The sequence below is a fragment of the Pelodiscus sinensis genome, chromosome 10 (assembly GCF_052426305.1).
Source record: "Pelodiscus sinensis isolate ZL-2025 chromosome 10, ASM5242630v1, whole genome shotgun sequence".
NCBI lineage: Eukaryota > Metazoa > Chordata > Testudines > Trionychidae > Pelodiscus > Pelodiscus sinensis.
This window is the reverse complement of record NC_143061.1, coordinates 54,140,706-54,282,992: the sequence shown is the minus strand read 5'-3', so window position 1 is coordinate 54,282,992 and position 142,287 is coordinate 54,140,706. Positions and strand designations below refer to the sequence as shown.

Here is a 142,287-nt window from a genome sequence, read left to right as displayed (position 1 = left end):
CCTTTTGCATCCCAAGGCGGGCTGGCTGCCTTCCTCACTGGGCCACAGAGCGCCTACCCGGCCTGGGCTTTGCAAAGCCTCATGTCTAGCGGGAACCCACTTCTTTGTGCTACACTGCAGCGGGAAAGGCAGCGCCCCAGAAGTGAGCTTGGGTAAGTGTAGATTGAGGTGTCCGCTCTGGAGCAGGGATGGTAGAGGGTGGGGGATTTTTTACAGCCAGCCCAAGTGATCTGGGAGCCGCACCAGGAAGCCCTGCCTTGCTGGAGTGCTTGGGAGCGTGTTCCTGTTGCCTCCATCCTGGAGAAAGAGAGTTCTGTCTGCGCACCAGGGGTGCTCCCAGGCAGGGAAGGGAAGGGGCAGTAGAGAGGGGGGACGCAGGGCTGTCGCTGCCGGGCTGAGGGAGGGCTGGTAACAGTTTCGAAACTGGTCTCCACATCCCGAAGTCCACAGTCTAGTAAATCTGGTCCCCTGAGGTAAATCCACAGCCCCCTCCCACTGCAAAAGGTCCCTGATACTAATCGATCCAGTGAACTCTCCCTTGCCCCTTCGCAGGCTCAGAGCGCTCCACACACCTGGACGCTTCGACCTCTGGGCTGTACATTCCCCAGCGCAGGGTCTGTCTGTTCCTGGTGGGTTTGTGCAGTGGGGCTCTGCTCCACACCAGGGGCCCCTGGGTGCTCGGGTGCAATGAGGAAGAGGAGGGGAAGGCCCCGTATTGCAGTATGGAGCAGTGATGAGCTCAAGGTGCAACTTTCCAGCATTCTCCAGCTCCCTCTGCTGCTCTTCCTCTCTGGGCTTCGCCTGCCTCCGCCCCTTCCCCCCCATGCCTCTTGGGTCAGCCCCACTGATTGACAGGGCAGTTCCCTCTTCTCTCCATTCCCCACCCTTCTTGGCTGGCGCTTCTCTGCTTTACCACAGCAATGCAGAGGTGTCTCTGGTGCACCCAAGAACAGGGCTGGGAGCTTTGGCAGCTATGTTTCCCCCATCTATTGGGACACAGGCTGAGGGAGAAGTGTGCAGGGAAGGACGCGCTCAGAAGGTGATTGCTGCTGATTTCACCATGATCTGCCCTCAGTCCCACAGGAAGGCTGGAAGGAGCGAGCCCCCTGTGACACCAGCAGACACGGGGCTGCTCAGGCGGGAGGGGGCGACCCCTGGCATATTCAGGGTCACCCGGCTTTGGAGGTGTCAGTGCGTCCCTGCAAGAGCAGCAGAGCTAAAGCATCACCCTGGGGATCTCTCCCTGATTTCAGGAAACACCCATGAGGTGTCACATGTCAACCATTGCTCCAATTACACTGACATTTTTTCCAGCTCTCCAATTCTGGGGGGAAGAGCAACACCTCCGGGTGGGCGTCTCTTCTTCCAGTTAGTCCCACTGATCTCGGAGAGTGCAGGGTGACCCTTGCACTTTCTAATTCTTTTCCCCAGAACACTCTTGAGGAGCTGCTGGTCTTTGACATGCGCAGATATAAATAAATATTGCCTTGCACAGGCGGCCATTTTACAGCGGTGTGGCTGCTGTGCTATACGTCCTCTGCCAACTGGTGACCCATCGCAGCGCCTCTTTACTTCCTCTGTAATGTTTCTGAGGGTATGTCTAGACTAGACTGCTGGCTTCTTTGGAAGAACCTTTTTTCGGAAGAAATCTTCCAAAAAACTTCTTCCGAAAGAGAGCATCCGCACGCAAACGCGCATTGAGAATGCAAACTGCTATTTTGCCAGATAGCGTCCACAGTGAACGGACGCTGTCTCGCATTTAAGCTGTGGACGGAGTGGTCCACAGCACTTTCAGAAAAAGGCTTCTTCCTCATAGAAAGACAACCAATGCCGGAACAACCCCTCTCTTCTTTCGATTTACTTTTGGAAGAATGCAGTTGCCGTGTGGACATAACTCAGGTTTTGTTGGAAAAATGGCCGTTTTTTTGACAAAACTCTGAAGGGCAGACATACCCTGAATCTCACACCTTCCTTGCCTTCTGTGAATTCCATGGAGGTGATGTTTATACTCAAATCCTTAGAGCAACGCACTAGGAACTTCCTTCCAGTCCTTAGTATTAATTCATTACACTTTGCGAATGCCATTCAGTGCACGTAAATAAACCCAAGCCAAGACCTGGCCAACAAAATGTGTTTCCTATAGATCTGTGCTGCTAACATCCATCATTTAGTTCTACTCTGGATAGTGATTCTTTTTAAAGAAAGGCATTGTTTAAAATTTGGGGCTACTGTTTTTTGTGTGACTGTTGATTCAGTTGAAATCTGGCACTTTGAATTTTGCTGATTTTTTCCTGCCCAGGTGAGACCATGGTGTTATCCAGTGCTTTCCCTCATATCTAGAGTGTTGCTTGTTTTTCAGTAATGTATTTACTTGTAAATATTCCTGGAAGAAATTAGCTCTTTCATTCTCTTCTTCACAATGTGGATCATAAGACATTTACAAAACAACAATAATTGCAGGGCTGTGCAGATTTTACGCAGATTTGATTGATCACTTCTAAAGACAGTGTACAAAGTGTCAAACTGGTGTTAAGGCTCCAAAACGGACACCTCAAGGTTTGCGATTAGAAATATCTTGCTGTTGATTGTTCTAAAGTGACAAATAAACTTAAAATACGGCTTTAATTAGTATTTGATGTATTTTCGACTTTACGTAAGATTTAGGCACACTGATCCTCTCAGTTAATTTCTAGATTATCGTCTGAACCCCCCCTCCCCCCCAGTTTTCACGTGCGTAAGTGGTCTCTGGAATGAAATCCTGGTTAAAGCTGCCCCCTGCACCTAAATCGGAAGTGGCACCGCTGTTGAGGGGTGAAAGCATTGCTCTGTATCAATTCACGCAAAGAGAACTATCAGGGAGGGTGAGGAGTCATTTAAGTGTATGGCCAATGTGGACACAGAACCAAATGGCTGTAAACTGGCCAGGAACAAGTTTTGCCCCCAAATTATGCTAATAATGAGAGGAGTGTGATTCTGGAAGAGTTTTTCCAGGGCGGCAGTGCGGGTAAAAGCACCTGACTGGCTTCAGGAATGAGCTAGATACGTTTCTGGAGCGGATGCCTCTGATGGCACGAGGGCCATTGGCAACTGCCAGTAGCAAAATTCCCCAGTGGCTGGAGATTGGACACTCGGCGGTGAGGGCTCTCCTGGGAAGCGGCTGTGCTGGACACAGAGACGTGAAGCTGCGTGACCTGCCTGCCACCCTGTCCTACCCGCATGACCACCCCCTGCCCTCATTCCACCCGCTGGCTCCTGCCCGTTGGAAAAGTGGCACTTTCCTTAAAATCACAGTGTGGCAGACACAGCAGAGGGAAGCCTTGTGACTCACTACCCTGCCCCAACAGCATGATCAGACCCCTGCCACTCTCCCACCCACAGGATCATAATCTATCTGGCCCTCACTGTGCCTGCTTCAAAGCACATGAGTCCAGTTTCCCCTTGAGAGCGTTGCTGGGTACCACTTTAAAGCACAGCCTTGGCCTTGCACAGAACACGTCTCCATTGGCTTTAGAGAGACCATCACTGGTTGGTAACAGATTAGGGTTTTGGCTCCACAATGTCACGTGTGCCCTGGTATCGTTTCGTTACAGCTGGAAAAGCAGCGCACTCCCCCGGCCCCGCCAGCTGTGTGGCTCACACAAACCCGCAGGCAACAATGGCCAAGGAAAGACATGTTTAAAGAGCAAAGGGAGAGGCGATCTCACCATTGGAGAGGATGTGAGCAGCGCGGCAGGAATGGAGAGTGAGCAGGGAAGTGCAAGAGCAGCACCAGGGAAATGTCTTTTTGACTCTGCTGGGGGCGCATGGAATTATGCCTGGAGAGGACTCCACTCCCAAACCTTGCAGCAAATCTTTCCCTCCTTGCCCAGTTCCGTAGCCCCCAGCTGCAGGGGCCTAGGACACAGGGTGGGGGAGACTCAAGGGCAGCCTCACACGTAAAGAAGCAAAAGGCTGTCCTCCTCTCATTCTGATTCCGCCCCTTTGCCCCCCCACCCAGAGGATTCTTTTCCCTAGTTACAGTCCCTAGGGGTTTCTGAACAACCGTCTCTTCATCGCTCGTCTTGCAGGAGTGGGGTGGGGAGTGCAGGCCCACGTACCGAATGCAGGGCAGAGGGGAACCAAGAGAGGGCCCCCTGCTGCGCAGCTCTGGCAAGTGTTGGCTGAGTTGCAAGAAGAGCCGGGGGTTAGGGACGGGAGAGCTATTGAAAGAGCTGGCAGGGACCCGGGTTGCACTAGGACAGCCCCTGTAAGAAATGTTGAGTCACTGTCACTGCTTTTCGGTTTGTGTGCGCGTGTTGGTATGTACCTGGGCATCTCTTTCATTTGGAATCTCTGGCTCGCATGCAAAGTTTGCTTTTTTCTCCCTTTCATCCTCACTTATATGACCTGAGGAGCTGGATCTTCCAACTCCCTTGTGCAAGAGGGTGCCTCACTTTCACATGCCTGATTTGGCTGGGGAAGAAGGTTAGGCAAGGTGAGGAGGAGTGCTCGGGCTGACTCAGCGGCAACGTAGTATAAGGAGATATTTCTCTGCCAGGGTATGTCTACACTACAAAGTTAGTTCGAACTAACGGACGTTAGTTCGAACTAACTTTAATAGGCGCTACACTAGCGCTCTGCTAGTTCGAATTTGAATCGAACTAGCGGAGCGCTTAGTTCGAACTAGGAAAACCTCATTTTACAAGGATTAAGCCTAGTTTGAACTAGCTAGTTCGAATTAAGGGGTGTGTAGCCCCTTAATTCGAACTAGTGGGAGGCTAGCCCTCCCCAGGTTTCCCTGGTGGCCACTCTGGCCAACACCAGGGAAACTCTATGCCCCCCTCCCGGCCCCGGACCCCTTAAAGGGTCACGGGCTGGCTGCAGTGCCCGTGCCAGGTGCAAGCCTGCCAGCACCCAGCCAGCAGACCCTGCACCTGGCACGGCACAGAGCCACCCACCCGATGTCCCCCAGCTCACCCCCTCTTCCCGGGACCAGGCTGGCGGCTCCCGGGATCTTGCCCTGGACCGCAAGAGGCGGGCACCTTCCTGGGCTAGTGCGGACATTGTGGACCTCGTCCACGATCTCCGCACTAGGCACAGGAAAGTGGCCGTCTAGGGCAGGAGAGCTGCCAGCCTGGCCACCCAGGAGCAGGTGTGCATGAAAATCAAGGGGGTCCACTGAGATCCCCGACCCTGAGCTCTGAGCTTACAATGGCCGTCCTGGGTCAGACCAAAGGTCCATCTAGCCCAGTAGCCTGTCTGCCGACAGCGGCCAACCCTAGGGACCCTGGAGGGGATGGACCAAAGACAGTGACCAAGCCATTTGTCTCGTGCCATCCCTCTCCAACCTTCCACAAACTTTGGGCAGGGACACCACTCCTACCCCCTGGCTAAGACTACTCCATGGACCCAACCTCCATGACTTGATCTCACTTCCCTTTCAACTCTGTTCTAGTTGTAGCCTTCACAGCCTCCTGCAGCAAGGAGTTCCGCAGGATAACTATTTGCTTTGTGAAGAAGAACAACTTTCTCTTACTAGTTTGAAGCCTGCTACCCATTCCTTTCCTTTGGTGTCCTCTAGTCCTTCTTTATGGGAACTCAGGAAGAACTTTTCTGAATGCACCCTCTCCACCCAACCCCTGCTTTTAGAGACCTCTATCCTGTCCCCCCTCCGTCTCCTCTTTTCTAAGCTGAACAGTCCCAGTCTCTGTAGCCTTTTTTCATCTGGGACCTGTTCCCAACCCCTGATCATGTTAGTTGCCCTCCCTTCTCCCAGCCTTTCTCTTCCCCTCTCCCACCTCCTTTTCCCAGTCTCCCCCCATTTTTGTTCAATAAAGACAGAGTCAATGTTGGAAGAAACGTTATCTTTATTTTGTACATCAATAAGAAGGGGGGCTAGGGAAGGGTAAGTGGAAGGAGGTGAGGGAGGAATGGGGTACGAGCCCCCGATGGGGAGGACTGGGCTGGCTCTGCGGGCTTCTGGGGGTGGAAGCTCTCCTGCAGCCCCCCAATTACCCCCTCTCCCCAGATGGCAGCCTGCGGCAAGTGCAGCCGGACTGATGGCCGAGTGGTATGATGTGCCCAGTGTGGGTACTCCGGGCACTCCAAGCCAGAACTTCTTTGCAAGCGGGGCACCCCTTAGAACTGTGTGTCCGGGGTGGGGGTCGGGACCCTTTAAGCGCAGCCCTCGGCTAGCCTGAGACAGCATCTCCATGCTCTAAGTCCTCCTCTGATGCCCTGCCGGCACTGCTTCCGGCCATCCTTAAGCCCTGTTCAGAGTCCACTCAATGTGGACTTGCTAGTTCGAATTAGCAAAATGCTAATTCGAACTAGTTTTTAGTTCTAGACGCGTTAGTTCGAATTAGCTTAGTTCGAATTAACTAATTCGAACTAAGTTAGTTCGAACTAGCGCTGTAGTGTAGACGTACCCCCAGTGAGTTGCTTGACGAGCAAACCCACAGGATATTTCGCTTAGGCACGAGGAGTGTTGTTGCAGAGGAGAAGGGTGGAAGAGAGATCGCACCAGTCTGGGAAACGTGGTGATGGTAGCGGGGGGGTCCAGAGTGCTGGAGACAGGCAGAGCAGAGCAAACCCCCCAGCAAGCTCAGTGAGAAGATGACGTCCCAGTGGAACTGACGCAGACTCTAGATCCAGGCATCAGAACCCTCTTCCTGAGCAAGGCTGGGAGTTCTTGCAGGGACACAGCACTGGGTCGATGGGAACCCAGGACTTGTTTATGGGTGAGCACATAGTTCAGGGAGTATCCTGATGTTTTTTGGTTTAAGTTTCACAATTCAAATTGCTGGCTATGGGTGGTGTTCTATCACCTCCCGTGACTTCTGTGCTTTGCCTCCATTAACGCAACATGCAATTTTCATTTGCTTCTTTTGCAACAGCTCCACATTGGTGACTCATGTATCAATTCATGCAAAGAGAACTATCAGGGAGGGCGAGGAGTCATTTAAGTGAATGGCCAATGTGGACACAGAACCAAATGGCTATAAACTGGCCAGGAACAAGTTTTGCCCCCAAATTATGCTAATAATGAGAGGAGTGTGATTCTGGAAGAGTTTTTCCAGGGCGGCAGTGCGGGTAAAAGCACCTGACTGGCTTCAGGAATGAGCTAGATACGTTTCTGGAGGGGATGCCTCTGATGGCACGAGGGCCATTGGCAACTGCCAGTAGCAAAATTCCCCAGTGTCTGGCGACTGGACACTCGGCAGTGAGGGCTCTCCTGGGAAGCAGCTGTGCTGGACACAGAGAAGTGAAGCTGTGTGACCTGCCACCCTGTCCTACCCGCATGACCACCCCCTGCCCTCATTCCTCCCGCTGGCTCCTGCCCGTTGGAAAAGTGGCACTTTCCTTAAAATCACAGTGTGGCAGACACAGAGGAGGGAAGCCTTGTGACTCACTACCCTGCCCCCCCAGCACAATCAGACCCCTGCCACTCTCCCACCCACAGGATCATAATCTATCTGGCCCTCACTGTGCCTGCTTCAAAGCACATGAGTCCAGTTTCCCCTTGAGAGCGTTGCTGGGTACCTGCTGGACAGTGGCCACTTTAAAGCACAGCCTTGGCCTTGCACAGAACACGTCTCCATTGGCTTTAGAGAGACCTTCACTGGTTGGTAACAGAATAGGGTTTTGGCTCCACAATGTCACGTGTGCCCTGGTATCGTTTCGTTACAGCTGGAACAGCAGCGCACTCCCCCGGCCCCGCCAGCTGTGTGGCTCACACAAACCCGCAGGCGACAATGGCCAAGGAAAGACATGTTTAAAGAGCAAAGGGAGAGGAGAACTCGCCCCTGGAGGGGATGTGAGCAGCGCGGCAGGAATGGAGAGTGAGCAGGGAAGTGCAAGAGCAGCACCAGGGAAATGTCTTTTTGACTCTGCTGGGGGCGCATGGAATTATGCCTGGAGAAGACTCCACTCCCAAACCTTGCAGGAAAACTTTCCCTCCTTGCCCAGTTCCGTAGCCCCCAGCTGCAGGGGCCCAAGGACACAGGGTGGGGGAGACTCAAGGGCAGCCTCACACGTAAAGAAGCAAAAGGCTGTCCTCCTCTCATTCTGATTCCGCCCCTTTGCCCCCCCACCCAGAGGATTCTTTTCCCTAGTTACAGTCCCTAGGGGTTTCTGAACAACCGTCTCTTCATCGCTCGTCTTGCAGGAGTGGGGTGGGGAGTGCAGGCCCACGTACCGAATGCAGGGCAGAGGGGAACCAAGAGAGGGCCCCCTGCTGCGCAGCTCTGGCAAGTGTTGGCTGAGTTGCAAGAAGAGCCGGGGGTTAGGGACGGGAGAGCTATTGAAAGAGCTGGCAGGGACCCGGGTTGCACTAGGACAGTCCCTGTAAGAAATGTTGAGTCACTGTCACTGCTTTTCGGTTTGTGTGCGCGTGTTGGTATGTACCTGGGCATCTCTTTCATTTGGAATCTCTGGCTCGCATGCAAAGTTTGCTTTTTTCTCCCTTTCATCCTCACTTATATGACCAACTCCCTTATGCAAGAGGGTACCTCACTTTCACATGCCTGATTTGGCTAGGGAAGAGGGTTAGGCAAGGTGAGGAGGAGTGCTCGGGCTGACTCAGCGGCAACATAATATAAGGAGATATACCACCTCATAGAGCTGGACAGGACCTCAAGTCCAGTCCCCTACCCTCAAGTACTATCCTTGACACATTTGCCCCAGCTCCCTAAACACCCCCTCAAGGATTGAGCTCACAATTCTGGGTTTAGCAGGTCAATGCTCAAACCACTGAGCTATCCCTCCCCCCAAACCTTTCAAACAGCCCATCAGGCACTGTAGAGCAGTGCACCTCCCACCGCCTGTACTTGTGACAAATACAATTTTCTAGGGAGACCTAGAGAACAATGAAACAAAATGTGAAAACTCTCTGAGGGTATGTCTACACTACAAAGTTAGTTCGAACTAACGGACGTTAGTTCGAACTAACTTTAATAGGTGCTACACTAGCGCTCCGCTAGTTCGAATTTGAATCGAACTAGCGGAGCGCTTAGTTCGAACTAGGTAAACCTCATTTTACGAGGACTAACGCCTAGTTCGAACTAGCTAGTTCGAACTAAGGGCTGTGTAGCCCTTTAGTTCGAACTAGTGGGAGGCTAGCCCTCCCCAGGTTTCCCTGGTGGCCACTCTGGCCAACACCAGGGAAACTCTATGCCCCCCTCCCGGCCCCGGACCCCTTAAAGGGGCACGGGCTGGCTACGGTGCCCGTGCCAGGTGCAAGCCTGCCAGCACCCAGCTAGCAGACCCTGCACCTGGCACGGCACAGAGCCACCCACCCGATGCCCCCCAGCCCACCCCCTCTTGCCGGGACCAGGCTGGCGGCTCCCGGGAGCTTGCCCTGGACCGCAAGAGGCGGGCACCTTCCTGGGCTAGTGCGGACATCGTGGACCTCGTCCACGATCTCCGCACTAGGCACAGGAAAGTGGCTGTCTAGGGCAGGAGAGCTGCCAGCCTGGCCACCCAGGACCAGGTGTGCATGAAAATCAAGGGGGTCCACTGAGACCCCCGACACTGAGCCCTGAGCTTACAATGGCCGTCCTGGGTCAGACCAAAGGTCCATCTAGCCCAGTAGCCTGTCTGCCAACAGCGGCCAACCCTAGGGACCCTGGAGGGGATGGACTGAAGACAATGACCAAGCCATTTGTCTCGTGCCATCCCTCTCCAGCCTTCCACAAACTTTGGGCAGGGACACCACTCCTACCCTCTGGCTAATAGGACTCCATGGACCCAACCTCCATCACTTTATCTCACTTCCCTTTAAACTCTGTTCTAGTTGTAGCCTTCACAGCCTCCTGCAGCAAGGAGTTCCACAGGTTAACTATTTGCTTTGTCAAGAAGAACAACTTTCTCTTACTAGTTTCAAGCCTGCTACCCATTCCTTTCCTTTGGTGTCCTCTAGTCCTTCTTTATGGGAACTCAGGAAGAACTTTTCTGAATGCACCCTCTCCACCCAACCCCTGCTTTTAGAGACCTCTATCCTGTCCCCCCTCCATCTCCTCTTTTCTAAGCTGAACAGTCCCAGTCTCTGTAGCCTTTCTTCATCTGGGACCTGTTCCCAACCCCTGATCATGTTAGTTGCCCTCCCCTCTCCCAGCCTTTCTCTTCCCCTCTCCCACCTCCTTTTCCCAGTGTCCCCCAGTTTTTTTCAATAAAGACAGAGTCAATGTTGGAAGAAACGTTATCTTTATTTTGTACATCAATAAGAAGAGGGGCTAGGGAAGGGTAAGTGGAAGGAGGTGAGGGAGGAATGGGGTACGAGCCCCCGATGGGGAGGACTGGGCTGGCTCTGCGGGCTTCTGGGGGTGGAAGCTCTCCTGCAGCCCCCCAATTACTCCCTCTCCCCAGATGGCAGCCTGCGGCAAGTGCAGCCGGGCTGATGGCCGAGTGGTGTGATGTGCCCAGTGTGGGCACTCCAAGCCAGAACTTCTTTGGAAGCGGGGCACCCCTTAGAACTGTGTGTCCGGGGTGGGGGTCGGGACCCTTTAAGCGCAGCCCTCGGCTAGCCTGAGACAGCATCTCCATGCTCTAAGTCCTCCTCTGATGCCCTGCCGGCACTGCTTCCGGCCATCCTTAAGCCCTGTTCAGAGTCCACTCAATGTGGACTTACTAGTTCGAACTAGCAAAACGCTAGTTCGAACTAGTTTTTAGTTCTAGACGCGTTAGTTCGAACTAGCGCTGTAGTGTAGACGTACCCTGAGAAATAATAGAGAGACACCTTCAGAGGTGGTGGCTGAGGGTCAGCACACCTTCGTCTCTTTCTCACACACACTCCTTCCGTAACGTGTGTAGCTCTTGTAAAACGGAGCTCTACTTCTCCCTCCCTCCCCATGGGGCTCTGCTGCAGGGTCTAGGTCCCCCAGAACTGGGTTCTTCTCCCCTTAGAAGCAGAGGAGCTCACCGACACTCACACCCACTACCAGAGCGCCTGTGGGAGGGGCGGTTAATCAGCGCTCACCGGCTGACCCCTTGGTGTCCCTGGACTCAGCAGGCTGGGTGCACAGCAATGCCAGGCGGTGACCTCCTGGGCCCTTGCACTCCGTGGACTGATTTAACAGCACTTCAAGCTGCCACCTCGTAGGCCCCCGGGTTGAGCACCTCCCTGTCCCCACTGTCACCCGGCAACTGCTCTGCCAGTGAGCTGCTTGACGAACAAACCCTCAGGATGTTTGGCTTAGGCACGAGGAGTGTTGTTGCAGAGGAGAAGGGGGGAAGAGAGATTGCACCAGTCTGGGAAACGTGGTGATGGTAGCGGGGGATCCAGCGTGCTGGAGACAGGCAGAGCAGAGCAGACCCCCCAGCAGGCTCAGTGAGAAGATGACGTCCTAGTGGAACTGACGCAGACTCTAGATCCAGGCATCAGAACACTTCTCTTGAGCAAGGCTGGGAGTTCTTGCAGGGACACAGCACTGGGTCGAGGGGAACCTGGACTTGTTTATGGGTGAGCAGATGGTTCAGGGAGTATCCTGATGTTTTTTGGTTGAGGTTTCACAATTCAAATTGATCATTGCTGGCTATGGGTGGTGTTCGATCACCTCCCGTGACTTCTGTGCTTTGCCTCCATTAACGCAACATGCAATTTTCATTTGCTTCTTTTGCAACAGCTCCACGTTGGTGACTCCTGTTGAGATTGAGATCCACCAAGGCTCCCATATCTATATCAGCTGTGCTACTGCCAAGCCAGTGTTTCCCCATTCCAGATTTTACATTTGGGTTTTCCTCTGTAGATTCAGCACCCTCCATTTGTCTTGGGTCACGTCTTCATTCTGGGATAAGGTCGAATTTGTTAAGGTCAATTTCTTACCACCTGATTTTGGAAAGTGGAAGGTCCATGTCCGCACTGTGTGCAAGAATTCCATGCAGTTCACAGTTCCCAGACTAATGTGCTAAGTGACGCAAGATGGGATGAGGATGGACAGCCCGTGGTGGGTAGAGAACAGGTTAGGAACTATTTAGAAAAGCTAAACGTACACAAATCCATGGGTCCAGACTTAATGCATCTGAGGGTGCTGAGGGAGTTGGCAAATGTCATTGAGGAGGTTTTGGCCATTATTTTTGAAAAGTCGTAGAGATTGGGAGAGATCCCAGATGATTGGAAAAAAGGCAAATGTAGTGCCCATCTTCAAAAAAGGGAAGAAGGACGATCCAGGGAACTATAGGCCGGTCAGTCTTACCTTGGATCATGGAAAAATCATGGAAGGGATCCTTAAGGAATCCATTTTGAGGCACTTGGAAGAGAGGAAAGTGATTAGGAATAGTCAGCATGAATTCACAAAGGGCAAGTCGTGCCTGACCAATCTGTTTAGTTTCTATATGAGGTAACTGACCCTGTGGACATGAGAAAGTCAGTGGATGTGACATACCTTGACTTTAGGAAGACTTTTGATACCGTCGCCCATAATATTCTTGCCAGTAAGTTAAGGGAATGTGGATTGAATAAATGGACAGTAGGATGAATAGAAAGGCTGGGCCCAGTGGGTAATGATCAACGGCTGGATGTCAGGATGGCTGTCAGTTTCTAGCGGAGTGCCCCAAAGTTTGGTTCTAGGACCGGTTTTGTTCAATATCTTCATTAATGACCTGGAGGGGGGGATGGATTGCACCCTCAGTAAGTTTGCAGAGGACACTAAGATAGGGGGAGAGGTAGATACGCTTGAGGGTAGAGATAGGGTCCAGAGTGACATAGACAAATTGGAGGATTGGGCCACAAGAAATCTGATGAGGTTCAACAAGGACAAGTGCAGAGTCCTGCACTTGAGATGGAAGAATCCCAAGCAATGTTACAGGCTGGGGACCAACCAGCTAAGTAGCAGTTCTGCAGAAAAGGACCTGGGGGTTACAGTGGATGAGAAGCTGGATAGGAGTCAACAGGGCGCCCTTGTAGCCAAGAAGGCTAATGGCATATTAGGTTGCATTAAGAGGAGCATTGCCAGCAGATCCAGAGATGTCATCATTCCCCTTTATTCAGCTCTGGTGAGGCCACATCTGGAGTATTGTGTCCAGTTCTGGGCCCTCCACTACAAAGAGGATGTGGACACATTGGAGAGGGTCCAGTGGAGGGCAACCAAAATGATTAGGGGGCTGAAGCACATGACCTATGAGGAGACACTGAGGGACTTGGGTCTGTTTAGTCTGCAGATGCGGAGAGTGAGGGGGGATTTAACAGCAGCTTTCAATTTCCTGAAGGGAGGTTCCAAAGAGGCTGGAGAGAGGCTGTTCTCAGTGGTGACCGATGGCAGAACAAGGAGCAATGGGCTCAAGTTGTGGTGGGAGAGGTCCAGGTTGGATATTAGGAAAAACTATTTCCCTTGGAGGGTGGTGAAGCACTGGAATGGGTTCCCTAGGGAAGTAGTGGAGTCTCCTTCCCTAGAGGTGTTTAAGTTTCGGCTTGACAAAGCCCTTCCTGGGTTGATTTAGTTGGGATTGGTCCTGCCTAGAACAGGGGGCTGGACTTGATGACCTTCTGAGGTCTTTTCCAGCTCTATGATTCTATGATTTTATGATGTAGCGCTACCCCAGTCTAGATGGGCCAAATGGCAGAAAAGCCTCTTCTGGAAAAGCAATCAGCAAAAGCTATGCAAATTGTGAAGAAAGGCTGTAGTGTAGATGCCGGTTTGGGTGCCGGGAAAGAAGCACAGACCGGTGGGAGCCCCTAGTGCTGCAGCTACCGAACAATCAGCAGTGGCCTCAACACTTCCCAATGCACAAGGCCACCTCCATGGGACGTCCTGCGGGACTGAGGTCAGATCGTGGTGAAATCGGCAGTAATCACCTTCTGAGCGCATCCTTCCCCACCCACTGCCCCCTCAGCCTGTGTTCCAAAGGATGGGAAAAAAACCCTGCCAAAGAGCCCAGCCCTGCTATGGCTGTGCCAGAGACACCTCTGCATTGCTGTGGTAGAGCAGAGACGCGCCAGCCAAGAAGGGTGGGGAGCGGAGAGAAGAGGGAACTGCCCTGTCAATCAGTGGGACTGATCTAAGGGGTGTACGTGTGGGGCGGGGTGTAGAGCCTGGAGAGGAAGAGCAGGAGAGGGAGCTGGAAAATGCTGGCAAGTTGCACCTTGAGCGCATCACTGCTGCGTACTGCAATACGGGGCCTTCCCCTCGTCTTCCTCATTGCATCCGAGCACCCAGGGGCCCCTGGTGTGGAGCAGGCACCACTGCACAAACCCACCAGGAACAGACAGACCCTGTGCTGGGGAACGTACAGCCCAGAGGTCGAAGTGTCCAGGCTCTGAGTCTGCGTATGAGGCAAGGGATCGTTAACGGGGATTGATTAGTATCACGGCTGGGGACACACGTTGCCTACCAGGGCCTACTGTGCCCTTTGCTACCCCTGTCAGCAGCCGTGATTACTATTGAATCTCTCACCAGTGCTGTGTCCTACCCCCCATCTTCCCCTGCTACCTCAGCTTTCCAGGGATAAAAGCTCCCAACTGTCGGCCACTGTCCTACAGCTAAGAGGTTTGGGGGTGGCTCTCAATTCTCTTCAAAACACGCTGCCCCACCACGTATAAGGCCCTTATTCAAGGCACAGAAGGCAGTGGTCTATAGGCAACAAAATAAGACTGAATGACGGCATCTAGCAGAACAAGGTGACTCTTCCAGCCCTGACAGTCCTGGGACTAAAATAAACTGTGCACAAGAGGTACATTCTCTTAGGGTGTGTCTAGACTACAGGATTTTGTCTACAAAAGTGGCCTTTTGTCAACAAAACCCCCAGTGCCAGGCGCTGCCGCCATCCACACAGCCCCAGTCAGCCACAGCCTGGCCCTGCCGCTGCCTGGACTCCTGGTGCCAGATCCCCGGGCACCTCAGTTTCTGCCTCCAGGCCCCTGCAAGGCCCAGTCTGGCAGGTGTGCGCTGAGCTCCCCTCGCTCCGCACAACGCGGGCCAGGGAGGAGCCTCCCTGACAGCCTCAGCCCAGGCCTGAGGGGACCCGCGGGGTTTGCTCCCCTCCCCCCCGCCCAGCCAGGGGAAGGGCTGGACCCTAAGGGTATGTCTACACTACCCCGCTAGTTCGAACTAGCGGGGTAATGTATGCATACCGCACTTGCTAATGAAGCCCGGGATTTGAATTTCCCGGGCTTCATTAGCATAAGCGGGGAGCCGCCATTTTTAAATCCCCGCTGCTTCGAACCCCGTGTAGCGCGGCTACACGGGGCTCGAACTAGGTAGTTCGGACTAGGGTCCTATTCCGAACTACCGGTACTCCTCGTGAAACGAGGTGTACCGGCAGTTCGGAATAGGCACCCTAGTCCGAACTACCTAGTTCGAGCCCCGTGTAGCCGCGCTACACGGGGTTCGAAGCAGCGGGGATTTAAAAATGGCGGCTCCCCGCTTATGCTAATGAAGCCCGGGAAATTCAAATCCCGGGCTTCATTAGCAAGTGCGGTATGCATACATTACCCTCCTAGTTCGAACTAGGAGGGTAGTGTAGACATACCCTAAGTGTCCCTGCTCCCAGGGGAGAGACCCGGCCTCTGAACTGCCGCATGCACGTGCTCAGGCACTTAGCCAGTGCCAGGCTGCGGCTCCTGGGGATGGAAAATCCTGTGCAATGGGTTAGGGGCAGTGCAGAACTGGGTAACCCATTGGGGGGCTGCCCATTGTGGCTGAGCTACAGGGGTTTCCCCCACCACAGGCAGGGGCTGCTCCATGCCGACCGGGCTGCGCTGACCCTCTCTGTGGCAGTCCCCGCAGGGCCGGGCGCTTCGCAAACTGCCTCCGGGGGCCGCTCGGGGCTCGCTCCCATGTGCCCGGTGCCCGGGGGAGCCGGGCCCGGGGATCCCCAGGGAGCAGGCCGGGCCCCGGCGCCTCGGCCCGTCGCATCCCCGGCCAGGCGGGGCCCTTCCCCCGGGCGCTCGGCGGGAGCCCGGCCTGGCTCCCCTGCAGGGACGGGCGGCGCCGTGGCAGGGAGCTCGGGTAAGTGCCGGCTGGGGGCCCGCTCGGAGCAGCCTCCCCCGTGGGGGGGTCCAGCCCGGGAGCCGCACTGGGAGGCCCTGCCTGGCTGCAGCGCTCGGCAGCGGGGTCATGGCCCGGCCCGGACAGAGCCAGTGGGGGGGCACCCCAGGTGGGGGGGGGGCCTGGAGCAGGCACCCCGCTTTGGGCAGCGGAGGGGGAGCAGGGCGGTCACTCGCTGCTGGGCGGGAGGAGGCTGGCAGGCTGCTAAGTGGTTTCGGAACCAGGCCCCAAGTCCTGGAGTCTGCAGTCTGGTAAATCCAGTCCCCTGAGGTGAATCCACAGCCCCCTGCCCCAGCAACCCCAGACACACTGAGGACGGGAGGGGGGCACCTCCGGGCGCCTCCCTCCCCCCGACTCCCACCCGCATGCCTGGGCGCTGCCGGGCAGACAGCTGCTGTGAATGCAACAGGCTGGGTCTGGTCCTGCTGAACCCGCGGGCGCAGGAACCTGCCTCTCGCTGCACAGACACTTTCCCGTCCTGCCCCAGCGCCGGTGAGAACGACGCAAATCTCCAGCCCCAGGACAAACCAGCAGATCAAATTATTTAATTCTTTAAATTATTTTCCAAGCACCTGGCAAATCCATTTTAAAATGGCCAGAGCGATCCAGTGCCGGCCGTGAGGTAGCCCTGGTGCAGGAGCTGAGAATTGAGAGCCACCCTGAAGTGCCTTGCCGGCAGTTGGGAGCTTTTATCCCTAGAAAGCTGAAGTAGCTGGGGAAGTTGGGGGGCAGGTAGGAATGGGAAAAGGGGGGGGACACAGCACTGGTAGGAGATTCAATAGTAATCAGGGCCACTGACGGGGCGGCAAAGGGCGCAGTAGGCCCGGCAGGCAACGTGTGTCCCCAGCCCTGATGCTAATCGATCCAGTGAACACTCCCTTGCCCCTTCGCAGGCTCAGAGCGCTCCACGCACCTGGGCGCTCCGACCTCTGGGCTGTACGTTCCCCAGCGCAGAGGCTGTCTGTTCCTGGTGGGTTTGTGCAGTGGGGCGCTGGGTGCTCGGGGTGCAATGAGCAAGAGGAGGGGAAGGCCCACTATTGTTATATAGAGCAGTGATTCCCTCAAGGTGCAACTTTGCAATATTTTCCAGCTCCCTCTACCGCTCTTCCTCTCCTGGCTCTACACCCCGCCCCACACACACACCTCTTGGCTCAGCCCCACTGATTGACAGGGCAGTTCCCGCTTCTCTCCACTCCCCACCCTTCTTGGCTGGCGTGTGTCTGCTCTACCCACAGCAAGAGAGAGAGAGAGATGCAGCATGAATGACAGTTAAGATTCGACACTTGCCAACAAGGACTTAACAAGAATTTGAACTATCTCACCCATTACCAAAACAGTTTCCCCAATTATCACCTGTAATACCATTAACTCACAAACATCCCACTCTCCCTACCTTTAATATCAGCAATTCACAGACACTTACCTTCCTTCTTCCCCCTCCCCCCCCCGCATCCCCCTTCTGTTCTGCAATGTGATTTGTCCTTTTCATATTTGTTCATTTTTTTAATTGTATCCTTTGGTATATATGGTTGTGACTACTTTCTTCCACTATTTGATCTGAGGAAGTGGGTCTGGCCCACGAAAGCTCATCATCTAATAAACCATCTTGTTAGTCTTTAAAGTGCTACATTGTCCTGCATTTTATATCTGAGGTCTTTCAGAACTCAGGGGTGCGTGCCGTCTGCTCATTATAGTTTAATTTACAGTTTCTTACAAAACCTCCTTGAATGACACATCAATCTGGAACCGCGCCTCAGATTTGTCTCCTAAAACAAGTGACTCGGGTTTGGGAGTCTCCCTCACATTGTCAGTCATGAAACCCGATGCCAAGAGTTACTGTATTTTCTCTGCAAAAGCCTTATTGCCCTGGAGTGCTTCTTTAGCATCTCGATCATCCAGTGACCCCACTGGTTGGTTAGTTGGCTTCCTACTTCTCATGTCCTTTTCGCTATTACTGTTTGAGACTTTGGTGAGCTGTTCTTCACATTCTTTTGGGCTTTTTAAAATTGTATTTTTACACTTGTCAGAATGTATCCTCCTTTCCACTGTCTTCACAGTTTTTTAAGGATTTTTTTTCCCTCTCACTTCTTCTTTTATTTTGTTGTATAGCCACAGTGGCTCTTTTTTGGTTGGTTTTGCCCAGACATTTTCATGCCTGTTACACACTTTCAGCAAGCACAGAAATCATGTTTCCCCAACAGCAAATCCGCCCTTTACTTTCATGCTGCCTGTAATATTTCAAACACATTTGTATTGACCTCTTGCCTTTCTGGAAATGGGGATGATTCACCACTTTTAGAAAATATAATTATTCAAATTATGATGAAAATGCTCCCTTTGCCATAACTCCTCCCATCAGGAACTGTGCAATGTCCATAACAATTTCACTAAATACTTAGACTAATACACGGCAAAGTGTCATCAAAACGGGGTCCACACTGGGTGGAACAAAACAACAACAGCTGCAAAACTTGAATAAATGGTGCCGGCCCTTCATTTCCCTCCAATTCTACTTTGAATCTTGTTCAAAAAATATCTCCCCCTTAATATTTCCTCTCACCTTACGATACCATGGGATCATAGGTGTCTCCTGGAAAACAGTTTCCATGTGGAGCGGAAGAAGGAAGACATTCTCCATCGCAGACAGAAGGGTGAAAGCTGTGGAAGTGGAAACTGGATCCTTCCATGTGTTATTGTTCAGCCCTTTCATGAAGAAACGAATGGTTTTGTCAAGGTAGATCCTGGCAGCAGATTCCACAGAACATGAAACCAATGGAGGAAGCTCAAGACGGTCAGTGTCTCCCGAAAGATGATGCCGCTCCCCCAGCTCATGACGTCCCTTTCTGTCAGAAACAGCTCAGGACTGCGCTCGCATGAGAAGAGGCAGCCAGACGAGAGGGAACGTTTATAGAGAAAGGCAAAAATGAGCCCGAGTCCCATTTTGATTTTCTTAAACATTCTTGCTTGTCCTTGGACAGATGAGTCTTTACGAAAACAAACAAAGTCAGTGTCAGCGGTTCATTGATTATCTCTGGGAGACAAATGCAACAAGACAGGATTTCAAGTGTTCTTAATACTCTGAATTATTTCTAGGGTGGATAAAAAAAACAGATTTTTTATTTAAATTGAATGTTGTTGATTTTTAAAAAAAACACCAATAAACATTAAATTTCATATTTCAAAGTAGCAGTTACAATTACATCTCATCAGAAACACGCTGCACTTACACTTCTAACCTCCAGCCTCATGAAACATGAATGACTGGCTCTAGTCTGCCCAGCTTAACTACCAGCTCTTGCTTCTTGTGAGGTCTCGGCTTACAACTACCGTTTCTCAGCAGACTGCAGTAATGTGCAAAGACACGCAAGTAGGGTTGGATTGGTTTGTTCTGTGCTAAGGTGGTGTCTGATCTTGGCTGAGCAGGCCAGAGGAGCTAGTTAAGACATTGTCTTACAGACAGAAAGACAATACAGAAAACAGGCCCGAGGCAGCAAAGAAAGGAACCATGGAGTAGACTGGAAAGAAAAAGGGAAGGTCACACACAGATTACGATATCCTTCCCACACTTTTACTACAGAAAAACTGTCCTGGCTTCTGCGTGTAAAAGTGACCCGCTCTGTGGAAATTTTGAAACATTCCATTTCCTGGGGCTAATATGTTAACTGGGACAAGAAGGGTATGTCTAGACTACAGGGTTTTGTCGGCAGAAGTTTTGTCGACAGATACTGTCGACAAAGCTTCTGTCGACAAAGAGCATCTAGACTACATCCAGTTCTGTCGACAAAGCAAGCCGCTTTGTCGAGATAACAGTGTGGATGCAAAGGACAGTGTAGATACAATAATGCCTTCTATCGACAGAACTCTGTCAACAAAAGGCGTTATTCCTCGTAGAATGAGGTTTACAGACGTCGACAAAACTGCTGAGTTTTGTCAACGTTATGTCGACATAACTCAAAGGCAGTGTGGACGCAGGTATAGTTTTGTCGATAAAAGTCCACTTTTGTCGACAAAACCCTGTGGTCTAGACACACCCGAAGATGCAGGACCTAGTTCTGAGAATGAAACATCAAAAGGAAAACTGTTCACTGGGAGAAAATGATGTAGCGGAGATGTAGATATGGCTGAGAGGATCAACTGGCTAGTATCTTAGTTAATTCACTTTGCAATGCACCAGTCTTCAAGACCCTCTCTGTGCCTTTTCATATAAATGTGATTTGACAAGTTAATTCCCAAACCCTTTGCTCTGTTGGGTGTTGATAGAAAAAAAAATTTAGCTGAGCTAATCCTTATGGCTTGTTCAAGTAGTGAACTAGGTTTAGAATCGCTCCCCCAACTACACCATGCAGAAAGCTGCAGTAAGAGAAATCTAAAAATGCCAGTTGCTGAGTGTCATTTTCTTATTTTATATTACATAACACAAGCTTCTTATTTTGGAACATCGTATCCACAGATCACAACGGTCTATTCCCTGTTTTACTTGGGCAGAACTCAACTCTCCATTCTGTACTTGTTTTCTCTAAAAACGGAAGAGCCAGGGAGTTCAATGGTGCTTACTCCAAAATTAAGTCAGAGAGGGGTATCTGGGTTAGTCTGTATCTGGAAAAACAAAAAGGAATCCAGTAGTTACTTTTACGGCACATCTACACAGTGGGGCTAATGTTGGAATAAGCTGCACAACTACAGATACATCATCTGTGTAGCTGGAGTCGAAATAGCTTATTTCGGTGAACCCTCAACATGCCAAGTTGTTCACAATGGTGTCTTGACTGAATCTTTCAGTGTACTCTCTGGAGTGCAACAAGGGTGCCTATTGTCACCTTTCCTGTAATTGATCAAAATGGACTGGAGTATGAGCCGCACAACAGATGGCCATCAACAGGGCATTCAATGGACACTTTTCAAAGAGGTAGAGGACATTGATTTTGCTGACGATATCGCCCTCCTTTCACACCAACAAGAAAGCATGGAAGAAAAGGTCGCAACCCTAGAAAAAACTGCCTCAGTGATTGGACAGAGCATTAACAAGGGAAAGATCAAGACCATGAGGATCAATCAGTCCAACAACAACACCATCACAGTGGGAGGGGATGACCTGGAAGATGTGGAGCAGTTCATCCACTTGGGGAGTATTATGGGCAGAGACGGAGGAATAGACAAGGGTATCAATGCTAGGATAGGGAAAGCAACAGCTGCATTCAAGACTCTTCATCCCCTATGGAGTTCACAAATAATATCTGCGAAGATGAAACTGCATATCTTTAATACAAATGTGAAGAGTGTGCTCTTGTATGGATGCTAAAAAGTCTTCAAATCACAAGCTACTGGCAACTTCCTGAAGGGAGGTTCCAAAGAGGATGGAGAGAGGCTGTTCTCAGTAGTGACAGATGCAGAACAAGGAGCAATGGTCTCAAGTTGCAGTGGGGGAGGTTTAGGTTGGATATTAGGAAAAACTATTTCCCTAGGAGGGTGGGGAAGCACTGGGATGGGTTCCCTAGGGAGGGGGTGGAATGTCCATCCTTACAGGTTAAGTCTTAGCTTGCCCAAGCCCAGGCTGGGATAATTTACTTGGGATCAGTCCTGCTTTGGGCAGGGGGCTGGACTCGATGACCTCCTGGTCTATTCCAGCCCTAGGATTCTATGACTTAAAAACAATTTGCACCTCCATTGGTTGGTTGGTTGTTTATCAGCCTCTTGTAACTTGAATAATCTATTTACGACCTTTTTTCTCCTCCCCCCCCCACCTCTCACTTCCTCTTCTCCTCCATCCCTTCCCTTATTATTCTTGGATCTGGACTTTCAATATTCCACTCATCTGAAGAAGTGGCCTTGCCCACGAAAACCCATGATTCCATCTACGAGTTTTTTTAGTCTTTAAGGTGCCACTAGACTATTCATTGTTTTTTAAGTTTTTTCTAATTAAGACTAACTTGGCTACCCCTCTGAAGATTTATCAGGGCATAACCTTTTATGGGGAAAACCTCCTTAATCAGATGAATCGGAGTGGGAGTTACAGAGACAGGGGATATATAACGACAACAAACGAAAGAAGTTTCTTGTGTTAGTGAGGCTAATCAAGTCAGGGTGGAAGTCATTCATTCACATCAGTTGATGTGGAGATATGAATATAGAGAGAAGGGAAATTGCCTTATTGCACAAGCTCAGTGGATCAGAAATTGCAGCATGAAGAAAGTATAATTTGGCAGCATGTCTGGACAGGTTTCAGGTGTGTCCCCTCTGCATGGGCCACTTGATTGCATGTTTCCAGTGCATCTCCATTGTAGACAGCAAGGAGACAAACCTGCATTAGTTTATCTGATACTGCTTCTTATTAATTAATAAATCAGATCAGAATACAAAGTACCAAGTCCTTCACACCAATTATAAGATACAGAAGAGCATAATATGTTGGGGAAGAGTCAGCATGGCTTTTTGTGAAGGAAATCTGGCCTCATTAATCCACTAGAATACTTTGAGGGAGTCAACCACCATGTGGACCAGGATGATCGGGTAGAGATAGTGTACTTAGATTTTCAGAAAGCCTCTAACAAGGTCCCTCACCAAAGACTCTTAAGTACAATAAGCTGTCACAGGGTAAAAGGAAGGGTTTCTTGTGGATTGCTACCTGCTTAAAAGATAGAAAACAAAGGGTAGGAATAAATGGTCAGTTTTTAGAGTAGACAGAAGTAAATATCAGGATCCACCCGAAGAATCAGTACTGAGACCCATGGTGTTCAACATATTCATAAGTGATCTGGAGAAACATGGCAAATTGTGAAGTGGCAAAGTTTACAGATAATATAAAATTAATCAAAATATTAAGTCCTAAGAAGACTGAGAAATGTTACAAAGGGATCTCACAAAATTGGGTGACTGGGGAACAAATTGGCAGATGAAATTTAGTGTTGATATGTGCAAAGAAATGCACATTGGCACACATGATCCTAACTATACATACAATATGCTGAGGTCTAAATCATCTCTCAGTACTCAAGAAAATCTTGGAGTCATTGTGGATGGTTCTTTCAAAAGATCCACTTAATGTGCAGAAGCAACCAAAAACCCTACGAAGCCTTAAACAAAGGACAGATAATGAGACATCAAATATCATAACACCTCTATTTAAATCCATTATATGGCCTATGCCTACACATTGAATACTGCAGACAGTTCAGTTTACCCCAGCTCAAAAAAAGATCATATAGAAATGGGAAAAGGTTCAGAAAAGGGCAACAAAACTGACCGGGAGTGGGGAACAGCTGCAAACTGAGGAGTGATTAAAAACTGGGGACTGCTCAGCTTAGAAATGGGACGACCAAGGGGAAATATGACAGAGGGGCAGAAATTCATGACTATGTGGAGAAAGTGAATAGAGAAATGTTGTTTAATCCTTCACGTAATGTAAGAATCAGGGATCTCCCAATGCAATGAATAGGCGACAGGTTTCAAACAAACCAAAGGAAGGACCTTTCCCCCCAACATCCAGGCAGCCTGTGGAGTTCATTGCCGGGAACGTGCACAGGCCAGAAGCAGAGCTGGGCTCACAAAAGAATTAGGTCGGTTCCGGGCGGGCAGGTTCCTCACTGGTTGTTGGCCAGGAGGGCCCGGAGGGGAGCCCCGTGGTCGGAGGCGCAGGGACACGCAGGCTGCCCCAAGCCGGGATGGGGTGACAGGACCACTCAGTGTTGCCTTGTTCTGTTCCTGCCTTCCGACGCACCTGGCACCACCAAGGCGGGTCCCAGGATGCTCCACTCACCTCTTGTCTGGCGCCTCCCGCCGCTCAGCCTGGGGTTTAGCGCGTCAGGCCCCCCTCTCCTCCACGGTTTGTTCACTGCCGCTCCCTCTGTCCCGTCCTCTCTCTCGCTCTGCCCTGCAGCCCCTCGCCCACTGTGGGAACCAAATCTCCTCTGTTCCCTGCCCGCCAGCCCGGTTCCGCAGCGCTCCCCTGCCAGGGCGCGGCTCGTCCAATCTCTCCCTCCCACAGTGACCCAAGAGCTCTGCTCATTCGCTGCCCTGCTGGGGCCACTTCCCCAGGGCTGGGTGGGGGGACCCAGGTGGTTTTCCATCAAGGGGTCCTGAACATAGCAGCCCTGTTCTTTCCTCTCCCAGCCCTCATTGCCTTGTACTGCCCGGCTTCCTACAGCTCCTGGTTCTGGTTCAATCGGCTTCAGACACAGCTCCCTGCCCTTTCCACCAGCAGCCCCCCTGCTGCAAACTTCTTCTTTTTATAAGCCCAGCCTACTACTGTGTTGGTGAGCCTGCTTGCAATCAGTTGTCTGCCCCTGGGCTCTTCGAAAAAGTGTGGGCTGTAGAGTTAATCCTATCACATTGCAATATGTGTAGGGTGGACAACCTATCGCAGACTCTCCCCACTCCAGATGGCTACCCATGGAAGAGGGCAGGTGTCATCTCCCTGCCTCTTACATAGATAAGACCAGAAACTCTCCCTCTTCTCTCCAGTGTCACCCACCCCTATCCCAGGGCATCTCTTCCTTTCTTCCTGCAGGTCATGCTGAGCCACCCAAAGGCCCCCTCTGTAGTTATCATCCTGTCTCTCCTATCAGGGGCAGTCTGTGCAGGTAACAGGCCTACCTGGCTACCAGTCATGCTTGTGTGGACACCCCATGACAGTCAGAAGACCAGGCTCTGGGCTACCTGGTCTGACCTAGAATGGCTGCTCTTATGTTCAGAATTCTCCTGGGAGGTCCCTGCAAGCTCTGGCCTATTGGTGGAAATTCAGCCTCTGCCAGATTATTTATTTCAAAATGCAGTTGGTGAACCAAGAATGTTGAAATGAAGGCTGAGTTCAACCTGACAGGAAAAATCTCATTCACTGTCTAGGGTTTTTTAAAACCCTTTTTAACTCTAACATTAAAGTAAAATTGGAAAAGAGAAGTTGTTTTGCGTTGGAGCACCCTGTATTGAAAATGTTGAGAACAACGCGTGCTGGCCTTTCCTGAAGTGTTTTTTCCACAATCAGTACGACGTGGTGAATGCTGCATAAGATGCCAAATGTTTCAATTCTTCCAAAGCTTCACATTTCAGAAAAAAAACGTGCAAAACATTTCACCCGACTCTTGTTCACGGAACTCAAACCCCCTAAGGAAAACCGCAGCCAAAGATTGAAACCAGAGCCAAGTCTGTCGGAGGGTAGACGTTTATCTAAAAGGGGAATGCAAACAACATTTTAGGGTGGGTCCCAATAACCCCAGACCTTTGGCTTTTGGGGCCCAAGTGTAAAACATCTGTGCCAGGGACGTGGAAAATCAGCATCTGCAGCGTGTGCCTACAGGAGAGTTGGGGAGTCTGGGGGTGCCCATGGTTGGGGGGTACCCACGTCATTCTATCTCCATGTCTCCTTTCAATGCCATCTGCTCATCAGCATCCTGTCCTGTGGCCTCTCGGAAAGCTGTTGTGGTTGCGTCCAGAGCTGTAGCGAGGTAGTTCAGTGCCCTGGGCAACAAGCAAATTTGCACCCCTCCCACTTTCCCCATCATTTCTCCCCGTCAAGGCAGAGAGCTGAAAACACAGCCTATCCAGAGCCCACAAGAAAAGACCAGGGTCTGATGAAATGCACCCTAGAATACTCAAGGAGCTGAGAGAGGAAGTATCTGAGCCTCTAGCTTTCATCTTTGAAAAATCATGGAAGACGGGAGAGATTCCAGAAGACCGGAAAAGGGCAAATCTAGAGTCCATTTATAAAAAGGGAAATAAGACCAGCCCAGGAAACTACAGACCAGTCAGTTTAACTTCTGTGCTAGGAAAGAGAATGTAGTAAATAATTAAGAAATTCATTGGCAAACACTTGGAAGATAATAAGGTGATAGGTAAGTGCCAGCATGGGTTTGTAAAGAACAAATCACGTCAAACCAAGCTGTTAGCTTTCTTTGATAGGATAGCGAGTCTTGTAGATAAGGGGGAAGCGGTGGACATGGTGTACCTAGAATTTAATAAGGCATTTGGAACGGTTTCACATGATCTTCTTATCAGTAAACTAGGGAAATACAACTTAAATGGGGCTCATACGGTGGGTGCATAACTGGATGCATAAACATTCTCAGAGCGTAGTTATTAACGGTTCACAGCCCAGCTGGAAGGGCAGAAGTGGGGTTCCGCAGGTGATACCAGGGTGGGAGGGCTTGCAACTGCTTTGGAGGATGGGTCATAATTCAAACTGATCTGGACAAACTGGAGAAATGGTCGGAGGTAAACAGGATGAAGTTTAATAAGGACAAATACAAAGTGCTCCGCTTAGGAAGGAACAATCCATCCTTCCTCGAGAGATTTCCGTGTGGGTGCTCCACACTATATTGGTGCATCATTGCTGAGCCTCAGAGAGGAGCTTTCATAGCTGTGTCCCTGGGGCCGCACACGCTCGAAGAACGTCAGTTACTATGGAGGTGAGTAACCTCCTCTTCACACACACAGAACGGGAAGCGCCTGTCTAGGAAGGAGTCCTGCAGAAAGGGATTTAGGGATCATAGTGAAGCACAAGTTAAACATGACCCAACACTGTAACGCTGTTGGAAAAAAAGCAAACATGATTCTGGGAGGGATTCACAGGAGTGATGTGAGCAAGACACGAGAAGTCTTCTTCCGCTCTACTCTGTGCTTCTTAGGCCTCCGTTGGAGTATTGTATCTGGTTCTGGGTACCACATTTCAAGAAAGATGTGGAGAAACTGGAGAAAGTCCAGAGAAGACCAACAAGAACGATGAAAGAACATGAGCTATGAGGGAAGACTGAGGGTATGTCTACACTACCCTCCTAGTTCGAACTAGGAGGGTAATGTAGGCATACCGCACTTGCAAATGAAGCCCGGGATTTGAATTTCCCGGGCTTCATTTGCATAAGCGGGGAGCCGCCATTTTTAAAACCCCGCTGGTTCGAACCTCGTGCAGCGCGGCTACATGGGGCTCGAACTAGGTAGGTGTAACGGTAGTTCGGAATAGGAATCCTAGTCTGAACTACCTAGTTCGAGCCCCGTGTAGCCGCGCTACACGGGGTTTGAACCAGCGGGGATTTAAAAATGGCGGCTCCCCGCTTATGCAAATGAAGCCCGGGAAATTCAAATCCCAGGCTTCATTTGCACGTTCGGTATGCATACATTACCCTGCTAGTTCGAACTAGCGGGGTAGTGTAGACATACCCCTAGTCCGAACTACCTAGTTCGAGCCCCGTGTAGCCGCGCTGCACGGGGTTCGATCCAGCGGGGTTTTAAAAATGGTGGCTCCCCGCTTATACAAATGAAGCCCGGGAAATTCAAATCCCGGGCTTCATTTGCAAGTGCGGTATGCCTACATTACCCCGCTAGTTCGAACTAGCGGGGTAGTGTAGACATACCCTGAAAGAATTGGGGCTGTTTAGTTTGGAAAAGAGAAGACTGAGAGGGGACATGATAGTGGTTGTCAAGTACCTAAAAAGGGGGTTACAAGGAGGAGGAAGAAAAATTGTTTTCATTGGCCTTTTGGGATAGGACAAGCAGCAATGGGCTTAAATTGCAGCAAGGGAGGTTTGGGTTGGACATGAGGAAAAAAAGTTGAATAAATTGCCTAGGGAGGTTGTGGAATCTCCATCTCTGGAGATATTTAAGAGCAGGATGGACACCATTCAGGGACGATCTAGATGGTACTGGGTCCTGCCGTGAGGGCAGGGGACTGGACTCGATGACCTCTCGAGGTCCCTTGTAGTTCTAGTGTTCTAGGATTCTATGATTCTCCTTCCTGTTTTTCCTCCCCATGGTTTTGTGCCCTGCCCCTCTCCCTCCACCCTGGTTGGGGCCCCGGCAGTGTGGCCGTTTGCCTGCACCGCGAATTGCCCAGCCCTCAGCAGGCCTGCCTCACTTTTCTCCTCAGAGACGGCCGAGAGCTGTGCAGCCTGGAAATACCCGTCAGGAAGGAGAGAGAAAGAGACACGTGTTTCCACCCAGGAGAGGGGAGAGCTGGGAAGCCAGCAGCCTGCGGCAGTGGTGACAGCCAAAGCCCTGGACCCATTAAATGGCTGCCAGAGCACCATGACACCCACGCCAGACATGGCCGGGGGCAGTGGGGTGCACCACGGTCCTAGTGGCACTGAGGGCTGGCCCACCCCTTCCACCAGAGGTTCCATCCCTTCTGGGAGCACAGAGCTGGGTCTCCCTGCTCACCATGCTGTTGGCCCCTCCAGTCTGGGGGCAATCTGGAGGCTCCACCTGCTCACCCTGAAGTTATGAGCTCAGTTCTAGGGATGCTGGCGAGGAGGGCGGGGGCCCTTCCTGGAGTCACTCCGACCTGCCCTCGCATGCTGCACCTTCGGCACGGACCTGCCTGGAGCTGGAGGCCGGTGGCATCTAGGCCCTTGCCAGCCGGGATTCACTCCTTGGACACACGTCAGGTGAAGGGAGAAACCTTCTAGCGAGGGGCAAGATTTTGTTCCAGGTTTCCAAGTCGGGAGGGGGGGAGCTCAGGCTGGGGCTGTTTGTGACTTTTCAGAGGCCTCCCTCAGATCCGTGACACTCACACTGTGGCACCTTTGAGTCTCTCCTGCTGCTCTTTGCAGCACATGCCCCGGGGCTGGGATTTGCTCTCTCCTGACTGGGTTAATCTAGGGATGCCATCGCATGGACAACTGTGCAATTAGCCAATAACCCAGGCTTATCTGGTAATCCTGCCAATTACACAGGGTGTGACTCACAGCTTCCAATGCAGCTAGCTGGAAGGGGAGAGGAGTCCTGGGTGTGGTTATACTCACTGGGGTGTTTCGCCCTGTAAAATATTCAGCTGTTGTTATGTAAATACAGTTCCTGCTGGAATGGAGAAGAAATCCGGGGCCTGCGTGTGTGAATCCAGTTCAGTCAGTGCAGTAGGACTGATGGATGCTCAGTTGTTAGAATGGTGTTTTGCCTGTTGTAACTCATTTGGCTGTTGTGGGGTCACAAACCATGAAACCCCCAAATGTAGGAATTGTAGAATATGACACCTGGGCTTGCAGGAGAGACACTGTCACTGCCAAGACTCTTGTTAGGACAAGACTCCCCCCTCCAGACTCAATTACTCGCTATCTAACATCCCTAGACCAGTCACAGACATCGCAAGGGAACAGGCCGGCATGGTCAAGCAGGCCAAGCCCTTGTTTCTCAGCCCTTTGAATCCCCAGGACGGCCTGGCTGCCTTCCTCACTGTGCCACGGAGCACTCGGCCAGGAGCCTGGCCCATGCGAAGCCCCGTGACTAGCGGGAACCCGCGTCTCTGTGCTCCCCTGCACGGGAAAGGCAGCACCGCAGAAGTGAGCTTGGGTAAGTGCCAGCTGCAGTGTCCGCTCTGGAGCAGCCTCACCCACTGGAATGGGGGGGATGGGAACGGCAGAGGGTGGGGTATTTTTTAGAGCCAACCCAGGAGACTTGGGAGCCACACCGGGAATCCCTGCCTTGCTGGAGCAGTTGGGAGCAAGTTCCTGTTGCCTCCATCCAGGAGAAAGTGAGTTTTGTGTCTGCCCAGGGTGTCCCACCCAATGCAAACTCCTGATACTCCCACCGCCACCTCTGAGGTGAATCCACACCCTGCTCCCACCCCAACACGCCCAGACACACTGAGGACGAGAGGGGGGCACCTCTGGGTGCCTCCCTCCCCCCGACTCCCACCCACATGCCTGGGCGCTGCCGGGCAGACAGCTGCTGTGAATTCAACAGGCTGGGTCTGGTCCTGCTGAACCCGCGGGCGCAGGAACCTGCCTCTCGCTGCACAGACACTTTCCCGTCCTGCCCCAGCGCTGGTGAGAACGACGCAAATCTCCAGCCCCAGGACAAACCAGCAGATCAAATTATTTAACAGGCACCTGGCAAATCCATTAAAAATGGCCAGACTGGTCCAGTGCCGGCCAGGAGGTAACCCTGGAGCGGGGGCTGGGAATTGAGAGACACCCCAAATCTCCTTGGCTGTCAGACAGCTGCCAGCTGGTGGGAGCTTTTATCCCTGGAAAGCTGAGGTAGCTGGTGGGATGGGGGGGTAGGAATGGGAAAAGGGGGGTGGGACACAGCACTGGTGAGAGATTCGATAGTAATCACGGCCGCTGATGGGGCGGCAAAGGGCGCAGTAGGCCCGGCAGGCAACGTGTGTCCCCAGCCCTGATGCTAATCGATCCAGTGAACACTCCCTTGCCCCTTCGCAGGCTCAGAGCGCTCCATGCACCTGGGCGCTCCGACCTCTGGGCTGTACGTTCCCCAACGCAGGGTCTGTCTGTTCCTGGTGGGTTTGTGCAGTGGGACCCTGCTCCACACCAGGGGCCCCTGGGTGCTTGGGTGCAATGAGGAAGAGGAGGGGAAGGCCCCGTATTGCAGTGCAGTAATTGCTCATTTAACACGGTAGATACGTTTCAGAAAAATTATCGTGTTAAGTGAAAACGTGCTATGTGGGGTCAATTTTCCCACTGAAAATAATGGAAAAGGTGGCGGTTGCGTTTCAAGCGGTGGTGTCGAAGTCAGTTTTCTGTTGGTGCTGAGTCGTCTCCAGCCTGCACTTGCTAGCAGCCGGCTGCTGAGCACAGGCAGCTGCCTGGGGACCGGGACATAAGGTTGGAGGAGAAAGGGGGCTGGGTTACAGCAGGGAGGGGAAGTGTTTGGCTCTGGGGAAGGGAAGGGGAGGAGAGGGGAGAGGGACATGGTTGGAGGCATGCACCTGTGACGGGTCTGCCGGTTCCCGCACTGCGTCCAGTGAGGGAGGGTCAGCGAGGAACGGCCCGGCAAGGGCAAACCCTCTGCCGCTTTGACTGGTGTGGAAAAAGTGAATAAGGAAACTTTATTTACTTATTCCCACAATATAAGAACTAGGGGTCACCAAATGAAATGAATCGGCAGCAGGTTTAAAACAAACAAAAGGAAGTTTTTCTTCACTCAACGCACAGTCAACCTGTGGAACTCCTTGCCAGAGGATGTGGTGAAGGGTAAGACTTTATCAGGGTTCAAGAGAGAGCTAAATGGATTCATGGAGGTTAGGTCATAGAATCATAGAGCTGGAAGAGCCCTCAGAAGCTCATCAAGTTCAGCCCCCTGATCTAGGCAGGACCAATCCCAACTAAATCAACCTGTCCAGGGCTTTGTCAAGCCAGGATTTAAACTCCTCTAGGGAAGGAGACTCCACTACTTCCCTAGTAACCCATTCCAGTGCTTCACCACCCTCCTAAGGAAATAGTTTTTCCTAATATCCAACCTGGACCTCTCCCACCACAACTTGAGACCATTGCTCCTTGTTCTGCCATCTGTCACTACTGAGAACAGCCTTTCGCCAGCCTCTTTGGAACCTCCCTTCAGGAAGTTGAAGGCTGCTATCAAATCACCCCTCGCTCTTCGCTTCTGCAGACTAAACAAACCCAACTCCCTCAGCCTCTCCTCATAAGTCATATGCTTCAGCCCCTAATCATTTTGGTTGCCCTCCGCTGGACCCTCTCCAATGCGTCCACATCCTTTTTGTAGTGGGGAGCCCAGAACTGGACACAATACTCCAGATGTGGCCTCACCAGAGCCGAATGAAGGGGAATAATCATACCACTGGATCTGCTGGCAATGCTCCTCCTTGTGAAACCTAATATGCCATTAGCCTTCTTGGCTACAATGGCACCCTGTTGACTCATATCCAGCTTCTCATCCACTGTAACCCCCAGGACCTTTTCTGCAGAACTACTACTTAGCTGGTTGGTCCCCAGCCTGTAACAATACTTGGGATTCTTCCGTCCCAAGTGCAGGACTCTGCCCTTATCCTTGTTGAACCTCATCAGATTTCTTGTGGCCCAATCCTCCAATTTGTCTATGTCACTTTGTACCCTATCTCTGCCCTCAACCGTATCTACCTCTCCCCCCACCTTAGTGTCATCTACAAACTTACTGAGGGTACGTCTACACTAGCTCGTTCGTTCGAGCTAGGTAGGGTAATTAGGGCAAGCGGAGTTGCAAATGAAGCTCAGGATTCAAATATCCCGGGCTTCATTTGCATGTTTCCGGGCACTGCCATTTTTAAATCCCTCTTAGTCCGAACTCCGTGCCCACGGCTACACGTGGCACGGAGTAGGTAGTTGGAATTAAAGATCCTAATTTGAACTATTATTACTCCTCGTTCTACGAGGAGTAACGGTAATTGGAATTAGGATCTCTAATTCGAACTACTAACTCCGTGCTACGGGTAGCCAAGGTGTGTATTTTACTACTCTCTTTTCCTCCTTTGGTCAGGATCTACCATCTCATGATCACTGCTTCCCAGGTTGTCACCCACCTCCACTTCCCCTATTAATTCCTCCCTGTTTGTGAGCAGAAGGTCAAGCTGCGCACGGCCCCTGGTCGGATCCTTCAGCACTTGTACCAAGAAGTTATCCCCACCATTCTCCAAAAACTTCCTGGATTGCCTGTTTAGTGCTGCATTGGTCTCCTAACAGATGTCAGGGTTATGAAAGTCCCCCACGAGAACCAGGGTCTGCAATCTGGAAGCTTCTCTCAGTTGTCCAAAGAAAGCCTCATCTACCTCATCCACCTGATCTGGTGGTCTATAGCAGATGCCAACCACAACATCCCTGCTGTAGCTAACACCTCTAAACTTGACCCATAGCCTCTCTATAAGCTTTTCTCCCTCTATATACCGGAGTTCTGAGCAATCATACTGCTCTCTTAGGGTACGTCTAGACTACAGGCTTTTGTCGACAGAAGTTTTGTCGACAGATACTGTCAACAAAGCTTCTGTCGACAAAGAGTATCTAGACTACATTCAGTTCTGTTGACAAAGCAAGCTGCTTTGTCGACATGGCAGTGTAGACGCAAAGGACAGTTTAGATGCAATAACGCCTTCTGTCGACAGAACTCTGTCGACAAAAGGCGTTATTCCTCGTAAAATGAGGTATACCAGCGTCGACAAAACTTCTGAGTTCTGTCGACGTTATGTCGACAGAACTCAGCGGTAGTGTAGCCGCAGGTATAGTTTTGTCGACAAAAGTCCACTTTTGTCGACAAAACTCTGTCGTCTAGACACACCCTTACATACAGTGTGTAGGATAAACTTAATTTGTTGTCAGTATGACCTCTGTGTGACCTGGATGTTAAGTCTGGTCTTTGTAAAGAGGTACGTGCTTGAACACAGGTATACAAAAGGAGGGGATCGGTGAAACTGGTTTGAACCTGTTGTAAGGCCTGCAAAGGGACTGTGGGGGGACAAATAATGATTGGAGGGAATTTGGTGCAAAAGGGCATGACCTGTATATGCATGCAATTGTAAGTGGTCAGTGAAAAAGGGGTAATTACCATATAAGGTAGTACAAAAGACCATGCCTTGCTTGGGTGTAAAGAGCTTGCTTCTCATGGGGTTCCATTATTCCTGAGAGTAGCATGTCAATGTCTCTGTGGGTAGGCTGATAAACTTCAAAAATCTGGCAAGCCCACAGATTTGCAAAAAATCTTTGCAAGCCCACAGGATCGTCTCCTAATTTTGGGAGAGTAAGTCTAAAAGTCATGATGTCATTAGGTGTCCAGGGGACATGGACAAGTGCGGGAGCGCCCCCTGCTGGATTAGGAAATTGTCTTAGTGGGAAAAGTTTAATAGTCTCTTTAAACAATCCAGGAAAACTTTTAGGTCCAACTTCACTAATCACATCCTTGTTTACTTCATTACGTATAGTCACTGAGTTATTTTCAGGATCTATTTTAGTTATAAGAAACCCCAGGTCCTTTAAGTCTTTTGCCAATGTTTGCTGCAACATTTTTGAGGAGACTTCTGACAGCTTTAGAATTACTGGACTCTGTTTCATTGTTTTCTAGGTCTCCCTAGCAAATTGTATTTGTCACAAGTACAGGCGGCGGGAGGTGCACTATTCTATGGTGCCTGACGGTCTGGTTGAAAAGTTGCTGATGGTTGATTGCTGAGTCAGCCATAGTGCTCCTCCTCACCTTGCCTAACCCTCTCCCCCCGCCAAATCAGGCATGTGAAAGTGAGGCATCCTTTTGCACAAGGGAGTTGGAAGATCCAGCTCCTCCAACCTCAGCCCCTCGGGTCATTTGTTAAGTGAGAATGAAAGGAAAAAACCCAACAAAGGAAACTTTGCAATGAGCCAGAGATTCGAAATCAAAGATAAGCCCACGTACGTACCCACGCACCAACACGCACACACAAACCAAATAGCATATTGGACTCGTCCTTCCCCTGTACTGCACATTCAGGCTGTGGCCAATCCTGCCTTTTCTGTTTCCAGAACTAATCAGGAAGCCTACCCCTCTCGCCTGCTGGGCTGAAGGTCTCTGGATCCTAGAGCGGGGTGTGGACCCGGGATCCCTACCCACTTCTGGGGAAGTGGCAGCAGCGAGGAGACTGCCAGAGTCAGCGTGATGCTGACAGAGGACTTGAAGGCAGAAGGGGGAAGGCTGAAGGACCCACCCAGAAGGCTAAGGCATGAAGAGGGCTCTGTGGTTCCTGGCGTGAGAGCGGCTCCAGGCCAGAGACAGGGGTGTGACACTGTGCAGGGGCCTACAGGTGGGAGACAGGGGACGGGAGAAGGGCTCCGTGGGGACTCAGGCCCTGGGAGAGAGGGTGCTGCCGGGGGACTTGCTGGGGAAGTGAAGCAGGTGAGGACGGGGCCTTTCGGGTGGCTCTGCATGACCCGGGATCCTGGGGGAAGAAAGGAAGAGATGCCCTGGGATGGGGGTGGGTGACACTGGGCAGGAAAGGGAGGGGCTCTGGGCTTAGCTATGCCAGAGACAGGGGAGACGATACCTGCCCCTCCCACGTGGAGCCATCTGGAGTCTGTGATGGGGTGTGCAGCCGACACAGACAGGAGTAGGTGGGACTGAGCCCAGAGCGAACACCTGGAGGAAGAGCCAGGGAGCAGGAAACTGAGTACTAGCAGGCTCCCAGAGGCAGGAATATGCTGGGCCTATCTAACAATGATCAGGTTCTGTTGTCACTTTTCCAGGATGTCTGGCTGATGAGTCTTGCCCACATGCTCAGGGTTTAGCTGATCGCCATATTTGGGGTCGGGAAGGAATTTTCCTCCAGGGTAGATTGGCAGAGGCCCTGGAGGTTTTTCGCCTTCCTCTGTAGCATGGGGCACAGATCACAGCTGGAGGACTCTCTGCATCTTGGGGTCTTTAAATCATTTGAGGACTTCAGTATCTGAGATATAGGTGAGAGGATTATTCTAGGAGGGGTAGGTGAGATTCTGTGGCCTGCACTGTGCAGGGGGTCAGACTAGATGATCATAATGGTCCCTTCTGACCTTAAAGTCTATGGCTACGTCTACACTGGCCCCTTTTCCGGAAGGGGCATGTAAATTTCATGAGTCGTAGTAGGGAAATGCGCGGGGGATTTAAATATCCCCCGCGGCATTTAAACAAAAATGTCCGCCGCTTTTTTCCGGCTTTTAAAAAAGCCGGAAAAGAGCGTCTACACTGGCCCCGATCCTCCGGAAAAAGTGCCCTTTTCCGGATGATCTTATTCCTACTTTGAACTTTGAAGTAGGAATAAGATCCTCCGGAAAAGGGCACTTTTTCCGGAGGATCGGGGCCAGTGTAGATGCTCTTTTCCGGCTTTTTTAAAAGCCGGAAAAAAGCGGCAGACATTTTTATTTAAATGCCGCGGGGGATATTTAAATCCCCCGCGCATTTCCCTACTACGACTCATGAAATTTACATGCCCCTTCCGGAAAAGGGGCCAGTGTAGACGTAGCCTATGAGTCTAGCCCTGGAATGGGGGAACTTCAGGCCAGATGTGGCCCCCAGCTTTCCTGGATCTGGCCCTCGAGGTTGAGGCCCTCCCACCCCCACCAAGCACTGGGGCGCCTGTCCTGGCACTCCAGTCCTCCCTCCACTCCCTGACCTGCAAGGCTGGAGCACACAAAATCTACTAGGCTGGGCCCCGTTAGGCTCTGGGGTGGGTAGGAATTGTGGGGGCCACAGCAGTGGGTTGTTTCTCTTTTTGCTTCTCACTTTTGTGTGGCTCCTGACTGGTTTTTCTGTGGGTCAGCGGCCCCCAGCCCATAGAAGGTTCCCCAGCGCTGGTCTAGCCTAAATCAGTCAAGTTCAGAACCTTCCCATGAACCATCTGCTCACCCATAAACAAGTCCAGGTTCCCCTCGACCCAGTGCTGTGTCCCTACAGGAACTCCCAGCCTTGCTCAGGAGAAGGGTTCTGATGCCTGGATCTAGAGTCTGCGTCAGTTCCACTGGGACGTCACCTTCTCGCTGAGCCTGGTGGGGGCTCTGCTCTGCTCTGCCTGTCTCCAGCACGCTGGACCCCTGCTACCATCACCACCTGGGAACTCTGATCCATTCAAGCTTCACAAAGTGCTGCAATTTTTCTCCAAGCCTTGCTCCCCCATCCGCTCTCCACCGATAGGCTCCTGACCCTGCCTTATGTGAGCAGCCATCGTTTGTCGCCCAACGTTGGTAATCAGCTTTCACTTACACTGAATAGTGTCACTCTTGTGTTTGTTTGGCTCCACTTGTATGGCTCTACCTGGAAAGAAATAACTTTCACTGTTAAGCTGGTTGCTTTTCTCATAAGAACATAAGCATGGCCGTACTGGGTCAGACCAAAGATCCATCTAGTCCAGTAGTCTGTCTGCCGAGAGTGGCCAACGCCTATTTTCACCGCCTCCAATTGAAGGAACATTTCCAGCACACCACTGTACATCTCACTGACACACAGGATCCCTCCTATAAACACAAGAAGAAGATGAATTCTACGGGGTCTCCTCCGGACCCTCGAAACGACAGCATTGACTTCCACACCACGTACTTCCGCAGACACTCACAGGCTGTCATTGTAAACAAACAACACTGGGTGACACATAACCTCAGCCACGCACAATGCAACACTATCCACAGCCTTAAAAACAGAAGGCCAAAGCATGAAGAGGGCTCTGCGGTTCCTGGAGTGAGAGCGGCTCCAGACCAGGGACAGAGGGTGTGACACTGTGCAGGGGCCTACAGGTGGGAAACAGGGGACGGGGGAAGGGCTCTGTGGGGGCTCAGGCCCTGGAAGAGAGGCTGCTGCCAGGGGACTCACTGGGGAAGTGAAGCAGGTGAGGACGGGGCCTTTCGGGTGGCTCCTCATGACCCGGAATCCTGGGGAAAGAAAGGAAGAGATGCCCTGGACTGGGGGTGGGTGACGCTGGGCAGGAAAGGGAGGGGCTCTGGGCTTAGCTATGTCAGAGGCAGGGGAGACGATACCTGCCCCTCCCACGGGGAGACGTCTGGAGTGGGGGAGTCTGTGATGGGGCGTCCAGCCGACAGACTGGAGGGGGGTAGGACTGAGCTCACAGCCAGCACCTGGAGGAACAGCCAGGGAGCAGGAAACTGAGTGCTAACAGGCTCCCGGAGGCAGGAATAGGCTGGGCCCATAAAACCAAGAACTTTGCAATAGCAGCTCTGCTGCCCATAAAGTGCGGTCATGCCCTGGATAGAGGGAGGAGCGTCTGGAGCGGATTGAACCAGAACCAGGAGCTGTAGGAAGCCGGGCAGGGCAGGCAGTGAGGGCGGGGAGGAAAGAACAGAGCTGCTGGGCTGAACATCCCCCCACCCAGCCCTGGGGACGTGGCCCCAGCAGGGCAGCGAATGAGCAGAGCCCTTGGGTCACTGTGGGAGGGAGAGATTGGACGAGCTGCGCCCTGGCAAGGGAGTGCTGTGGGACCGGGCTGGCGGGCAGGGAACAGAGGAGATTTGGTTCCCACAGTGGGCGAGAGGCTGCAGGGCAGAGCGAGAGAGAGGACGGGAGAAAGGGAGCGGCAGTGAACAAACCGTGGAGGAGAGGGGGCCTGACCCGCTAACCCCCAGGCTGAGTGGCGGGAGGCGCCAGACAAGAGGTGAGTGGAGCATCCTGGGACCCCACTTTGGTGGTGCCAGGTGCGTTGGAAGGCAGGAACAGAACAAGGCAACGCTGAGGGGTCCTGTCACCCCATCCCGGCTTGGGGCAGCCTGCGTGTCCCTGCGCCTCCGAGCACGGGGCTCCCCTCCGGACCCTCTTGGCCAAAAGCCAGTGAGGAACCTGCCCTCCCGGAACCGACCTAATTCTTTTGTGAGCCCAGCTCTGCTTCTGGCCTGTGCCCGTCCCCGGCAATGAACTCCACAGGCTGCCTGGATGTTGGAAGGGAAAGTTACTCCCCTCTGTTCGTTTGAAACCTGCCACCTATACATTGCATTGGGCGACCCCTGATTCTTACATTACGTAAAGGATTAAACAACATTTCTCTATTCACTTTCTCCACATGTTCATGAATTTTTCCTCCTCTATCATCTCCCCCTTTGGTCGTCCCATTTCTAAGCTGAGCAGTCCCCAGTTTTTCATTGCTTTTCATGCTGTAGCTGTCCTGGACTCTTACTTGTTTTGTTGCCCTTTTCTGAACCTTTTCCCAATTCTAAATTATCTTTTTATTTGTTTTGGAGATGTGACAAACCGGACAGCCTGCAGTATTCAACATGCGATCATATAATGAATTTATATTGTGCCTTTATGATATTTGATGTCTTATTATCTGTTGTTTTCCTAAGGTTTCCTAGCAGTGTTTGCTTTTTAGACTGTTGCTGTGCATTAAGTGGATGTTTTCAGAGAACTATCATAAGAACATAAGAACTCAAGAATATCCACAATGACTCCAAGATCTTCCTTGAGTAGTAATAGATTATTTAGATCTCAGCATATTTTATTTGTGCTTAGAATTATGTGTGACAATGTGCATTTCTACGCACATATCACCACTGATTTTCATTTCCCAGTCACTCCATTTTGTGAATTCCCTTTGTAACATTTTTCAGTCCGCTTTGACTTAATATTTTGATTAATTTTCTATTATCTAGAAACTTTACCACATCACAATTTGCCATGTTTTTCCAGATCTCGTATGAATATGTCAAACAGTATGGGTCTCAGTACTGATTCTTCAGGTAGATCCTGACATTTTCTTCTCCCCGCTCTGAAAACAGACCATTTATTCCTACCTTTTGTTTCCTATCTTTTGACCAGGTACCAATCCATAAGAAGTCCTTCCCTTTTATCCCATAGCAGCTGACTGTGCTTGTGTGTGTTTCTGATCATTGGTACTTGGCATTCTGATATGATTAATTAATTAATAAGACACATTACAAGATAAACCAATGTGGGTATATCTCCGAATTTAGCAGTAAAATAAACTCAGTTAATTCACAGGCTTAGTGAGTATTATAGATTGTTAGTGCAGATTAGATATAGATATAGATATAGATATAGATATAGATATAGATATAGATATAGATAGACTAGGAAAGAATCAAGTTACTTGTGTAAATGAAGGTAATCAAGTCAGGGTAGAAGTGGCTCATTCACAGCAGTTGATGTGGGGATGTGAAAGTCAAGAGCAGGGGAAATTGCCTTTGTAGTACGTTAACCAGTTAAGACCCTTATTCAATCCTAGGTTGATGGAGTTCAATTTGTAAATGAACTCCACCTCAGCTGTCTCCCATTGGATTTAGGTTTTGAAATTCTTTTTTAGAAAGATGTCCACTTTGAAATCCCTTATGGAATGTCCAGGCTGATTAAAATGCTCCCCTACAGGCTTGTTTGTGTTCCCGTGCTGATGTCTTATTTGTGTTCCCGTGCTGATGTCCATTAATCCTTTGGTGCAGAGACTGTCCAGTTTGGCCAATATCCATGGCAGAGGGGCATTGCTGGGATAGGATGGCTGGTAGCACGGTAAAGGGTATGCTGGAGTATGAGCCCCCAATGATGTTACATATGGGGTTAGTCCTGCCATAGTGTCGCTTGTATAGATGTGTGGCCAGAGGTGGCAATGAGGTACGTAGCAGGGATAATGTGAGATTACAGGATTTTTGATGTGACCATGCAGAATATGGTAGCACTCTCTTTTGTTTGTTAGCCCAAACTCTGTCCAAAGTGGATAAGTGGGTAAGTCTATTGAAAGCTGATGCTTTGCTGATTCTCTTCATACTATTCAAACGCACGTGTGATTTTTGCATTTAAAGTTATAAGAATTGACAATTTTCTGGTATCTCAAGTATTTGCTTGGTTGCTCGGTGCTGGCTGTGACACAGGGAAAGCTGGAGTGTCTGAGGGGATTGCTCATGGGACTTTCTGCTGGCTAGTGCAGCAAACAGAAGTGCTCTTTGTGACTGGTTCAGTCGCGTTTTAGTGGAGGTCCCCCGCTCTTGTGCTGTAAGTAGCCCCATTTCTAGCATTCACCCTCATTTGACCCTCCCAGCAGTGCCCCCAGAACCCGTTCTATTACAGTAGATAGTAGGACAGAGCTGGCATCGGGGTGTGTGGCAGAGAGCCGTTCCCTGGGTAAGCGTTTCTGTGGTGTGTTGTGTGGCTGCTGGTATTTGCTTCATGTTGGCGGGCAAGTACTCAGCAGCAGCCACACAACACACCACAGAAACACTCGCCCAGGAACCTACTCCTGCAACAAAGCCCATTGCCAGTTCTGTCCACACACCCATACTAGCAACACCATCAGAGGAGCTAACCACATACACCCCAACATCAGGGGCTCATCCACCTGAACATCCTCTTGTGTGCTGTCTGTCCTCCTGTGCCAGCAATGCCCCTCTGCTATTGACATTGGCCAGACGAGACAGTCTCTACACATTGAGAATGGGAACACACACACCTGTAGGGGAACATTTTAACCTCGCAGGACCTTCAAGAATGGATTTGAAAGTAGCCATCCTTCTTCGAAAGAATTTCAGAACCTGATTTCAAAGGGAGACAGCTGAACTGAAGAAGTTCATTTGCAAATTCAACACAATCAACTTACGATTGAACAAGGATCTTAACGGGTTAGTGCACAACAAAGGCAATTTTCCCATCTCTTGACTTTCGCATCCCCACATCAACTGCTGAAAATGGGCCACTTCCACCCTGACTTGATTAGCCTCATTAACACAAGTAACTTATGTATCCTCCCCCCCGTACCTTCCACTCCAATTCATCTGATGAAGTGGGTTTCCCCAACGAAAACCAGTGCTCAAAGGCTACATCTATACTGTAGCCTTCTTGCAGAAAATCATATGCAAATAAAGCGCAGCATGGAATATCACCGCACTTCATTTGCATAAGTAATGAGCAGCCGTTTTTGCGCAAGAGCCATTCTTTCTTACTTTCTGAGGTGGTGGTGGTTGGGGTCTCCCTCTTGAGCAGGGCCAGCCCAAGCCATTCTTGTGCCCTGGGCAGCGGGAGCGCAGCGCATACGTGGCCCCGCCCCAAGTGCGTGGCACCTGATTGACATGTACAGGGTGCTGCGGCCCCATCCCTGAGTGGCAACTTATGGGGGGCGCCTGATGCAGCGCCCCCTACCACTTCAATCAGACACCCCCCCCCCCATAGGTTGGCACCCCGGGCAGATGCCCGGCTAGCCCCCCCCCTCTGTTATTTTGGCCCTGCTCCTAAGATTGACAGAGTCATCCATCTGCCATCCAGACCTGGAATCTCAAGAAGTGTGCTGCTTACTGGGAGCTTGAATTCAGGATGTGACTGAGACTCTTCCAAAAGTCATCAAACCTTCAGGTCGCCACCCCTTTCTGCTGCTCCATGTGGGAACTAACGATATGGCCAAGAATGACCTTGAGCGGGTCACTGCAGATTATGTAGCACTGGGAAGAAGGATGAAGGAATTTGAAGCACAAGTGGTGTTCTCCTCCATCCTCCCTGGTGAAGGAAAAGGTCCAGGTAGGGATCGTCGAATTGAGGAAGTAAATGCGTGGTTGTGCAGGTGGTGTCCGAGAGACGGCTTTGGTTTCTTTGACCATGGGACTCTGTTCTGGGCACAAGGATTGGTAGGAAGAGATGGGATCCACCTAACCAAGAGAGGAAAGAGCATCTTCTTGGGCAAGCTTGCAAACCTAGTGAGGAAGGCTTTAAACTAGGTTCATTGGAGGATGGTGACCAAATTCCTCAAGTAAGTGGGGAAGTCGGTTACTGGGAAGAAACACAAGGAGGAAGGAGCAATAAAGGAGGACCCCTGATTTGAATGCAGAAGGTAGGGCTATCAACTGCTTATCTAAGGTGTTTCTTCACAAATGCAAGAAGCCTGTTGAGAGTCTATGGCTTAAGCTTAGAGGTGTAAGTAAGAGGGGTGATGTTGCAGTTGGCGTATGCTACAGGCCACCGGATCAGGTGGATGAGGTAGACGAGGCTTTCTTCAGACAACTGAGAGAAGCTTCCAGATTGGAGGCCCTGGTTCTCGTGGGCAACTTTAATCATCCTGACATCTCTTGGAAGACCAATACAGCAGCACACAGACAATCCAGGAAGTTTTTGGAGAATGTTGGGGATAACTTCTTGGTACAAGTGCAGAAGGAACCGGCCAGGGGCCATGCGCAGCTTGACCTGCTGCTCACAAACAGGGAGGAACTAATAGGAGAAGTAGGGGTGGGTGACAACCAGAGACGCAGTGATCATGAGATGGTAGATTTCAGGATCCTGACCAAAGGAAGAAAGGAAAGTAGCAAAATACACACCCTGGACTTCAGAAAAGCAGACTTTGACTCCCCCAGAGAACTGATAGGCAGGATTCCCTGCAGTGCTTACATGAAGGTGAAAGGAGCCCAGGAGAGTATTTTAAAGAAGCCTTATTGAAGGCACAGGAAGAAACCATTCCGATGCTCAGTAAGAAAAGCAAAAATGGTAGGCGACCAGATTGGCTTATCAGGGAAATCCTTGGTGAACTTAAGCACAAAAAGGAAGCTTACAAGAAGTGGAAACTTGGACAGATGGACTAGGGAGTCGTATAAATATATTGCTCTAGAATGCAGGGAAGTTATCAGTAAGGTGAAAGCGCAATTGGAATAGCAGCTAGCAAGCGATGTGAAGGGGAGCAAGAAAGGTTTCTACAGGCATGTTAGCAATAAGAGGGTGATCATAGAGGGTGTGGGACCCTTACTAGATGAAGGAGATAACCTAGTGACAGATGATATGGGAAAAGCTGAAGTACTCGATGCTTTCTTTGCCTCTGTCTTCACAGACTAGGTCAGCTCCCAGACTACTGCACTAGGCAACTCAGTATGGCAAGGAGGTGGACAGCCCTTCGTGGGGGAAAAACAGGTTAGGATTTATTTAGAAAAGCTAAACATACACAAATCCATGGGCCCCGATTTAATGCACACGAGGGTTCTGAGGAAGTTGGCAAATGACATTTCAGAGTTTTGGCCATTATTTTTGAAAACTCATGGAGATCAGGAGAGATCCCGGATGACTGGAAAAAGGCAAATGTAGTGCCCATCTTTTAAAAAGAGAAGAAGGAAGATCCAGGGAACTACAGACCAGTCAGCCTCACCTCAGTCCCCGGAAAAATCACGGAGGGGATCCTCAAGGAATCCATTTTGAAGCACTTGGAAGAGGGGAAAGTGATCAAGAATAGTCAACATGGAATCACAAAGGGCAAGTCGTGACTGACCAATCTGATTAGCTTCTATGATGAGGTAATGGGCTCTGTGGACGTGGGAAAGGCAGGGGATGTGAGATACCTCGACTTTAGCAAAGCTTTTGATACGGTCTTCCACAATATTCTTGCCAGTAAGTTAAGGGAGTATGGATTGGATAAATGGACTGTGAGATGGATAGAAAGCTGGATAGAATATCGGGCCCAATGGGTTGTGATCAATGGATTGATATCAGGTTTCTAGTGGAGTGCCCCAAGGATCGGTTCTAGGACTGGTTTTGTTCAACATCTTTATTAATGACCTGGATGAGGGGATGGATTGCACCCTCAACAAGTTTGCAGATGACACTAAGGCTGTGTCCAGACTCCATGCCTCCGTCGACGGAGGCATGTAGATTAGCCAGCTCGGAAGAGGGAAATGAAGCCGCGATTAAAATAATCGCGGCTTCATTTAAATTTAAATGGCTGCCCCGATCTGCCGATCAGCTGTTTGTCGGCAGATCGGGAGAGTCTGGACGCGATGCCCCGACAAAGAAGCCTTTCTTCATCGACACAGGTAAGCCTCGTGAAACCAGGTTTACCTGTGTCGATGAAGAAAGGCTTCTTTGTCGGGGCATCGCGTCCAGACTCTCCCGATCTGCCGACAAACAGCTGATCGGCAGATCGGGGCAGCCATTTAAATTTAAATGAAGCCGCGATTATTTTAATCGCGGCTTCATTTCCCTCTTCCGAGCTGGCTAATCTACATGCCTCCGTCGACGGAGGCATGGAGTCTGGACACAGCCTAAGCTAGGGGGAGAGGTAGATACGCTGGGGGGTAGGAATAGGGTCCAGATTGACCTAGACAGATTAGAGGATTGGGCCACAAGAAATATGATGAGGTTCAACAAGGACAAATGCAGAGTCCTGCACTTGGGACGGAAGATTCCCAAGCATTGTTACAGGCTGGGGACCAACTGGCTAAGTAGCAGTTCTGCAGAAAAGGACCTGGGGGTTATAGTGGATGAGAAGCTGGAGATGAGTCAACAGGGGGCCCTTGTAGCCAAGAAGGCTAATGGCATATTAGGGTGCATTAGGAGGAGTATTGCCAGCAGATCTAGAGAAGTGATTATTCCCCTTTATTTGGCTCTGATGAGGCCACATCTGGAGTATTGTGTCCAGTTCTGGGCCCCCCACTACAGTAAGGATGTGGACACATTGGAAAGCATCCACAGGATGACAACCAAAATGATGAGGGGGCTGGAGCATATGACCTATGAGGAGAGGATGAAGGATTTGGCTTTGTTTAGTCTGCAAAAGAGAAGAGTGAGGGGGGATTTGATAGCAGCCTTCAACTTCCTGAAGGGAGAGTCCAAAGAGGATTGAGAGAGGCTGTTCACAGTAGTCATGGATGGCAGAACTAGGAGCAATGGTCTCAAATTACAGTGAGGGAGGTCAAGAGCTGGTAGTTATGCTGGATAGATGAGAGCCGTTCATTCACATTTTACGAGGTTGTAAGTGTAAGTGCAGCATATTTGTGATGAGATGTAATTGTAACTGCTACCTTTAAATACAAAATTTAGTATTTTATTGAGTATTTTTTTAAATCAAAAAAATCCTATTTAAATTTTTAAAAATCTGGTTGTTTTTATCCACCCTGGACATAATCCGAACTAATAACAACACTTGAAATCCTGTCTTCTTGTAGTTGTCTCCCAGAAGTAATCAATGAACCACTGACACTGACTTTCTTTGTTTCTGTTAAGACTCCTCTGTCCAAGGACAAGCAAGAATGTTGACGAGGGTCAAAATAGGGCTCGCACTCACTTTTCTCTTTGTCCTGGCCTTTGTCTATAAACGTTCCCTCTCGCCTGGCTGCATCTTCTCATGCAAGCCGAGTCCTGAGCCGTTCCTCGTTGAAGAGGATGACGTGAGCCAGAGCAGCGGCATCATCTTTGTGGAGACCACAGATGACCTCAGGATTCCTCCGTTGGCTTCGTGTTCTGTGGAATCTGCTGCCAGGGCCTACCCAGACAGACCCGTTCGTTTCTTCATAAAAGGGATGAAAAATAACACGTGGCGGGATTTAAATTCCACTTCCGCTGCCTTCGCTCTTCTATCTGCCATGGAGAACGTCTTCCTTCTGCCTCTCCCGATGGAAACTGTTTTCCAGGACACACCTCTGCTCCCATGGTATCATAAGGTGAGAGGAAATATTAAGGGAAAAATATTTCAGCCGCCAAACAGAATTGAAAATGAGGGGTTCTTTGGCACAGTTTTTTTTCAAGTTTTTAAGCTGTTGTCATTTTGCTGCACCTAATGTGGACCCCTTTTTCATGACACTTAACCATGCATTAGTCAAAATATTGATTGAAATTGTTATGGACGTTGCACAGTTCCTGATGGCAGGAGTTATAGCAAATAGACCAATTCCATCACAATTTCGATAACCATATTTTCCCGAAGTGGTGAACCGCCCTCTTTTCCGAAAAGGGAAGAGATTGATAAAAATGTTGTACTTGAAAAAAATTCAGTCAGCATGAATTTAAAGTGAGGATTTACTGTTTGGGAAACATGATTTCTGTGTCTGGTAGCAACGAAAACATCACCAGCTTTAGAAGTGAGAGAGGAATTCAGAGGTCAATCCCGGGGGAAAGGCTCCACTCTTTACCCGCTCCTCTCAGGAGTGTTGTTCTGAGAGTTCACACCCCTCCGAGTTTTTACTTTGGCCTGTTTGAAAACACAGGCTGGCATCCTCCTACACGGTAAGAGCTAGGATCACGACATTTGGTGGGAAGCTCTCTTATAACTTAAAACAAGGTCGGGGTTTGATTGTGCCAGGACAATGGGATGTGCCTGGACTGTGATTGCGTCTCTGAAAATCATACAGAAGAGAGACAAAATCACCAGGCTGGTGAAAGGGGCTGGCTGGGGGCGAGCTCCCCCTCCCTGTTGGGGACTTCCCCAGCCCTGAGCCCCCCCACCCTCCAGGGGCTCTTTCGGGAGGGCAGGGAGCTGAAGCCCTTGCCCCAGATTCAGGCATGTCATTGGCTGTTCCCCTTTGTTAGGGAGCAAGGGGAAAGTGCACAGTTTGCTACATTCCTCCCTCTGACTGAGCAGTACAAGGGGCAGAAGAACCTGGACCTGCCCCAGCTGGGAACTTGCATCCCTCCCCTAATTATGCCTGCTAGAACTGCAGCAGCCATGGAGAGATGCTTCTCACCTGGCCCCACACTGCTCCAGTGAGAGAGCGCTGGGTTAGTCCTCCCTCCCTGGGGCAGCCCCAAGCAATGATGTCAATGATGAGAAACATTGGGTTCGTCCTCTCTTCCTTGGGACAGACTGCACCCTAAATCCCTCCTCCCCAGCCTGACCTCAGAATCACTGTTTACAAAAAGAGAACCAAAAATGGATTGAGTTAAAGTCCCAAGCAAGGCTGGGTAAATCTTCTAGTTTATTTTTAAATAAATGCCGAGAGTCTGGAGAATCCTAGAACACTAGAACCGGAAGGGACCTGGAGAGGTCATCGAGTCCAGTCCGCTGCCCCCACGGCAGGACCCGGCATCGTCTAGATCAGCAGTTCCCATCCTTTTCCAGATGGGGACCCATTTTGACAATTCAGGAAGACTTGGTGACTCACGGCAATTCAAAAAAAATGTGTGAATGGCTCCTTAAGAGCCCCCTGCGGAGCTACCTGGTAACTCTTTCGAAATGTAATGGCGACCCATATGTGGGTCCCGACCCATAGGTTGGGAACCCCTGATATAGATCATCCCTGACAAGTGTCTGTCTAACCTGCTCTTGATGGACATTCTACCACTTCCCCAGGCAATTTATTCCTGTGTTTCACCACCCTGACAGGTAGGAAGTTTTCCTAAAACCCACTTGCTGTAGTTTAAGCCCATAGCTTTTTGTCCTATCCTCAGGGGCCAAGGAGAACAATTTTTCCCCTTCCTCCCTGTAACACTCTTTTAGATACTTGAAAATTTCTATCATGCACCCTCTTAGCCTTCTCTTTTCTAAATTTAACAAGCCCAATTAGTTCAGCCGTCCCTCCTAGCTCATGTTCTCTAGACCTTTAATCATTTTTGTTGCTCTTCTCTAGACTCTCTCCAATTTCTCCACATCTTTCTTGAAATGTGCTGCCCGGAACTGGACACAAGACTCCAACTGAGTCCTAATCAGCACAGAATAGAGCGGAAGAATGACTTCTCGTGTCTTGCTCATAAGACACCTGTCAATGCATCCCAGAATCATGTTTGCTTTTTTTGCAGCAGTGTCACACTGCTGACTCATATTCAGCTTGTGGTCCACTATGACCCCTAGATCCCTTTCTGCTGTACTTCTTCCTAGACAGTCACTTCCCATTCTGTATGTGTGAAACTGATTGTGTCTTCCTAAGTGGAGCACTTTGCATTTTTCCTAATTAAACGTCATCCTTTTTACCTCAGGCCATTTCTCCAGTTTGTCTAGATCATTTTGCATTTTGACCACATCCTCCAAAGCACTGGCAACTCCTCCCAACTTGGTATCATCTGCCAAGCATAATAATCATACTTTCAATGCCAATATCTAAATCATTGATGAAGATATTGAACAGAACCAGGCCCAAAACAGACCCCTGTGAAATAAATTGGCAGCTGGGTACAATATTGGTACATCTTCGCTCTCTGGCCCCACAAAACCCACAGCCAGAATTTCTCTTTCCTTTTTATGCTCTGCAAAGAGTACCAGGAGGGGACTGCCCCTGGAGTCAATAAAAATCTTTCCATTGATTCACATGGGCTTTGGATCAGACATTGAGTGTGTCAGTTGAGATGGGAGGTCTGTTTGGGGAAACAACAGTTCACGATTAATACTAATGAGGGGTCATAATAATGAAGGAGAGCTACATAAAACTCAGGTGATTAGTTAGACAAAAATGACAAGGCACATTTCTGCAAGCTACACTGAAACTTTTAAGGTCACCAGAATAAAGGCTCTACCAAATGACTGGAGGATAGCTAACGTGACACCTATTTTTAAAAAGGGCTCAGAAGTGATCTGAGCAATTACAGGTCGAAAAACCTGACTTCAGTGTCAGGCAAACTGGCTGAAATTATGGTAAAGAACAATATTGCCAGACATGCAGATGAACATAATTTTAGGGGGATGAGTCAACATAGTTTCTGTAAAGGGAAATCCTGCTTCACCAATCTAATAAAATTCTTTGAGGGGGTCTACAAGCCTGTGGACAAGGGGGATCCAGTGGATGTAGTGTACTTAAATTCCCAGAAAGTATGGGATAAAAGGGAAGGTCTTTTCATGGACTGGTAACTGGTTAAAAGGTAGGAATTAAAGGGTAGGAATAAGAGGTCACTCTCCAGAATAGAGAGAGGTAAATATTGGTGGGCCGAGAAGTCTGTTCTGGGACTCAACCTATTCAACAGAGTGATAAATTCCTTGCCTGAGGAGGTCGTGAAGGCTAGGACTGTAACAGGGTTCGAAAACGAACTAGATAAATTCATGGAGGTGAAGTCCATAAATGGCTATTAGCCACTATGGGTAAGGAATGGTGTCCCCAGCCTCTGTTTGTCAGAGGGTGGAGATGGATGGCAGGAGAGAGATCGCTTGATCATTACCTGTACGGTTCATTCCCTCTGGGGCATCTGGCATTGGCCACTGTCAGCAGACAGGATACTGGGCTGGATGGACCTTTGGTCTGACTCAGTATGGCCGTTCTCATGTTCTTATGTTCTTAAATGATCTGGAAAATCATGGTAGTGAGGTGGTAAACTCTGCAGATGATACAAAACTGCTCAAGATAGTTAAATACAAGGCAGGTGGTGAAGAGTTCCAAAGGGAGCTTTCAAAACTGGATACTGGGCAACAAAATGGCAAATGAATTTTAACATTGATAACTGCAAACTAATACACCTTGGAAACATAATCCCAACTGTACTTATAGAATGAAGGGCACTAAGTTAGTTATTACCACTCAAGAGCAAGATCTTTGGGTAGGTCTAGACTACATGCCTCTGGCGACAGAGGCATGTAGATTAGACTACCCGGCATAGGAAAATGAAACGGCGATTTCAATAATCGCCGCTTCATTTAAATTTACATGGCTGCCGCGCTCAGCCGATCAGCTGTTTGTCGGCTCAGCACGGTAGTCTGGACATTCCGCGGGCGACATCAAAGGCATTTGTCAACCTCCCAGGTATGCCTCATCTAGACGTACCCTTAGAATCATTGTGGATAGTTCTCTGCCAACATCTGCTCAATGTGAAGTGGCCGTCAAAAAAGTAGTGCACAGTAAACCTGTGGAATTCCTTGCCAGCGTATGTTGTGAAGACTAGGATTTTCAGAGAGTTTAAAAAAATAGATAAATTGACGGAGGACAGGTCCATCAATAGCTATTGGCTAGGATGGGTAGAAATGATGCCCCTACATTCTGTCTTCCAGAAGCTGGGAATTGGCAACAGGATATGGATCACCTGATGATTCCCTGTTCTGTTCATTCCCTCTGGAGCACCTGGCTTTGGTTACTGTCTGAAGACAAAATCTTGGGCTAGATATTTAGTGTGACCCAGTATGGCCACTCTTATGTTATTATGATTCATATTCTCATTATGTTATAGTTGTTGGATGATTCCTTGGGGTTTACTGTGCCTTGGACCCACTCATACAATGATATTGAACAAAAGCGATATCTGTTCTTACCTTTTTCCTGAACAAGAAAAACGGCCATTAATTGATGCAGGGATTACAGTTACGACACACACGGCTGAGAGTTTTGTAGAGGACATAGATAACGGGTGTTGAGATGTTTCAAAGTGGAGTCAATTGCATCTTTGTGATCCCTTTCCGCCTCTGCAGGTAAATCCAGCCCAGGAAAGGTACTGGCTGCATGTCAGCGCTGACGCTAGCCGGCTAGCACTCGTCTGGAAATACGGTGGGATCTACATGGACACCGATGTCATCTCCATCAGGCCTATCTCTCTGGAAAACTTTGTGGCGGCCGAGGGTTCCCAGGTCTCTGGCAATGCGGTTTTTGGCTTTTCTCACCATCACGGGTTCCTCTGGGATTGCATGGAGGATTTTGTTCGAAACTATAGAGGACACATTTGGGGCCACCAAGGGCCCAGCTTACTGACAAGGAGACTCAAAGCGTTGTGCAACTTGACCAATTTCCATAACGTAGAGGATATAAACTGCCAGAACATTTCCTTCCTGCATCCTCAGCGTTTCTACCCCATCCCCTACCCCGCATGGAGGCGGTACTTCCAGGTCTGGAAGACAAGCCCCAACTTCAACCACTCCTATTCTCTGCATCTGTGGAACTACATGAACCAGGAACACAAGCCTGTGGTTGCAGGAAGTAACACCTTAGTGGAAAATCTCTTCAAAACACACTGCCCCACCACGTACAAGGTCCTTATTCAAGGCCCAGAAGGCAGTGTTCCATAGGCAACAAATCAAGACTGAATGACGGCATTAGCAGAACAACGTGACTCTTCCAGCCCTGACAGCCCTGGGACTAAATCAATTGTGCACAACACGGATCTCCTCTGAGTCAGTGACTCCCAGCCATTTTCTGTCTGCGGGTGACTTGGTAGGGCCTAATGAATCCAGTAATTTCACAGGGGTATAAATACCATTGGGGATGACTTGATAAGTATGTCGTGCCCTTTAGGGTACATTTTTCCAAAGCACCGAAGTGATCTAAGTGAGTCCCTTTGTGAAAAATCACATTTGCTTTGGGAACCAAAGCTCCACTGAAAATTAAGATGACTTAGGAACCGAGGAGTCAGATGTTCAAAGGTATTTGGTGCCTACAGATGCCATTAAGTGCTTTTGAAAATCCCCTTGGGCATCGCTCTACCTCAGTAAGTGTCTCAATGCCTTTCAAAATCTGTCCCCTTAGATACTTCTGGAAATTTTGCGCAGTCCTAGAGCACCATGTGCAATGAGCCTGAGGCTGCACCATGCTACTAAAATATTGATGTCACTGTGAATATAATGACACTCAGCAAACATACCCATACCTCCAGCCCCTCTCCTAGTGTTCATTACTGTTGTTTATTTTCCTCCTCCTTTGCTTCAGCTCCGGACCCTGCCTTCTGCACTGTGATATTTAATGCCCCTATAAATAAACGCTCTACCCCACCCAATGGCTCTGAATTGGTATTTCCCCACTTAAGCTTCCCTCAGGCTTCTGGGATGGGTGAAAAAGAAAGGGGGTCTGTGCTCAGTGATTGTTTCTGTCTGTGGTGTCCAACACACCAGCCGCAAGTGGCTATGTGGCCGGCTGAGTGGGCGTAGTTCGCCAAGTAGTAGCCAGAATATTGGCTACTGCTTCAGAACTGCTTGGACACCACAGCTATGTCAGTCTCTCTAAGACTCTCTAAGCCCCATTCTTAGAGCATTTGGGCATCTCACTTCAACTCTTGAATTTCATCTCCCACAGCCCCGTGTGGCTGGGAAGCTCTGTTCTCCCGGCTGGAGACCCCGTCGTGGAACTGAGGCCTGGAGCCCCACGTGGGACCCAGGGACCTAACCCCAGTGCCAGGCGCTGCCGCCACCCACACAGCCCCAGTCAGCCACGGCCTGGCCCTGCCGCTGCCTGGACTCCTGGTGCCAGATCCCCTGCGCCTCAGTTTCTGCCTCCAGGCCCCTGCAAGGCCCAGTCTGGCAGGTGTGCACTGAGCTCCCCTCGCTCGGCACAACACGGGCTGGGGAGGAGCCTCCCTGACAGCCTCAGCCCAGGCCTGAGGGGACCCACTACTGCTTCAGAACTGCTTGGACACCACAGCAATGTCAGTCTCTCTAAGTCCCGCTCTTATAGCATTTGGGCATCTCTTGAAATTCATCTCCCCACAGCCCCGTGCGGTTGAGAAGTGCTGTTCTCCCCGTTCTGCGGCTGGAGACTCCAGCCATGGAATTAAAGGCCTGAAGCCTTTAAAAATTCTGTTGAGGAAAAAAAATGAAATTCTTTTGAGGCTTTTTGGCCCTAACAGGCTGCCACCAGCCAGCTGCCACCTTGTCTCCCTGCTCCGGGCTTGGATTTTTGCCTCCTGGCTGGGAAAAAATCAGAAAATACCGGACATTTTAGGGCATTTTAGGTGTCTGGTATTTTCTGAATTTTTTTATTGGACAGGAGGCGAAAATACAAGACTGTCCGGGTCCATACTGGATACCCGGCAAACACGCTCTGCAGTTTGTTCTCTCTACAGACGCCCGGGGGGCGGGGAGGCGGCTACTTTCAGTGGGAAGGGTCCAGCTGGGCCGGGCTGAGCGGGGTTTTCTCCTTGCCCGGCCCACGGGAACCCGGATTTTGTGGGGGCTCCTCGCTGATGGCTGCTTTCCCGGGTGGCTTTGAATTCCCTTGCGGGGGGGAGGTTGCAGGGTTACAGCGGGAAACCCTCCCTGTTCCCAGCAGCTGTGCAGGGCCTGGTGCCTCTGCAGCCACGTTGGACCCTCCGCGCCCGTCGCCCCAAGCTCCCGGCCAGGCACTTTGCAAACTCTTCCTCTGTGGGGCCAGGTCGGGGTTCGCTTCCCTTGCGCCCCGGGGCCTTCTCTCTGGAGCAGGCATCCCGCCTGTGGGCAGCGGAGGGGGAGCAGGGCTGTCACTCGCTGCCAGGCTGGGGGTGGCTGGCAGCCTGCTAAGCAGTTTCGGAACCAGGCCCCACACCCTGAAGGGCACAGTTGAGTCTGCAGACAGCGAGAGTTTTTCCTGAGGGAGGTGGGGCTCACCTCAAGACAGGCCCCCTGCAACTCCCACACCCACCCCTGAGGTAAATCCACAGACCCCTCCCCCCAGCAGGCCCAGACACACTGGGGATGAGAGGGATGCACCTCCGGGCACCTCACTCTCCCCCAACTCGAGCCCTCTCATACCCGCATGCCTGGGCGCTGCCGGGCAGACAGCTGCTGTGAATGCAACAGGCTGGGTCTGGTCCTGCTGAGCCCGCGGGCGCAGGAGCCTGCCTCTCGCTGGACAGACACTTTCCCGTCCTGCCCCAGCGCCGGTGAGAACGACGCAAATCTCCAGCCCCAGGACAAACCAGCAGATCAAATTATTTAACAGCAACTGGCAAATCCATTAAAAATGGCCAAACCAGTCCAGTGCCGGCCAGGAGGTAGCCCTGGAGCAGGGGCTGGGAATTGAGAGCCACCCTCAAACTCCTTGGCTGTCAGACAGCGGCCGGCAGTTGGGAGCTTTTATCCCTGGAAAACTGAGGTAGCTGGTGGGGATGCGGGGGTTAGAATGGGAAAGGGGTGGGGAGGTGTCAGTGCGTCCCTGCAAGAGCAGCGGAGCTAAAGCATCATCCCTGGGATCTCTCCCTGCTGCCAGGAAACAACCATGAGGTGTCACACGTCAACCATTGCTCCAATTACACGACATTTTTCCCATTTTTTCCCAGCATTCCGATTGTGTGTGTGTGGGGGGGGGGGGACAGCAACACCTTCCGGTGGCCGTCTCTTCTTCCAGTTAGCCCCATTGGCCTGTGAGAGCAGCCGGCCATTTTATAGCTCTGTGTCTGCTGGGCTGCACGTCCTTCTCTGCCAACTGGTGACCCATCAATCATAGCGCCTTTTTACTTCCTCTCTAATGTCTCTCAGGGTGGCCAAGTCTCACTCCCTTGAGTCCCTTGTAAATACTCAAATCCTTAGATCAACATGCTAGGAACGTCCTTCTAATCCTTAGTATTTGTTCATTATACTTTGCGAATGCCATTCAATGCACATAAATAAACCCAAGCCAAGGTGTGGCCGACAAAATGCGTTTCCTATAGATCTGTGCTGCTAACATCCATCATTTAGTTCTACTCTGGATAGTGATTCTTTTTAAATAAAGACATTGTTTAAATAAATACATTGGGCAAATTTGGGGCTACTGTTTTTTTGTTTAAGTGACTGTGGACTATTGATTCAGCAGAAATCTGGCAATTCAATTGTTGGTGATTTTTCCCTGCCTAGAGGAGACCACAGTGTTAGCCATTGCTTTCGCGCTTATCTAGAGTGCTGCTTGTTTTTCAGTAATTTATTTACTTGTAAATATTCCTGGAAGAAATGAACTCTCTCATTCTCCTCTTCACAATGTGGATCATAAGACATTTACAAAACAGCAATTGCAAGGCAGAGCAGATTTTAAGCAGATTTGATTTATTGCTACTAAAGACAATGTACAAAGTGTCAAACTTGTGTCAATGCTCCAAAACTGACATCTCAGATTTCTTCTGCTGATTGTTTTAAATTGACAAATAAACTTAAAATACAGTTTTAATGGGTATTTGATATATTTTTGACTTTACATAAGATTTAGGCACACGGTCCCTGTCAAGTGTCAGAGGGGTAGCTGAGTTAGTCTGAATCTGCAAGAACAATGAGAAATCCCGTGGCACCTCATAGACTAACAGATTTATTGGAGCATAAGCTTTCATGGGCAAAGTGGGTCTTTGTCCACGAAAGCTTATGGTCCAATAAATCTGTTAGTCTATAAGATGCCACAGGACTTCTCGTTGTTCCTCTCAGTTAATTTCTAGATTATCACCTGAAACCCCCCCACGACACACAAGTTTTCACGAGCCTAAGTAGCCTCTGGAATGGAATCCTGGTTAAAGCTGTCTCTGCCCCCCGCACCAAAATCAGAAATGCTATTGAGGGGTGATAGTTCTCTTTGGATGTATTGATACAGAGCAATGCTATCAGGGAGGGTGAGCAGTTATTTAAGAGAATGGCCAATGGGAGCACAAAACCAAAGGCTATAAACTAGCCAGGAACAACTTTAGCCCCCAAATTAGGCTACGAATGAGAGGAGTGCGATTCTGGAAGAGTTTTTCCAGGACAGCAGTGAGGGTAAAAGCACCTGACTGGCGTCAGGAATGACCGAGATACGTTTCTGGAGGGGATGCCTCTGATGGCATGAGGGACATTGGCAACTGCCAGTAGCAAAATACCCCAGTGGCTGGCGACTGGACACTTGGCGGTGAGGGCTCTCCTGGGAACAGCTGTGCTGGAGACAGACAAGGGAAGCTGTGTGACCTGCCGCCCTGTCCCACCCACATGACCAGACCCTGTCCCAAATTGTATCCGCAGGCTCCTGCCCATTGGGAAAATGGCACTTTCCTTGGAAGCGGTGTGTGGCAGACACAGACGAGGGAAGCCTTGGGACTCACTACCCTACCCAACCAGCACAACCGGCCCCAGGCTGCTCTCCCACCCACAGAATCATACCCTGGTTGACCCCTCATTGTTCCTGCTTCCAAAGTGCATGAGTCCAGTTTCCCCTCGAGAGCGTTGCTGGGTACCTGCTGGACAGTGGCCACTTTAAAGCACAGCCTTGGCCTTGCACAGAACACGTCTCCATTGGCTTTAGTGAGATCTTTGCTGGATGGGAACAGATTAGGGTTTCGGCTCCACAATGTCACGTGTGCCCTGGTATCGTTTCCTTACAGCTGGAACAGCAGGGAGCCTGCTGCGCACTCCCCTGACCCCACCAGCTGTGCAGCTCACACAAACCCGCAGGCGACAATGTCCAAGGAAAGACATGTTTAAAGAGCAAATGGAGAGGAGAACTCGCCACTGGAGGGGATGTGAGCAGCGCGGCAGGAATGGAGAGCGAGCAGGGAAGTGCAAGAGCAGCACCAGGGGAATGTCTTTTCATCCCTGATGAGACACATGTTGGCATGCCTGGAGAGGACTCCGCTGCCACCCCTTGCAGCGAAATTTTCCCTCCTCATCCAGTTCCGCAGCCTCCAGCTCCCGGAGCCTTCTATCAGAAAGAGGCAGCAAGGAGGGGAGGAAGAAGAGGGTTGCTTCAAAACGGTAGCACCACGTGCAGCTCAGAGTCCCTGTGCTTCCACTTGGAAACACCATGGGGAGCATGGGGCCAACAGAGGACTGTTTGAGTCTCCCGCTGGCCCGGCGCTCCCTACAGCGCTTTCCCCTTTGAAGTGTAGCCACTGGGAATAGGGCTGTTGCTACAATTCAAAGGCACAGGCGTCCTTATCGACTAATCGAACAGTCGATGAGAATTGCAATGAATTTTCAATTAACCAGTTCATCTAAGTTTAACATCCGTAGTTCACTGAACATCGATATTACAGCAGCAGGGCAAGGCCTTGGACTCATCGCACAAGGTGCTGCAGGACACTCACAGCAAGCGACTGGGAAAAATTTTCAGCGCACCAAAGGGGGCGGATTTTGAAAGGCTTTGAGACACCTCCAGAGGCAGAGCGATGCCCAGTGGGATTTTCAAAAGCACGTAGGGGCATCTGTAGGCACCAAATACCTTTAGACGTCTGACCCTTGGACTCCTAAATTGCCCTGATTTTCAGTGGAGCTTTGGAACCCAAAGCCAACGTAAGTTTTCCTAGATCACTTAGGGGCTTTGGAAAAATGTACCCAAAAGGGCACAAAAATGCTTATCAAGTCACCTCCAATGGTATTTACACTCCGCTCCCTTCCTACTCATTTCATTAGGTCCTGGGAAGAGGTGGATTCTGAGAGGTTCTGTCCTACACAGACAGAAAATAGCTGAGAGTCACTGACTCAGAGGAGATCCATGTAGTGCACAGTTAATTTAGTCCCAGGACTGTCAGGGCTGGAATGGTCACCTCGTTCTGCTAGATGCCGTCAGTCAGTCTTGTTTCGTTGCCTATGGACCACTGCCTTCTGGACCTTAAATAAGGGCCTTGTACGTGGTGGGGCAGTGTGTTCTGAAGAGATTTTCCACTAAGGTGTTACTTCTTGCCACCACACGTTTGTGTTCCCGGTTCATGTTGTTCCACAGATGCAGAGAATAGGAGTTGCTCAAGTCGGGGCTCTTCTCCCAGACCTGGAAGTACCGATTCCATTCTCCGCAGGGGATGGGGTAGTAACGCTGAGGATGTAAATAGGAAATGTTCTGACAGTTTATATCCTCCAGGTTTCGGAAATTGGTTACAGGGCACAATGCCTTGAGCCTCCTTGTCAGTAACCTGGGACCTTGGTGACCCCAAATGTCTCCTCTGAAGTTTGGAACAAAATCCTCCATGCAATCCCACATGAAACTGTGATGGCATTTCCATTTCCCAGCACTGAATTCCACCTGCCATTTTGTTGTCCTGTCACCCAGTTTTGAGAAATCCTTGTAGACTCAGAGTTCTTCACCATCTGCCTGGGACTTACCTATCTTGAGCAGTTTTGTATCAGCTGCAGAGTTTGCCACCTCACTGTTGGCCATGATTTTCTAATACATTTATGACTCTGTCGAATAGGTTTGGTCCCAGAAGAGACTTTTGGGGGACACCAGTATTTACCTCTCTCTATTCTGAAAAGTGACCATTTACTCCTACCCTTTAATTTCTATGTTTTAACTAATTACCTGCCTGTCGGGGTGGTTAAACACTGGAATAAATTGCCGAGGGAGGTTGTGGAATCTCCATCACTGGAGATATTTAAGAGCAGGATGGACACCATTCAGGGACGATCTAGACGGTGCTGGGTCCTGCCGTGAGGGCAGGGGACTGGACTCGATGAGCTCTCAAGGTCCCTTGTAGTTCTAGTGTTCTATGATTCTATGATTCTCCTTCCTGTTTTTCTGCCCCATGGTTTTGTGCCCTGCCCCTCTCCCTCCACCCTGGTTGGGGCCCCGGCAGTGTGGCTGTTTGCCTGCACTGCGAATTGCCCAGCCCTCAGCAGGCCTGCCTCACTTTTCTCCTCAGAGACGGCCGAGAGCTGTGCAGCCTGGAAATACCTGGTCAGGAAGGAGGAAGAGAGAGAGAGGGGAGGGCTGGGGAGCCAGCAGCCTGTGGCAGTGGTGACAGCCAAGCCCTGGACCCATAAAATGGCTGCCAGAGCACCATGTCACGCAGGCAGGTATGGTCGGGGCAGCGCCACTGAGGGCTGGCTCACCCCTTCTGCAAGAGGTCCCATCCCTTCAGGGAGCACAGAGACAGGTTCCCCTCCGCACCTTGTATGGGGCCCAAAGAGGCTGTTGGCTCCTCCGGTCTGGGGACAATCTGAGCTCAGTTCTAGGGGTGCTGGCGAGGGGGGCGGGGGACCTTCCTGGAGTCACTCCGCCCTGCCCTCGCATGCTGGGCCTTCGGCATGGACCTGCCTGGAGCTGGAGGCCGGTGGCATCTAGGCCCTTGCCAGCCGGGATTCACTCCTTGGACGCATGTCCGGTAAAGGGGAAAAATGTCTAGCGAGGGGCAAGCTTGTGTTCCAGGTTTCCAAGTCGGGGGCGGGGAGGAGGTGCTCAGGCTGGGACTGTGTGTAAATTTTCAGAGGCCCTCCCCACCCCGGTCAGTGACTCTCAGACTGTGGCATCTTTGAGTCTCTCCTGCTGCTCTATGCAGCACATGCCCCGGGGCTGGGATTTGCTCTCTCCTGACTGGGTTAATCTAGAGATGCCTTCGCATGAACAACTGTGCAATTAACCAATAAACCAGGCTTATCTGGTAATCCTGCCAACTACACATGTACACAGGGTGTGACTCTCTGCTTCTGGAAGGGGAGAGGAGTCCTGGGTGTGGTTATGTTCACTGGGGTGTTTCGCCCTGTAAGGTATTCAGCTGTTGTTATCGAAATACAGTTCCTGCTGGAATGGAGAAGAAATCCGGGGCCTGCGTGTGTGAATCCAGTTCAGTCAGTGCAGTAGGACTGATGGATACTCAGTTGTTGGAATGGTGTTTTGCCTGTTGTAACTCATTTGGCTGTTGTGGGGTCACAAACCATGAAACCCCCAAATGTAGGAATTGTAGAATACGACACCTGGGCTTGCAGGAGAGACACTGTCACTGCCAAGACTCTTGTTTGGACAAGACTCCCCCCTCCAGACTCAATGACTTGCCATTTAACATCCCTAGTCCAGCCACAGACATCCCAAGGGAACAGGCCGGTGCCTTAGGAGCAGGCCTCTAGGTTCCTTTTTCTCAGCTGTTTGCATCCCCGGGTCAGGCTGGCTGCCTTCCTAATTGTGACATGGAGCACTCGGCCTGCAGTCCTGCCCAGCCCTTGCGAAGCCCCGTGTCTAGTGGGAACCCGCATCTCTGTGCTCCCCTGCAGGGAAAGGCGGCGCCGCAGAAGCGAGCTTGTGTAAGTGTCGGCTGCAGCTGCGGTGTCCTGTCTGGAGCAGCCTTGCCCACCAGAGTGTGGGGGACTGGGGATGGCTGTGGGTGGGGGATTTATTACAGTCAGCCCAGGAGACCTGGGAGCCGCACCAGGAATCCCTGCCTTGCTGGAGCAGTTGGGAGCATGTTCCTGTTGCCTCCATGCAGCAGAAAGTGAGTTTTGTGTCTGCACCAGGGTATCCTACCCAATGCAAACTCCTGATACTCCCACCGCCACCTCTGAGGTAAATCCACACCCTGCTCCCATCCCAACACGCCCAGACACACTGGGAATGAGAGGGATGCACCTCCGGGCACCTCACTGTCCCCCAACTCGAGCCCTCTCACACCCGCATGCCTGGGCGCTGCCGGGCAGACAGCTGCTGTGAATGCAACAGGCTGGGTCTGGTCCTGCTGAACCCGCGGGTGCAGGAACCTGCCTCTCGCTGCACAGACACTTTCCTGTCGCTGCCCCAGCGCCGGTGAGAACGATGCAAATCTCCAGCCCCCGGAGCAACCAGCAGATCAAATTATTTAACAGCAACTGGCAAATCCATTAAAAATGACCAGGCCGGTCCAGTGCTGGCCATGAGGTAGCCCTGGAGCGGGGGCTGGGAATTCAGAGCCAAGCTCCGTGGCTGTAAGTCAGCTGCCAGCTGTTGAGAGCTGGTGAGGATGGGAGGGGGAGGGGAGGAATGGAAAAGGGGGGGGACACAGCACTGGTGAGAGATTTGACAGTAATCAGGGCCGCTGACGGGGCGGCAAAGGGCGCAGTAGGCCCGGCAGGCAACGTGTGTCCCCAGCCCTGATGCTAATCGATCCAGTGAACACTCCCTTGCCCCTTCGCAGGCTCAGAGCGCTCCACGCACCTGGGCGCTCCGACCTCTGGGCTGTACGTTCCCCAGCGCAGGGTCTGTCTGTCCCCGGTGGGTTTGTGCAGTGGGGCCCTGCTCGGGGTGCAATGAGGAAGAGGAGGGGAAGGCCCCATATTGCAATATGGAGCAGTGATGCGCTCAAGGTGCAACTTTCCAGCATTCTCCAGCTCCCTCTGCTGCACTTCCTCTCCAGGCCTGCCCCCCCTTCCTCCCTGCCACACACACACCCCTTGGCTCAGCCCCACTGACTGACACGGCAGTTCCCTCTTCTCTCCACTCCCCACCCTTCTTGGCTGGCGTGTGTCTGCTCCACCCACAGCAATGCAGAGGTGTCTCTGGCACAGCCATAGCAGGGCTGGGCGCTTTGGCAGCTCTTTTTCCCCCATCCATGGGAACACAGGCTGAGGGGGCGGTGGCTGGGGAAGGACGCGCTCAGAAGGTGATTGCTGCAGATTTCACCATGATCGGCGCTCAGTCCCGCAGGACGTCCCATGGAGGTGGCCTTGTGCATTGGGAAGTGTTGAGGCCACTGCTGATTGTTCGGTAGCTGCAGCACTAGGGGGTCCCACCGGTCTGTGCTTCTTTCCCGGCACCCGAACTAGCATCTACACTACAGCCTTTCTTCAGAATTTATGTAGCTTTTTCCGACTGCTTTTCCAGGAGAGGCTTTTCTGCCACTTGGCCCCGTCTAGACTGGGGTAGCGCTACATTGAACTACATGGAATTCCTGCACACGGTGGGGACAGGGACCATCCACTTTATAAAATCAGGTGGTAAGAAATCAACCTTAACAAACACGACCTTATCCCAGAGTGCAGACGTGGCCCAAGACAAACGGAGGGCGCTGAACCTACGGAGGAAAACCCAAATGTAAAATACAGAACAGGGAAACACTGGCTTGGCAGTAGCATGGCTGATAATGATACGAGAGCTTCGGTGGATCTCACTCTCACCCTGAGTCACCAAGGTGGAGCTACGGTAAACAAATAAATGAAAATTGCATGTTGCGTTAAGGGCGGCAAGGCACGCACGTCACGGGAGGTGATAGAATCCCTCTGCTTGGGCCTCAGCTGGAGTCTGGTGTCTGATTTTGCAAACCAATGTATTGAAAGCATGTAGAGCAGGGGTGGACAATAAGGCACTGGGGGGTGGAAGAGTGCATGAAGACTTTGCCCCACACACTCCGGGGCCTAGAGAGAATCATCAGCTGCTTTAAACAGGTGGTGGTTTCCTCTAGATGCCTCATGCTCCTGATGGGAGGGAGGAGACTTCACGTGCTCCCCCGTCCCCAGGTCTCGATTGACCCACGCAGGCTCTGTTGCCTTCCCCGATGCAGAGAACCAGGAAAGTTTCCAGAGGCGAGTGGCAAGGAGGCTGAACGGGATGGAACACGAGCTGTATCGGAAAGGCTGACCAAATGGAGAAGGATCAGCTGGAAAAGAGGCGATTACGTTGGAACATGGTCACCGTTTCCCATACTTAAAAGGCTGCCATATGAAAGACGGAGAAAAGTTGTTCTCTGCCGCCACAGAGGGCAGGAGGAGCGGCCGTGGATGCAAACAACAGCCCAGCAGATTTAGACTCAGGGAAAACAGAAGAATGGGACAGATGCCTCAGCAGGTTGTAGAAGATCCTTCCCTGGACCTTGAAATGGAGGCTGGATACTCACCTGTCTTGACAGGTTTCAGGGGGTCGGGGCTGCAGACCCACAGGAAATCAGTTGGGGGCCACACATGAGTGAGAAGCAAAAAAACCAAACCAAAACACCGACTGACGTGGCCACCAACTGAGAAGGAGACACTCCCCATATTCCCCTTGCACACCGGAGCCTAGGATGTCCCTGGCGTGTAGCTTTGTGTGCTTCAGCCCCGCAGGGAGACAGTGGGAAAGGGGCAGCTGGAGTGTCAGGGTGGGGTCTGCAATGCTGGAGTGGGAGCTCCGAGCCTCAGAGGCCAAGTCCAGGCAAGCCAGGGCCCCATCTGGCCCCCAGATTCCCCACCCCCGACAAACCATGCGTGGTCAAATTATACCAGTGGTGCAGAGGGTGTGACCACGGGGCTGTGTTCTATCACGCTGGGCCTTGGGCTATCAGGCCTCGCGGTGGCAGGAGAATTCAGCCTATGAGTTAGAGCTGGGTCCATGGTGGGCGGAGTCCAGGAATCAAGCTGCATGTCAGTACTCGAGGGACTCAGAAGACGTAGTTAACTAGGTGATGGGGCAACAATATGGCAAATGAAATCTAATGCTGACAAATGTAAAGTAATGCACATTGGAAAACATAATCCCAACTATACACACAATCCCATGGGGTACGTCTAAACTACATGGCTCCGTCGACAGAGCCATGTAGATGAGTTTACTCGAAAAAGGGAAATGAAGCGGCGATTTACATAATCGCCGCTTCATTTAAATCAAAATGGCCACCGCGCTGTGCTGATCAGCTGTTTGTCAGCACAGCGCAACAGTCTAGACCGGGATCTGCCTACCTCAGAATCCTTCGTCAGCAGATCCTCTAAGCTTCGTTTCATGAGGCATAAAGGATCTGCTGATGAAGGATTCTGGGGTCGGTAGATCCCCATCTAGATTGCCGCACTGATTATTCTAGGAGGGGTGGGTGAGATTTTGTGGCCTGCACTGTGCAGGGGGTCAGACTAGATGATCCTAATGGTCTCTTCTGACCTTAAAGTCTATGAGTCTATGAGTCATAGGTCATATGCTCCAGCCCCCTAATCATTTTGGTTGCCCTCCGCTGGACCCTCTCCAATGCGTCCACATCCTTTTTGTAGTGGGGGGCCCAGAACTGGACACAATACTCCAGATGTGGCCTCATCAGAGCCGAATAAAGGGGAATAATCACATCTCTGGATCTGCTGGCAATGCTCCTCCTAATGCACCCTAATATGTCATTAGCCTTCTTGGCTACAAGGGCCCCTTGTTGACTCATACCCAGCTTCTCATCCACAATATTGTGGGAGACCGTATCAAAAGCCTTGCTAAAGTCAAGGTATGTCACATCCACTGACTTCCCCATGTCCACAAAGCCAGTTACCTCATCATAGAAGCTAATCACATTGGTCAGTCACGACTTGCCCTTTGTGAATCCATGCTGACTATTCCTGATCACTTTCCTCTCTTCCAAGTGCCTCAAAATGGATTCCTTAAGGATCCCTTCCATGATTTTTCCAGGAACTGAGGTAAGACTGACTGGCCTATAGTTCTCTGGATCGTCCTTCTTCCCTTTTTTTGAAGCTGGGCACCACATTTGCTTTTTCCAGTCTTCCGGGATCTCTCCCGACCTCCATGACTTTTCAAAGATAATGGCCAAAGGCTCCTCGATGACATTTGCCAACGCCCTCAGTACACTCGGATGCATTAAGTCCGGACCCATGGATTTGTGTACGTTTAGCTTTTCTAAATAGTTCCTAACCTGTTCTTTACCCACCAAGGGCTGTCGATCTTCATCCCATCTGCGTCACTTAGCGCCTTAGTCCAGTAGTCGACCTTGTCCGTGAATACAGAGGCAAAGAAAGCATTGAGTACTTCAGCCTTCCCCACATCAACTGTCACTAGGTTACCTCCTTCATCCAGTAGGGGCCCCTCACCCTCTCTGATCACCTTCTTCTTGTTAACATGCCTGTAGACACCTTTCTTGTTATCCTTCATATCCTTTGCCAGCTGCAATTCCAATTGTGCTTTTGCCTTCCTGATAACCCCCCGGCATTCTTGAGCAATATATTTATACTCGCTGGTCATTTGTCCACTTTTTGTAAGCTTCCTTTTTGTGCTTAAGTTCACCAAGGATTTCCCCTGTAAGCCAATCCAGTCTCCTACCATGTTTGCCTCTCTTGCTATACTTCGTGATGGTATCTTTCTGTGCCTTCAATAAGGCTTCTTTAAAATACTGCCGGCTGTCCTGGACTCCTTTCCCCTTCATGTAAGCATCCCAGGGGATTTTGCCCATCAGGTCTCTGAGGTGTCAAAATCTGCTTTTCTGAAGTCCAAGGTGTGTATATTACTACTCTCTTTTCTTCCTTTAGTCAGGATCCTGAAATCTACCATCTCATGATCACTGCTTCTGAGGCTGTCACCCACCTCCACTTCCCCTATTAGTTCCTCCCTGTTTGTGAGCAGAAGGTCAAGCTGCGCACGGCCCCATGTCAGATCCTTCAGCACTTGTACCAAGAAGTTATCCCCACCATTCTCCAAAAACTTCCTGGATTGCCTGTGTAGTGCTGCATTGGTCTCCCAACAGATGTCAGGGTTATGAAAATCCCCCATGAGAACCAGGGCCTGCGATCTGCAAGCTTCTCTCAGTTGTCCAAAGAAAGCCTCATCCACCTGATTCGGTGGCCTGTAGCAGACACCAACCACAACATCACTGCTGTTGTTTGCACCTCTAAACTTAACCCATAGTCTCTCTATAGGCTTTTCTCCCTCTATATACTGGAGTTCTGATCAATCATAGTGCTCTCTTACGTACAGTGAAACTCCTCCTCCTTTTCTCCCCTGCTTGTTCTTCCTGAACAGTCTATCCCCTTCCATGACAGCGCTCCAATCATGCGAGTCATCCCACCGAGTCTCTGTTATCCCAATTAAATCATATTTCTTGGACGCGGCCAGGTCCTCCAGTTCTTCCTGTTTGTTTCTCAGGCTTCTCGCATTAGTGTACAAACACCTCAGATAACCAACTGATCGCCCTATCGTCTCCATTTGAATCAGGGGTCCTCTTTTCTTGCTCGTTCCTCTTTGCATTTCTTCCCAGTATCCAACTTTCCCACTCCCTTCAGGGTTTTGGTCACCGTCCCCCAAGGAACCTAGTTTAAAGCCCTCCTCACTAGGTTTGCAAGCCTGCCCGCGAAGATGCTCCTTCCTCTTTTGGTTAGGTGGATCCCATATCTTCCTAACAATCCTTGTGACCCATGGTCGAAGAAACCAAAGCCCTCTCTGTGACACCACCTGCTGAACCATGCATTGACTTCCTCAATTCAACTATCCCTACCTAGACCTTTTCCCTCACCAGGGAGGAGGGATGAGAACACCACTTGCACTCCGAATTCTTTGATTCTTCTTCCCAACTCTCCGTAATCCACAGTAACCTGCTCAAGGTCATTCTTGGCCGTATTGTTATACTTATTTGCCAGGATGGGTAGGAATGGTGACCCGAGGCTCTGTTTCTCTGGAAGTGGAAGATAGGGGAGGGAGCATGTGAGAATTTTCAGTTGTGATCCCTCCCTCTGGGGCATCTGGTGTTGGCCACTGTGGGCAAACAAGACACTGGGCTAGATGGACCTTTGGTTTGACTCAGTATGGCTGTTCTGATGTTCTGATGTTCCAAAGGACAAAGGAGGAGGGTAAATAAAAGTCGTAAAGCAGAGTCAGAGCTGGAGTGGAAGGCAGGAGGCTGAAGATGAAGGGGCTGAGGGAGGTTGTGGAATCTCCATCACTGGAGATATTTCAAAGAAGGTTGGACAGACACCTGTCAGGGATGATCAAGATGGTGCTTGGCCCTGCCGTGAGACCAGGGGACTGGACTGGATGCCCTCTTGAACTCCCTGCCAGTTCTATGATTCTATGGTGATGTAGGGGCTTCCAGGGATGGCACAAGTCCTAGAAAGAGGACAAAGGCAGCTGCAGGTGTGGTACCGAGTGAACAGCAGCCGGTCTGCTGTGGGGCCAGCTCAACAAGGCCACTACACCAGTGGCCAGGCAGGGGGTGTGACCACCTCCCCTTTGCTGAGGCGGTTCAGCTGGTCAGTCGGGGCCAGCGGCTGGTCCTAGCCGGTCTGTCCCAGACAGTCACTGCGGCTGGTAACGCCTTCCAGAGCCAGAATGGGCCATGGGCAGACGGGACTCGGAACGATTCCCTGCACGGAGCTTCTGACAGGAGCTGTGGCACAGATGCTCCGTTTGGACACCGCGGTCCACAGGCTGCTCACAGCCCTGCAGCCTCTGCCGGGGAGAGACCGACCCTTCCCTGTCTCCCTTGGCCAGTGCATCAGTAGCCTTATCCAGATGGCAGCTGATGTTACAATGGCCCTAAGGTGTTTGCAGAGGGACCTGGATGAACGTACTGCTTCTGGAGTCTTGGATGAGAAGCCGCGTTAGTCGTAACTTTGAAAGCAAGTCGCAGTCCTGTGGCACCTTAGAGACTTGCACATTTATGAGGTCATGAGCTTTCATCAGATGTGCTGGAGTGAAAACTACCAGCTCTGTGTTCTTGGAGAACCAGGGCATATTACTCATGGATGTCAATACCTTCCAAGGCCTCTGCTTGAATCAGTCAATGCAATGAAAAGGCAGAGGCAGACACATCTAATACTTCCCAGCAAGAGGGATGAGCTTATGGAAATACCCCTGGTATCATCTACATCGAAGATAGGACAGAAAAATATCTCCAGTATCATAGAGAGTGCTGACCAGCACATCCAAAGCAGGAACCGCACGGCATTGTGGGATACAGAAAGCAGGAAAACACGGCCTGGTGGGAAATCTCTCTTCCAGAGGCTAATGAATCCACGCCTGCCCACACCCAGCTCAGTAATGATCAGATCAATGGTAGAAATAATTTCTCTGTTGGCATTCAAAATAGTGAAACTTCCTGGGTACGTCTAAACTACATGCCTCCGTCGACGGAGGCATGTAGATTAGACAGATCGGCAGAGGGAAATGAAGCCGCGATTAAAATAATCGCGGCTTCATTTAAATTTAAATGGCTGCCCTGCTCTGCCAATCAGCTGTTTGTCGGCAGATTGGGGCAGTCTGGACGCGCCGCGTCGACAAAGAAGCCTTTCTTGATCGGCACAGGTAAACCTGGTTTCACGAGGCATACTCTTCTAAGGGGAGAAGAACCCAGTTCTGGGGGACCTAGACCCTGCAGCAGAGCCCCATGGGGAGGGAGGAAGAAGCAGAGGTCCAGAGGATGGCGCAAGTAACACAACAGCATCCTTGTAGAATTATTAACCTTGCCCCTCCCCAGTAAGAGTGACCCTGATGAATGAGACTACCCCACCATAATGGGCACATCTGGTAACTAGAGACGCTTTTGAAAAACCCAGCTTTCACACAAACTTTTACGTGTCTGGACCTCACACAAACCAAACAAGCCATTTTCAGCACTCACCTACAGAAGAAAAAAGGACAATACACTATCTACACTCCTACATACCACGGGAAACTACAGCTATGGTACCCTCAGCTCACCTACCAACACGGTCAATCCAGCCACTTACACAAGGAGCCCGGTAGAAGAGTCTGTTCTAGCTTGAGGACTCTCTTTCTGCCCCATGCCCGCCCCCTCCCTCCCCCCCCCCAGGATATAGTTCTGTGGTGACCTGGAAGCCTATTTTCACTGCCTCCAACTGAAGGATCATTTCCAGCACACCACTGAACATCTCGCTGACTGTCCCACCATCTCATTGACCCACAGGATCCCTCCTACACACACTACAAGAAGAAGAATTCTATGTGGTCTCCTCCTGACGATCGAAATGACGGCCTGGACTTCCACAATGAGTGCTTCCGCAAACATGAACAGGCTGTAGTTGTAAACAAATGACATTGGGTAACACACACCCTCAGCCATGCACAACGCCACACTATCCACAGCCTCAAAAACAACTCTGACATTCTCATCACAGGGGTGCTGTAGTCATCATGAACAGGTCAGCGTATCACCAGGAGGCTGCCAATCTACTCACCAACATCACATTCTAGAGGCCTCTTCCCTCTGGGTTCACTGAGGAATGCCAAAAGAAACTCTACCATCTGCTGAAGAAACTCCCAGCTATAGCGTGGGACCAAATCTACACAACCCCTACCCCCCCCCCCCCGGCCCCAAGTCTTTTCTCGGCTACCCAAGATCCATAAACTTGGAAATCCCAGACATCCCATCATCTCAGGCATTGGCACCCTCCCAGCAGAATTATCCGGCTATATTGACTCTTTCCTCAGACCCTATGCTACCAGCACTCCTAGCTACCTTCAAGACACCATTGACTTCCTGAGGAAACTACAGAGCATCAGTGATATTCCTGAAAAAAAAAAAATTCCTGAGAGTTTGTAGTCCATCCTCGTGTGGACTATTGGTGTAAAGAGCTTCTACATCCTCGGTGGCCAGGATGGTGTTTTTCAGAAAGTTTTGGCAGAAAGGAAGACTTGAAGAGACGGAAGTAGATGAAAAAACTCTCTGGCTTCGGTAGAGCCAGGATTTCGTTCTATGTTTGGGCGTTTTACAAGACCGAGACACATTACGGAAGGAGTGTGTGTAAGAGAGATACATCTTCAGAGGCTGTAGGTGAGAGAATGGAGTCCCGGCAGGTCTCGCTTTCTCTCTTACGGCATTATGCTCAAGATAACACAAATGGCCCCCTTGGGCACAGGCTGCTGTTCACAAAGCTCTGGTTGGCTCCTGAGCATTTGGCAGAACCGTCGATAATGGAGATGCACTGGAAACAGGCAATCAAGTGGGCTAGGTAGAGGGAGCACACCTGAAACACTGGCCAGTCTAGACACAGGGCCAAAATCTGCCTCCTTCATGTAGCAACTTCTGATCCTCTGAGGTCGTGCAGAAAGGCTGAATTTGGCCTGTGCGTCTATTTTGCATTTCACACAGAAAAAAGGAAACAGAGGACAAATGGATAATAGATCTGCTTTCACAGGGACTGCACAACCAAACAGACCATGTTAATTCTAATATTACCAATGCCCTGAAGTAAGAATATGCATGGAAAAATACATGAAATACTTCCTGAAAGATGCGAGTGACTGTTGGCTCTTTGGCTCCCTCATATGGAGCTCCCCAGACAAGACAGCGGGTTGTTCTATTTTCTGGGCCTTTCTCCGGCTCTTTTCCAAACACACACCACGGTAGCTCAGCAGGGTCCATTCCTTGCATGCAGTCTGCTGCTCCAACAGAGTCCAGGCAGTTTCTCCTCCCTGTTAGGATCTGGGGCCCTTTTCATTGCCATTACGTTCAGCAGAAAACACCTCCGGTTTCAGGACTGCAAACTCCAGGACTGGAAACCCCCCAGACGGTTGACAGGAGTTTTTCATAAACCGCAGCCTCAGTCAGAGAGGTTAATGCCGACTCAGTTATGTGATCTGGTTTAACTCCTGTCTCTGCAGTTATGCAATCAGCTGTCAATCACATAAGAAATAATCCAAAGGAATAATAACATTTGAAATCCTACCCTGTCATATTTGACTCCCTGGGATCGTCAATGAACCACTAATGCTGACTTTGTTTGTTTTTATTAAGATTCCTCTGTCCAAGACAAAGCACGAATGTTGAAGTAGATCAAAATAGGGCTTTTGTTCTTTTTTGCCTTTGCCATGGCCGTCATCTATAAACTTTCCCTGTCGCCTGGCTGTGTGTTCTTATGCAAGCCGAGTCCTGAGACGTTCCTGGTTGAAGAGGATGACGTGAGCCAGACCAGCGGCATCATCTTTCTGGAGAGCACAGACCACCTGAATCTTCCTCTGTTGGCTTCATGTTCTGTGGAATCTGCTGGCAGGATCTGCCCCGACAGCGCCGTTCCTTTCTTCTTGAAAGGGCTGAAAAATCACACATCATTTGATTCAAATTCATTCTTCTATCTGGGTACGTCTAGACTACATGCCTCCGTCGACGGAGGCATGTAGATTAGACAGATCAGCAGAGGGAAATGAAGCCGCGATTAAAATAATCGCGGCTTCATTTAAATTTAAATGGCTGCCCTGCTCTGCCGATCAGCTGTTTGTCGGCAGATCGGGGCAGTCTGGACGCGCCGCGTCGACAAAGTAGCCTTTCTTGATCAGCACAGGTAAACCTGGTTTCACGAGGCATACCTGTGCCGATCAAGAAAGGCTTCTTTGTCGACGCGGCGTGTCCAGACTGCCCCGATCTGCCGACAAACAGCTGATCGGCAGAGCGGGGCAGCCATTTAAATTTAAATGAAGCCGCGATTATTTTAATCGCGGCTTCATTTCCCTCTGCCGATCTGTCTAATCTACATGCCTCCGTCGACGGAGGCATGTAGTCTAGACGTACCCTCTGGGATGAAGAATGTCTTCCTTCTTCCTTTCCCGATGGAAACTTTTTTCCAGGAGACACCTCTGCTCCAATGGTATTGTAAGGTGAGAGGAAGTATTGAGGGGGAAATATTTTTGAACAAGAGTCAAACAAGAAGTGGAGGAAAAGGAAGGCCTTGGCACATTTTTATTCAAGTGTCGAAGCTGTTGTCCTTTTGTTGCAACCAGTGTGGACCCCTTTTTCATGACACTTTGCGGTGCAATTGTCAAAATATTGATAGAAATTGTTATGAACACTGCGTATTTCCTGATGACAGGCGTTATGGCAAATGGAGCAGACTGAACCCCTCTTCCCCAGCCCTACTCCAGAGCAATGATTTAAATGAAGAGAAACAAAAATTGAGTTAAAGACCTGAGCAAGGCCAGGTAAATCTTCTAGTTTATTTTTAAATGAAGGCTGAGACTCTGAAGAATAAGCAGGCAGCTGGGTGGAATATTGGAACACCTGCCCACTCTGCCCCTGCATACCCCGAAGCCTGAATTTCTCTCTCACTTTTTAACCTCTGTCGAGATTGCCAGGAGGGGTCTATTCCAAAGCTCCGGGAAGTCAAAGAGAATCTCTCAACTGATTCATTCAGACAGTGAGTGTGTCAATTGAGATGGGAGAGGGGCATTTGTTTGTTGAAATAGCAGTTAATGATCAATGATAATGAAGAGTAATAATAATGAAGGAAAACTACCTAAAACGGAGGAGGTTAATTAAACTGAAATGAAAAAGCACAGTACCAAATGTGATATCTCTGCAAGCTGCATGGAAACTTTTTAAAGTCACCAGAATAGAGGCTCATCTTAAATATATACCTCAACTTTAAACAAAAAAAAGCATCAAAAGAAACCCAAAAAATGCCACTGTGGCTGAACAACAAAACAAAGGAAGCGGTGAGAGAAAAAAAGATGCCCTTTAAAAAAATGGAAGTTACATCCTAGTGCAGAGAGTAGAAAGGAGCATAAACTCTGGGAAATCATGTCTAAAAATATAATTAAAAAGGCCAAAAAACAATTAGAAGAACAGCTAGCTAAAGACTCAAAAAGAAATAGCAAAAAATATTGTAAGTACATCAGAAACAGGAAGCTGGCTAAACAACCAGGCCCCTGCATGATTGAGATGTTAAAGGACACTCGGGCTATGTCTAGACTACAAGCCTCTTTCGAAAGAGCGCGTCTAGACTGCACGCGGAACTTTCGAAAGAGCAAGCCGCTTTTTCGAAAGAAAGCACCCAGTGAGTCTGGATGCTCTCTTTCGAAGAAGCCCTATTTACATTCAAGAACGCCTTCTTTCGAAAGAAGCACTTTCGAAAGAAGGCGTTCTTCCTCGTGAAATGAGGTTTACCGCCGTCGAAAGAAAAGCCACGTTCTTTTGATTTAATTTCGAAAGAACGCGGCTGCAGTCTAGACGCAGGTGAAGTTTTTTCGGAAAAAGGCTACTTTTCCCGAAAAAACCCCTGAGTCTGGACACAGCCCAGAGGATGATAAGGCCAATGGAAGAAACTAAATGAATTCAATGTGTCGAGGATGGGAGGGTGTTTTCCAAACGTTTTAAGGAGACAAATCTGAGGAATTGTTCCAGATCAAGGTGCCATGAAAGGAGGTTTTGGAACGAACTCATAAAAGAAACGGTAATAAGTCACCAACACCAGACAGCACTCACCCCAGAGTTCTGAAGGAACTCAAATATGAAATCGCAGAACTACTAACGGTAGTGTCAGAGGGGTCACCATTTTAGTCTGTATCTGCAAAAACAACGAGGCGTCCTGTGGCAGCTTGAAAACAGATTTATTTGGGCATCAGCTTTTGTGGGGAAAGACGATGCATTTAAAGAGTTCTATGCCCAGGAAAGCTGATGCCCAAATAAACGTGTTCATCGTTATGATGCCACGGGACTACTCAGTGTGGTTTCTGACCTACCCTTTAATTCAGCTTCTCTACTAAAGGACTGGAGGATAGCTAATGTGATACCAATTTTTAAAAAGTGTTCAGAAGTGATCTGAGCAATGACAGGCTGAAAAACCTGACTTCAGTGTCAGGCAAACTGGCAATATTATTCGTTACCATAATTTCAGCCAGACATGCAGATGAACGTAATTTTGGGGGGATGAGTCAACATAGTTTCTGTAAAGGGAAATCCTGCTTCGCCAATCTACTAGAATTCTAGAGGGGGGCAGCCAGCCTGTGGACAAGGGGGATCCAGTGGACGTAGTGCACTTAGATTCCCAGAAATCTTTTGACAAGGTCCCTCCCCAAAGGCTCTTACGCCCAGTAAGCGGCCCTGGGACAGAAGGGACTGGTAACTGGTACAAAAACACAGGACTTACCATTGGGGAGCGGAGTGGAGCCAGGCCTGGCCCGTTGCCATAGCAACCGCTTGGCTGTGGGGTGCGCTCTGCAGTTTGTTTTCCTCGAAAACGCTCGGGGGGCGGAGGCTGCTTTCCCGGGGGGCTTTGAATCCCGTGGAGGATGCAGGGTTACAGCGGGAAAACCTCCCTGTCCCCAACGGCGGTGCAGGGCCCGGGGCCTCCGCAGCCACGTGGGGACCCCCCGCACCCTCAGCCGGGTGCTTTGCAAACTCTGCCTCCGGGGGCCGCTTGGGGCTCGCTCCCATGCACCTGGGGCCGGGCGGGGCCGGGCCCGGGGATCCCAAGGGAGCAGGCCGGGCCCCGGCGCCTCGGCCCGTCGCATCCCCGGCCGGGTGGGGCCCTTCCCCCGGGGCCGCGGGGCGCTCGGTGGGAGCCCAGCCTGGCTCCCCTGCAGGGACGGGCGGCGCCGTGGCAGCGAGCTCAGGTAAGTGCCGGCTGGGGGGGGTGCAGCCCGGGAGTCCTGCCTGGCGGGGTCCTGGCCCAGCCCGGAGAGAGCCAGTGGGGGGCGCCCCGGGCGGAGGGGCTGGAGCAGGGGGGTCACAGAGCTGGGCTTGCCCCAAGGCAGCCCCCTGCAACACCCCCCCAGGTGAATCCACAGCCCCCTGCAACGCCCCCCCAGGTGAATCTACAGCCCCCTGCAACGCCCCCCCAGAGGTGAATCCACAGCCCCCTGCAACGCCCCCCCAGAGGTGAATCCACAGCCCCCTGCAACGCCCCCCCAGGTGAATCTACAGCCCCCTGCAACGCCCCCCCAGGTGAATCCACAGCCCCCTGCAACGCCCCCCCAGAGGTGAATCCACAGCCCCCTGCAACCCCCCCCAGGTGAATCTACAGCCCCCTGCAACGCCCCCCCAGGTGAATCCACAGCCCCCGCCCAGACACACTGGGGGCGGGAGGGGTGCACCTCCGGGTGCCTCCCTCCCCCTGACTCCCACCCGCATGCCTGGGCGCTGCCGGGCAGACAGCTGCTGTGAATGCAACAGGCTGGGTCTGGTCCTGCTGAAAGTTCGCCCTTAGAAAGCTGAAGTAGCTGGAAAGGTTGGGGGGTAGGAATGGGAATAGGGGGCAGGATCAACACTCATGGGAGATTCAATAATCATCACGGCCGCTGACGGGGCGGCAAAGGGCGCAGTAGGCCCGGCAGGCAACGTGTGTCCCCAGCCCTGATACTAATCGATCCCAGTGAACACTCCCTTGTCCCTTCGCAGGCTCAGAGCGCTCCATGCACCTGGGCGCTCCGACCTCTGGGCAGTGAAGTCCCTCGTGCAGGGTCCGTCTTTTCGTTGTGGGTTTGTGCAGCCCCTGGCGCGGTGGGGCCCTGCTCCCAGGTGCTTTGGTGACACAGATGAGGAAGAGGAGGGGAAGACCCACTATTGCCATATGCAGCAGTGATGAGCTCAAGGTGCAATTTCCCAATATTTTCCAGCAACCTCAGCTGCTCTTCCTCTCTGGGCCCTTCCCCCTCCACACGCCTCCAGACTCAGCCCCACTGAGTGACAGGGCAGTTCCCTCCTCTCCTCCCCCATGTCACCCTCGCTCTTCCCACAGCAATGCAGAGGTGCCTCTGGTGGAGCCAATAGCGGGGCTGGGCATTTTGGTAGCCATTTTTTTCCCCATCTATGGAGGGACACAGGCTGAGGGGGCGGTGGGTGAGGAAGGATGTGCTCAGAAGGTGATTGCTGCAGATTTCACCATGATCTGCCCTCAGTCCCACAGGGAGGCTGGAAGGAGCGAGCCCCGTGACACCAGCAGACACAAGGCTGCTCTGGCGGGAGGGGGCGACCCCTGGCACGTTCAGGGTCACCCGGCTTTGGAGGTGTCAGTGAGTCCCTGCAAGAGCAGCAGAGCTAAAGTGTCACCCTGGGATCTCTCCCTGCTGTCAGGAAACGCCCCTGAGCCGTCACAGCACAAACATTGCTTCAACTTCGCTGAAAACTCTCCTGTTTGCTCCCGCGGGGACTTTCCATGCAAAGAGACAAACAAATGCTCCACTAAGCAGCCGGACATTTTATAGCTGGGTTTGCTGGGCTGCACGCCCTTCTCTGCCAACCGGTGACCCATCAATCATAGCGCCTCTTTACTTCCTCTCTAATCGCTCTCAGGGTGGCCAAGTCTCACTCCCTTGAGTCCCTTGTAAATACTCAAATCCTTAGATCAACATGCTAGGAACTTCCTTCTAATCCTTAGTATTTATTCATTACACTTTGCGAATGCCATTCAGTGCACGTAAATAAACCCAAGTCAAGACGTGGCTGACAAAATCCGTTTCCTATAGATCTGAGCTGCTAACATCCATCATTTACTTATACTCTTCATAGTGATTCTTTTAAAATACAGTGAACCCTCGTTTATCGCGGTAGATAGGTTCCAAACCCGACCGCGATAGCTGAAAATCCGCGAAGTAGGGACACCATATTTACGTATTTATTTAACATGTATATTCAGACTTTTAAAACCCTCCCTTTACGTAGTACTGTTAACAAACCACCCTTTAATGTACAGAACACTTAATGCATGTACTACAGTACCCTAAACTAAAACAGGCACAAATATTAAAAAAATCCGCGATATATATCTTTTATAATATATACATACGTAATGAAAAAAGTCCGCGAAGTCGTGAATCCGCGATGGTCGAACCGCGAAGTAGCGAGGGCTCACTGTAAACACATTGTTTAAATGAATAGATTTCCCTACTTTAGGGCTACTGTTTTTTGTTTAAATGACTGTGGACTATTGATTGAGAAAAAATCTGGCAAATTGAATTTTGCTGATTATTCCCTGCCCAGATGAGAACATGGCATTAAGCATGCGTATTTTGTATCTGGAGTGTTGTTTGTTTTTCAGTAATTTATTTAATTTTAATCATTCCTGGAAGAAATTAATTCTCTCGTTGTCCTCTTCACAATGTGGATCAAAAGACATTTACAAAATCACAGTAATTGCAAGGCTGAGCAGATTTTAAACAGATTTGATTTATCGCTGCTAAAGACAGTGTACAAAGCATCACACTTGTGTTAAGGTTCCAAACCTGACCCCTCAAGCTCTGCGATTGGAAATCCCTTGCTAGTGATTGTTCTAAATTGACACATACACTGAAAATACGGCATAATTGGCATTTGTTCTATTTTTGCGTGTATATAAGAATTAGGCAAACTGATCCGGTCCATTAATTTCTAAATTATCACCTGCAAAAAAACCAAAAGTTTTCAGGTGCCCTGTGGAATGGGATCCTGGTTAAAGCCCCTTCCCCAAAGAAATCGGAAATGGCGCCGCTGTTGAGGGGTGATAGCATTGCTCTGTATCAACTCATGCAAAGAGAACTATCGGGGAGGGCGAGGAGTTATTTAAGTGAATGGCCAATGTGGACACAGAACCAAATGGCTATAAACTGTCCAGGAACAAGGTTTGCCTCCAAATTAGGCAACCGTTTCTAAGAATGAGAGGAGTGCGATTCTGGAAGAGTATTTCCAGGGCAGCAGTGGGGGTAAAAGCACCTGACTGGCTTCAGGAATGAGCTAGATACGTTTCTGCCTCTGATGGCACGAGGGCCATTGGCAACTGCCAGTAGCAAAATTCCCCAGTGGCTGGAGACTGGACACTCGGCGGTGAGGGCTCTCCTGGGAAGGGGATGTGCTGGAGACAGAGACGTGAAGCTGCGTGACCTGCCGCACTGTCCCACCCGCATGACCACCCCCTACCCCCATTCCGCCCGCAGGCTCCTGCAGGGTTGGAAATAGCACTGTCCGTGGAAGCAGGGTGTGGCAGACATGGAGGGAAAGCACTTCACATGCTGCCCTGCCCCACCAGCACAACCGGCCCCCAGCCAATCTCCCACCTGCAGAATTGTACCCTGTCTGGCCCTCAGTGTGCCTGCTTCCAGAGTGCATGAGTCCAGTTTTGCCCTTGTGTGCTCCAGCCCCGTGGGGACACAGCGGGGGAGAGAGGGCTCTGCAATGCTGGGAGTTGTGAGCCTCCGAGGCCGGATCCAGGCGAGCCAAGGGCCGAATCTGGCCCCCGGGCCTTAGGTTCCCCACCCCTGGTTTAGATCTTGGCCGTGCATGGAACTAGAGGTCCCTCGTGGTGTCTTCTCACCCAACCCCTTTCAATGCTGCCCCCGTCCTGGGCGGAGAACCAGAGGGGGCTGGACTCTGTTGCCCTGTTTTGTCCTCGTGTGAACGGGGCTGGCTGGGAGTGTGGCTGGCCCGGCTCTTTCCACCAGGGACGTCTCAAAGACGAACAAATCGATAATGTGCCAACGACGTTCCCCTCTCTGTCCGATTCGTGGGCCAGGCTGGTGCAGCCGACTGCCCGGCTTCTAGCTGATTGCCTGTTGAACCTGCCGGGTGTGAGTTTGGCCCTGGCTGAGAGCGATCTTGTGCAGGCGGAGGCTGACGTTATGATGGCCCTAAAGCAGGGGTGGCCAATAATTTTTGATGGGGAGGGGCAGTCCAAGATTTTGGAAAGTGGTTGAGGGCTGCACTCCTGCATGACGTGAATGGAGATGTGGGGTCTGGGATGGAGGTGGGGTGCAGGAGGGAGCTTGGGGTAAGGGACTGGGGTGCGGGAGTCTGGGATGGAGTTGGGATGAAGCAGGCGGTTGTGACCTCGGGCAGGGGACTGGAGTGCAGGGGTTTGGGATGTGACCTAGGAGAGGAGGGGATTGTGATCTGGGGCAGGGGTGCCAGATGTGGGAGGGGCTGTGGGCGCAAGAGGGGGACAGAGGGTAGAGGTTGGGAGCAGAGCTGATCTGCTCAGTGGCAGCCTGCAGAGCCAGTGACCTGGGGGCAGGGAGCCCTGGAAGCAGCTGCAGCTGCCTGTGGATCTCAGGAACCCGGGACCAGCTGCCGGCCCGTCCGTGGGGCCGTGTCTGGCAGCCGGAGGAGCGTCCCCACTTTGAATGTAATTGATTTATATGGGATGGGGTTGGGGATGTGTGCCCATCCACCATCCCTCCAGGGCCACAGACAGAGGCTGCTGCGGACAAGCACAAGAAGCCCCTGCCTGCGGCATGCGAGGGATGGGAGTAGTCTCTCCAGGCCTGGAGCACCCCCTGCCTGCACCCACTGTACGGGGGGGGAAGCAAAGGAGAAGGAAGCAAACAATCATAGTGAACACCTGGAGGGGGCGGGAGGTGTGGGCTGTTGTTCGCTGGGCATCCTTGTGTTCACAGTCACTGAACATCGATATTTCAGTAGCAGGGCAAAGCCTCAGGCTCATCGCACAAGGTGCTGCAGGACACTCACAGCAAGTGACTGGGCAAAATGTCCAAATGCATCTACGGGGACAGATTCTGAAAGGCATTTCGGCAGACAGATGCAGACAGATGCCCAATGGGATTTTCAAAAGCACTTAGGGGCATCTGCAGACACCAAATGCCTGGGAACGTCTGGCCCTTGGGTTCCTGAGTGGCCCCGATTTTCAATGGAGTTTTGGTTCCCAAACCCAACATGACTTTTCACAACAGGACTCAGGCTCTAAGGTCACTTAGGTGCTTTGGAAAACCATTCCCGAAAGGACAAGCCCTACTTATCAAATCATCACAATGGTATTTGCAACCTCCCCGCTTCCTACTGAATTCATTACGCCCTGGGGAATCTTAGGAGAAGAGGTGGATTCTGAGAGGCTCTGTCCTACCAAGTCACCGGCAGACAGAAAAAGGCTGAGAGTCTGACGAAGAAGAGCTATGTGTTGTGCACAATTGATTTAGTCCCAGGTCCGTAAGGGCTTCATTCTGCTAATGCTGTCATTCGGTCTTCATTTGTTGCCTATGGACCACTGCCGTCTGGGCCCTGAATAAGAACCTTGTACGTGGTGGGGCAGTATGTTTTGAAGAGATTTTCCACTAAGGTGTTACTTCCTGCAACCACACGCTTGTGCTCCCGGTTCATGTGATTCCACAGATGCAGAGCGTAGGAGTTGTTGAACTCGGGGCTTTTCTCCCAGACCTCGAAGTACCGATGCCATTGTGCGCAGGGGATGGGGTAGAAACGCTGAGGGTGTAAGTAGGAAATATTCTGACAGTTTACATCCTCCACGTTATGGAAAGTGGTTACAGGGCACAACGCCTTGAGCCTCCTTGTCAGTAACCTGGGCCCTTGGTAGCCCCAAATGTCTCCTCTGTAGTTTTGAACAAAATCCTCCATGCAATCCCACATGAACTTGTGATGGCGAGAAAAGCCAAAAATGCCACTGCTGGACCACTGGAAATCCTCGGCCGTCAGGAAGTTTTCCAGCAAAATAGGCTTGATGGAGATGACATCGGTGTCCATGTAGATCCCACCGTATTTCCAGACGAGTGCAAGCCGGCTAGCGTCGGACGTGACAATAAGCCAGTACCTTTCCTGGGCTGGATTTGCCTGTAGAGTTGGGAAAGGATCACACAGATGCAATTAATTCCATTTCGAAACTTGTCAACACCTGCTCCTATTAGCTACGTACTGCATAAAACTCTCAGCCGCGACTGTCCTAACTGTAATCCCTTTGTCAAATAATGGATGTTTTTCTTGTTCAGGCATGACACGGTGCTGGAAAAAGCCAAGAGCAGATGGAGCTTTTGTTCAGTGTCATTGTACGAGTGTGCCCAAGGTAAAGAAAACACCCAACAATTACAACATAAAGAGAATCTGAATCGTAATAACATAACAAGGGCCATACTGGGTCTCACTAAATATCTAGCCCACGATCCTGTCTTCAGACAGTGGCCAATGCCAGGTGCCCCAAAGGGAATGAACAGAACAGGTAACCATCAAGTGATTCATTCCCTGTCGGCCATTCTAGCTTCTGGCAGACAGACTGTAGGGACACCATTCCTACCCCTCCTGGCTAATTGTAGTTGATGGATGTACCTGCCATGAATGTATCTAGCTCTTTTTTGAACCCTGTTATTTATAGTCTTGGCCTTCACAACATTCTCTGGCAAAAAATACCGGTTGACTGTGCACTCGCTGAAGAAATGTTTCCTTTTGTTTGTTTTAAAGCAGCTGCCTTTTAATTTCTTTTGGTGACTCCTAGTTCTTGTGTAATGAGAAGGAGTAAATATCTCTTCCTTTGTCTACACCAGCCCTGTTAGTGGCCTCTTTCCCAAGCAGAAAAGTACCAGTCTTATTCATGTCTTCTCATGCAGGATCTGTTCCATACCCATTATTGGTTTTATTGCTCTTTTCTGAAGCTTTTCCAATGTCAATATAACTTTTTTGATATGAGGCAACAGCATCGCCATGCTGTATTCAGGATTGGTGTGTCTAGACAACAGGTTTCTTTTTAAAAAAAGTCGCCTTTTTTCCAACAAATTTCCCCTGTGTCTAGACTGCTGCTGCGTTCTTTTGAAAGCAAATCAAAAGGACATGGCAGTTTTTTCAGTCACGGTAAACATCATGTTACAAGGAATAATGCCTTTTTTCGAAAGTGCTCTTTCAAAAAAAGGCGCCATTGCATGCAAACTGTGCTTTCTTGAAAAATCTGCTGGTAGTCTCAATGCTTTCTTTCGAAAGAGGCTTTTTATTCTTTCCAAAAAAGCCCCTTTTGAAAGAGGATTGCAGTCCAGACGTAGCCGATGTGGGCACAGCATGGATTTGTATATTTTCTGCCTTACTAAATTCACTTTCCAAATCATTCCCAACATTGTGTTTGTTTTCTTTGACTGCCACTGCACACTGAGCGGATGTTGTCAGACATCTATCCACAATGACTCCAAGATCTCGCTCTTGAGTGGTAACAGCTAATTTAGTCCCCATCATTTTACTTGTACAGTTGGGATTATGTTTGGCAAGGTGCATTACTTTGCATTTCCCAACATTGAATTTCATCCGCCAATTTGTTGCTCCGTCACCCAGTTTTGAGAGATCCTTTTGGAGCGCTTCACCATCTGCCTGGGACTTACCTATCTTGAGCAGTTTTGTAGCAGCTGCAGAGTTTGCCACCTCACGGTTGGCCATGATTTGCCAGTACATTTATGACTCTGTTGGATAGGTTTGGTCCCAGGACAGACTTTGGGGGGACTCCAATATTTACTTCTATATTCTGAAAAGTGACCACTAACTCCTACCCTTCAATTTCTATCTTTTAACCAGATACCAATCCATGAGAAGACTTTCTCTTTTATCCTTTGAGCATTTGCTGTACTTAAGGGCCTTTGGTGAGGGACCTTGTCAATGGCATTCTGGGAATCTAAGTATCCACTGGATCCCCCTGGTGCACATGCTTGTTGACCCCCTCAAAGAATTCTAGTGGATTGATGATGCTTCGTTTCCTTTTACAAAAACTATGTTGACTCATCCCCAACAAATTATATTCACCTATAGGTCTGGCAATATTTACACTATAATTTCAACCAAATAGCTGAGTAGTGAAGTCAGGATTATTGGCCTGTAATTGCTGGGACCGGCTCTGGACCCTTTTTAAAAAATTGGTGTCACATTAGCTATCCGCCAGTCATTTGGTAGAGAAGTTGAATTAAAGGATAGGTTACAGGGCATCCCCGCTATAAGTTGACCCGGCATACATCCCTTCCCCACGAAAGGCGTTGACGCCTGTAGGAATCGATACCTTGTAAGTCCTCCCGTTCCCTGTTCTTAAGCCGTGTCAAGCCCCCCTCCCCAGTTTGCGGAAATGGAATGGAAAACAATTCCCCGCTTTCCGTTGTTTTGCTATAAAGCCAAGATTCTTGGTACATCTGTTGGACGTACAGCGAGGACAGCCTGTACAAGGTACAGCAACTGGCACCTTAAAGACTAATGGATTTATTGGCCATAGGCTTTTGTGGGCAAAGATCCGCTTTGTCAGATGCATCAGCTTGTCCATGAAAGCCTCTACCCAGATGGATCGGTCTGTCGCATTCACTTTGCAACAGGCCCCTCCTGGAAATTTGTACAGAGCATAAAGAGTGAGAGAGGAATTCAGCCCTTGGGCAATGCGGGGGGGCAGAAGGGGGAGAATGGGTGTATCAATAGCGCACTCTGATGCTTGTTTATTCTCCAGACTCTCCGCTTTCATTTCCCCTTCTCACTGACAAAGGGGAACAGCCAGCGACATCTGTGTACACACTGGGGAGAAGAGCTTGTGCCCAGATATTTTCATGCCTGTCAAACGCCCTCAGCAAGCAGTGAAGTCGTGTTTCCCAAACAGCAAATCCTAAGAACATAAGAACGGCCGTACTGGGTCAGACCAAAGGTCCATCTAGCCCAGTATCCTGTCTACCGACAGTGGCCAGCACTAGGTACCCCAGAGAGGGTGGACCGAAGACAATGATCAAGCGATTTGTCTCCTGCCATCCCTCTCCAGCCTCTGACAAACAGAGGCCAGGGACACCATTTTATCCCCTGGCTAATAGCCTTTTATGGACCTAACCTCCATGAAATTATCTAGCTTCTCTTTAAACTCTATTATAGTCCTAGCCTTCACCGCCTCCTCTGGCAAGGAGTTCCACAGGTTGACAACACGCTGTGTGAAGAAGAACTTCCTTTTATTAGTTTTAAACCTGCTACCCATTAATTTCATTTGGTGTCCTCTAGTTCTTCTATTATGGGAACTAATAAATAACTTTTCTTTATCAGCCCTCTCCACACCACTCATGATTTTATAGACCTCTATCATATCTCCCCTCAGTCTCCTCTTTTCTAAACTGAAAAGTCCCAGTCTCTTTAGCCTCTCCTCATATGGGACCCGTTCCAAACCCCTAATCATTTTAGTTGCCCTTTTCTGAACCCTTTCCAAGGCCAAAATATCTTTTTTGAGGTGAGGAGACCACATCTGTACACAGTATTCAAGATGTGGGCGTACCATAGTTTTATACAGGGGCAGTAAGATGTTCTGGGTCTTATTTTCTATCCCTTTCCTAATAATTCCTAGCATCCTATTTGCCTTTTTGACCGCCGCTGCACTCTGTGTGGAAGTTTTCAGAGAACTGTCCACGATAACTCCAAGATCTCTTTCCTGATTTGTCGTAGCCAAATTAGCCCCCATCTAAATCCTGCCTTTGAATTCATGCTGCCTGAAATGTTTCAAATACAATGTTAGTATCGACCTCTTGCCTTTCTGGAAAAGGGGTGATTCACCATTTGGAGAAAATGTGGTTATCGAAATTATGATAGGAATGGTCCATTTGCCATATCTCCCGCCACCAGGAAATGGACAGCGCCCATAACAATTTCACTAAATAGTTGGACTAATAAAGGGCAAAGTGTCATGAAAAGGGGTCCACACTGAGTGCAGCAAAACGACGACAAGCTTCAAAACTTGAACAAAAATGTGCCAAGCCTTTCATTTCCCTCCAATTCTACATGAATCTTGTTCAAAAAATATTCCCCCCTTAATATTCCCTCTCACCTTACGATACCATGAGAGCAGAGGTGTGTCCTCGAAAAAAGCTTCTGTCTGGAGAGGAAGAAGGAAGACATTCTTCATGGCAGACAGAGACGATAAGGCTGCGGGCATAGACTCTGAATCCAGCGATGTGTTATTGTTCAGCCCTTTCATGAAGAAACGAATGGGTTTGTCGGGGTGGATCCTGGCAGCAGATTCCACAGAACATGAAACCAACGGAGGAGGCTCAAGACGGTCTGTGGTCTCCACAAAGATGATGCCGCTCTCCCGGCTCATGACGTCCCTTTCTGTCAGGAACGGCTCAGGACTCCGCTCGCATGAGAAGAGGCAGCCAGGCGGCCGGGAACGTTTATAGACAAAGGCCAGGGCAAAGAGAAGAGTGAGCCCGAGCCCTATTTTCATTTTCTTAAACATTCTTGCTTGTCCTTGGACAGATGAGTCTTAACCAAAACAAAGAGTCAGAGTTAGCGGTTCATTGACTATCGATGGGAGACAAATACAAGAAGACAGGATTTCAAGTGTTATTATTACTTTGGATTATTTCTAGGGCAGATAAAAAAAATCCGATTTTTTTTTAAATGTAAATTGGATTTTTTTGATTTTTTAAAAATCCTCAATAAAATAGCAAATTTTGTATTTGAAAGTAAGTTACAATTACGCCTCATCACAAACATGTTGCGCTCACACTGACAGTCTCATAAAACAGGAATGACTGGCTCTAGTCTGCCCAGCCTCACTACCTGCTCTTGCTTCTTGAGAGTCCTCGGCTTACAATTTCCATTTGTCAGCAAACTACAGTGACAAGTGCAAAGGCACACAGGTCGGGTCGGATTGGTTTGTTCTGTGCTTACATGGTGGCTGATCTTGGGGCAGAGGAGTTAGTTAAGACTTTGTCTTAAAGGCAGAGAGACAACAGAGATAGAAAAAGGACTGAGGCAACATAGAAAGGAACCGTGGATTGACTGGAAGGAAAAAGAGAAGGCATTGTTCAGGACACCCACAGATTTCTCTATTCCCTCCACACTTTCGCTACAGAAAAAAACTTTCCTGGCTCCGGCATGTAAAAGAGACCCTCTTTGGGAACATTTTGAAACATTCCATTCCCTGGGGAAAACGTGTCAACTGGAAGCAAGGCAAGAAGAAGATGCGGGGGCTAATTCTGAGACTGAAACATCAGAAGGAAAATTGTTCACTGGGAGAAAATGTCGTGTCTGAAGATGTGGATATGGCAGAGACGATCAACTGGCGAGTCTCGTAAGTAATTCACTCTGCAATGCTTCATTGCTCAGGACTCTCTTTATAGTTTTAGTATAAATGTGAGTTGACAAGTAAACTCCCAGGTTGTTTGCTGTGTTGGGTGTTGCTAGAAAAAGAGATTTAGCTTTGCTCATCCTTATAGCTTGTTAAATTACCACCCAAGCACACAGTGCAGGAAGCTGCAGTAAGAGAAATCTATTTTACATAAGACAGGCCCGGGTGAAATAAGATATGCAATTTTGAGTTTAGGGTGCTGTGTACATGCACCCTTAGAAACTAACAGTTTTCTTAGGGCATAAACTTTTGTGGGGAAAACCCACTTCATCAGGTGAATTGGAGTGGAAGTCACAGAGACAGGGCACTATATAAGGACAACAAAAGGAAAAAGTTACGTGTGTTAGTGAGGCTAATCAAGTCAGGATGGAAGTGGCTCATTCACAGTTGACGTGGAGATGTGGATATCAGGAGAGGGGAAAATTGCCTTTCTGCAGAACCTCGGTGGATCAAAAGTTGCTGCATGAAGGAGGGAGAATTGCCCCTATGTCTGGACTGGCCAGTATTTCAGGTATGTTCCCTGTGGTTGGGCCACTTGACTGCTTGTTACTAGTGCATCTCCATTATAGATAGTTCTCACAATGCTCATGAGCCAGCCAGAGCTTTGTGAACAGCAGCCTGTGCTGAAGGGGCCACTTGTGTTATCTTGAGGATAAGGCTGTCAGGCTACGTCTACACTGGAAAGTTTTTGCGCAAAAGCCCGTGGAGCGTCCACACCTCAAATGTACTTTTGCACAAGGAAATCAAGAGTAAAACAGCAGAACAGAGGGTATTTTCTGCCATAACTAAACCTCCTTTTACAAGGCATAACTCCCTTTTACGCAAGAGTTCTTCACGTGTGCTTTTACGCAAGAGCTTTTGCGATGTGCTTTGAGGTGTGGAGGTGCTCTTGCGCAAGACGTTTTTGTGCAAGAACTCTTCCGCAAAAGACGTTTTGCGCAAGAAGCATGTAGTGTAGGCATAGCCTAAAAGAGAAAGCCAGACCTTCCTGGATTCCATTCCAGTGTCTAGCATGAGGGCAATTGTTGGCAGCTGTGGATTTGAGGTGTCTGCATTAACCATCTAAATATTCACTAAGCCTGCGAATAAACTGAGTGCATTCTACTTCTACCACAAGGAGATACACCTGAATTGATTTGTCTGCAACATATCTTCTTAATGAATTAATCAGATCAGAATACAAAGTACCAGGTACTGCACACCTATTATAAGACACAGAAGAACATAATATGTTGGGGAAGAGTCAACATGGCTTTCTGTAAAGGGAAATCCTGCCTCACCAATCCAGTAGAATTCTTTGAAGAGGGTCAACCACCACGTGGACCAGGATGATCCAGTAGAGATAGCGTACTTAGATTTTCAGAAAGCCTCGGACAAGGTCCCTCACCAAAGACCATTAAGGGCTTGTCGTGGATCGGTCCCTGGTTAAAAGACAGGAAACAAAGGGTAGGAATAAATGGTCTGTTTTCAGAGTGGAGAGAAATAAATATCAGGTTCCACCTGAAGAATCTGTCCTGAGCCCGATGCTCTTCAACATATTCATATGTGATCTGGAAAACCAAGGCAAACCATGATGTGGCAAAGTTTCCAGATAATACACAATTAATCAAAATATTAAGTCCAAAGCAGACTGAGAAATGTTACAAAAGAAACTCACAAAATGGGGTGATGGCGGAACAAATTGGCAGCTGCAAATCAGTGTTGATATGTGCAAAGAAACGCCCATTGTCACACATAATCCTCACTATACATGGAATATGCTGAGGTCTAAATTAGCTATTGCTACACAGGAACAATTGTGGAGTCATTGGGGAGCGTTCTCTGAAATCATCCACTTAATGCGCAGCAGCGGCCAAAAAAATTAACAGGCAGCTAAGGTTAGATAAGGAGACATCAAATATCATCACACTGTTACATAAATCCATGATTTGGCCTATGCCCCCAGCCTGAATAGTGCCGGCAGTTGAGTTTGCCCCATATAAAAAACATAGAATTGGGACAAGGTTCAGAAAAGGGCAAGAAAAACAATTAAGAGTCCGCAACAGCTGCAGCATGAAGAGAGATGAAAAAATGGGGACTGCTGAGATTAGAAATCATTTTACCAAGGCAGGAGATGATAGAGGAGGAGAAATTCATGAACATGTGGAGAAAGTGAATAGAGAAATGTTGTTTAATCCTCCACATAATATAAGAATCAGGGATCTCCCAATGCAATGAATAGGCGGCAGGTTCCAAACAAACCAAAGGAAGGACCTTTCCCCCCAACATCCAGGCAGCCTGTGGAGTTCATTGCCGGGGACGTGCACAGGCCAGAAGCAGAGCTGGGCTCACAAAAGAATTAGGTCGGTTCTGGGAGGGCAGGTTCCTCACTGGCTGTTGGCCAGGAGGGCCCGGAGGGGAGCCCCGTGCTCGGAGGCGCAGGGACACGCAGGCTGCCCCAAGCCGGGATGGGGTGACAGGACCCCTCAGCATTGCCTTGCTCTGCTCCTGCCTTCCGACGCACCTGGCACCACCAAGGCGGGGTCCCAGGACGCTCCACTCACCTCTTGTCTGGTGCCTCCCGCCGCTCAGCCTGGGGGTTAGCGCGTCAGGCCCCCCTCTCCTCCACGGTTTGTTCACTGCCGCTCCCTCCGTCCCGTCCTCTCTCTCGCTCTGCCCTGCAGCCCCTCGCCCACTGCGGAACCAAATCTCCTCTGGTCCCTGCCCGCCAGCCCGGTCCTGCAGCGCTCCCCTGCCAGGGCGCGGCTCGTTCAATCTCTCCCTCCCACAGTGACCCAAGGGCTCTGCTCATTCGCTGCCCTGCTGGGGCCACTTCCCCAGGGCTGGGTGGGGGGACGTTCAGCCCAGCAGCTCTGTTCTTTCCTCTCCCCGCCTTCACTGCCTGCCCTGCCCGGCTTCCTACAGCTCCTGGTTCTGGTTCAATCCGCTCCAGACGCTCCTCCCTCTATCCAGGGTGTGACCGCCCTGTATGGGCAGCAGCCTCTCTGGTGCAAACTTTTTTGTTGTATATTCCTGCTTACATGAGCCTGCTTGCACTCAGGTGTCTGCTCCTGGGCTCTTCCTCAAAGTGTGGGCTGTAGAGTTAATCCTATTGCTTTGTAATCTGTGTTGGGTGGATGCCCTATCGCAGACACTCCCCGCTCCAGATGGCTCCCCGTGGGAGGGGCAGGTATCGTCTCCTCTGCCTCTGACATAGCTAAGCCCAGAGGCCCCCCCCCACTGCCCAGAGTCACCCACCCCCAGCCCATGGCACCTTCTTCCCAAAGGACTCAAGGTCATGCTGAGCCATCTGAAAAGTCCCCTCTGTAGCTACCACCCTCTTTCTCCTTTCAGGGGCAGGCTACCAGGTAGGTAATAGGCCTACCTGGCTACCAGTCCTGCATGAGTGACACTCCATAACAGTCGGAAAACAGGGTTCTGGGCTACGTGTTATGACCTAGAATGGCTGCTCTTATGGTCTTAAACTACATCAAGATTTTTCTGGGAGGTCCCTGCTAATTCTGGCCTATTGGTGGAAATTCAACCTCTGCCAGATTATTTATTTCAAAATACAGTTAGCGAACCAAGAACATTGAAATGAAATTGCATTTCAAAGGCTGAGTTCAACCACACAGAAAACACCCCATTCACTGTCCAGGCGTGGGGTTTTTCTCTTTCTTTCTTTCTTTCTTTCTTTCTTTTTGGCCAGGAGAAGTTGAGGTTGGACATTAGGGAAAACTTCCTGCCTGTCAGGGTGGTGAAACACTGGAATAAATCGCCTAGGGAGGTTGTGGAATCTCCATCGCCGGAGATATTTAAGGGCAAATTAGATAGGGCAGGGGACTGGACTCAATGAGCTCTTGAGGTCCCTTCCAGTTCTATGATTCTATGATTCTCCTCCCTGTTTTTCTGCCCCATGGCTTTGTGCCCTGCCCCCTCCCTCCACCCTGGTCAGGGCCCTGGCTGAAAGACCATTTGCCTGCACTATGAATTCCCCAGTGGTCAGACTTCCTCTGCTGGCCTGCCTGGCGTTTCTCCTCAGAGATGGCCGAGAGCTGTGCTGCCTGGAAATACCCGGTCAGGAAGGAGAGAGAAAGAGACGTGTGTTTCCACCCAAGAGATGGGAGGGCTGGGGAGCCAGCAGCCTGCAGTAGTGGTGACAGCCAAAGCCCTGGACCCATAAAATGGCCACTGGATCATCACGTCACGTGCTCCAGCAGCTCTGAAGTGGGGGGCAGTGGGGTGCACCATGGTCCTACTGGCACTGAGGGCTGGCCCACCCCTTCCACCAGAGGTTCCATCCCTTCTGGGAGCACACAGCTGTGTCCCCCTCCTCATCTTTCCTGTGGCCTATGGAGGCTCTTGGCTCTTCCGGTCTGGGAACAATCTGGAGGCTCCACCTACTCACCCTGAAGTTATGAGCTCAGTTCTAGGGGTGCTGGTGGGGGGGCGGGGGCCCTTCCTGGAGTCACTCTGCCCTGCCCTCGCATGCTGGGCCTTTGGCATGGACCTGCCTGGAGCTGGAGGCCGGTGGCATCTAGGCCCTTGCCAGCTGGGATTCACTCCTTGGACACACGTCCGGTAAAGGGGAAGGGGGAAAACCTACCGTGGGGCGAGGTTTTGTTCCAGACTTTGGCATCTTTGAGGTGTCTCCTGCTGCTCTTTGCAGCACATGCCCCGTGGCTGGGATTTGCTCTCTCCTGACTGGGTTAATTTAGGGATGCCATCGCATGAACAACTGTGCAATTAACCAATAAACCAGGCTTATCTGGTAATCCTGCCAACTACACATGTGCACAGGGTGTGACTCTCAGCTTCCAATGCAGCTAGCTGGAAGGGAGAGAAGTCCTGGGTGTGATTATGCTCACTCAGGGGCTTAGCCCTGTAAGGTATTCAGCTGTTATGTAAATCCAGTTCCTGCTGAAATGGGGAAGAAATCCGGGGTGTGGTTTGTAAATCCAGTTCAATTACTGCTGTCTGGCTGATAGCTGCTCAGTTATTAGAATGATGTTTTGCCTGTTGTAACTAATTTGGCTATTGTGAGGGTCACAAACCATGTTAACCCTAAATGTAGGAATTGTAGACTATGACACCAGTGCTTGCAGGAGAGACACTGTCACTGCGAAGAGTCTCAGATGGACAAGTCTCCCCCTTCCAGACCTGAGTGGATTGGATGGGGTGGGGAGAAGCACCACACGACGTTAGCTGGCTATATGCTCTGCAGGCATGAGCTGTGAGACTGGTTCAACCTGTCTCACTTCCCCCCTGTTCTAAGGATAGACCTAAAACATATTCCATAAGGGGTGTGTCTAGACTACAGGGTTTTGTCGACAAAAATGGACTTTTGTCGACAAAACTATACCTGCGTCCACACTGCCTTTGAGTTATGTCAACATAACGTCGACAAAACTCAGCAGTTTTGTCGACGTATGTAAACTTCATTCTACGAGGAATAACACCTTTTGTTGACAGAGTTCTGTCAATAGAAGGCGTTATTGTATCTACACTGTCCTTTGCGTCCACACTGTTATGTCGACAAAGCAGCTTGCTTTGTCGACAGAACTGGTTGTAGTCTAGACGCTCTTTGTCAACAGAAGCTTTGTCGACAGTATCTGTCGACAAAACTTCTGTCGACAAAACCCTGTAGTCTAGACGTACCCAAGGAGTCTCTTTATTTTCTGCTGGCCTGCCCTGCGGATAAAGAGCTGAAATCACCGCAACGTTCATTTGAAATAAGAGCCATTATTTCGAATGAACTTTAATAGCGTCTATACAAGCAAACCGCTATTTCGAAATGAATTCGAAGCGCTTAATTCGAATTTGGTAAACCTCATTCTATGAGGAGTAATGCCAAAATCAAAATAGCTATTTCGAATTAAGAGCGGTGTAGACACTTCATTCGAAATAGGGGGCCTCCAGCCTATCCCAGGGAGCCCTGGTGGCCACTCTGGGCACAACCAGGAAAACTTACTCTCCTCTCCCCCAGCCCCGGAGCCATTAAAGGGGTAGACTTTGGCCACAGTGCCTGTGCCAGTTCCAAGCCTGCCAGCCCAGAGCCAGCAGTGGCCACCAGGGCCCCTGATCCAGTGGCCCCAAAACATGAGCCAGCAAGCCACTGGCAGCCAGCCCTCCACTGCTCCCCAGGAGCAGTCTGCCAGCTCCCAGGAGCCTGACAGGGGCTGGAGAAGGTGGGCGCCTTCCTGGTCCAGGGTGGAGATCATGGACCTTATTCAGTTAGGGGGGATGCCCCCAATGTCCATGATCTCTGCACTAGATGGAAGAATGTGGCCATCTATGGCAGGATAGCTGCCAGGCTGGCCACCAAAGGCCACATGTGAACCCAGGAGCAGGTTTGCATGAAAATCAAGTTGGTCCGGCGAGACCCCCAACCCTGGGCCCTGAGCTTCCCCTCCCCCTTCTTCCCCTTGCTTCCCCCTTCCAGCTCCCTCCTCCAAAGTTTCCCTCTCCCACCCTTTCTCTTCCCCTCTCCCACCTCCAAGCGGCTGGCAGGAGCAGGTGGCCAGTAGGGCGGCTGGCGGGAGTAGCAGCAAGTGACCAAGGAAGTGGGTGAGATGCTTGCTATCACCACTGCCTAAGGATGGGAGATGAGCTCTGCCGATCACCTCTGAGCTCTGGTCTGCTCTGACCAAGGGCAGTGACCATGAGTGGAGTACGGAGAAAATTTGGGCGTGTGAGTGGGACACCTACATTGCTGGACTTGTGAGCCTGAGAGGCAAAGGACACTGCTCAACCTGCTTGAGCAGGGATGTTCACTCCTGGGCAGCTGTAGAGGGCTGGCTGCCAGTGGCTTGCAGGCTCATGTTTTGGGGCCACTGGGTCAGGGGCAGTGACTGCTGGCTCTGGGCTGGCAGGCTTGCAGCTGCCACAGGCCAGCGTCAACCCCTTTCAGAGTGGGAGAGGGAGAGGAGTGTTCTTGGTTGAGGCTGGAATGGCCACCGGGGCACCCTGGGAAGGCTGGAGGCCCCCTAGTTTGAAATAAGTGTCTACACAGCACTTATTTTGAAATAGCCATTTCGAATTTGGCATGGAATAAGGTTTACGAAATTCGAAGTAAGCGCTCCGCTATTTTGACTTAATTTCAAAATAACGATTTGGCTGTGTAGATGCTAGTAAAGTTATTTTGAAATAACAGCTGTCATTTCGAAATAACTTTGCTGTGTAGACATACCCTAAGAGAGACAAGGTATAGAGCATGCTGTCAGAAATCTTAAAAGAACAACACTTTGATATGGAAACTTCAGAACTCGAACCCTCAGAAAAGAAAATCAACCTTCTGCTGATGGCATCTGACTTAGATAGTGAAATGAACATTAATTAGTCCCCACTGGTTTGGATTGTTATTGAGCAGAACCCGTCTCCGCATGGACACATCTCCTCTGGAATGATGGTTGAAGCATGAAAGGACACACAAATCCTTAGAGCATCTGGCACGTAAATACCTTGCAATGCAGGCTACAGAAGTGCCATGCGAACACCTGTTCTCACTTTCAAGTGACATTGTAAATAAAAAGAGTCAACATTATCTCCTGCAAATGAAAACAAACACGTTTGTCTATGCATTTGACTAAACAAAAAGTAGGACTGAGTGGACTTCTAGCCTCTACGGTTTTACATAGTTTTATTTTGTACAAAATTCTACATTTGTAACTTGAATTTTCTTGGCCAAAAGATTGCATTACAGTACTTGCAATGGGAGAAATTGATTTATTTACTTTTACAGTACAAATATTTGTAATCAAAAATAAAGTGAGCACTCTCTGAATATGTAGGAAACATCCAAAAATATTGAAATCAAGGGTATTCTATTATTGTTTAACAGTGCAATTAATCAGATGATCTATCACGATGATTAATTATATGATTAGTCATGAAGGCATGCAAAGGAAGGATGGCTCTGTGTCCACGCACGGTCGATGTGGACACTCAGTGCAGATCAGTGTGTGAAGAACAATAAATAAACTTACCGGCCTTTCCCTTCTTATTTTCCAGCCTTTCTTCCAAAATACATACTACCCCTTGCATTGTCCTGTCTTCACACCTCCGTGGCTGGCTATGCCTGGGCACACACACACACACACACACAGACGTACCCAACTAGCGGGGTTGTCTTTGGGAACATGCCGGCCAATGCTGGCGGAATTCCCACCTTCAAATTCCAGTCCCGCCGAGACAGAGATGGTTCAGTGCCATTGACATGGAGTGGGTGGCCCGGGAGCTGGACGTGACCACGCTCCAGGAGAACATTGTCGGCGTCACCTTCTGTAACCTGGACTCGGAGAAGTGCCCGCACTGCCAGCAGCCTGTAGACCCAGTTCTCCTGAAGGTCCTGAAGATGGCGCAGCTGACCATCGAGTACTTGCTGCACTCGCAGGAGTACCTGAGCGCCAGCGTGACGCTGCAGCTGCAGATGGCCCAGGAGGAGCTGAAGCGCACCAGGCAGGAGCTGGACAAGCAGGCGGAGGAGCTGAAGGGGGTGAAGGAGGAGAGCCGGAGGCGGAAGAAGATGATTGCCACCCAACAACTCCTCCTGCAGGCTGGGACCAATAACTACCACAAGGTGAGCTCCAGGCAGAGGGCAAAAATAACCTCCCAGCCTAGATTGTTCTGGGGAAAGGGGGGAGTGAGGGGAAGGAGCCTTTTCCCCACTCACCTCAGCAACCCTGGCAACTTGGTCCCTTGCTGCTGTGCCCTAGACCCGGCGCTAGGGGGAAAACTTCCCCGTTATGCCCTCATCCATCCTGTGTGAGACATGCGCTTACGTTTTTGGCTGTGTCATGGCCCTAGTGGCTCGTGCGCTCACCCAGGTGCTGGGAGACCTTGGTCAAGCCCCTCTGCCCATTGAGGACAAAGGATGTGACATCTCAGGTGAGCCCCCTGAACGATGGGGCCGTGGGATGCTCCAGGTGGGTCTCCCCCAGGCTCTCCTGTTGGAGCCATTTCTCTTTCACTAAACATCAGTTGGGCCTGAGCCAGTGCGAATGGATTTCTAGCCCTGGGGCTGGAGCAGCCCCTAGCAGGTGGCAGATCCCTGGTCAGCTCCCTTCTCCCCAACCAGAGGAGGGTTCTGAGCGGAGGTCCCCCACATTTGGGGGGGGGCTCTTTACTACTGTCTAATTCCTCCCCCTTCCAGTGGGCCAGGGAGGCACCAGTGGAGTCAGTAGGGCAGCAGGGTCTGCAGGAGGTGGGGGGCTGGCTGGGAGGCCGATGGGCCAGGCCGGGTCTGGGGGTGGAGATTGTGGGTGGGGAGCCAGAAACGACCTCCCCTGGTCCGGAAAAATCCTTTATCTGGGACCGATCAGGTCCTGAGGGGGACCAGGGAGATCTAGCCTGTATTTGGTTTACCACAATCTGTGAGCTGCTAGTCAAACATTCATCCAGTGGCCTTTTACTTCCTGTAGATTTAGAAATCCCGTATTAAAAGCATCGTCTGTCAGACTGACAGAGTATGGAATTTGGACCGAGTGGAGGCTGGGTCTTTGGTACCTCTGGGTAAGTAACGTTTTCTTTTGAACAATTTGTTTAACAATATTTATGCAGCTTAATTTCCTGGCTTTGAACACCCTGCTTTTGGTGGATGTTTTCCTTTCCCCTCCTTACCCACAATTCCTTAGCTATTTGTGATTCTTGTAAGTCCAGAAAACTGTGGTTTGTGTTGTTCATTACATTTCCCCTGACTATATTATTAAATGTCTTAAACATTACATTAAACATAGGATCATAGAACACTAGAACCAGAAGGGACCTCACGAGGTCATCGAGTCCAGACCCCTGCCCTCACGGCAGGACCAAGCACCAACTAGATCAGTGTTTCTCAACCTTTTTTTAAATCAAATACTCCTTTAAAAAAATTACCTACCCCCCTTTTTTAAAAACTATTTGTAAGTACCCCAAGTACCTATAAGTTTTCAGATGCACAATTTTTTTTCCTACCATTGCAACACATTTGTTTAAACAACTTAATCGTAGCTGGGTGGGTGATGAAATTTTTGGGTGCAAAAAGTACCAAAATAAGAAAGCGTTGTAAAACTTAAAACAAAAACTCAGTTTTCTCCAAATTTCAGTTGGGTTGACGTACCCCCCAGACTTCCCTCGAGTACCCCTAAGGGTTCTCGTACCACTGGTTGAGAAACACTGATCTAGATCATCCCTCACAGATATCTATCCAAACTTCTCTTAAATATCTCCAGTGATGGAGATTCCAAAACCTCCCTAGGCAATTTATTCCAGTGTTTAACCACCCTGACAATTAGGAAGTTTTTCCTAATGTCCAACCTAAACCTCCCTGACTGCAATTTAAGCCCATTGCATCTTGTCCTATAATCAGAGCCAAAGAGAACAATTTTTCTTCCTCCTCCTCGTAACACCCTTTTAGGTACTTGAAAAACGCTATCATGTCCCCTCTCAGTCTTATCTTTTCCAATCTAAACAAGCCCATTTCTTTCAGCCTTCCCTCCTAGTTCATGTTCTCTAGACCTTCTTCATTCTTGTTGCTCTTCTCTGGACCTTCTCCAATTTCTAAACATCTTTCTTGAAATGTGGTGCTCAGAACTGGACACAACACTCCAGTTGAGGCCCGATCAGCACAGAGTAGAGCAGAAGAATGACTTCTCGTGTCTTGCTCACCACACTCCTGGTTCATAGGATCCTGGGATCACTGCCTAGCTGATTACTTGGCTACATTTTATCCTCTACTAAACCTCCTAAACTCCATTCACCTTCACTTCCTATTTCAAATGAGCTCAATTAATACTTTGCTAGCTAGTCAAATTTGTGTTCTTCTTCGGGTGATGTCCTCGTGAGTGCTCCACTGTAGGTGACGGGTCTTCCCCGGAGCCATAGATGGGAGACTTTTTCATAGCATTAGGGGGTAGCCGATTTAGTCTGTACAGAAAAAAAGCAACAAATGGTCTGGTAGCACTTTATAGATTAACAAAACATGTAGATGGTATCATGGGCTTTCTTGGGCACAGCCCACTTCTTCAGATGACCAGAGTTTTGAGTTTAGGATGTGCAGAACCAAAATAAATAGGAGAGAAGGGTGGGGGGAGGGAAAAAAGGAGGAGAGTGGGAACAGGGGGCTAGAGGGAATCAGTAAGTATCTGAAGATTGGGTAGTTAAAACTAAGCAGATAAGAATCAAAGTCAATTGATGGTATCCTTCCAGACATAGGAGTCTATACAAAGAGCTGTTTGCACCTTCAACGACTATTAAGTTGATAGTGACCCAACCATTCTTCATCATGATTGAGTCCATTAGCATCCAGCAATTTGATCTATGCCATAAAATACCAGTAATGCCCCACCGCTATATATATTGGACAAACGGGACAGTCTCTGCAAAAAGAATCAATGGACACAAATCAGATATACGTAAAGGAAACATACAGACATCTATTGGGGAACACTTTAATCTTCCTAATCACTGTTTAAAAGATCTTCAAGTGGCTGTCTTGTCACAAACCAGTTCTACTAGCCAGATACACAGAGAAACATTGGAATTAGAGTTCATCCGCAAATTCAATTCACATGCTAATGGACTCAATCATGATGAAGGATGGTTGGGACACTATCAACTTAACAGTCGTTGAAGGTGCAAACAGCTCTTTGTGTAGACTCCCTGTCTCTCACTCCCCTCCTTTTCTTTCCTCGCCCCCCCTCTCTCCTATTTATTTTGGGTCTGCACATCCTAAACTCAAAACTCCAGTCATCTGAAGAAGTGGGCTGTGCCCACGAATGCTCATGACGCCATCGACATGTTTTGTTAGTCTTCAAAGTGCTACCAGACCATTTGTTTTTTCATAGCAGTTAGCAGTCAGGCTGCGCGAGCTCAGAGAGCCTCTTGTGCTAGTGGCAGGTGACAGTTGAGCGCGGTCGGACCCCCTCCCCTCAGTTCCTCATCTACCACCCTTGGCTATAGACGGAGTCTTCCCACCGCTTCAGGCAATTTTCTCCTCATAGATAAAACCTTCAACCTTTTGACCTCAATTCATCTTAGATCACTGATACTTTATTACCACTTCAAAGGCAAACAAAATAAGGTGGGGAACACTCTGTTCCCTCAGTGCTAGTGTCTGTCCAACCTGCTCTTAAATATCTCCAAAGATGGAGATGCCACAACCTCCCTAGGCAATTTATTCCAGTGTTTCACCACCCTGACGGGAAATTTTCCTAAGGGCCAACCTAAACCTATCTAACCTGCTCTCCAGGGGAGATGCATTCTTAATCCCCTTCATCTCCATGCCCAGCTTCTGTCCGGTTTTGAGGCACAGAAGCAGCCTGTTCGGAACAGGTCACAAACGTTCTCATGCATAGCGAGACGCACCTCTAGAGCAATTTACCAGCAAAAAGAAACGCTTGGCATCGTAGTGTCATCAAAGAGAACCCAGTCCAGACAAATCACCAATCCACATGACACTTGACTACTTATACAAAGAGTGAAGGCCTGTCAATGTCTTTCATACAAGAACACTTGTCAGCCATTACAGCCTTTCACGACTGCAGGGAAGACTCACTGGGGTTTGCGCATTCTGTGATAAAAAGATTCCTTAAGGGCCTTCAGAACTTCTTCCCACCGCGTAGAGTACGATGCCCCTTGGGATCTGAATTTGGTCCTGAAGACCCTTATGAGGGCCCCCTTTGAAACTATGGCCACATGCCCTCGCCTGTTCTTCACAATGAAGGTGCTTTCTCTGGGGGACGATCATGTCAGCAAGGACGGTGGGCGAGTTAGGAGCCGTAATGGTGGGGCCCCCATACCCGGTCTCCACTAAAGATGAAGTGACTTTGAGACCACATCCAGCCTTTATACCTAAAGTCAACACCTGATTTCACATTAACGAATCTATAGTAATACCTGCGTTCTTTCCAAAGCCACATTCATTGACTACACATGCCATGCTTCACATCCTCGATGTCAGAAGGGCCTGGCTTTTTTACATCAACACAACGCAGACGTTCTCGCCAGTTCCCACGCCTCTTTGTCTCTGTCGCAAACTACTCCAGGAGCAACCCACTCTCCACACCACACATGTCGAAGTTAATAACGAGTTGCATCCTCTCATGTCACTCCCTTGGTAACAAACCACTAAAGATGGCCCTAAGGGCACACACCACCCGTGATACAGTAACATCTGCGGCATTCCTTAAGGGGGTGCCTCTTAAAGACATTTATCGGGCACCCACATGGTCACTGGACCTCACATTCTCAAACATTACGCCTCAACTGGTGACTGACACATCCGCGTCTAAGGCAGTTCTATCTGCCGCTTCGAAGCAGTGACTCCGAGTCCCGCCAGCCACAGCAAGTATCGCTTTGTAGTCACCTACAGTGGACATCACCTGAAGAAGAAAAGGAAGTTACCACTGTTCCCCGTGGATGCTCCAGGACTCTCCCTTCCTCCCTGCTACTCAGAGTCCAATCGCTCTGCGGTAGATGAGGAACTGAAGGGAGGGGGTTGGCCATGCTTAACTGTCAACTGCCACCAGCACGAGAGGCTCTGTGTGCACGTGTGGCTCGACTGCTAACTGCTATGAAAAAGTCTCCGATCTGCGGTTCTGGGGAAGACCCGTCACCTACAGTGGAGCACCCACGGGAACACACACCTCGAAGAACAGTCGTTACTGCACGAGGTGAGTAACTTCCTTTTATATATATACACACACACATAAAACAAAAGAACGTTCACAGCAATGTCTTTCCTTAAATAAATAACCCCTTAACCGGTGTCATCAATTACTTAAACAAGACTGCAAAAAGAGCAGAGAGGAGCAGGGGGTGGAGATCGTATCTCTCCACCTTCCCTTGATGGCTGATTAGCTGATCGAGAGGTTATTACCCAGTCGGGATCTATCAAGCAGCAAGGCAGAAGCTGAAGAAGAGGGAGCTGATCGCAGCCCGGGGGAGTTGACGGGACTGAAATAAGGCAGCTTGAACCATACAAGCTCTGAGTTACTGAGCTACACCAGCAGACATGGTCCGTCCCCACTGCCCTGGCATTATTAACCCTCTCCATTATGCCGATCGCAGTGCTGCTGAGCGGAAAAGGCAAGGGTGTAATTTATGAGGGGCCAGGGGATCAGTAGCTGCCCTAAAGTTTGAATCCCTGGATTTCATAGTTGAGATCTGCTTAAAGCACCTGCCTTAGCTCCAGAGTCAGCTCTTTACTGCAATAGTTTGCCTGCTCCCAGCTTTGCCTTTGGAGGAGGCAGGGTGATTAAGATAACAAGAGTTATAAGATCAAGAACACATATTTCTGCGCATCCAGAAATATAATCTATGCTATCATGTGCCGAAAGTGTCCGTCTGCTATGTACATTGGACAAACGTCTCAGACACTTCGCCAAAGGATCAATGCCCACAAAACAGATATTAGATAGGGTCACAAAGAAAAAACAGTTTCTTGCCTTTTCAACCAGAAAGGACATTGTCTCAACGACTTAATTACATGCATCCTGCTTCAACGGCATTTTAAGACCACACTTGAAAGAGAATCCTCTGAACTGTCATTCATGCTTAAATTCAACACTTCACGACTGAGTTTGAATAAAGAATCTAATTATCTTACCCATTACAAAGATAGCTTCCCCAATTATCACCTCTAATATCATTAGCTCACAGACATTTACCTCCCTCCCCCCCCATCCTCCTTCTGTTCTGAAAATTTGATTTGTCCTTTTCATATGTGTTCATTTTTTTAAATTGTATCCTTTGGTATATATGGTTGTGACAATTTCCTTCTACTATTTGATCTGAGGAAGTGGGTCTGGCCCACGAAAGCTCATCACCTAATAAACCATCTTGTTAGTCTTTAAAGTACTACATAGTTCTGTTTTTTGATTAAGATAACAAAAGACCTTGATATTGAAGCAACTTAAGGATCATTAGAGCATCATGAAAACACAGCGGCTGTGTCTAGACTGGCAAGTTTTACGGCAAAATCATCTGCTTTTGCGGAAAAACTTGCCAGTTGTCTACACTGGCCGCTTGAATTTCCGCATGAACACTGACGATCTCATGTAAGATCTGGCAGTCGGAGGAGCTGCCCCGCTTGGAAAAGAGAGTTGATTGCTGCACACAAGGGAAGGGCTAGTTCATGTCAGCAGGGAGTCACCCAGCCAGTTAGAGCGTGGGAGGCCAGGGATAGATTTACAGCCTTGCTTGCCACATGCTACATTTGTGGAGACAACCGCCTCCTCTCTGGCCTCTCCCCGTCCTAACATGGCATGAATCGAGTAATCAGTGTTTGCATCTCCTGCCCGGCAGGTAATTCCTGATCTCTGCAGTGAAACAAGAGCACTTGTGTTTTAACAGCTCCATCCTTTTAGCTTAATCCTCACATCACTCCAACCCAACAGCCTCCAGCGCCTGCTGCAAGCCACAGCCAGCTGCTGTCGATCCCGTCCCAGGCACAACACAACGGCAGCCCAGAGAACAGTCCTGCTCAAAACCACGTGATTGGCTTGAAAAGCAAGACGGTATTTTAAAAAAACATATAACACCTAACGTTGGTTCTGCTTTCTTTGCTTTCTGGGTCCTGACCCCCAGCGTTCTCTCGCTCTTGATTTCAGGCTTTTCTCTTGATTTCAGGCTTTTCGCCCCCAGGGCGAAAGCGGAGCGTCGCTGGTAACGTGACTCCAGCAGCTGGGGCTTTAAGAGAAACACTTTTGATCAAATCCCAAGATTTGGCAGCGCTGATTTAGAATCCCTCCTTCCGAAGTGGAGAGCGACCTTTGAACTCTGCAGCCCCTCCCACGGCCCTCAGCAGCCAAGTCGGCTCCTCCGCCCAGCAACTATGCCCCAAAGGGTCCATACTGGGACCTGATCCTTTTCAACCTATTTATAAATGATCTGGAGAAAGGGGTAAGCAGCCAGGTGGCAAAATGTGCAGATGATACTAAACTACTCAAGATAGTTAAGAGCAAAGCAGGCTGTGAAGAGCTTCAAAGGATTTCATAAAACTAGGAGCCTGGGCAACAAAATGGCAGATGAATTTTAATGCTGATAAATGCAAAGTAATGCCCATTGGAAAACATAGTCCTAACTCTAGGTACAAGTTCATGGGGACTTGGGCCGTGTCCACACTCAGGGGTTCTTTCGAAAAAACTTCCCCTGCGTCCAGACTCAAGCCGCGTTCTTTCGAAATTATTTCAAAAGAATGCGGCTTTTCTTTCGATGGCGGTAAACCTCGTTTCACAAGGAAGAACGCCTTCTTTCGAAAGTTCCTCTTTCGAAAGAAGGCGTTCTACAATGTAAAGAGGCCGTCTTCGAAAGAGAGCATCCAGACTCGCTGGGTGCTCTCTTTCGAAAAAGCGGATTTCCTCTATCGAAAGATCCGCCTGCTGTCTAGACGCGATCTTTCGAAAGAGGCTCTTTCGAAAGAAGCCTGCAGTCTAGACACAGCCTCAATTAGCTGTTAGCGCTCAAGAGCGAGATCTTGGAGTCACTGTGGATAGTTCTCTGACAACGTCCACTCAACGTGCAGCGGCAGTCAAAAAAGCAACCAGAATGCTAGGAATCATTAAAAAAGGGATAGAGAATAAGACAGAGAACATCTTATTGCCCATGTATAAATCCATGGTGCACCCACTTCTTGAATGCTGCGTACAGATGCGGTCACCTCATCTAAAACAAACCAAAAAAAAGGTATCTTAGTATTGAGGAAAAAGTTAAAAAAAGAGCAACAATAATGCTGAGGGGTTTGGAACAGGTACCCTATGAAGAGAGATTAAAAAGACGGGGACCTTTCAGCTTAGAAAAGAGGAGACTAAGAGGGGATGTGATCGAGTTTTATTAAATCACGACGGGTGTGCAGAAAGTGAATAAGGAAAAGTTATTGACTTGTTCCCATAACTTAAGAAGTAGGGGTCACCAAATGAAATGAATAGGTAGCAGGTTTAACCAACCAAAGAAAGTTTTTCATCACGCAGCGCACAGTCAGCCTGTGGAACTCCTTGCCAAAGGATATTGTGAAGACCAGAACTTTAACAGGGTTCAAAAAAGAGCTAGATAGATTCATGGAGGTTAGGTCCATCAATGGCTACTAGCCAGAATGGGTAGGAATGTCCCTAGCCTGTTTGTCAGAAACTGGGAATGGGTGACAGTGCTTCACGTAAGAGTCCCCTTCTGGCAGTGCGCTGCTGGGGGCGACTGCGTTCTGCCCTACAGAGCTGTTCTCCAGTGGTGCAACCTGACACCACTCTCCCGAAGCCAACTGGACGGTCTCCCCGGTGTCAAAGGAGCTGGGTGTGAAGATCCAGCTGGGTGTGAATAACAAATGACTCATTTTGTCTCGCTGTTGGACAAATCACTATGACAAACTCAACAGTGTTCGTTACTCGGTATTGCCTGGGTCCTGTGGGGCAGTGGATGTGGGGTGCTCAGGGAAGGGGGCTGGAGGTGGGGGGGTAAAGGAGTCAGGGCAGCGGCTTGCAGATGTGAGGGGCTCAGGGCTGGGGGATTAGAAGGAGCTCAGTGAGGGGTTGGGCGTGTGGGGGTGGCAGGGGTTAGAGTACAAGTGGGGTGCTCAGGCAGCTGAGGGGAGGGCAGGAATTAGGGCAGGAGGTTGGGAGATGTGGGAGAGCTCAATGCAGGAGGAGGGGGCAAAGAGCATCAATGCCGGGGTCCTAAGCGGGGTGGAGTGGGGGAGGGGCAGAGCATAAAACCCTGGGGCAGAAAAACGGGGAGGAGAAACGATGGGGAAAGTGGGAGGGGGTGTAAATATGCCTGTTGCCCAGCGCATTGAAACTGCCTCATTGCAGCTCTGGACACAAACACAACTGAACCAGATCCCCCCCCCCGCCGGGCTGTTTCTAAGCAGGCACTGGCCTTGTGACAGTGAAAGACACAAGCAGCGACAGGCAGGTTAATCAGTTTGTCAGAGCCCCCTCCCCCCCAATCTCCAGCAGGCCCCTGCTCCGCGTCGGCCGTTCCAAGCCTTCCCTAAGGACGAGCGGCCCCCTTAGATGGTCCAGTTGCTGGATCAGGAAACAGGCCCTGAGCCAGTTTAAACTCAGCCTAGTGACCCCAAAACCCTTCCTGTTCCTGCGGGTGCCGGGAGACTCCAGTGTGAGGCAGGGTGGAGGGTCCCCCTGAGGGGCTGGGGTCTCTCTGCAGGACTTACAACTGAGGGACTCCCCGTCCCCCCACAGAATATTACTAGCACCTGGAAGGCTGGGCTCCCACTCTCCCATGGAGCACACACAATCCCAGCCCACAATGAAAACAGAAACTCAGGTTTGCCCAGAATATTGCAGGAAATTGCCCTGTTCCGGCCTTTTTACAGCTCTGAATTGTGTACTATCGGCCTGCGCTAGCTCTGGAAACCCGGCGTGTGCAGGCAAAGAGCCAACAACCTCCCCCTCTCGACCGTGGGGCCCCTACCCATCGTCATTTAACCATGTCATTTCACAGCCGCCAGATCCCTTCCCAGGCCCTTTGTGCCAGGGGCCCTGTCTGTGGCAGAGCCGGTCCCCTGCGGACAGGGAGCACCCCATGGTCGGCCCCACAGCTCCATGGTGGTGCCGTTGCAAGCAGGGTGAGGACTAAACGCCCCCTCTGGTGTGGAGTGAAGCACCATGTCGACAGGCCCTTGTCTCTGAGCCCCAGGCCAGGCCTTGACGACTGGACCCTCCTTCCATCCCAGGGCACCAAGTCGCGCCCTCCCCTGAGGGGACAAACAGCAGTGCCTGGGTCTAGCTGTGTCAGGGCCCACGCCGGGGTCCGGGACAGGCTGAGGCTGGGCTACAGGCACACACAGGGGTTCCTGCCAGCCTGCTGGGACCCCCAGGCTGTGGGGTACAAGGTCCGTGTCCCTCTCTTGCTGAGGCAGAATGTGTCAGAGACGCAGGCCGAAGGGAGGGCCCCGTGTCTGTCTCCCTGAATCATTACCTGAAGGTGAAGGGGGAACCTGGCATGTTGAGCACCACAGCCCATTGTTTTCAAGGTCCCTGATCACCTCTGTGCCCATTTGAATGATGGCTGTGAGCTGAAAACAGCCTATTGAGAGGCCAGAGTCTAGGGCACTGATCAGCAGCTGGCATAGAAAGGAGACGTGGAGATAGAATGACGTGGGCCCCCCACCAACCCTGGACACCCCCAGACTCCCCAGCTCTCCTGTAGGCACACACTGAAGATGCTGATTATCTACGTCCCTGGCACAGTCCTTTTACACGTGGGCCCCCAAAAGCCAATATTCTGCAGCTATTGGGACCCCCAGAAGACTATGTGTGCTCTCCCCATGTAGACAAACGTCTGCTCTCCAATGGGCTTAGCTCTGATTTCAATCTTTGGCTGCACCTTTTCTTAGGGGATTTAAGCACCTTGACAAGACCTGGGTGAAATATTTTGTACAATTTTTGCGGGACGATGGAGGCTGAATTTCCACGAATAGGCCAGAGCTTCCAGAGACCTCCCAGGAGAACTTTCATGCAGTTCAAGACCATAAGAACAGCTATTCAGGGTCAGAACATGTAGCCGAGAGCCCTGTCTTCCGACTGTCATGGGGTGTTCACCCACGCAGGACAGGTAGGCCTGTTACCTGCACAGCCTGCCCCTGAAAGGAGAGCCAGGGCGGTAGCTACAGAGGGGACCTTTCAGGTGGCTCTGCACAATCTGGAATCCTGGAGGAAGAAAGGAAGAGATGCCCTGGGCTGGGGTGTGTGACACAAGGCAGGAGAGGGAGGGTCTCTGGGCTTAGCTATGTCAGAGGCAGAGGGGACGATACCTGCCCCTCCCACGGGGAGACATCTGGAGTGGGGGAGTCTGTGCTGGGGCGTAGAGCCAACACAGGCTGGAGGGCGGTAGGACTGAGCCCACAGCAAGCACCTGAAGGAAGAGCCAGGGAGCAGGAAACTGAGTGCTAACAGGCTCAGGGAAGCTGGAAATTTACCCTGTAGAGGCTGATGCCCATAAACTGCAGTCACACCCTGAATACAGGGAGGAGTATCTAGAGCAGATTAAACTTGAACCAGGAGCTGTAGGAAGCCGGGCAGGGCAGGCAGTGAGGGCGGGGAGAGGAAAGAACAGAGCTGCTGGGTTGAACGTCCCCCCACCCAGCCCTGGGGAAGCGGCCCCAGCAGGGCAGCGAATGAGCAGAGCCCTTGGGTCACTGTGGGAGGGAGAGATTGGATGAGCCGCGCCCTGGCAGGGGGAGCGCTGTGGGACCGGGCTGGCGGGCAGGGAACAGAGTAGATTTGGTTCCGCAGTGGGTGAGGAGCTGCAGGGCAGAGCGAGAGAGAGGACGGGACAGAGGGAGTGGCAGTGAACAAACCGTGGAGGAGAGGGGGCCTGACGCACTAAACCCCAGGCTGAGCGGTGGGAGGCGCCAGACAAGAGGTGAGTGGAGCGTCCTGGGACTCCGCCTTGGTGGTGCCAGGTGCGTCGGAAGGCAGGAGCAGAACAAGGCAACTGTGAGGGATCCTGTCACCCCATCCCAGCTTGGGGCAGCCTGCGTGTCCCTGCGCCTCCGAGCACGGGGCTCCCCTATGGGCCCTCCTGGCCAATAGCCAGCAAGGAACCTGCCCTCCCGGAACCGACCTAATTCTTTTGTGAGCCTGGCTCTATTTCTGGCCTGTGCACGTCCCCGGCAATGAACTCCACAGGCTGTCTGGATGTTGGGGGGAAAGGTCCTTCCTTTGGTTTGTTTGAAACCTGCCGCCTATTCATTGCATTGGGAGATCCGTGATTCTTATAGGACGTGGAGGATTAAACAACATTTCTCTATTCACTTTCTCCACGTTCATCAATTTTTCCCACCTCTATCATCTCCTTTTTTAGTCGATCCATTTCTAAGCTGAGCAGTCCCCAGTTTTTCATTTCTTCTCATGCTGCAGCTGTTCCGGACTCTTACTTGGTTCTGTTGCCCTTTTCCAAACCTTTTCTCAATTCTAAATAATCTTTTTATTTGTTCTGGAGATGGGGCAAACCGGACAGCCTGCAATATTCAACATATGGTCATGAAGTGAATTTATATTGTGCCTTTATGATATTTGATGTCTTCTTATCTATTGTTTTCCTAAAGCTTGTTTGCTTTTTAGATTGTTCCTGCATGACAAGAAGATATTTTCAGAGAACTATCCACAATGACGCCAAGATCTTTCTTGAGTACTAATAGATGATTTAGATCTCAGCATATTTTATTTGTGCTTAGTATTACGTGTGACAATGTGCATTTCTTCACACATCTCACCACTGAATTTCATTTGCCAATTTGTTCCCCGGTCAACCCATTTTGTGAATTCCTTTGGTAACATTTCTCAGTCCGCTTTGGACTTAATATTTTGATTAATTTTATATTATCTAGTGTAACCCCCCTTTTCCTCCCCGGGTTACTGGGAGCAGGTCACACTCACAGGTGTGCCTGGGCGCCTGGTGTTTTAACCCAAAAGAGATCCTGAGCACCCTAGTGGTGATGGTGTTTAGTTGGGGAAAGCCCTATCCACTCCCTTGCTGCGGTCCCTTGCTTGTGATGAATGTAAAATGGCGGTGCCTCCGCCTGGCTGGCCTTGTACACACACTGGTGCCTTGAGAGCCTCCAGGAACACACTCATTCCAACTATCATCTGGATCTAATTCCAGAACAGCTACAAATCATAGACATCTAATAGAATATCTTAAAATAAACAATCTTTACATAACTTAAATAAACAGGGATTAACAGTTTAGCAATGAACAGCATTATCAAAACTTAGCAATAATGGAAGCTTCTACAGCTAACATTTGTACAACAGTGACCCCACCCCAGAGTGTGCACACCCCTGGACTCAGAGTCCGGACGCTTGCTTGCGTTGGCGCTGATGTTGCAGCAGTAGTGGAGATTCTGTCCAGGCTAGACAGCAGCTCTGTCCCAGGCAGCACTTTTTCAACAAGGCCCAGAAACTTACTGCCTCATGCTGTGCCTATCGGAAGCAGCCTGCTAGATCCCAGTTTCAAAGGCATCTAGTCCCGGTCTGTAGCTGCATCCAACAGCCCCTGCAATGGATCAATCTCCTTGACAGCAGCCTGGCTCCCCTTCCGTTCCAAACTCCAAGGCAGAGTCCCAGACTCCTAGGCCTCTTTCTTCAAGCACCTGGAGAGAGAGTCATCTCCCCCACAAGACTCCTTCCTTCCTGTTTTTCCCAAGGGCTCATGGGAATTGTAGTCTGGATTGCAGCACACAGGGTCTTTCCAGGGAAAAAAGAGAGGCCCCTTTAGTAAGGGGACTACAACTAGAAACTCTGCCACATCACAATTTGCCATGTTCTTCCAGGTCTCTTATGAATATGTTGACCATCATAGGTCTCAGAACCAATTCTACAAGTGGATCCTGATGTTTTCTTCCCTCTCCTCTGAAAACTGACCATTTATTCCTACCCTTTGTTTCCTATCTTTTGACCAGGTACCAATCCATAAGAAGTCCTTCCCTTTTATCCCATGACAACTGACTGTGCTTAAGAGCCTTTGATGAGGGACTTTGTCAGAGACTTTCTGAAAATCTAAGTACCCTATCACTAGCAGATCATCCTGGTCCAGAAGGTGGCTGACCCCCTCAAAGAATACTAATAGTTTGGTGAGGCAGGATTTCCCTTTTCAATAGGCTGGTTGACTTTTCCCCTACATGTTATGTTTTTCTGTGGCTCATAATTGGTGTGCAGTACCTGGTACTTGGCATTCTGATTTGATTAATTAATTAATAAGACATGTTACAAGATAAACCAATATGGGTATATTTCCCAATTTAGCAGTAGAATGTACTCAGTTAATTCACAGGCTTAGTGAGTATTATAGATGGTTACTGCAGATTAGATATAGATATAGATATAGATATAGATATAGATAGACAAGAAAAGAATCAAGTTACTTCTGTTAATGAAGCTAATCAAGTCAGGGTAGAAGTGGCTCATTCACAGCAGTTGATGTGGGATGTGAAAGTCAAGGGGGGGGGGAATTGCCTTTGTAGTCCGTTAACCAGTTAAGACCCCTTATTCAATCCTAGGTTGATGGAGTTGAATTTGTAAAGGAACTCCAGCTCAGCTGTCTCCCATTGGATTTAGGTTTTGAAATCCTTTTTTGGTAAGATGGCCACTTTGAAATCCATTATTGAATGTCCAGGCTGGTTAAAATGCTCCCCTACAGTTTGGGCTCGTCTACATTGGCCCCTTTTCCAGAAGGGGCATGTTAATTTCAGGCATCGTAGCAGGGAAATGCGCGGGGGATTTAAATATCCCCCGCGGCATTTAAATAAAAATGTCCGCCGCTTTTTCCCGGCTTTTAGAAAAGCCGGAAAAGAGCGTCTACACTGGCCCTGATCCTCCGGAAAAAGCGCCCTTTTCCGGAGGCTCTTATTCCTACTTCAAAGGCAGGAATAGGGTTAGGAATAGGGTTCCTTCAAAGTAGGAATAAGATACACCTTCAGACTGCTCTACGGTGCCTGACGGTCTGCTTGAAAAGTTGCCGCCAGTTGATTTCTGAGTCCGCCATAGCACTCCTCCTCACCTTCCCTTAACTTCCGTCCTCCGTCAGTCAAGTGAAAGTGAGGCACCCTCTTGCTCAAGGGAGTTGGAAGATCCAGCTCCTCTAATCTCAGCCCCTCGGGTCATTTGCTAAGTGACGATGAAAGGAAAAAAACCAACAAAGGAAACTTTGCAATGAGCCAGACATTCAAAATCAAAGATAAGCCCACGTACGTACCCACGCACCAACACGCACACACAAACCAAATAGCATATTTGACTCGTCCTTCCCCTGTGCTGCACATTCAGGCTGTGGCCAATCCTGCCTTTTCTGTTTCCAGAACTCATCAGGAAGCCTACCCCTCTCGTCTGCTGGGCTGAAGGTCTCTGGATCTTAGAGCGGAGCATAGGCCCAGGAGCCCTACCCACTCCTGGGGAAGTGGCACCAGTGGGGAGACTGCCAGAGTCACCGTGGCTCCGACAGAGGGCTTGAAGGCTGGTAGAGCAGAAGGGGGAACGCTGAGGGACCCACCCAGAAGGCCGAGGCATGAAGAGGGCTCAGTGGTTCCTGGCATGAGAGCAGCTCCAGACCAGGGACAGAGGGTGTGACACTGTGCAGGGGCCCACAGGTGGGAAAGAGGGGACGGGGGAAGGGCTCTGTGGGGACTCAGGCCCTGGGAGAGAGGGTGCTGCTGGGGGACTCGCTGGGGAAGGGAAGCAGGTGAGGACGGGGCCTTTCGGATGGCTCTGCATGACCCAGAATCCTGGGGGAAGAAAGGAAGAGATGCCCTGGGCTGGGGGTGGGTGACGCTGGGCAGGAGAGGGAGGGGCTCTGGTGTTAGCTATGTCAGAGGCAGGGGAGACGATACCTGCCCCTCCCACGGGGAGACATCTGGAGTGGGGGAGTCTGTGATGGGGCGTCCAGCCGACAAATTATGTTCTTCTATGTGTCTGACAATTTTATTCTTTACTATTGTTTCAATTAATTTGCCCAGTACTTACATTTGACTTACTGCTCTGTAAGTGCTGGGATCGCCTCTAGAGCCCTTTTAAAATATTGGCGTTACATTAGCTATCTTCCAGTCATTGGGTACTAAAGCTGATTTAAAGGCTAGGTTACAAACAATAGTTAATAGTTCTGCAATTTCACATTTGAGTTCTTTCAGAACTCTTGGGTAAATGCCATCTGGTCCCGGTGACTTGTTACTGTTACGTTTATCAATTAATTCCAAAACCTCCATTAATGACACTTCAATCTGTGACAATTCCTCAGATTTCTCTCCTCCAAAGATGGGTCGGGTTTGGGAATCTCCCTAACATCCTCAGCCATGAAGACTGAAACAAAGAATTCATTTAGTTTCTCCTCAATGACTTTATCGTCTTTAAGTGCTGCTTTTGTATCTCGATCGTCCAGGGGCCCCACTGGTTGTTTAGCAGGCTTCCTGCTTCTGATGTACTTAAAAAACATTTTGTTATTACCTTTTGAGTTTTTAGCTAGCTGCTCTTCACACTCCTTTTTGGCTTTTCTAATTACATTTTTACACTTAATTTGGCAGTGTTTATGCATCTTTCTGTTTTCTTCACTAGGATTGGACTTTCACTTTTTAAAAGATGCCCGTTTATCTCTCACTGCTTCTTTTACATGGTTGTTAAGCCACAGTGGCGCTTTGGGGCATATGTTTATGTTGGGCCTCTATTATTGTGTCTTTGAAAAGTGTCCATGCAGCTTACAGGGATTTTACTTTAGTCATTCTACCTTTTAATTTCTGTTTAACTAACCTCCTCATTTTTGCTTAGTTTCTCTTTCTGAAATTAAATGCCACAGTGCTGGGCTGCTGAGGTGTTCTTCCCACCACAGGAATGTTAAGTGTTATTATATTATGGTCACTATTTCCCAACGGTCCTGTTACAGTTGCCTCTTGGACCAGATCCTGAGTGCCACTCGGGACTAAATCGAGAATTGCCTCGTCCCTTGTGGGTTCCTGTACCAGCTGCTCCAAGAAGCAGTCATTTAAGGTATTGAGAAATTTTGTCTCTGCATTTCATCTTGAAGTGACATGTACCCAGTCAATATGGGGGTAACTGAAATCCCCTATTATTATTAAAAAACAACAAATGGTCTGGTAGCAGTTTATAGACTAACAAAACATGTAGATGTCACCATGAGCTTTCGTGGGCACAGCCCACTTCTTTAGATGACTGGAGTTATGAGTAGGGGATATGAAAACTGGAAATAAATAGGAGAGGGGAAGAGAAAGGAAAAAGGAAGGGGTGGGGAATGGGAAACAAGGCGTTATTAAGTATCTGGAGAATGGGTACTTAAACCTAGGGAGATAAAGATCAAAGTCAATAGATAGATTGCTGAGACAGGAAGGATACCGCTCAGAAAGCTGTTCACACCTTCAGTGGTAGAGACCCCACCAGCCCATATCCTCTCTAATCTCCTTTAGCATGACAAGCCTTTTTCATAAACCACTGCCAGATTCAAAGAGGCTGATGCCAACTCAGGTCTGTGATTTGGTTTAACTCTTGATTCCCCACTATTGTGACAAGCTGTCAAGCGCATAAGAAATAATCCAAGATAAAAATAAACATTTGAAATCCCGTCCTGTCCCAGCCATAAACAGTGAACCGCTGATACTGACTTTGTTTGTTTTTATTAAGACTCATCGGTCCAAGGAAAAGCAGCAATGCTGAAGGAGATCAAATTCGTGCTCTGGTTCTTTTTTGTCTTTGTCTTTTCCGTTGTTTATAAACTTTCCCGGCCGTCTGGCTGCTTCTTCTCATGCGAGCCCACTCCTGAGCCACTCCCAATGCAAGAGGAGGATTTGAGCCAGAGTAGAAGCATCATCTTCGTGGAGACCACAGACCGCCTGGAGCCTCCTCCCTTGGTTTCATGTTCTGTAGAATCTGCTGCCAGGATCTATCCCGACAGACCCATTCGTTTCTTCATGAAAGGGCTGAAAAATAACACACGGTGGGATTCAAATTCCACTTCCGCGGCCTTCTCTCTTCTATCTGCGATGGAGAATGTCTTCATCCGTCCTTTCCAGATGGAAACTTTGTTTGAGGAGACACCTCTGCTCCCATGGTACCGTAAGGTGAGAGGAAATATATGGAGTGGGAGGCAGGATATTTTTGAACAATATTTGAAGTAGAGGTGGTTGAAAATAAGTGGTGTTTTGGCACCTTTTTTTCAAGTTTTGAAGCTGTTGTCATTTCGTTGCACCCAGTGTGGACTCCTTTTTCATGACTGTTTGCTATGCACAGTCAAAATATTGATTGAAATTGTTATGGATCTTTTCTATTTCCTGGCAGGATTTATGGCAAATGCAACATTTCAAATGATTTTGATCACCTTATTTTATGAAAACGGTTAATCACCGTTGTGACAAGTTGGAACACAGAAGTCCACTTGGGGTTGTCTCCCTGTGTGCTGATCAAGCCACTGATGTCCTGCATCCTGCCCTCTGGGATTCCTCACCTCCCTGTCCTGCTGGGCCAGAAGCTCTGGTCTTCCCCAGAGGCATAAAGTTGGGGCAACCGTCCCCCTGCAGAGTAACACAAATGCAGAATCAGTTCAGCGTGAGGAGGGCTAAACTATAAGGGCTCAGCACCCAGGAAACCAACCTGCAAAAGAAACCAAAATCCCTAATAAAAATCCATCTTAGTCCAAGTAAAGGTTTTACACAGAGAAAGCTCATAAGGGAAGCTCTCTTTAGCTATGAGAGAGAGAGATGCACAATGGTTGCTTCCCCCACCCCGGTAACAATTATTTACACTCGGCTTGATAATAAACAAAAGAGTTTTACTAAGTAATAAAAAGTAAGACTTAAGTGGTTGTACGTGATAAAAGTCAGATCATAGGGTATGTCTACACTACCCCGCTAGTTCGAACTAGCGGGGTAATGTATGCATACCGCACTTGCTAATGAAGCCTGGGATTTGAATTTCCCAGGCTTCATTAGCATAAGCGGGGAGCCGCCATTTTTAAATCCCCGCTGCTTCGAACCCCGTGTAGCGCGGCTACACGGGGCTCGAACTAGGTAGTTTGGACTAGGGTCCTATTCCGAACTACCGTTACTCCTCGTGAAACTACACGAGGGTTCGAAGCAGCGGGGATTTAAAAATGGCGGCTCCCCGCTTATGCTAATGAAGCCCGGGAAATTCAAATCCCAGGCTTCATTAGCAAGTGCGGTATGCATACATTACCCTCCTAGTTCGAACTAGGAGGGTAGTGTAGACATACCCAAAGTAAGTTACTAAATTAAAGTAACTAAAAACACCAGCTAATCCTAATCCACTCAAGGTGTGTCTAGACTGCAGGGTTTTTTCGAAATAAGTAGCTTTTTTTCAAAAAAACGTCACCTGCGTCTAGACTACAGCCACGTTCTTTCAAAAGTAAATCAAAAGAATGCAGCAGTTTTGTCGACTTCAGTAAACTTCATTTTCTGAGGAATAATGCCTTTTTTTAAAAGTCATCTTTCGAAAAAAGATGCTATTGAACGAAAACAGAGCTTTTTTGAAAGAGAGCATCTAGATTCTTTTTCGAAAAAGCAAGCCGCTTTTTTGAAAAATCTTCTTTTAGTCTACATCTAGATTGCAAGCCTCTTTTGAAAAAGCCCCTTTCGAAAAAGAGCGTCTAGACTGCAAGCAGTACTTTCGAAAAAGCACTGTTTGCATTCAAGAATGTCTTTTTTCAAAAGAGCATTTTCAAAAAAAAGCGTTCTTCCTCGTGAAAAGAGGAGTGCCGCCGTCGAAAGAAAAGCCGCGTTCTTCTGATTTAATTTCAAAAGAACGCGGCTGTAGTCTAGACGCAGGTGAAGTTTTTTTGAAAAAAGGCTACTTTTTTCGAAAAAAACCCTGCAGTCTAGAAACGGCCTTAGTCTAGACGCTCTCTTTCGAAAGAGGCTTTTTTGAAAGTCTCTTTCGAAAAAGCCACTATTGAAAGAGGCTTGTAGTCTAAGAAGTACGCTCTTAGACGTACCCTAAGAAACTTGATAAATGCAAATACTTATCCTAAACTCTAAACATCTCTTTCACAAGCTAAGAAGCCTCCTATCTTGGCCCTGATCTTTCCTCCTTTTCAGTTTTAGATATTTCCAGCAGGCATCCTAGGTGGTAAGTCGTGGAGTAAGGTGGAATCTCCTGGCATCTGGTAATTGCCCCTATTGTTTGATTCCCCCTCCCTCCTAAACCTTTTGCCAAAGGTGGGAATTCTTTGTGCTCAATTCAATCTTTTCTCACCACCAGTGGAAAAGTACAAGATCCAAAATGGGTTTCCTCATAAGGTGGTCTTGGCTCAGACCCAGGCATGACCAACCACAATCCAGGCTTACAGGAAAAACAGACCCATTCACAGATCATTGACTTGATCACCGAGCCATTAAGTTTCTTTAGCACATTTCAAAACATCAATAGATCCACACTATATACTGTATTTTCGCGAATATACCCTGCACCCGAATATGCCACGCGATTTTTCCCGTTTGAGTTTAGAAATCCCTGTATACCCCGCGCATGAGTATGGCCCATGGGGGAGGAGGGTGGGGTTTATTCGGGTGCGGATATATTCCTGCCTGCCCCACTCCTGTGCACCGTAGCCGCCTGCAGCCTCCCGCTGCTGCTGCTGGCCGCTGAACCCTGTGCCCACAACTGCGCTGAGGTATGGCAAGTGGGCTCAAAGGTGGGTTTGCAAGGGGGCACAGGGGAGATTGCAAGCAGGTTGCCAGGGGGCATGGGCGGTTTGCAGCGATCTGCAGCGCGGGCCACCCGCTGCCCGGGACAGGGCTCCGGGCTCCTTCCCTTTGTCAGCCCAGGCTGGGAGCCTCCCACCTTGCGCCTCTGCTGGGGATGCCTCTACCCCAGTTCCAGAGCGTTCCCAGTGAGTGAGCCGGGCTCCCGGGAAGACTTTGTCCCTCACCTCCCCTTCTGGGAGAGCCACTCCGGGAAAAAGTTACTGGGCTGCGCCCTCCTCCCTTGTAAGTTTCCCCTCATTGTTCAGCCGTGGGTTGTTCCATCCGGCACCGACTCTCTGCAGGGGCAAAGCTGGTTGCAGCTCTCAACCCCAGCCCAGCAAAGGTTCAGCCGGGAGGGGCTCTCAGAGCAGGGGGAAGAGGGAAAGGCATTCTCCAAGGCATGGGCAGCACGGCCTGCCTGGCACTGTGCCCCGTGATGCCTGCCTGTGAGCCTGATCCAGGCAAGGGAGCACTCACCTTCCTGGTAGCTTTCGGAGACCAAGCCTCTGACCGGAGAAACACTCACCGCCCAGTTCCTGCACAGCTGCACTCACCCCCAGGTGAGTAGACAAAGTTTTGTATACCCTGCACTCGAGTATACCCCACGGGGGCGGGGGGCGGGGTTTGTAAAAACTAATATAACCCGCCTGTTATATTCGCTAAAATACGGTAGTTCTAAAAGCACATACTACAATGAAAAACACACAAAAATAAGATATACGCATTAAGCAGATTGTGACATTAAAATTTATGTTATCTGAGATTATTTGTTTAAAAGCTCTGCAAATCATGCATAGTCATATTCGTCAGCCCATTTTCATAAAGCACGGGGAGCATGGCCACCATATTTTCCAAAAAGACAATATATTGATAAAAATGTGTATATTAAAAAAATTTCAGTCAGCATGAATTTAAAGCAAGCATATACTGTTGGGGAAACATGAGTTCAGTGCTTGTTAAAGGTGTCTGACAGCAACGAAAATGTCTGGGGACAAGCTCCAGAAACAAGAGGAGATTGGAACTCCTTGCCAGAAGATATTGTGAAGGCCAGGACTTTAACAGGGTTCATAAAAGAACTAGAGAAATGTATGAAGGATAAGTCCATCAATGGCTGTTAGTCAAGATAGACAAAATCACATCGAACAAAAGCTACATCTGCTCTTACCTTTTCCTAGCAAAGTTTCATAGCTGAACAAGAAAAACGTCCATTAATTGACAAAGGGATTACAGTTAGGACACAGCTGAGAGTTTTGTACAGGACATAGCTAACGGGAGCAGGTGTTGAGATGTTTCGAAGTAGAGTCAATTACATCTGTGTGATTCCTTTCCACCTCTGCAGGTAAATCCAGCCAAGGAAAGGTACTGGGTTCATGTCAGCTCTGACGCGAGCCGGCTAGCACTCATCTGGAAATATGGTGGGATCTACTTGGACACTGATGTCATCTCCATCAGGCCTATTCCAGTAGCAAACTTCTTGGCGGCTCAGTCTTCCCAGTACTCCAGCAATGGGGTTTTTGGCTTTCCTCACCATCACGGGTTCATTTGGGGTTGCATGGAGGATTTTGTTCGAAATTACAGAGGATACATTTGGGGTCACCAAGGCCCCAGCTTAATGACAAGAAATCTCAAGGCATTGTGCAATTTGACCAATTTCCATAAAGTGGAGGATATAAGCTGTCAGAACATTACCTTCTTACATCCTCAGCGATTCTACCCCATCCCCTACCCGGCATGGAGGCGGTACTATGACGTCTGGAAGAAACGCCCCGACTTCAATGACTCCTATGCTCTGCACCTGTGGAACTACATGAACAGTGAACGCAAAACTGCGGTTGCAGGAAGTAACACGTTAGCAGAAAATCTGTACAAAACATACTGCCCCACCACATATAAAACCCTTATTCAAGGCCCAGAAGGCAGTGGTCATCTGCAACAAAACAAGACTGTATGACGGCATCTAGGAGAATGAAGCGACCCTTCTGTCCTTTGACAGTGCTGTGACTGAATCAACTGTGCACAACGTGTATCACCTCTTAGCCAGTGACTCTCGCAATTTTCTCTCTGCAGGTGACTTTGTAAGAGAGAACCTCTGAGAATCCACCTCTTCTCCCAAGGTTCCCCATGACCTAATGAAATGACTGGGAAGCCGGGGGTGTAAAAACCATTCATGATGACTTGATAAGTATGTCTCCTTCTTTAGGAGGTACATTTTCCCAATGTACCCAAGAGATGACCAGTGGTGTTCTGTTGGTTTCTTTCTTGGGCTTGTCCCGTAGCAGGAGGCTTCTGGGTACACGTCTGGCTCCGTTAATCTGTCTCCTCACTTCCTCGTGTGGGTATCGTAGTTTACAGAATGCTTGTTGAAGATCTTGTAGGTGTAGGTCTCTGTCTGAGAAGTTGGAGCATATGCGGTTGTATCTCAGTGCTTGGCTGTAAACAATGGATCGTGTGGTGTGTCTGGGATGGTGTGTCTGAATCTGCAAAAGCGATGAGGAGACCTGTGGCACCTTATAGACTAACTGAAGTGTAGGAGCATAAGCTTTCATGGGCAAAGACCCACTTTGTCAGAAGGCTTTCGGCATAGGGTGGTGTTTATGTGACCATCACTTCTTTGAAACCAACAGAACACCACTGGCCAACACCTACAGTCCTCAGCTAAAACCTCTCCAACGCATCATTAGTGATCTACAACCCATCCTGGACAATAATCCCTCACTTTCACAGGCCTTGGGAGGCAGGCCAGTCCTTGCCCACAGACAACCCGCCAACCTGAAGCATATGCTCACCAGCAATTATATATCGCACCACAGTAACTCTAACTCAGGAACCAATCCATGCAACAAACCTCAGTGCCAACTCTGCCTTCGTATCTACACCAGCGACACCATCACAGGACCTAACCAGATCAGCCATACTGTCACTGCACAGCCATTCTCCTGCACATCTACTAACCTAATATATGCCATCATGTGCCAGCAGTGCCCCTCTGCTATATACATCGGCCAAACTGGACAGTCCCTACGTAAAAGAATCAATGGACACAAATCAGATATTAGGAATGGCAACATACAAAAACCTGTAGGGGACACACAGTAGCAGATCTAAAAGTAGCCATCCTGCAGCAAAAAAATGTCAGGACCAGACTTCAAAGAGAAACTGCTGAGCTACAGTTCATCTTCAAGTTTGACACAATCAGCTCAGGACTAAACACAGACTGTGAATGGCTTGCTAACTACAAAAGCAGCTTCTCCTCTCTTGGTATTCACACCTCCAGATCAGCTACTAGAAGTGGGCCTCATCCTCCCTGATTGGATCCACCTCGTCATTTCCAGCCTGATTCTGGCCTGCGTATTTATACCTGCCTCTGGAAATTTCCACTACATGCATCTGACAAAGTGGGTCTTTGCCCATGAAAGCTTATGCTCCAACACCTCGGTTAGTCTATAAGGTGCCACAGGACTCCTTGCCGCTTTTGCAGATTCAGACTAACACGGCTACCCCTCTGATACTCTTGATAGTGATTCCTTTTAAATGAAGAATTGTTTAAATAAATAAATTGGGCAAATTTACAATTTGGGCAAATTTACAAATGTATTTACTCTTTTTTTGTTTAAGTGACCATGGACTATTGATTCAGTTGAAATCTGGCAATTTGATTTTTGCTGATTTTTCCCTGCCCCGATGACACCAGGTTAGCCATTGCTTTCGCTCATATCTAGAGCGTAGCTTGTTTCTTCAGTAATTTATTTACTTGTAGAATAGTAGTAGAGAGGTATCACATCCCCTCTTAGTCTCCTCTTTTCTAAGCTGAAAGGTCCCCGTCTTTTTAATCTCTCTTCATAGGGTACCTGTTCCAAACCCCTCAGCATTATTGTTGCTCTTTTTTTAACTTTTTCCTCAATACTAAGATAGCTTTTTTTGGTTTGTTTTAGATGAGGTGACCGCATCTGTACGCAGCATTCAAGAAGTGGGCGTACCATGGATTTATACATGGGCAATAAGATGTTCTCTGTCTTATTCTCTATCCCTTTTTTAATGATTCCTAGCATTCTGGTTGCTTTTTTGACTGTCGCTGCACGTTGAGTGGATGTTTTCAGAGACCTATCCACAGTGACTCCAAGATCTCGCTCTTGAGCGCTAACAGCTAATTTAGTCCCCATGAACTTGTACCTAGAGTTAGGACTATGTTTTCCAATGGGCATTACTTTGCATTTATCAGCATTAAAAGTCATCGGCCATTTTGTTGGCCAGGCTCCTAGTTTTATGAAATCCTTTGAAGCTCTTCACAGCCTGCTTTGCTCTTAACTATCTTGAGTAGTTTAGTATCATCTGCACATTTTGCCACCTGGCTGCTTACCCCTTTCTCCAGATCATTTATAAATAGGTTGAAAAGGATCAGGTCCCAGTATGGACCCTTTGGGGCATAGTTGCTGGGCGGAGGAGCCGACTGGGCTGCCGAGGGCCGTGGGAGGGGCTGCAGAGTTCAAAGGTCGCTCTCCACTTCGGAAGGAGGGATTCTAAATCAGCGCTGCCAACTCTTGGGATTTGATCAAAAGTGTTTCTCTTAAAGCCCCAGCTGCTGGAGTCACGTTACCAGCAACGGTCCGCTTTCGCTTTCAGCGTGGTTAATCGCTATCTTTTCCAGAAAGGCAAGAGATTGATACAAACGTTGTATCCGAAACATTTCAGTCAGCATGAATGTAAAAGGAGGATTCACTATTTGGGAAACATGACTTCAGTGCTTGTTGAAGGTGTTTGACAACACCTAGTCCCAAGCTCCTGCAGTGAGAGGGGGCTGGGTTGCCCTCTCTCCTTGGAGCAGCCTGTGTACTGGACCCCTCTCGCCCAACCACACCCCGGAGCAATGACTTAATGAAGAAAAATAAAAATGAATTGAGTTAAGGCCCTGAGGAAGGCTGGCTAAATCTCTAGTTTGTTTGTAAATGAAAGTGAAGAGTCTGGGGAATAAATCTGCAGTTGGGTGCGATATTGGTACACCCGGCCCGCTCTGCCCCCAATAACCTGAGACCTGAATTTTTCTCTCACTTTTTCATCCTCTGCAGAGATTGCCAGGAGGGGCCTGTTCCAGAGCCCCCTGGATTTAATGAGAATTTCTCAGTGGATTCATACGGGCTTTGGATCAGACAGTGAGTGTGTCAGTGAAGATGTGGGGGGGGGGGGGAGTTGTTTGGGGAAATAACAGTTCACAGGTAATGATAATGAAGGGTAATAGTAATGGAGAGCTACATACAACTGAGGTGGTTAGTTAGAGAGATATGAAAAAGCATTGTGCCAAAAGTGACATCTCTGCATCCTGCATGGAGTTTTTTTAAAGTCCCCAGATTAGAAGCTCGTCTTAAAGGCATACCCCACTTTAAAAAAAAAAAAAAAAAAAAAAAAAAAGAACACCAGAAGTGTGCCACTGTAGCTGAACAACAAAATAAAAGAAGCAGTGAGGGGCAAAAAATAAAAATAAAAAAATCCTTAAATCATGTGAAGACAGAGGAAAGGAGCATAAACTCTGCCAAGTGTAAAAATACAATTAAAAAAGTCAAAAAAAGAATGTGAAGAACAGCTCGCCAAAGTCTCAAACAGTAATAGTGAAAAGAACATTAGAAGCAAGAAGCCAATTTCCATAATGTGGAGAATGTAAACTGTCAGAATATTTCCTACTTACATCTTCAGCATTTCTACCCCATCCCCTGTGCACAATGGAATCGGTACTTCGAGGTTTGGGAGAAGAGCCCCGACCTCAGCCACTCCTATTCTATGCACGTGTGGAATGACATGAACCGGGAACACAAGCGTGTGGTTGCAGGAAGTAACACCTTAGTGGAAAATCTCTTCAAAACATACTGCCCCACCACGTATAAAGTCCTTATTCAAGGCCCAGAAGGCAGTGGTCCATAGGCAACAAAACAAGACTGAATGATAGCATAGAATCATAGAACTGGAAGAGACCTCAGAAGGTTATCGAGTACAGCCCCCTGCTCTAGGTAGGACCAATCCCAACTAAATCAACCCAGCCAGGGCTTTGTCAAGCCAAGACTTAAATACCCCTAGGGACGGAGACTCCACTACTTCCCTAAGGAACCCATTCCAGTGCTTTACCACTCTCCAGTGAAATAGTTTTTCCTAATATCCAACGTAGACCTCCCTCACTGCAACTTGAGACCATTGTTCCTTGTTCTGCCATCTGTCACCACTGAGAACAGCTTCTCTCCATCCTCTTTGGAACCCCCCTTCAGGAAGTTGAAGGCTGCTCTCAAATCCCCCCTCACTCTTCTCTTCTGCAGACTAAACAGACACAACTCCCTCAGCCTCTCCTCGTGGATCATGTGCTCCAGCCCCCTAATCATTTTGGTTGCCCTCCACTGGATCTTCTCCAATGCGTCCACATCCTTTTTGTAGTAGTCACAATACTGGACACAGAACTGGACACAATACTCCAGGGCTGTGTCTACATTGGCGCGATCTTGCGCCAAAGCGGCCACTTTTGTGCAAAAACAATGCCCCCTGTCTACACTGGCGGGGAGTTCTTGTGCAAGAACACTGCCGTTCTAACGTGTGAAATTAGTGCTTCTTGCGCAAAAACTATGATGCTCCCACTCAGGAATAAGCCCTCTTGTGCAACTGGTCTTGCGCAAGAGGCCAGTGTAGACAGGCAACATGAATTTCTTGCGTAAGAAAGCCTGATGGCTACAATGGCCATTGGAGCTTTCTTGCCCAAGAGAGCGTCTACACTGGCACAGATGCTCTTGCGCAAAAGCACATGTCAGTGTAGATGCTCTCTTGCGCAAATACTTTAACGCAAGGACTCTTGCGTTAAAGAGTATTTGTGCAAGATCATGCCAATGTAGACGTAGCCCAGATGTGGCCTCACTAGAGCCAAATTAAGGGGAATAATCACTTCTCTGGATCTGCTGGCAATGCATCCAGCAGAACAAGGTGACTCTTCCAGCCCTGACAATCCTGGGACAAAATGAATTGTGCACAACACGGATCTCCCCTGAGTCAGTAGCTCTCAGCTTTTTTCTGTCTGCAGGTGACTTTATAGGAAGGAACCTCTCAGAATCCACCTCTTCTCCCAAGATTCCCAGGGTCTTTCTCCACACCTGTCATGATTTAATAAAACTCTACCACTGCTGCCCAGGTTGTCACCCACCTCCACTTCCCCTATTAGTTCCTCCCTGTTTGTGAGCAGAAGGTCAAGCTGCGCACGGCCCCTGGTCGGATCCTTCAGCACCTGTGTCAAGAAGTTATCCCCAACATTCTCCAGAAACTTCCTGGATTGCCTGTGTACTGCCGTATAGGTTTCCCAGCAGATATCAGGGTGATTAAAGACCCCCACGAGAACCAGGGCCTGCGATCTGGAAGCTTCGCTCAGTTGTCCGAAGAAAGCCTCATCTACCTCATCCACCTGATTCGGTGGCCTGTAGCAAACACCAACCACAACATCACTGCTGTTGTTTGCTCCTTTAAACTTAACCCATAGATTCTCAACAGGTTTTTCTCCCTCTTTATACTGGAGTTCAGAGCAATCGTAGTGCTCTCTTACATATAGTACAACTCCTCCTCCTTTCCTCCCTTGCCTGTTCTTCCTGAACAGTCTATACCCTTTCCATGACAGCGCTCCAGTCATGCGAGTCATCCCACCAAGTCTCTATTATCCCAATTAAATCATATTTCTTGGTCTGGGCCAGGGCCTCCAGTTCTCCTGTTTGTTGCCCAGGCTTCTCGCAGTAGTGTACAAACACTTCAGGTAACCAGTTGATCGTCCTCCTTTCTTGCCCCTTCCTCTCTGCATTTCTTCCCGGTATCCGACTTTCCCACTCCCCTCAGGGTTTTGGTCACCGTCCCCCGACGAACCTAGTTTAAAGCCTCCTCACTAGGTTTGCAAGCCTGCCCGCGAAGATGCTCCTTCCTCTCTTCCCATCTCTTCCTAACAATCCTAACATATACGTGCTACTGTTACAATGTGCTGAATCTGTATCTCCTACTAGAAGATTTACTCGGTATTGCCTGGGTCCTGCGGGGCAGCGGATGTGGGGTGCTCAGGGAAGGGGGCTGGAGGTGGGGGGGTAAAGGAGTCAGGGCAGCGGCTTGCAGATGTGAGGGGCTCAGGGCTGGGGGGGTTAGGGGGAGCTCAGGGAGGGGTTGGGTGTGTGGGGGCGGCAGGGGTTAGAGTAGAAGTGGGGTGCTCAGGCAGCTGAGGGGAGGGCAGGAATTAGGGCAGGAGGTTGGGAGATGTGGGAGAGCTCAATGCAGGAGGAGGGGGCAAAGAGCATCAATGCCGGGGTCCTAAGCGGGGTGGAGGGGGAGGGGCAGGGCATAAAACCCTGGGGCAGAAAAACGGGGAGGAGAAACGCTGGGGAAAGCGGGAGGGGGTGTAAATATGCCTGTTGTTCAGGGCACTGAAACTGCCTCCTTACAGCTCTGGACACAGACACAACTGAACCAGATCCCCCCCCGGGCTGTTTCTAAGCCAGATGCCCCTCCCCCCTCCCATTTCTAAGCAGGCACTTGGCTTGTGACAGTGAAAGTGTTACAAAGGAAAAACACAAGCAGCGACGGGCAGGTTAATCAGTTTGTCAGAGCCCCCCGCCCCCCGGCCCCCAATCTCCAGCAGGCCCCTGCTCCGCGTCGGCCCTTCCAAGCCTTCCCTAAGGATGAGCGGCCCCCTTAGACGGTCCGGTTGCTGGATCAGGAAGCAGGCCCCGAGCCATTAAACTTGGCCTAGTGACCCCAAAACACCAGATCCCTTCCCAGGCCCTTTGTGCCACGGGCCCTGTCTGTGGCAGAACCGGTCCCCTGCGGACAAGGAGCACCCCATGGCTCTGAGCCCCAGGCCAGGCCTTGACGACTGGACCCTCCTTCCATCCCAGGGCACCAAGTCGCGCCCTCCCCTGAGGGGACAAACAGCAGTGCCTGGGTCTAGCTGTGACAGACCCACACCGGGTTCCGGGAGAGGCTGAGGCTGGGCTACAGGCGCCCAGGCTGTGGGGTACGAGGTCCGTGTCCCTCTCTTGCTGAGGGAGAACGTGTGCCACAGACGCAGGCCGAAGGGAGGGCTGTGTATCTGTTTGCCTCCCTGAATCATTACCTGAGGGTGGAGGGGGAACGTTGCTTCCTGCTCACCACAGCCCATTGTTTTCAAGGTCCCAGATCACCTCTGTGCCCATTTGAATGAGGACTGTGAGCTGAAAACAGCCTATCGAGAGGCCAAAGTCTAGGGCACTGATCAGCAACTGGCATTTAAAGGAAACATGCAGATAGAATGATGTGGGCCCCACCAACCCTGGGCACCCCCAGACTCCCCAGCTCTCCTGTAGGCACACGCTGAAGATGCTGATTTTCCATGTCCCTGGCACAGTCCTTTTACACGTGGGCCCCCAAAAGCCAATGTTCTTGGGCTATTGGGACCCCCAGAAGATTATGTGTGCTCTCCCCATGTAGACAAACGTCTGCTCTCCAATGGGCTTAGCTCTGATTTCAATCTTTGCCTGCAGTTTTTCTTAGGGGATTTAAGCACCTTGACAAAGACCTGGGTGAAATATTTTGTACAATTTTTTAGGGGGAAGGAGGCTGAATTTCCACCCATAGGCCAGAGCTTCCCATGAGAACTTTCATGCAGTTTAAGACCATAAGAACAGCCATTCAGGGTCAGAACACGAAGCCCAGAGCCCTGTCTTCTGACTGTCATGGGGTGTTCACCCACGCAGGACAGGTAGGCCTGTTACCTGCACAGCCTGCCCCGAAAGGAGAGCCAGGGCAGTAGCTACAGAGGGAAACTTTCAGGTGGCTCTGCATGACCCAGAATCCTGGGGGAAGAAATGAAGAGATGCCCTGGGCTGGGGGTGGGTGATGCTGGGCAGGAGGGGGGGGGGTCTCTGGGCTTAGCTATGTCAGAGTCAGGGGAGTCGATACCTGCCCCTTCCACAAGGAGCCATCTGGAGTGGGGGAGTCTGTGATGGGCCGTAGATTCGACACAGGCTGGAGGTGGGTAGGACTGAGCCCACAGCCGGCACCTGGAGGAAGAGCCAGGGAGCAGGAAACTGAGTGCTAACAGGCTCAGGGAAGCTGGAAATTTGCCCTGTAGAGGCTGATGCCCATAAACTGAGGTCATGCCCAGGATAGAGGGAGGAGCGTCTGGAGCGGATTGAACCAGGAGCCGTAGGAAGCCGGGCAGGGCAGGCAGTGAGGGCTGGGAGAGGAAAGAACAGAGCTGCTGCGTTGAACGTCCCCCCCACCCCGCCCTGGGGAAGTGGCCCCAGCAGGGCAGCGAATGAGCAGAGCCCTTGGGTCACTGTGGGAGGGAGAGATTGGACGAGTTGCGCCCTGGCAGCGGAGCGCTGTGGGACCGGGCTGGCGGGCAGGGACCAGAGGAGATTTGGTTCCGCAGTGGGCGAGGGGCTGCAGGGCAGAGCGAGAGAGGACGGGACGGAGGGAGCGGCAGTGAACAAACCGTGGAGGAGAGGGGGCCTGATGCGCTAAACCCCAAGCTGAGCGGCGGGAGGCGCCAGACAAGAGGTGAGTGGAGAGTCCTGGGACTCCTCCTTGGTGGTGCCAGGTGCGTTGGAAGGCAGGAGCAGAACAAGGAATCGCTGAGGGGTCCTGTCACCCCATCCCAGCTTGGGGCAGCCCGCGTGTCCCTGCGCCTCTGAGCACGGGGCTCCCCTCTGGGCCCTTCTGGCCAACAGCCAGTGAGGAACCTGCCCTCCCGGAACCGACCAAATTCTTTTGCGAGCCCAGCTCTGCTTCTGGCCTGTGCACGTCCCCGGCAATGAACTCCACAGGCTGCCTGGATGTTGGGGGGGAAAGGTCCTTCCTTTGGTTTGTTTGAAACCTGCCACCTATTCATTGCATTGGTTGACCCCTGATTTTTATATTACGTAGAGGATTAAACAACATTTCTCTATTCACTTTCTCCACGTTCATGAATTTTTCCTCCTCTATCATCTCTCCTTTTGGTCGTCCCATTTCTAAGCTGAGCAGTCCCCAGTTTTTCATTTCTTCTCATGCTGCAGCTGTCCTGGACTCTTACTTGGTTCTGTTGCCCTTTTCCAAACCTTTTCCCAATTCTAAATTCTCTTTTTATTTGTTCTGGAGATGGGGCAAACCGGACAGCCTGCAGTATTCAACATATGGTCATGTAGTGAATTTATATTGAGCCTTTATGATATATGATGTCTTCTTATCTTTTGTTTTCCTAAGTCTTCCTAGCAATGTTTGCTTTTGAGATTGTTGCTGCAAGATAAGAGGATGTTTTCAGAGAACTATCCACAATGACGCCAAGATCTTTCTTGAGTACTAAGAGATGCTTTAGATCTCAGCATATTTTATTTGTGCTTAGGATTACGTGTGACAATGTGCCTTTCTTCACCACTGAATTTCATTTGCCAATTTGTTCCCCGGTCAACCCATTTTGTGAATTCTCTTTGTAACATTTCTCAGTCCACTTTGGACTTAATATTTTGATTAATTTAATATTATCTGGTGTAACTCCCCTTTTCCTCCCCGGGTTACTGGGAGCAGGTCACACTCACAGGTGTGCCTGGGTGCCTGCTGTTTTAACCCAAAAGAGATCCTGAGCACCCTAGTGGTGATGGTGTTTAGTTGCGGAAAGTCCTGTCCACCCCCTTGCTGCAGTCCCATGCTTGTGATGAATGTAAAATGGCGGTGCCTCCGCCTACCTGGCCTTGTACACACACTGGTGCCTTGAGAGCCTCTAGGAACATATTCATTCCAACTATCATCTGGATCTAATTCCAGAACAGCTACAAATCATAGACATCTAATAGAATATTTTAAAATAAACCATCTTTACTTAACTTAAATAAACAGGGATTAACAGTTTAGCAATGAATAGCATTATCAAAACTTAGCAATAATGGAAGCTTCTACAGCTAACATTTGTACAACAGTGACCCCACCCCAGAGTGTACACACTCCTGGACTCAGAGTCCAGACGCTTGCTTGCGTTGCCGCTGATGTTGCAGCTGTAGTGGAGTGTAGTGGTCTGTGCTTCTTTCCCGGCACCCAAACCGGCGTCTACACTACAGCCTTTTTTCAGAATTTGCGTAGCTTTTTCCGATTGCTTTTCTGGAAGAGGCTTTTCCACCATTTGGCCCATCTAGACTAGGGTAGCGCTACATCGAACTACATGGAATTCCTGCACACGGTGGGGACATAGACCTTCCACTTTCCAAAATCAGGTGGTAAGAAATCGACCTTAACAAACACGACCTTATCCCATAGTGCAGATGTGGCCCAAGACAAACGGAGGGCGCTGAACCTATGGAGAAAAACCCAAATGTAAAATACAGAACGGGGAAACACTGGCTTGGCAGCAGCATGGCTGATAAAGATACGGGAGCTTCGGTGGATCTCACTCTCACCCTGAGTCACCAACGTGAAGCTATTGTAAAAGAAGCAAATGAAAATTGCATGTTCCGTTAATGGAGGCAAAGCACGCACGTCATGCGAGGTGATAGAACACCACCCATAGCCAGCAATGATCAATTTGAATTCTGAAACCTCAACCAAAAAACATCAGAACAGACTTTCCCAGACTGGTGTGATCTCTCTTCCCCCCCTTCCCCTCTGCAACAACACTCCTCGTGCCTACGCCAACATCCTGTGGGTTTGCTCATCAAGCAGCTCACTGGCAGAGCAGTTGCCGGGTGACAGTGGGGACAGGGAGGTGCTGAACCTGGGGGCCTACGAGGTGGCCGCTTAAAGTGCTGTTGAATCAGTCCACGGAGTGCAAGGGCCCAGGAGGTCACCGCTTGGCATTGCTGTGCACCCAGCCTGCTGAGTCCAGGGACACCAAGGGGTCAGCCGGTGAGCGCTGATTAACCGCCCCTCCCACAGGCGCTCTGGTAGTGGGTGTGAGTGTCGGTGGGCTCCTCTGCTTCCAAGGGGAGAAGAACCCAGTTCTGGGGGACCTAGACCCTGCAGCAGAGCCCCATGGGGAGGGAGGGAGAAGCAGAGCTCCGTTTTACAAGAACTACACACATTACAGAAGGAGTGTGTGAGAGAGATACACCCTCAGAGGTAGTGGCTGAGGGTCAGCAAACGTTTGTCACTGCTCTACGGTGCCTGACGGTCTGCTTGAAACGTTGCTGCCGGTTGATTTCTGAGTCAGCCATAGCACTCCTCCTCACCTTCCCTTAACTTCCCTCCCCCGTCAGTCAAGTGAAAGTGAGGCACCCTCTTGCACAAGGAAGTTGGAAGATCCAGCTCCTCTAATCTCAGCCCCTCGGGTCATTTGCTAAGTGCCGATGAAAGGAAAAAAAACCCAACAAAGGAAACTTTGCAATGAGCCAGAGATTCGAAATCAAAGATAAGCCCACGTACGTACTCACGCACCAACACGCACACACAAACCAAATAGCATATTGGACTCGTCCTTCCCCTGTGCTGCACATTCAGGCTGTGGCCAATCCTGCCTTTTCTGTTTCCAGAACTCATCAGGAAGCCTACCCCTCTCTCCTGCTGGGCTGAAGGTCTCTGGAGCCCAGAGCGGAGTGTGGGCCCGGGATCCCTACCCACTCCTGGGAAAGTGGCAGCAGCGGGGAGATAGCCAGAGTCAGCGTGGTGCCAACAGAGGGCTTGAAGGCCGGTAGTGCAGAAGGGGGAACGCTGAGGGACCCACCCAGAAGGCCGAGGCATGAAGAGGGCTCTGCGGTTCCTGGCATGAAAGCGGCTCCAGACCAGGGACAGTGGGTGTGACACTGTGCAGGGGCCTACAGGTCTGAAACAGGGGACGGGGGAAGGGCTCTGTGAGGACTCAGGCCCTGGGAGAGAGGGTGCTGCTGGGGGACCCGCTGGGGAAGTGAAGCAGGTGAGGACGGGGCCTTTCGGGTGGCTCCACATGACCCGGAATCCTGGGGGAAGAAAGGAAGACATGCCCTGGACGGGGGGTGGGTGACGCTGGGCAGGAGAGGGAGGGTCTCTGGGCTTAGCTATGTCAGAGGCAGGGGAGACGATACCTGCCCCTCCCACGGGGAGATATCTGGAGTGGGGGAGTTTGTGATGGGGCATCCAGCCGACACAGACAGGAGTGGGGTGGAACTGAGCCCAGAGCCAACACCTGGAGGAAGAGCCAGGGAGCAGGCAAGTGAGTGCTAGCAGGCTCCCGGAGGCGGGAATAGGTTGGGCATATCTAACTAAGAAGTTTGCATGGGAGGGGCTGCTCCTTGGAACGGGCAGTCACACCTTGGGAAAGGGAGGAGCACCTGGAGCTGACCTACCCAGAGCTAGGAGTGGGAGGAAGCTGCCCAGGGACGGAGCAGGCAGGGCTGGGAGAGGAAAGCCCAGGACTGCTGGAACCCACCTGGGTAAGTGGCACCAAGAGGGCAGTGGATGGGAGGCCCCCCTGAGTCACTGTGGACGTGAGAGATTTGAGTGGGGAACGCGGAGTGAACGGGCTGAAGGGCCAAGTAACAAACAGGAGATTGTGGTTGCTGGAGCGAGAGAGGGGCTGCAGGCCAGCGAGAGATGGAGTGACTGTGGGCAATAGGTGGAAGGAAACATTGTCCTCGACCGCTAAACCTCAGGCTGAGCGGCGGGAGGTGCCAGACAAGAGGTGAGTGGAGCATCCTGGGACCCCCCCTTGGTGGTGCCAGGTGCGTCGGAAGGCAGGAGCAGAGCAAGGCATCGCTGAGGGGTCCTGTCACCCCATCCCAGCTTGGGGCAGCCCACGTGTCCCTGCGCCTCCGAGCACGGGGCTCCCCTCTGGTCCCGCTTCGCCAACAGCCAGTGAGGAACCTGCCCTCCCGCAACCGACCTAATTCTTCTGTGAGCCCAGCTCTGCTTCTGGCCTGTGCATGTCCCCGGCAATGAACTCCACAGGTTGTTGGCGCACACAGAACTGCCTGCAATATTCAAGGTGTGGGCATAGGGGATATCATAGATTAACACAGTGGCATTATGCTATCTGATGCCTGATTATCTGTCCTTTTCCTAATGCTCCCTGGCAGTCTGTTAGCTTTTAGAGACTGCACCTATGCACTGAGCAGAAGTTCGGAGGGAAATCTCCACAATGACTCCAAGAACTTTCTTGAGCGGTAATAGCTTATTTAGATCTCACCACATCGTGTGTATAGCTGGGATTATGCGTGACAATGTGCATTGCTTTGCATTTGTCACCACTGACTTCCATCTGACATTTTCTTTCCCCGTTACCCAAAGTTGTGAAATCTCTTTGTAACATTTCACAGTCAGGTTATGACTGTGATTTTTTATCATCTATTGATTTTGTATCATCTGCAAACTTTGCCCTCTCATCGCTTATAAATATGTTGATCAGCCTGGGTCTCCGTACTCACTCCTCATGGGGACGCTAGTATTTGCTTCTCGTGATTACAGATATTTCTCTCTATAATGTGAAAACTGCCCATTTATTCCTACCCTTTGTTCTCTGTCTTTTAACCAGGTACCAGTCCATTGGAGGATCTTCCCTATTATCACACAATCCATCATTTTTAAAGAACCTTTGGGTCTTGTCACAGGCTTCCTGAAAGCCCAAGTCCACACTATCAATTGGAACATCATTGTCCACGTGCTTGTTGACCCGCTCAAAGAATTCTAGTAGATTGGTGAGTCGTGATTTCCTTTTCCAAAAAGCCATGTGGACTCTTCTCCATCAGGGCTTTAACCCATAAGAACATAAGATTCATCCAGCCCAGTACCCTGTCAGACCAAAGATTCATCCAGCCCAGTACCCTGTCTGCCAACAGTGGCCAATACCAGGAGCCCAAGAGGGAGCGAATTGAACAAGTAATGATCAAGCGATCTTTCTCCTGCCATCCATCTCCACCCTCTGACAAACAGAGGCTGGGGACACCATTCCTTACCCATCCTGGCTAATAGCCATTAATAGACCTAACCTCCATGAATTTATCTAGTTCTCTTTTAAAGCCTGTTATAGTGCTAGCCTTCACAACCTCCTCAGGCAAGGAGTTCCACAGATTGAGTATGCGCTGTGTGAAGAAGAACTTCCTTTTATTTGTTTTAAACCTGCTGCCCATTAATTTCATTTGGTGGTCCCTAGTTCTTATATTATGGGAACAAGTAAATAACTTTTCCTTATTCACTTTCTCCACACCACTCATGATTTTATAGACCTCTATTATATCCCCCCTCAGTCTCCTCTTTTCCAAGATGAAAGGCCTAATCTCTGTAATCTCTCCTCCTATGGCACCCCTTCCAAACCCCTAAAGTTGCTCTTCTCTGAACCTTTCTAATGCCAGTATATCTTTTTTGAGATGAGGAGACCACATCTGTATACAGTATTCAAGATGTGGGTGTACCATGGATTTAAATAAGGGCAATAAGATACTCTCTGTCTTATTCTCTATCCCTTTTTTAATTATTCCTAACATCTTGTTTGCTTTTTTGTTTGTCTCTGCATAATGCGTAGATGTCTTCAGAGAACTATCCACGATGACTCCAAGATCTCTTTACTTATTAGTTGTAGCTCATTTTGTCCCCATCATATTGTATGTATAGTTGGGGTTATTTTTTCCAATGTGCAATACTTTACATTTATCCACATTAAATTTTATTTGCCATTTTGTTGCCCAATCACTTAGTTTTGTGAGATCTTTCTGAAGTTCTTCACAATCTGTTTTGGTCTTAACTACCTTGAGCACTTTAGTATCGGCTACAGACTTTGCCACCTCACTGTTTACCCCTTTCTCCAGATCATTTATGAATAAATTGAATAGGATTGATCCTAGAACTGACCTAGAGGAGCACCACTAGTTACCCCTCTCCATTCTGAAAATTTACCATTTATTCCTACCCTTTGTTTCCTATCTTTTAACCATGTTCTGAATCCATTAAAGGATCTTCCCTCTTATACCTTGACATCTTAATTTACGTAAGAGCCATTGGTGAGGGACTTTATCAAAGGCTTTCTGGAAATCTAAGTACACTATATCCACTGGATCCCCTTTGTCCACATGTTTGTTGACCCTTTATAAGAACTCTAAGGCTACGTCTACACTGGCACCCTTTTCTGGAAATGCTTAAAATGGAACAGTTTTCCATTATAAGTATTTCCAGAAAAAGCGCGTCTACATTGGCAGGATGCTTTTCCAGAAAAGCACTTTTTCCGGAAAAGCGTCCGTGGCCAATGTAGATGTGCTTTTCCGGAAAAAAGCCCCAATCGTCATTTTCGCGATCGAGGCTTTTTTGCGGAAAAGACTACTGTGCTGTCTACACTGGCCCTTTTCTGGAACAGTTTTTCCGGAAAAGGATTTTTGCCCGAACGGGAGCAGCATAGTTTTTCCTGGAAAAACACTGTCAATTTTACAGTAGATCGTTATTGCTTTTCCGGAAAAGCAAGCAGCCAGTGTAGACAGCTGGCAAGTTATTCCAGAAAAGTGGCTGCTTTTCTGGAATAAGTGGCCCAGTGTAGACACAGCCTAATAGATTAGTAAAACATGATTTCCCTTTACAGAAACCATGTGGACTTTTGCCCAACAAATTATGTTCTTCTATTATGTTCTTCTATTCTGACAATTTTATTCTTTACTATTGTTTCAATTAATTTGCCCAGTACTTACATTTGACTTACTGCTCTGTAAGTGCCGGGATTGCCTCTAGAGCCCTTTTTAAATATTAGCTTTACATTAGCTATCTTCCAGTCATTGGGTACTAAAGCTGATTTAAAGGCTAGGTTACAAACAATAGTTAATAGTTCTGCAATTTCACATTTGAGTTCTTTCAGAACTCTTGGGTGAATGCCATCTGGTCCCGGTGATTTGTTAACGTTAAGTTTATCAATTCATTCCAAAATCTCCACTAATGACACTTCAATCTGTGACAATTCCTCAGATTTCTCTCCTCCAAAGATGGGTCGGGTTTGGGAATCTCCCTAACATCTTCAGCCATGAAGACTGAAACAAAGAATTCATTTAGTTTCTCCTCAATGACTTTATCGTCTTTAAGTGCTGCTTTTGTATCTCGATCGTCCAGGGGCCCCACTGGTTGTTTAGCAGGCTTCCTGCTTCTGATGTACAGGCAGTCCCCGGGTTACATACAAGATAGGGACTGTAGGTTTGTTCTTAAGTTGAATTTGTATGTAAGTCGGAACTGGTACATATTGTAGGGGAAACTCTAGCCAAACATTTCTCCAGAGCTCAGTATTATTCTCCCACACCTCACTTCCCTCAGTCCTTTATTCTCAAGCTGAGGTGTCTGCTGAGAAAAGCCGCTCCGCGTCTCCCTGGTCTGCTGGAGGGGGCGGGGGGCGCTAGCTTCGCGTCTCCCTGGTCTGCTGCGTCTCCCTGGTTGCCTCACCCCGTCTGTAAGTAGGGATCCGATGTAAGTCAGATCCATGTAACCCGGGGACTGCCTGTACTTAAAAAACATTTTGTTGTTACCTGTAGAGTTTTTGGCTAGCTGCTCTTCACACTCCTTTTTGGCTTTTCTAATGACATTTTTACACTCAATTTTGCAGTGTTTATGCGTCTTTCTGTTTTCCTCACTAGGATTTGACTTCCACTTTTTAAAAGATGTCTTTTTATCTCTCACTGCTTCTTTTACATGGTTGTTAAGCCACGGTGGCTCTTTGAGGCCTCCTCATTTTTGCTTAGTTTCTCTTTCTGAAATGAAATGCCACAGTGCTGGGCTGCTGAGGTGTTCTTCTCACCACAGGAATGTTAAGTGTTATTATATTATGGTCACTATTTCCCAACGGTCCTGTTACAGTTACCTCTTGGACCAGATCCTGCGTTTCACTCAGGACTAAATCAAGAATTGCCTCGTCCCTTGTGGGTTCCTGTACCAGCTGCTCCAAGAAGCAGTCATTTAAGGTATTGAGAAATTTTGTCTCTGCATTTCATCCTGAGGTGACAGTCAATATGGGGGTAATTGAAATCCCCTATTATTATTAAAAAACAACAAATGGTCTGGTAGCAGTTTATAGACTAACAAAACATGTAGATGGCACCATGAGCTTTCGTGGGCACAGCCCACTTCTTCAGATGACCAGAGTTATGAGTAGGGGATATGAAAACTGGAAATAAATAGGAGAGGGGAAGAGAAAGGAAAAAGGAAGGGGTGGGGAATGGGAAACAAGGCGTTATTAAGTATCTGGAGAATGGGTACTTAAACCTAGGGAGATAAAGATCAAAGTCAATAGATAGATTGCTGAGACAGGAAGGATACCGCTCAGAAAGCTGTTCGTACCTTCAGTGGTAGAGACCCCACCAGCCCATATTCTCTCTAATCTCCTTTAGCATGACAAGCCTTTTTCATAAACCACTGCCAGATTCAAAGAGGCTGATGCCAACTCAGGTCTGTGATTTGGTTTAACTCTTGATTCCCCACTATTGTGACAAGCTGTCAAGCGCATAAGAAATAATCCAAGATAAAAATAAACATTTGAACTCCTCTCCTGACATATTTGTCTCCCAGCGATAAACAGTGAACCGCTGATAATGACTTTGTTTGTTTTTATTAAGGCTCATCGGTCCAAGGAAAAGCAGCAATGCTGAAGGAGATCAAATTCATGCTCTGGTTCTTTTTTGTCTTTGTCTTTTCCGTTGTTTATAAACTTTCTCGGCCGTCTGGCTGCATCTTCTCATGCGAGCCCACTCCTGAGCCACTCCCAATGCAAGAGGAGGATTTGAGCCAGAGCAGAAGCATCTTCTTTGTGGAGACCACAGACCGCCTGGAGCCTCCTCCCTTGGTTTCATGTTCTGTGGAATCTGCTGCCAGGATCTATCCCGACAGACCCATTCGTTTCTTCATGAAAGGGCTGAAAAATAACACACGGCGGGATTCAAATTCCACTTCTGCGGCCTTCGCTCTTCTATCTGCGATGGAGAATGTCTTCATCCGTCCTTTCCAGATGGAAACTTTGTTTGAGGAGACACCTCTGCTCTCATGGTACCGTAAGGTGAGAGGAAATATATGGAGTGGGAGGCAGGATATTTTTGAACAATATTTGAAGTAGAGGTGGTTGAAAATAAGTGGTGTTTTGGCACCTTTTTTTCAAGTTTTGAAGCTGTTGTCATTTTGTTGCACCCAGTGTGGACTCCTTTTTCGTGACTGTTTGCTATGCACAGTCAAAATATTGATTGAAATTGTTATGGATCTTTTCTATTTCCTGGCAGGATTTATGGCAAATGCAACATTTCAAATGATTTTGATCACCTTATTTTATGAAAATGGTTAATCACCGTTGTGACAAGTTGGATCACAGAAGTCCACTTGGGGTTGTCTCCCTGTGTGCTGATCAAGCCACTGATGTCCTCCATCCTGCCCTCTGGGATTCCTCACCTCCCTGTCCTGCTGGGTCAGAAGCTCTGGTCTTCCCCAGAGGCATAAAGTTGGGGCAACTGTCCCCCTGCAAAGTAACACAAATGCAGAACCAGTTCAGCGTGAGGAGGGCTAAGCTAGAAGGGCTCAGCACCCAGGAAACCAACCCGCAAAAGAAACCAAAATCCCTAATAAAAATCCATCTTAGTCCAAGTAAAGGTTTTACACAGAGGAAGTTCATAAGGGAAGCTCTTTATAGCTATGAAAGAGAGAGATGCACAATGGTTGCTTCCCCCACCCCAGTAACAATTACTTACACTGGGCTTGATAATAAACAAAAGAGTTTTACTAAGTAATAAAAAGTAAGACTTAAGTGGTTGTAAGTGATAAAAGTCAGATCAAAGTAAGTTACTAAATTAAAGTAACTAAAAGCACCAGCTAATCCTAATTCACTCAAGGTGTGTCCAGACTACAGGGTTTTTTCGAAAAATGTAGCCTTTTTTCAAAAAATCTTCACCTGCATCTAGACTACAGCTGCATTCTTTCAAAAGTAAATCAAAAGAACAGGGCAGTCTTGTCAACTGCAGTAAACTTCATTTTATGAGGAATAACACCTTTTTTTGAAAGTCATCTTTCGAAAAAAGACGCTATTGAATGAAAACAGGGCTTATTTGAAAGAGAGCATCTAGATTCTTTTTCGAAAAAGCAAGCCGCTTTTTGAAAAATCTTCTTTTAGTCTGGATGCTCTCTTTGGGTATGTCTACACTACCCTCCTAGTTCGAACTAGCGGGGTAATGTAGGCATACCGCACTTGCAAATGAAGCCCGGGATTTGAATTTTCCGGGCTTCATTTGCATAAGCGGGGAGCCGCCATTTTTAAAACCCCGCTGGTTCGAACCCCGTGCAGCGTGGCTACACGGGGCACGAACTAGGTAGTTCGAACTAGGAAGCCTAGTTCGAAGTACCTAGTTCGTGCCCAGTGTAGCCAGCGGGGTTTTAAAAATGGCAGCTCCCCATTTTGTACAGGACATAGCTAACGGGCGCAGGTGTTGAGATGTTTCGAAGTAGAGTCAATTACATCTGTGTGATTCCTTTCCACCTCTGCAGGTAAATCCAGCCCAGGAAAGGTACTGGGTTCATGTCAGCTCTGACGCTAGCCGGCTTGCACTCATCTGGAAATACGGTGGGATCTACTTGGACACCGATGTCATCTCCATCCGGTCTATTCCTGTAACAAACTTCTTGGCGGCTGAGGCTTCCCAGGTCTCCAGCAATGGGATTTTTGGCTTTCCTCGCCATCACGGGTTCATTTGGGATTGTATGGAGGATTTTGTTCGAAACTACAAAGGACACATTTGGGGTTACCAAGGCCCCAGCTTAATGACAAGAAATCTCAAGGCATTGTGCAACTTGACCAATTTCCATAAAGTGGAGGATATAAGCTGTCAGAATATTTCCTTCTTACATCCTCAGCGATTCTACCCCATCCCCTACCCGGCATGGAGGCGGTACTATGAGGTCTGGAAGAAACGCCCTGACTTCAATGACTCCTATGCTCTGCACCTGTGGAACTACATGAACAGTGAACGCAAAACTGCGGTTGCAGGAAGTAACACGTTAGCAGAAAATCTGTACAAAACATACTGCCCCACCACATATAAAACCCTTATTCAAGGCCCAGAGGGCAGTGGTCATCTGCAACAAAACAAGACTGTATGACGGCATCTAGGAGAATGAAGCGACCCTTCCGTCCTTTGACAGTGCTGTGACTGAATCAGCTGTGCACAACGTGTATCTCCTCTTAGCCAGTGACTCCCAGCCATTTTCTCTCTGCAGGTGACTTTGTAAGAGAGAAACTCTGAGAATCCACCTCTTCTCCCAACGTTCCCCATGACCTAATGAAATGACTGGGAAGCCGGGGGTGTAAATACCATTCATGATGACTTGATAAGTATGTCTTCTTCTTTAGGAGGTACATTTTCCCAATGTACCCAAGGGATGGCCAGTGGTGTTCTGTTGGTTTCTTTCTTGGGCTTGTCCCGTAGCAGGAGGCTTCTGGGTACACGTCTGGTTCCGTTAATCTGTCTCCTCACTTCCTCGTGTGGGTATCATACTTTACAGAATGCTTGTTGGAGATCTTGTAGGGGTGTAGGTCTCTGTCTAAGGAGTTGGAGCATATGCGGTAGTATCTCAATGCTTACTGTAAACAATGGATCATGTGGTGTGTCCGGGATGGAAGCTGGAGGCATGCAGGTAAGCATAGTGGTCTGTATGTTTTCGGCATAGTGTTTATGTGACCATTACTTGTTTGAAACCAACAGAACACCACTGGCCATCTACAGTCCTCAGCTAAAACCTCCCCAACGCATCATTAGTGACCTACAACCCATTCTGGACAATGATCCCTCGCTTTCACAGGCCTTGGGAAGCAGGCCAGTCCTCGCCCACAGACAACCCGCCAACCTGAAGCATATTCTCACCAGCAACTACATACCGCACCATAATAACTCTAACTCAGGAACCAATCCATGCAACAAACCTCGGTGCCAACTCTGCCCACATATATACACCAGTAACACCATCACAGGACCTAACCAGATCAGCCATACTGTTACTGCACAGCCATTCTCCTGCACATCTACTAACCTAATATATGCCATCATGTGCCAACAATGCCCCACTGCTGTATACATCGGCCAAACTGGAAAGTCCCTACGTAAAAGAATCAATGGACACAAATCAGATATTAGGAATGGCAACATACAAAAACCTGTAGGAAAACACTTCAATCTCCCTGGACACACAATTGCAGATCTAAAGGTAGCCATCCTGCAGCAAAAAAACGTCAGGACCAGACTTCAAAGAGAAACTGCTGAGCTACAGTTCATCTTCAAGTTTGACACAATCAGCTCTGGATTAAACACAGACTGTGAATGGCTCGCTAACTACAAAAGCAGCTTCTGCTCTCTTGGAATTCACACCTCCAGATCAGCTACTAGAAGTGGGCCTCATCCTCCCTGATTGGATCCACCTCGTCATTTCCAGCCTGATTCTGGCCTGCGTATTTATACCTGCCTCTGGAAATTTCCACTACATGCATCTGACAAAGTGGGTCTTTGCCCATGAAAGCTTATGCTCCAACACCTCGGTTAGTCTATAAGGTGCCACAGGACTCCTCGCCGCTTTTGCAGATTCAGACTAACACGGCTACCCCTCTGATACTCTTGATAGTGATTCCTTTTAAATGAAGAATTGTTTAAATAAATAAATTGGGCAAATTTACAATTTGGGCAAATTTACAAATGTATTTACTCTTTTTTTGTTTAAGTGACCATGGACTATTGATTCAGTTGAAATCTGGCAATTTGATTTTTGCTGAATTTTCCCTGCCCCGATGACACCAGGTTAGCCATTGCTTTCGCTCATATCTAAAGCGTAGCTTGTTTCTTCAGGAATTTATTTACTTGTAGAATAGTAGTAGAGAGTTAGCTGTGTTAGTCTGATCTTGCTAAAACAAAAGGAAACACTATGCAGCACTTTAAAGACTAAGAAGATGGTTTAATAGGGATGACCTTTCATCGCCTATTAAGCCATCTTGTTAGTCTTTAAAGTGCTGCCTAGTGTTTCCTTTTATTTACTTGTAAATATTCCTGGAAGAAATTAACTTTCATTCTCCTCTTCACAATGTGGATTAAAATACATTTACAAAATAACTACACAGCAGGACCAAATACCATCCCTGACAGATTTGCCCCAGATCCCTAAGATTTAGGCATGCTGTTCCAGTCCGGTCAGTTAATTTCTAGATTATTATCTGAAAAAAAACCCCACAACTGTTCACGTGCCTAAGTAGCCTCTGAAATGGAATCCTAGTTACTGCTGCCCCTTAGCCTCCATACCAAAATTCGGAAATGGCACCCCGTTGAGGGATGATAGCGTTCCTTTGTATCCAGTGGCGGGCCCGTCAATACAGGTGACGTAGGCAGTCACGTGGGGCACCAAAAAAACAATCATTGAGGGTTTTGGAGGCGAGGGTGTCGATCGCGCATTTCGCCTAGGGCACCAGTTGCCAGCAGCTCGTCTAGGGCCGCTCCTGTCTGTATCAATACATCCAAACAGAACTATCAGGGAGGGTGAGGAGTTATTTAAGTGAATGGCCAATATGGACACAAAACCAAATGGCTATGGAGTGGCCAGGAACACGTTTAGCCCCCAAATAAGGCAAAGTTTTCTAAGAATCGAAGGAGTGAAATTCCTGCGGAGCAGTGGGGGTAAAAACACCTGACTGGCGTCAGGAATGAGCTAGATACGTTTCTGGAGTGGATGCCTCTGATGGCACAAGGGCCATTGGCAACTGCCGGTAGCAAAATTCCCCAGTGGCTGGAGACTGGACACTTGGCGGTGAGGGCTCTCCTGGGAAGCGGCTGTGCTGGACACAGAGAAGGGAAGCTGTGTGACATGCCACCCTCTCCCACTGATATGATCAGACCCTGTCCCTCATTCCGCCCACAGTCTCCAGTGGGATGGGAAATAGCACTGTCCGGAGAAGCAGGGTGTGGGAGAGACAGAGGAGAGAAACCATGTGACTCACTGCCCTAACCGACTGGCACAATCAGACTCCTGCTAATCTCCCACCTGCAGGATCATACCCTGCCGTGCCTGCTTCCAAAGCACATGAGTCCAGTTTCCCCTTGAGATCGTTGCTGGGTACCTGCTGTACAGTGGCCACTTTAAAGCACAGCCTTGGCCTTGCACAGAACACTTCTCCATTGGCTTTAGAGAGACCATCACTGGTTGGTAACAGAGTAGGGTTTCGGCTCCACAATGTCTCGTGTGCCCTGGTATCGTTTCGTTACAGCTGGAACAGCAGGGAGCCTCCTTCACTCTCCCCCCGGCCCTACCAGCTGTGCAGCTCACACAAACCCGCAGGCAACAATGTCCAAGGGAAGACATGTTTAAAGAGCAAAGGGAGAGGAGAACTCGCCCCTGGAGGGGATGTGAGCAGCGCGGCAGGAATGGAGAGCGAGCAGGGAAGTGCAAGTGTAGCACCAGGGGAATGTCTTTTCATCCCTGCTGGCTGTGATGGGGACACATGGCGGCATGCTTGCAGAGGACCCTATCCCCCACCCTCCTCACCCAGTTCTGCAGCCTCCACCCCCTGGGGCCCTAGGACACAGGGGTGATGGAGATTCAAGCCTTCAGTGTGTCATAAAGCAAAAAACCATCCTTTCCTCATTTCTGATTAACATCCCCACCCTCCCCCGTGGATCCCACCATGGACTCCTTTTCCCTAATTAAAAACACAAGATTTCTGAACAACGGTCTCTTCATCGCTCGTCTTGCAGGAGTGGGGTGGGGAGTGCAGGCCCACGTACCGAATGCAGGGCAGAGGGAAACCAAGTGAGGGCCCCCTGCTGTGCAGCTCTGGCAAGTGTTGCAAGAAGAGGCAGAGGGGAGTTATTGAAAGAGCTGGCAGGGACCCGGGTTGCACTAGGACAGTCCCTATAAGAAATGTTAAGTCGCTGTCACTGCTGACGCAGGGCACCTCATCGAGAGCAACGCGCACGACCCTCAACACTGGCCACTCAGGAAACCTTCCTTTCCCAGCCTCTCTGATTTGCACTGCACCTCACTGTGCTCTCCTTATCGCCCTGGTGTCTGGCTGCTCAAACTCTCTAGCTAGGCGCTCTGCCTCTGCCCCCACCTGCCAGAGAACGTCCCCCCTGGCACTCACAAATATTATGGAGCACACGGCAGGCAGCCACGACAAAGGGAATGGTGCATTCGCTGAGATCTAACCTAAGCCCTATACTCCTAAACCTTCCCTTTAAATGGCCCAAAACACATTCTGCCACCATTCTGCACTTGCTCAGCCTACAGCTGAACCGCTCTTTACTGCGGCCCAGGCTGCCTGTGTACGGTTTCATTAGACACCAGCCCTAGGGGGAGGCTGGGTCGCCAAGGCTCACAACAGGCATTTTCACCTCTCCAATCTGATTTTTCTATCTAGGAAAAAAGTTCCTGGGTGCATCTTTCAGAAGAGGCCGGAGTTGTTAAAAATGTGCGTATCCTGCTCCTTCCCCAGCCATCCCACCTTGATGTCAGTGAACCTGCCCCTGGGCTTCACCAGCGCCTGCCGCGTGATTGAGAAGTACCCCTTGTGGTTTACTCCTTGGCAATGTGGCTGGGTGCCAAGATGGGGATGTGGGTTCCGTCTATCACCCCGCCGCAGTGAGGGAACCCCATCGCGGCAATGCCCCCCACTGTGGCACCCACGTTCCCCAGAGTCACCTCCTCCATAGCAAAGCGGTATGGATTGGTTTGGCTACTTGTATAGCAGCAGCTCCCCCTGTAGATTTCCTCACTCCACACGGCTTCCCAACTGGCCGGTAGCTGTCTGCCCTTGCAAGCTCCACAGGACAATTGCTACTCACTTCTCCACAGTCAGAGCAGGTCTCATTCCCGTGTCCCTGCACTTTAGGGCAGGGGAAAACCATTTGCAAAGTCCCATGAAAGTGGCCTTGTGCATTCGGAAGTTTTGCGGCCACTGCTGATGGTCCCGTAGCTGCAGCACTATGCGGTCCCACCGATCTGTGCTTGTTCCCCAGCCCCAGAAGCAGCATTGCACTGTGTCCAGGCCATCAGGTGCAGGCTGCATTTCCAATTCGCTCATCCTAAGGGCTTGCCTGAACAGCGTGTCCATGGCATCCCAAGATTCATACTCATCCCCGTCCTGGAGGGCCAGGCATGCGCTCTCGAAATGCTTCACCAAGATAAACATCATCATGGCAGTGCTGTGATGCAAAATGGGATTCATGAGGGGGCCATGCACACACAGCTTGTGGCATCTGCGGAGGTAACCAGGACCTAAAAGGACATGAAAGGACAGTTTCCCTTGGATCCCAAGCAAACGGGGAGGGAGCAGACAAGCGCAATATGGGATGCTGACAACATGAACCCAGAACCACCCACTGCACAGTTTTGGTGCCAGTGTGCATAACGGAGAATGCAAAGCAGTGACACTGGGGGCTAGCTACCCACAGTGCACTGCTCTCAATGTCGACCGCCTGTCCCTACTGGGGAAGTGCTACTTCAAACTACATGGAATTCTTGCACACGGTGGGGACCTGGACCTTTGACTTTATAAAATCAGGTGGTAAGAAATCAACCTTAACAAACACGACCTTATCCCAGAGTGCAGACGTGGCCAAAGACCAACAGAGGGCGCTGAGCCTACAGAGGAAAACCCAGATGTACAAATTCAGAACGGGGAAACACTGGCTTGGCAGTAGCACGGCGATAAAGATACGGGAGCTTCGGTGGATCTCACTCTCACCATGAGTCACCAATGTGGAGCTGTTGTAAAAGAAGCAAATGAAAATTGCACGTTGCCTTAAGGGAGGCAAGGCACGCACGTCACGGGAGGTGATAGAATCCCTCTGCTTGGGCCTCAGCTGGAATCTGGTGTCCAGTTTTACTCACCAATGTATTGAAAGCGTGTAGAGTGGGGGCAGGCAATAAGGTACTCTCCACCGCCCACAAGCTCTGATTGGACTGGGGAGCACGTGAAGACTTTGCCTCACACACTCCAGGGCATAGAGAGACTCACCAGCTGTTTTAAACAGCTGTCAGTTCCCTCTAAATGCTGCATGCTCCTGGTGGGGGGAGGAAACTTTGCGTGCTCCCCCGTCCCCTTGTCTCGATTGACCCAAGGAGGCTCTGTTGCGAACAGCAGAATAATGGGACGGACGCCTCAGGAGGTAGAAGGTCTTTCACTGGAATGTTTCAAATGGAGGCTGGATTCTCACCCATCTTGAAAGAGGTGCGGGGACTAAGACCCACAGGAAATCAGTCGGGGGCCACACACAAGTGAGAAGCAAAAAAAACCCAAAACAAAACATCAACTGACGTGGCCACTAGCTGAGAAGGAGAGAGACACTCCCCACAATCCCCTTGCACACCAGAGCCTAGGAGGTCCCTGGCTAAGAGATTTTGTGTGCTTCAGCCCCACAAAGCTGTGGTGGGCGCTTCAAGCCTTGGGGGCCAGATCCAGGCAAGCCAGGGCCGCATATGGCCCCAGCGTCTTAGGTTCCCCAGCCCTAGTTTAGAAAAAAAGTACCCTGCATCTTGGCAGTGGGTGAAACTAGAGGGCCCTCGTGCTGCCTTCTCACCCAAACCCTTTCAGTGCTGCCACAACATTTCACGAGGACAATGCTGAGCAACAAACTATACTTAGTCAAACGATCCCTTCTGATGCACACTGCCTACAAAGGTTATTACAGTGGTGCAGAGGTGTGACTGCGAGGGTGTGTTCTATCAACTGGGCCTTGAGCACACAGGTCTCGAGGTGGCAGGGGGAGTTCAGCCTAGCAGTGAGAGCTGGGTGCATGGTGGGCAGAGTCCAGGAAGCAAGCTGCATGTCAGTACTAGAGGGACTCCGAAGGGAAAGGCGAGAGGAGGAGAGTGAAGAAGAGGCAGAGCTGGGGTGGAAGGCAGGAGGCTGAGGATGAAGGGGCCGAGGCAGGTTGTGGATT

The 142,287-nt window shown here is 49.6% G+C and overlaps 4 protein-coding genes and 1 pseudogene across 5 annotated transcripts; 4 read left to right on the top strand and 1 right to left on the bottom strand.

The window, feature by feature from the left end:
* Positions 1-37,648: 37,648 nt before the first annotated feature.
* On the top strand, positions 37,649-52,013 carry LOC102453825 (alpha-1,4-N-acetylglucosaminyltransferase-like). The gene is made up of 3 exons (XM_075937292.2): positions 37,649-37,758; positions 45,069-45,505; positions 50,161-52,013. Exons 2-3 carry the CDS (start codon positions 45,095-45,097, stop codon positions 50,749-50,751), a joined length of 1,002 nt encoding a protein of 333 aa, XP_075793407.2. The 5' UTR covers positions 37,649-37,758; positions 45,069-45,094; the 3' UTR covers positions 50,752-52,013.
* Positions 52,014-78,407: 26,394 nt separating this feature from the next.
* Positions 78,408-85,727, bottom strand: LOC142830726 (alpha-1,4-N-acetylglucosaminyltransferase-like; annotated as a pseudogene). The gene is made up of 3 exons (XR_016350388.1): positions 85,593-85,727; positions 83,005-83,441; positions 78,408-79,037 (listed from the first exon to the last, which is right to left on the bottom strand). The product of XR_016350388.1 is annotated as an alpha-1,4-N-acetylglucosaminyltransferase-like (transcript).
* Positions 83,430-100,470, top strand: LOC102458167 (cilium assembly protein DZIP1L-like). Its single transcript, XM_075937295.2, has 4 exons — positions 83,430-84,255; positions 92,302-92,869; positions 93,711-93,801; positions 99,666-100,470. Exons 2-3 carry the CDS (start codon positions 92,507-92,509, stop codon positions 93,714-93,716), a joined length of 369 nt encoding a protein of 122 aa, XP_075793410.2. The 5' UTR covers positions 83,430-84,255; positions 92,302-92,506; the 3' UTR covers positions 93,717-93,801; positions 99,666-100,470.
* A 7,212-nt stretch (positions 100,471-107,682) lies between these two features.
* Positions 107,683-118,599, top strand: LOC142830728 (alpha-1,4-N-acetylglucosaminyltransferase-like). Its single transcript, XM_075937298.2, has 3 exons — positions 107,683-109,754; positions 110,403-110,839; positions 114,816-118,599. Exons 2-3 carry the CDS (start codon positions 110,429-110,431, stop codon positions 115,425-115,427), a joined length of 1,023 nt encoding a protein of 340 aa, XP_075793413.2. The 5' UTR covers positions 107,683-109,754; positions 110,403-110,428; the 3' UTR covers positions 115,428-118,599.
* Positions 118,600-132,274: 13,675 nt separating this feature from the next.
* On the top strand, positions 132,275-137,236 carry LOC102446697 (alpha-1,4-N-acetylglucosaminyltransferase-like). The gene is made up of 2 exons (XM_075938374.2): positions 132,275-133,391; positions 134,861-137,236. Exons 1-2 carry the CDS (start codon positions 132,981-132,983, stop codon positions 135,470-135,472), a joined length of 1,023 nt encoding a protein of 340 aa, XP_075794489.2. The 5' UTR covers positions 132,275-132,980; the 3' UTR covers positions 135,473-137,236.
* Positions 137,237-142,287: the final 5,051 nt, after the last annotated feature.

Bases quoted from the DNA above. Each gene is read 5' to 3' on its own strand.
- LOC102453825 (XM_075937292.2), top strand. From the start codon at position 45,095: ATGTTGACGAGGGTCAAAATAGGGCTCGCACTCACTTTTCTCTTTGTC. The intron at 45,506-50,160 runs GTGAGAGGAAAT...CCGCCTCTGCAG, and splicing joins TGCTCCCATGGTATCATAAG to GTAAATCCAGCCCAGGAAAG.
- LOC102458167 (XM_075937295.2), top strand. From the start codon at position 92,507: ATGGAGTGGGTGGCCCGGGAGCTGGACGTGACCACGCTCCAGGAGAAC.
- LOC142830728 (XM_075937298.2), top strand. From the start codon at position 110,429: ATGCTGAAGGAGATCAAATTCGTGCTCTGGTTCTTTTTTGTCTTTGTC. The intron at 110,840-114,815 runs GTGAGAGGAAAT...CCACCTCTGCAG, and splicing joins TGCTCCCATGGTACCGTAAG to GTAAATCCAGCCAAGGAAAG.
- LOC102446697 (XM_075938374.2), top strand. From the start codon at position 132,981: ATGCTGAAGGAGATCAAATTCATGCTCTGGTTCTTTTTTGTCTTTGTC. The intron at 133,392-134,860 runs GTGAGAGGAAAT...CCACCTCTGCAG, and splicing joins TGCTCTCATGGTACCGTAAG to GTAAATCCAGCCCAGGAAAG.